This window comes from Phocoena sinus, chromosome 3 (assembly GCF_008692025.1).
Source record: "Phocoena sinus isolate mPhoSin1 chromosome 3, mPhoSin1.pri, whole genome shotgun sequence".
Taxonomy (NCBI): domain Eukaryota; kingdom Metazoa; phylum Chordata; class Mammalia; order Artiodactyla; family Phocoenidae; genus Phocoena; species Phocoena sinus.
The window spans coordinates 23,515,110-23,658,257 of record NC_045765.1 but is presented as its reverse complement, the minus strand read 5'-3'; the positions used below and the strand labels follow the sequence as shown (position 1 = coordinate 23,658,257).

General features: G+C 48.8%; 1 protein-coding gene and 1 long non-coding RNA gene across 5 annotated transcripts; one reads left to right on the top strand and one right to left on the bottom strand.

Moving 5' to 3' along the window:
* Positions 1–37,997: 37,997 nt before the first annotated feature.
* BOD1 (biorientation of chromosomes in cell division 1) lies at positions 37,998–48,320 on the bottom strand. 3 transcript variants are annotated; one of them, XM_032628390.1, is made up of 5 exons: positions 47,876–48,320; positions 46,125–46,187; positions 43,986–44,110; positions 39,973–40,169; positions 37,998–38,788 (listed from the first exon to the last, which is right to left on the bottom strand). In XM_032628390.1, the coding sequence occupies exons 1-4, from the start codon at positions 48,110–48,112 to the stop codon at positions 39,974–39,976; spliced, it is 621 nt and encodes a 206-aa protein (XP_032484281.1). In that variant the 5' UTR covers positions 48,113–48,320; the 3' UTR covers positions 37,998–38,788; position 39,973. The 3 variants fall into 3 exon arrangements, with proteins under 3 accessions (XP_032484281.1, XP_032484284.1, XP_032484283.1); XM_032628393.1 differs by lacking the exon at positions 39,973–40,169; XM_032628392.1 differs by lacking the exon at positions 46,125–46,187.
* Positions 48,321–48,518: 198 nt separating this feature from the next.
* Positions 48,519–113,092, top strand: LOC116751876. 2 transcript variants are annotated; one of them, XR_004349361.1, is made up of 3 exons: positions 48,519–48,628; positions 49,028–49,176; positions 112,965–113,092. It is a non-coding gene; the product is annotated as an uncharacterized LOC116751876 (long non-coding RNA). The 2 variants fall into 2 exon arrangements; XR_004349360.1 differs by lacking the exon at positions 112,965–113,092 and adding an exon at positions 58,713–58,865.
* The last annotated feature ends 30,056 nt before the right edge of the window (positions 113,093–143,148 follow it).

Here is a 143,148-nt window from a genome sequence, read left to right as displayed (position 1 = left end):
TACATGACAGAGCTCCCGAAAATTCTCTAAGCCCATGGACCATTTTCAAAAATGGAAAATTTCAGCAGCCACACCTGCTGGGAAGTGCACTGAAAGCCACTTTATTTACCATACCTGACCTTGGTCTGCATCAGAGAACATTCTTAAGGATCTAGAGACATGCAGGTCAAATCCTGTTACAACCAGTATTTGGGGCCGTGGGGAGGAGGAGGGGGAAATAGTTGTGTTTCCTCGTGTCAAGTATTTCCAGGCATAAGTGGCCTGGGGCTTGGAAGTATTTTTGACATAGTGTGCTTTTCGTTGCTTATGGGATTTTATTTTATTTTATTTTAATTTTAGGTAAATGTCAGCATGAATTCCAGTGCAAACACAGGGTTCTCTATATCATTCACAGGTAAATTAAAATTAACATCACTTCCACTAGTGTCCTGTTGACAAACCCTGGCAAATTTAGGCAATTGGGATATTAGAAATTAAGTTGTTTACTTTTTTTCTTTTAATTTTTTTGACCATGCCCTGCAGCATGCAGGATCTCAGTTCCCTTGACCAGGGATCAAACCTGCACCCCCTGCAGTGGAAGCGCCGATTCTTAACCACTGGACCGCCAGGGAAGTCCCAGAAGTCAAGTTGCTTAAAACTCACTATGACATATATGAAAAGGTTGGATATATGAAACCAAGGGCATGTACCCAGTTCTTACGGCGGGGAGGAGGGTGGAGAAAGCAACAATACATATAGGTGTTCAGAACTATACAGACAGTGAGCACATAATAGTAGGCAAGAGCTGCCATTTTTTGAGTATCTTTTCCCTGTGCTGGGCACTGTTTTCCCTACAAGTTATTATTTAACAGGAACTAGTCAGACTGCCTGGGTTCAACTCTCATCTTTGCCGTTTACCAACTGTGTAACCTAGGGCAGTTTACTTACACGCTCTGTCCCTCCACTTTCCTCATCTGTAAAATGGGGACAGGATTGGTCCCTACCCAAATAGCAGGGTCGTGAGGGGAAAGGAGATTATCCTGCTAAGGTATTTAGCGCAGGAGCTGGGCTGGAATAAACACTCAGTCCATGTTAGCAGCTATTACCTTTTGACTATCACAGATATGCCAAGTAAGTTTCCTTTTCTTCATTTTGTGAATGTATGCTGTGGGCTCATAGAGGGCTAACACACTGCCCAGAGCCATAAAGAGTGTCTGGGGCAGAACTGGGGCTTGAAATCAGACCTTTTTCCTGTGAAACTAAACCCAGTGAAGAACCAGAGTGCGTGGTTTCAGGCAGGTAGATGGTGGCGGGAGGTGAGGTGCCTTTGAGTAGAAAGGCCATGCACACATTGTTTCTCCTGGGGTTGGGATGGGTCTTTCCATTTCACATATGTAACGAGAGGAAGCACATTATAGTCACCATAAAATTGGTTGGCTTAAGAGGAATTCCATTTTAGGGAAAAAAAAAATCTTACTGTTCTTATTTGATTTGAAATGTGAGGTCCCCTTGGAAGAGCCGATCACATTGGTCCTCTCTCTACCAGACACAATGGCTCCTTCTTACAGAAAATGCTTCGTAAAATCCCCTTTGCCATCCTGAAATGAAATGTATCTACACACGTAATTCCCCCTCCCAAAGTAATTTAATGCCCTAGTTGTAATCGAAAAGAGAAATACAAATAAAGCGATTTATGATAAAATCATATGTGCACCAATATCTAGACACCTGGGTATGACCAGACCAGGGGATATAGCTTAAGTGATCATATATGTGCTCTGAGCTATAATGACTACGTTTGGATTGAAGAGAAGTAAGACGATTATCCAATGAAGATTGCTGAAACTTCCTTTATAGTAAATAGTTTGAAAAGGAGTCAACTAAGTATGTGTGCCTATTTCAAACATAAAATCATCTAGAAATGTAGACAGATACAGGTGGGTTATATGGGTAACTCACGTAACTCAAGCAACTTTCCTGTCAGTGGCGTATTTCTTCTGAAATGGCGATTCAAATCTTGGTAAAGTTCCAAATAAAACAAAATATAATCGTCTCTAAATTTACACAGGAGTTACACTCTGGGAAACTCAGTGTATATTAAACTGTACAAAAAAATACTTTGTTTATGTGTAAAGCTGAGCTAGGCTCTAGGTCAGATCCTTATAAACAGGTTTTTCACCTTCATGGATGTCTGATGGATCATTCAAAAGTGTGTGGGATTATAAATCAGAATGTGAAAGGTGAAACTATGAAACTTCTAGAAGGAAACAAAGAGGTAGGAAATGATGACTTAGCACAAAAAGTTATTAACCTCAAAGGAAAAGTTAATGAATTTTACCCTCTAAAGATTCTGTTTTATCCGATGACACTTTTAGGAGAGTGAAAAGACAAGTCACAGAATGGGTGAGGATATCTGTAATCCATATATTCATTGAAGAAGTCATACCTGGAATACAAAAGAGCTACAAATCAATAAGAGAAAAGACAAATGACTCAACAGTAAACTGGGCAGAAGACTTGAGCAGACACTTCACAGTAGAGGATATCCAGATGGCCAACAACCACAGTGTGATACCACAGGACACCCTCCAGAATGGCTAACATGAAACAGACAGTACTAAGTGTTGACAAGGAAGCAGGGCAACAGGAACGCTTCTACTGGGCAGGTGGGAATGTCAACTGCTACAATAACTTTGGAAATCTCTTTGGCAGTAGCTACTAAGGCTGCATGTATGTCTGTCCTGTGATCCAGGTATTCACTTCTTGGTGTCTGCCTAGGAGAAAGGTGTACATCTATCAATCAAGAAGTGTGTGAGGGAATGTTTGTGGCAGTGCTACTCCTAATGGCTCCAAACTGAAAACAACCCACGTGTCCATCAAGAACTACAAGCAGCAACATGGAGAAATCTCACAAACATGATGGTGAGTGGAAGAAGCCAGACGTGGCATGAAGTCATTTCTAGGAGGTCTAAAAAAAAAAAAGGAATTCCTTAGAAGTGTTAGGAATCAGGGTGGTGGTTATCCCTGGTAGATGGTCATGGCTGCAAGGGGATCCAAAGGGATTTGGGGATGCTGACACTCTTCTGGTTTTGGTCTGGGAGCTGGTTACATGGATATGTTCACTTTGTGAAAATGTATTGTGTGTACACTCAAGATATATGTACGCTTCTCTATTCATGCCATAGTTCAATAAGTTTACAGTGAATATTGAAAAAAAATGTCAACCCTATCCACCGATATCACTGGCTCCCCGCCAATCATTGAGATAGCTGAAGGTGCCACACTCATTTCCAAAACGGCCCCAAAGATCCCCTCGTGAGAACCACTGGCCCAAACAAAAGGGGTTAAGACAAAGGAATGGAGAAATTCTCTACACAGGAAAGTAACAGGGACTGAGGGGTATATTGGTTCGCAACCAGGAGCAGATGGGAGGAAGAGTCTATAAAGGGAGCAGAGAAGCAAGGAGGGGGATCGGAGCTTGGAAGAGGTTGCTCTAAAGCCACCTGGGACGCAGCCCCACGTGTTGGGCTGTGAGCTCAGGTGCAGCAGGGGCACCAGCTGGTGACGCTGTGTTGGCCCACACTCCATGCCCACGTGGTGTGAGTGCTGACAGCCAGGTGCTGGGGTGGGGGTGGGGGGCAGGTGGTCCACCAGGCCAGCAGGCTGAATGGAGGACAAGGTGAGAGGTTGGGGTTTGCATCCAGTGAGCGTCCAGGGGGGACCAAGTCAGTGAAAGGGAGACGGCCAGTGCTCCCTGGGGTGTTTCTGAGCCCAAAGAACAAGCTGTGAGGTCACACTGGTCACAGGTGGGGGCATCAGAGTCAGCAGGGCACCAGCAACCAGGTGGGAATGGCCATGGCTCTGGATGTCAACAGGTCCCAGCCAGCACCCAGGCCAGGGCCCCTTCCTTCCCACTTCGGGGTGGTGTGCGGCCCCTTCCCCACTCCTGGATGCAGAGGCGTCTTGTGGGCATCACCCATCAGAACACACACGAGGCAGGTGAGTTAGAGCAAAGCCTCAGACCCTCACCACCCCAGGTGTTAACCTTTCAAGTTGCTGGATTATGTGAGTCTGAGAGTTATAGGGAGAGACTGGGGACAGAGTAGGGGTACACTAGTGGGGCTTGAAGCAGTAGCTGTTTACAACCTGCGTGGTAGTGTTTATAATTTATCAGCCAGTACAAGTGTGTCTTTATATACTGGCTGAAGGTCAGCCCAGCCTGACCACTCTATCCAGATGAGGACTAGGGGGAGGTCATCTGAAAGACATTTTTATCCAAGAGACACCCAGGCAGCACACACACTTCTCTCTTATAAACAATTGTACATACCACCCGAGAAACAGACCATCCTGGCCCACAAAGTGGGTTAAAGCAGTTCACTGGGTGTCGATTCTACATCGAGAGGGAGTGGAAGAGGTATCTCAGCTGGCAGTCAGCCCAGGGAGAGACGGTCTAATGGGTAAGATTAAGTTCATAGCAGCTGCTATGAAAGCACCGTGCCTAGGACAGCAGTAGTTTACACACAATAATGTTGATTTTTCTTTCATTTCAAACAGTTCTACAAGTAGTTAGTCCAGGGCTGCTGTGGTATTTCCATGGTCAAAAGGGTGCCAGGTTCCTTCACTATTTCTGCTTCTCCATCCTTAGCTTTTGCTTTCATCCTCTAGTTTGCCTCATGGACCAAAGAGGCTGTTGCATTTCCAGCTACCTATTACGGATTCCAGAGAGAAGGATGGAGGGGGAGGGGAAAGGCATACTCCATCTAGCTGGCTTCCTTCTAAGGAGCATCCCTGACGTTGCCTAGTGTGGACTTAGAGTGATTTCCAGGGTATCACAGGGAAAGTGAGAGAAGCAAGTCCTCAAGAAAACAGAGAATTGGAGAAGCCTTCCAGGCAGTCAGATCTGGAGCAGGCATTTTGCAGAGCATATTGGGGAAAAAATGCCTTTTTAGAAATCAGTAGTTGAGTACTCTGTGATTTATGACCATTGGGAGATGCAATTAGCAACAAGAGCTCTGGGCCCACAAAGCAACCTGGGAGAAGGCAGAGGGCAGAGGGCAGAAGGTTAGGTTCAGTTGAGTCTAGATGCTGGAGGAAAAAGAGGATCCAGCCATATCAGAACAGAGAGTGGCCTCCGACATACCTGTCCAGTGGGCTTCCTGCTCCTTGGTGATGCAGGGCCTGGTATTGCCAGTTCACCACCATGTGACACATGCATCTGTATCCGACCCATCCCACATAGGTAACCAGCTTCCTGGAGTCCTTCCTGAGTCCTTCCTTTCTCAAGACACCCGGGACTCTCAGACTCAGGGTAGTAGCCTTATCACAAAATTAAATCTCTAAGTTTAACCGATGCAAAAACACGTTCGTTCAGTGGTGGCGATGCGAAGCTGAGACACTCTGGAGCCTTGGAGAAGTCCGTCATCTGGCTTCTTCTGATGGCTGAGCATGGGGACATCCTTCCCATCCCAATGCCACAGGCACTTGAATTGGAATCCAGCCCCACCACCGGGCAAATGCAGGACATTCTGCACTTCGTAGTGGACAGCCTCTAACCCCTCCATTGCCCCCACCCCAGGCCCACAAGTGCATCATTTCAAATCAGATCTTTTGAGCATCTACTGAAAATGTCACTGGTGTTCTAGGTGCTGGTGGTCAGGTCTGTCCCTGGAAATGCAAGGCCCAGGCAGGAGTACTGGGAAGACCCCATATGTTATGCTCAACAGTTAAGAGTTCTAATCAAGCTAACAAGCCATGAAGTACAGTATGCTCTAAAAGTTTCTCTTGACAAATGTACCTTTCTAACTGTCTTCCCCCGGGGGTGAGGCAATAGGGCCTGGTGGGCACTGTCTTGAGCTGGAGTGTATGCCCAGTCCCAGGAAGGTAACTGCCCCATAGCTCCAGAGGGGTTGCCCATGTGAGCGTATGGGCCCTTCACCTCATTTTATGAGCAAAGACAGAAATATGGATTTTATGTGAAATATCCCAACTTAAAAATTTTAAAATAGTGACCCCCACTCCCATTCAGTTTATGACACCAGGAAGCTGAACAGAGGACATCTGGGGGCCAAATCTGGCCAACGGGCTGCTCTGTTGCCACTTCTGTGTCGCCTCCCTCTGTGTATTTCTCAGCATCCTGGAGTAGGTGGTCTGTGTTGGTTGATTTAGTTGTATTTCCCCCGATCCAGTCTCCAGAATTATTAAATTTTATGCATTTTCAATGTCACCCTTGAGCCGACAGCCAACTATGCAGAAAAAAAAAAAAAAAAGAAAAAGGGATCAGGGAATTGAGTTGTATTCCAGAGACCCCAGACCCTTTCACCGGGGGTTCGCACGTTCGCTTCAGCCTACAGCGGGCTGTGGTTCTGCAGCTCAGCGAGGGCATCTCAGGCTCTGCGGAGCCGCGTTGCCGACAAGGAGGAGTTGCGGGCGCCCTCTAGTGGACAGAGGGAGGCACTGCCGAAAGCCGGCGAGCTGGCTGGGGGCGATGGAGAGAGCTCCCTCGGGCGGGGGTCGAGGTGGGGAAGGCAGAAAACGACCTGGCCCGGGGCCCCAGGGGTCGAAATGACCTGACCTGGCACCGGGGACACACAAAAACGGGCGGCTGTCTGCAATTCAAGACCTCGAAATCCTAACAATATCAATAATAACAGTAACAATAATAATGAATAGAATGACAAAGAAATATAATAAATATTTAACAGCTTATGAGTTACAGTTCACAAGAGGTTTTTATTGACTGTGCCTATTTCACAACTAAAAACACTTCACACTTTAGTAACATCAATGTTTTCTCATTGAACAAGATTCAAACAATATGGAAGAACATACTACAAACGTTTTTAGGGCCTTTTAGATAATTTTTATTTTGAAATCATTCCAAACTTGCTGAAAAGTTGCAGGAATAGTGCAGAAATTCCACACACCTTTTATCCTATCCATCAATTGTTAATATTTTGCCACATTGGCTTTATCATTCACTCTCTTTCTAAATATATATTATTTTATAAATCCGAGCCATTTGAGAGTGAATTGCAGACATGACGATCCTTCACCCTTAAACAGTTCGTGGGTGTTTCCTAAGAACAGGGTCATTCTCTCCCCTGACCCAGTCCAGTTATCAGAATCAGGAACATTAATATGGATGCAATACTATGTCATCACAGACCTTATTCAGATTTCACCAATTGTTGCAATAATGCCCTTGCTAGCATTTCTGTTGTTGTTGATCCCTGTTACAAAATAGGAGAGTTCAAAGGTTTTTCCTCAGCCTCTCCTCTCCCTTGCCCAGAGGTGCCTCTCCCAACCATGGGGGGAGTTCTCCTATGAAATCCTATTTTCCACTTCTCAATATGCCTTGAGAATTCTTGTTCAATCTCTTCCCCAGCCGTCCAAGGGCAGACTTTCCCTTCCCATTGGACACCAAAGGAAACAGAGTCTCATCTCGATAAGGAGAGTGCCTGTGGTGACAAAACTGGGACTCCAGTCCTGTCCTGTGACCTCAGGCGAAGCCCCTTCCCTAGTCCGTCCTGTGCTGGGTCCTTTACACTCAAATCTTGCCCTTATCACCGTTCTCGGCTCCCATCTCTGTGGACCCACTGGCAGCATTTGGAACAGCCCGTGGTGCCCCCTCCTTTACACATCTTCATCCGGCTTTTCAGACACGTCTCTCTTCTGGTTTCCCTCCACTGCCCTGTTCTGGTTTCTCCTCACAGCCTCGCCTCTCAGCGCTGGAGCCCGGGGCTTAGTCCTGGACACCTTCTTCTCTGTCCCCATTCTCCCTGCACAGGTGAGCTCATAACCTCCTCACCCTAAGATGCACCTAAATGCTGGTCACTCCCAAATTTGTCCAGCCAGCCGGGAGCCTCCCGGGAGCTCTGGGCTCATACATACAACTGTTTATTTGACGTCTCCCCTTAGATTTCCAATAGGTGCCTCGTGCTTGAAAAGCCCCAATGGAACTCCTAGTTTCCCATTCCCAGTCTGGTCCCATTCATCCCCAGCTCAGGAGGCAGCTACTCCTTCCTTCTAGTTGCTCAGGTTAAAACCTAGAGCTGCCTGTAATGTCTCTCTCCTCTCTCACACTCCACATACGATCCAAAAGAAAATCTGATCAGTTCTCCTTTCAAAATACATCCCAAATCCAACCCCCCCCCCCACCTCCATGGCTGTCCCCCAGGTCTCCCACTTGGGTGATCACAGAAATCTCACTAGTCTCTCTACTTCTTCTCCACCTCCCTTAGAGTCTGTTTTCTACACAGTAGACAGAATAATGTTTATAGAACATAAATCAGATCATGTCCCATATCAGAGTAAACGCCTCCTCTACGCTCTGATCTCTCCCCCTCCCTTCTTGTCCTGGCTGTCTTCCAGCCACACTGGCTTCTTTGCTGTTGCCTAAACACACCAGCAGGCTCCTACCTCAGGGCTTTGCACAGGTCTCCTCTGCTGGGAATGTTCCTTCCCCAGTGATTCCCATTGCTCAACCTCTTCCTGCATGACTTGGTTAACTGTCACCATTCAGTGAAGCTTCCCCAATCATTCATTCATTCAATTCATCCATTCATTTCTTCAACTAATATTTGTTGAGGGCCCACTATGTGACAGCACTGTTCTAGGTGTGGGAGAAACATCTTTGAACAAAACAGACCAATGTTCCTACCCACATGGAGAAAGACTATAAACAATAAGATAATAAAATCAATATTAGAGGATAACTGTTATTTTTTAAAAGGGGGAAAAATGAGCAGGCCAAGGAGATTGGGTATGCTTTAGAGGTTGCAATTTTAAATTGGATGATCAAAATAGGGCAATTCAGAAAATGCCATTTGAACAAAGTTTTGGAAAGGTGAGAGCTTAAGTCATGAGGGCATCTGGGGGAAGAGCATGATAGGCAGAGGGAACAGCCAATGCAAAGGCCCTGAGGCAGGGAGCATTTTTGTAGGTTCAAAGAACAGCAACAAGTCCAGTATGGCTGGAGTGGATGAGCAAGGAGAAGAAGTGGGAGAGGAGAAGGCAGAGGAGTAATGAGGTTTGAGGGGCAGAGGATGAGGGTGTCCACACCTATATTCTGAGGAAAGCAGTGGCCACTAGAGGGGCTACCATAGTAAACACCCTCCTTCTACCCAGTGTCCACACGCCCTGCCCTGCTCTGCTTCCTCACTCAGCAAATGTATGTGCCATTTCTAGGTTTGGGGGACCCAAAAAGAAGTTGCTGTTGGCTGCCCTCAGAAACTCCCCAGGCTAGTGGGAGGGACGGTGGTAGAGGGGTGATGACAGTACAGAGACTTACGTGGAGAGCTTTGTGGAGCAATGTGGGTGTGATGGGGTCCAGGCCACCTGGTCCTCCAGTGGCCTATGGTTGTGGTGGCCACACCAGAGGTTCTCAGCAGGTAGCCCAGCAGGCTGAAAACCCACGCCTGGTGACAGTGTTGACCGGGCTCAGTGGACCTGAGTGCAATGGCAGAAGTAGGGCTTTGTTGCCAGGAGAGCGGGGATAGGAGAGGTTCAGAGAAGGAGGATGGAGAGGACCCAAATCACCCCTGTGATTTTAACCCAAATCCTGGGAATCCCCTGGTGGTCCCGTGGTTAGGACTCGGTGCTTTCAATGCCGAGGGTCCGGTTCGATCCCTGGTCAGAGAACTAAGATCCCACAAGCCCTGTGGTGTGACTAAAAACAAACAAACAAACACAAATCCCTTGCAGAAGACCTGGCCTCCGGCCCCAGGTCCCTTGGTACTGGGGACAGAGGACAGAGCTGAGTACACAGAGAAGACTGCACACCCCCCATCCCAGCGCAGCTGAGCTGCCCCCTCCTAAGAGTCCCCGGATCTCAGTGGGGAGCGGGCGACAGAAAGGGGTGCTGTGCCCCTCTGCTGGGTCCTCCGCTCCTGTCCCCTGCTTTATGGGACACTATTCCCAGATTTTACTCTCCCTGGATCCCAAGAATTCGGGCTATGAAACGCTGCCCTCTGAGGAGTTGGGTCACTGGAGGACCCGGGTCTCAGCCCTGATTTGGTCCCGTCGGAGCTGTTGAAGGAAGTTGACGTCTGGTGTCCTGGGGGGCCAGCATTGATGTCCAAGGGGTCACGGGGAGGAGTTTCTAGGATTCCTGAAGGCTGTAAGTGAGCATTCCGGCTTCGGAGTGTTTCAGTCCATGAGTGACATAGCCGGGTGCACAGTTTGTCCTTCAAGTTTTCATTCCCGCCACACCGTGTGCCGGCCCCTCAGCGGGTGCTGGGGACACAGGAGTGACAGCGTACAGGCCGAGCATGGGGTCTGCTGGAGAAGACGGGCAGGTCAGCTGCAGGTCCCCTGCAGCGTGAGAAGTGCCACCAGTCAGCAGTGGGTGGCAGTGGGGCTCAGATGGGGCCACCAGTCCAGCCTGGGTTCCTGGAAGCCCTCTGATCAGTTTCCTGTGGCTATCACAAATGACCACAAACTCAATGGCTTAAAGCAACATAAATTTCTTCCCTTCCAGTTCTGGAGGCCAGAAGTCTGAAATCAGTGTCACTGGCTAAAGCCGAGGTTCCTTGTGGAATCACTGAGGGAAGAATCCATTCCCTTCCTCCTTCTGTTTCCAGAGCCCGAGCCTGTTCCTCGGCTCAGAGCCCCGGACCCCGTCTTCAGAGCACACCAGCCCAGTCTCTGCTTCTGTCATCAATGGCCTTGTCCCCTGTTGTCAGATGCCCCTCTGCCTCCCTCTTTAAGGACGCTGGTGATGACATTTAGGGCCCCCCTGGCTAATGCATGATTATCTCCTTGTCTCAGGATCAGTAACTTAATGGCATCTGCAGAGTCTTTGCCATACAAGGTGACACTCCCGAGTTCTGGGGATGAGGCCCTGGACCCCTGGGGGAAACCCCACCGCTTCCTGGAGCAGGTGACTGTGGGAGGGGGGTGGCAAGAGGAGTGCGGCTGCTCCGGAGTGGGCGGGGCCAAGGAACAGGGGGCGGGGCAGACCTGGGACTGGAGCCGCAGTGATGTGCTCCCGCCTCTTTGGGAGGCTGTGACCACCCCAAGGAGGCGGGCGGGGAGGGGTGATCAGAACCCAAAGACAGCGGCGGCATGGAGAAGGCCACGGGAAAGGGATGCAGCTGACCATGGTGACCAGGCAGGGAAGGATTCAGGGCTACAAATGCCCCGAACCCACTCTCCTCTCTCCCTCCCATGCCTGCTGCCACCCCCTGGACAGGGCAGCCTCGTGGCAGAGCAGGGAGGTGAAGGACTGGGTGAGGGCAGGGAGAGTGTCAGCACAGCTATCACTTGGGCAGTGGCACAGTCAGGTCATGTTCGAGAAAGTTCATTCTGGCCACACAGGAGAGGATGGATCCAAGTGGGAGAGAGGGAGGAGGCGGGAGGCCAGATCACTCTAAATGGCCCCCGAATCACTTTTTAAATCTGAATAACCCTACTTAGAGGCCTATTTACCCTACAGAGCGTCTGGGTTAGTTTTGGAATCAGCCGTGCCTGATAGGGTAAAAGGCACGCCACCCAGCCGTCACACCGTACACTAAATGCCTCCCTTTCAAAGATGCCGAAACGGAATTGATTACAGGATGCTGGGGGCTCCCAGCGTGTCCTGAGCAGCCCGAGGACCAGGCTGGAGGCCCTGCCCGTGGGAACACGGCCCAAACTTGCCACTGCAGGGCAGCTCCAGGGAGCAGTACCGTGGCCAGCACCTAGCAGAGCCACTATACCAAAGGGCCCGGATGTAACCGTGGACCTTCTGCCGCCTCCCCGCCATCTGTGTGAACTTGCTTCGTCTTAGAGCCGCTGACTCTGAATCTGAGTCCACTGCTGGACCGGAGAGCCTGCTCTTGTGCCTGCACCCTAGTTACTGAGAAAACAGAGTTTCTGGCTTCTCTGGGGAGTCAGAGACCCAGGAGGAGAGAATTCTTCAAAGCTTTGAAGGGTGTTCAAAATGCCAGACAAGCAGAAGGACAAATATGCATTACAAGGAAATAAGGGAAAATCATTTTCAAGTTCAGGCCATCGTGCACCCCGTCATCGGAAAGGAGAGACAGCTTGCGTGCCAGTCGCTTTTGTCATTAGGGAGAATAATATGGGCGGGGCTTCTTTTTTGAGAATCCTACCCAGGGGCCTCCCCTGGCAGGGCACAAGCACCCCAAGGCACACCCCAGCTCTGGGTCATGTGGCTTTGTCACCATGTGTAAAGTCCCCTGGGCAGGGTAGAGGGCTGAGTCAGTGCTTCCCTGGGGTAACCTTCATTCCCCCCACTTCCTCAGAAGCGTATTGACAACCTAATCTCTTCTAGACGCTGGTGGGGAGGCAGGCATGAACACAATCTTGTCTCACTCCCAAGCTCTCTGAGACCCACTCTGGGAATCAGCAAGAATCATAACCCTCTCCCTTCCCAATCCATGGACTCCATGGAGACCAGTGGGCACGGCCCATGTTGCTGGGTGAGACCCACCCAGAGGCAACCAGCAGGGCTGCACGGCCTGAGTCTTTTGACTGTGTAACAAGTAAGAGACCTTCAGTGGAGGCGCCCAATGCCTGGACTTGCCCAGAAAACAACCGTAGCTAGATCACCCAATTGATAACCTACATCCTCTCCTTTCTGCGTTGCTGCAGTGTTGCTAAATTTTCCCCTCCCCGTAACGGAAGTCCCCTTTCTTCCAGTTTCCACAGTGTATCCCTGCGCCTCTCCACAGGCTGTTCCTTCTTCCCGGCACGTCTTTGGTGGCAGTGAGGATGATGGGTATGTTCACACACAATTCCTGGGAGTAGGGACAGAAATGAGGCAGTATCCGTGGAAATGGGACCCGTGCAGGCTCCACCTCGGCTCTACCCCACAGAGCCTCAACCACCCCTGTACAAGGCTCCCCTGCCGCGTCATTTATAATAGTGGAAACCTGGACTCAGCTAAAGGTCCCTCCAAAAGGGCGTGCGTATACACAATGGCCGGTCCGTAGCATGGACTGTGATATCCTGGTTAAAAACGAAGCATTCCAGAAGAGTGATTAAGCATGTGTCCTCTGAAGACAGAAGGCCCAGGTCTAAATTCCAGCTTGGCTACTTGCTGTGTGATCTCGGGCAAGTCATTTAACCTCTCTGTGCTGTGATTTCTCCATCTGTATAATGGATGATAACAAGGGCCCCTGCCTCAAAGGGTCATTGTGAAGATACAAGGAAATTAGTACTATGTATACCATAGAATGACCCTCAAAATGTATTAAATGAAAACAGCAACTTCCAGAAATACGTATGTATAGATACACATACATTCGTTATGGCATTTGTGGAAGAATTTTGCCAGCGAATCCAAATCATATCAATGCACACACATTCACATGCATAGAAAAAGTTCTGGGAAGATCCACAGCAAATATATAACCCTTAAACAAACAAACAAATAAAAACAATAAACCCCTGTAAGAGAAACAGCTGCCAATCTGTGAGCTCTTCTACCCTGGGTGTAGCTTACTCTCTGATTTCATCTTGTCTGTTGGCAAGAGGATTTAGTTTCAAAGAGAAAGCCATTTCCCTCTAACCCACTGCTTGAGCATTAATGCTTATTTGTCGGGGGCTTCCTTGCTCCATCCTTGAGCATCGTGGCGGGGTGGGGGGGTTGGGGGGAAAGAGGCGGGTCTAGTCCTTGTTGGCTCTTCCAAGACTCTTCCTCCCGCCCGCTCATAGCGCGCCCTCTGGTGGTCGTAACGTGTAGCGCTGTGGGCCCATAACACTTGTGGGGGAAAAGCAGAAAAATGTTGCTGATTCTCACTGGGACCCAGCCCCGGAACCCTTGACTCTGGGTTGGAGGCTGGTGGTCTCGCCAGATCTCCGTGGAGTGGAAGAAGTCTTTCCCTTTATTGCTTTTTAAGTTGTCCCTATCTGGGGTTTTCAGATTTAGCAACAAAAAACACTGGGTGCCTGGTTAGATTTGAATTTTAGTAAATCACGGGTCATTTTTTTCGTACGACTGTGTTGCATAGTTGCACGGAACACCCTTATCCTAAAAAATTATTCGCCGTTTATTTGAAATTCAAATTCCTGTATTTTATGCGTCCTGCCGTCCTGCCCGTGGGAGAGGCTCCAGTTGGCATGGGGGAGGGGAGGAAAAGGAGGGAGTGAGAAAGCAAGGGAGAAGAGAAGGTTGGAGGGAAAAGTGCGTGAGGGAAAGGAGTGTGGGTTCAGGTGAGTCTTTTGCTGCGGGAGGCCATAAATGACATCAGTTTTCTGTAGGGCTGGTGTTGGCAGGGTCCCTTGCTCTAGGGCAGCGCTGCGAACCCAGCCGAAAGGACCTGGAAGCTCTGAAAGCCTGATGATTGTGATGTCATTGGTTTGGTGGAAGGGTAGGCTCGGCACGTTTTTTAAAGGCCTCAGGCAATTCAAATTTGCAGCCAATGTGGAGAATCACTGCTCAGGAAGATCTGGTCCTGCACAGGAGTGGTGTGTGTGTGTGTGTGTGTGTGTGTGTGTGTGTGTGTGTGTATGCTTGCACACGTGTATCCCAGATGCCTTAAGTTTGCATATCCCCAAGTTCACCAGTCTGGGGTCCTCCTTCCTGAGAGCCCACATCTGCATATTACTGCAAAGCCTAGAGCTCTTTCCCAAATGTTCCCAGACCCCCACCCCCTGGGGCTTATACTTTACTGATCACTTCCTGCCTTTGATTTCCTGTTGGCTCTGAGCACTCAATCTCATTCCTGTCCTCCCCCTGGGACTGTCTCTTTCTTTCTGTCCCTGTCAACTTAATTCTGGTTTTCAATGACCAGCGGCACACAGCTGTCAAGTTTAGCAGATGTTTCCTGAAATTCTGCAGTTAACAAAGGGTGTCATCCCCAAAGTAAATTACTCTGCCCTCAAGTCCCCCATTGACTCCTACAAACCTTGCATGCAGCTGCTAGCCAAGTTCCAAGCTGCCGTTCCCTTTTAATCAGAGCAATTAAACTGTTTTTTTTCTTTTCTACACATCTCTTGCGTGTCTAGGTATTTCCAAAAGTGATGCACTATCCCTGTGTAGAACTGGGTGATGCTCTTCTTAGGCAAGCCAGCTCCAGCTGTAGCTGCGGTTTAACAAAATAGCATCGCCCTCTTCCTTCTACATGTGCAAACCTTCAGGGATTGTAGCAAGTTATCTTAACAGCTAGAGGATCCTGCTGACTTCAGCGCAAATATTTTGGCCAGAGAACCAAGGTCCTTGGATGAAACTGAATAGTCAGAGGGGTCAGGGGTTCCCTGGTTCCAGGAGAAGGCAGCTGGTGTCTCTGCAGATATTCCTAAAGACCCGGGTTTGGGCCACATCTGTCCTGTGGGGGGAGCAGGAAAAGAAGAAGGGTAGAAGAGAGTGAGGAAAGGAATGGAAGAGAAAGCAAACGAGGTGAAGATTAAACAAAATGATATAGGAATCTAACTTTTTAAACTGATACAAATGAACTTACAAAACAGAAACAGACTTACAGATATGAAAAACGAACTTGTGGGGGGCTTCCCTGGTGGTCCAGTGGCTAAGACTCGGGTCCCAGTGCAGGCGGGCCAGGTTCAATCCCTGGTCAGGGAACTAGATCCCACATGCCACAACTAAGAGTTCACGTGCCACAGCTAAATATCCTGCTCACCACAACTAAAAATCCCGCATGCCACAAGGAAGATCCCATATGCCGCAACTAAGACCTGGGGCAGCCAAATAAATAAATATTAAAAAAAACAAAACAAGCTAACAAAAAACAAAACAAAAAAAAACAAGCTTATGGCTACCAAAGGGGAAACGTTGGGGGGAGGGATAAATCAGGAACTTGAGATTAACATACACACTACTGTATATAAGATTAGATAACCAACAAGGACCTACTGCACAGCACAGGGAACTCTACTCAACACTCTGTGATAACCTATATGGGAAAAGGATCTGAAAAAGAATGCATATATGTATAAGTATAACTGAATCACTTTGCTGTACACCTGAAACTAACACAACATTGTAAATCAACTATACTCCAATAAATTTTTTAAAAAAATCAAAATGATACAAGTCCCCCTAAGATACAGTCTCTAATCCCCAAGAAAGAAGTGAGAGAGAAACAGAAGGAGGAGGCGTCTTGGCGAGAACAAGGCTGGATTCCAGCCTCCCTGAGCTCCCAGGGTCCTCTGGGAGGCAACCACAGCCAGCCTTGGTCATACGGGATGGACTCCTTCCAGCCAAGCTGCCTGGGAAGCCAGCTTCCCAAAGTCCAACTGCATTTCTTCCTTCTCCCCAAGGTGGCCCGTGACCACTCTGTCTGCCTCTAGGATTGCACAGGGGCCCAAGCAGTCGAACAAAATTCACTTCCTGGCTCTGCCCACCCAGCCTGCTGCCTCTTTCTTTCCTTCCCCCTTCCCCTCATATTTTCCCAAAAGGAGAAAAAGCTTTAAAAGTTTGTTTCAAAAGTTCAACCTGAAACTTTACTGTGTATACCCATCAGATGAGTGAAAATTAGAAAGTCGGGTAATGCCAAGTGTTAGCCATAGTGTGAGGGGAAAGGGGAACCCTGGTTCTCTACAAGGATCATGGGCAGGTGCTGGCTAATGAATGAGAAGATATAGTCCCTCTTAGAAGAAAACAAGTATAAATTTTTGTGACCTTGGATTGGGCAATGGTTTCTTAGATATGACACAAAAGCACAAGCAACAGGGCTTCCCTGGTGGCGCAGTGGTTGAGAGTCCACCTACCGACGCAGGGGACACGGGTTCGTGCCCTGGTCCGGGAAGATCCCACATGCCGCAGAGCGGCTGGGCCCGTGAGCCATGGCCGCTGAGGCTGCACGTCTGGAGACTGTGTTCTGCAACGGGAGAGGCCACAACAGTGAGAGGCCCGCGTACCGCAAAAAAAAAAAAAAAAAAAAACACAAGCAACAAAAGAAAAAATAAACTGAACATTATTAAAATGGAAAACTTTGGGGCTTCAAAGGACATCAATGAAAAGGCAACTCACAGAATGGGAGAAACATTTTGCAAATCATACATCTCATGAGGAACTTTATAAATGCTTACGACTCAATAATATAAAGACAACCCAATTTTTAAAATGAGCCAAGGATCTGAATAGACAGCTTTTTAAAGAAGATATGCAAATGACCAATAAGCACATGGTAAAATGCTCAACATCATTCGTCATCAGGGAAATGCAGATGAAAACCGCAATGATATATTACTTCACACCCACTAGCATGGCGATAATCGAAGATAGGTAAGAAGAAGCATTGGGGAAAATATGGAAGAACAAAACCCTCATAGACTGACTGCTGGTGGGACTATAAAGTGGTGTAGCATTTTGGCAAACAGTCAAAGCAAAGATGGAAACACAGTGGCAGTTTCTCAAAGGGTTAAACATAGAGTTGCCATATGATCCAGCAACTGCACTCCTAGGTGCATATCCAAGAGAAAGGAGAACATATGTCCACACAAAAACTTGTACACTTATGTTCATAGAAGCAGTATTCATAACAGAAAAAAGTGGGAAAAGCCCAAGAGTCCATCGACTGATGAGTAGATAAATAAAATGTGGTGTATCCGCACAATGGAATATTATTTGTCAATAAAAAGGAATGAAGTACCGATACATGTTACAACATGAATGAATCTTGAAAACATTATGCTGGTCACAGAGGACCACATATTGTATGATTCCATTTATACATAATAGGCAAATTAGGCACATTTGTAATAGGCAGAATAGGCTAATTTATAGAGACAGAAAGTAGATTAGTGTTTACTGAGCACTGGGGGAAAAAGGTTGAATGGTGATAGCCAAGGGATATGGGATTTCTTTTTGGAGTAATGAAGATGTTCTAAAATTGATTGTGGTGATGGATGCCCTGCATATGAATACACTAAAAGCCATTGAACCTTATACTTTAATTGGATAAATTGTATGATATATGAGATTTTTGTACCACGTTTGTCATAAGATTCCAATCAGTTAATTGAGGTGGGCTATAACTTGAACTTTGAGTTTCCTAGTAGTCAAAGCAAAGAAGGAAAAGAGATCCAGACAGTGTTATCCTCAGCAACATCCTCATAGTACATAAAGGTGAAATTCTTACGACATCCTCTCATGGCATCTTTCAGCGCCCAAGGCAAAATACCAAAGCGTGATTAAGAAAAAGTAATTCTGTAAGGGTCCGAAGACGTTTTTTCATATCTTGTTCTTTTTATTATTGACTTTAATATTTACAGGTGTAAATTTTTATCCAAAGAGGACAAGACTAACTTGGGCAGTAAGAACTATGGTTCTGTAATGGGTTGGTTTCCCTTTAGTGTTGAGCAGAAATGTGTACATAATCCAAGGCAGCGAAGCACATTTGCCTCGCCTACAACTTTGACTGAAGGTAAGTTTATGGATAGGAGTTTAAAAAGATGATGACATGGACAAATATTTTATATGAACCCGGCTTCAAAGATTAACATTAAAAGCTAGGGTTTATTCTTGGTTGGGAGAGGGTAGATGAATGCAGAAGGAACAGGGCCAGGGTAGAGGATGAGCTGATAAATGATGCCAGACATGATTAGGCAAAGATTTTCTTAACTGCTGGAAGCAGGGTCCAGGGGACTGTCTTTGAGAACACATCTTGGTGAGCTGCTTGGGCTATAAGGTGTGACCCAGACTCCAAGGGCATGGACAAGAACCCTAGCAATAAAAATATTTTTATTCTTTTTCCTAAGAGGGGGAGCTAGAGAAGAGCCCAGGATGGGGGTGACTTTGGGGAACTTGTGGGGCAAGGGGACCCGTGGAAAGCGCCTTGAGACTCCAGAGCAGGTGGCCATTTACAGATAGTGATGCCCGGTGTCTAGCTGGAAAGTATTTGAGTTGCTGAGACAAAAAATCCTCCTTCATCTCCCTCCATGCCCTTGAATTTCAAAAACATCTCTTTCTTCTAACGAATGCTTGGAGTCGGCGAGATTTTGTGGAAATCAAGGGAGGGGATGAGTTTCCCGGAGTTTGCGTACACAGGGGCAAGGACGCAGAGGAAGAACTGGGTTGGGGACATTGAGTCTCTTGCTTCCTTGGAGAGCCTGGTAAACCTGAGAGGTCTTTGAACCACCAGGGGCATGGGATTGGAGTGCAGTTCAATTCTTTTGAGGGGCTGGGGGGCTCCTGTATCTTCTTTCAAAACTGTCCGCAGAATATTAGCAGTACACAAGTTATAAATATTCTTTTTCTTCTTTTCCCCCTCCTTTTCCCCTCCCCCTCCTCCCCGGAGAGCCTAAGCTCCCTGTGAAATATCTGATTTAGCCAAGTAGCTACGCAAAACGCATTCGAATAGGATGTTGGTCCCAGACCCTTGGGAGCTCCCTTAAAAACGCCTGAGGAGGACTGATGGATACTGGAGTGTCCATCTCTGGATGAATTTCTGGCTGGGTAGACTAAACTTTTATAAATACCCCCGAAGTGGGAGAGCAAAGTAAATAAACTGGTAAATAGATTTAAAAAGATGTAAGACCAGATCAAAGATGCCAAGGCTCGTAAGAAGGTGATGTAAGGGGGCAAACAAGGAAGGCAAAAGATGAAACCAAATCCGTTCATTTTGTAAAAGAAACTTTACATTTTCAAACAATTTTAGATTTACAGAAAAAATTCACAAAGGTCATACAGAGAGTTCCCATTTATTCTACACCCAGTTTTCTCTGTTATTAACATCTTATATTAGCATGGTAATCAAAATCAATGAGCCAATATTGATATATTATTATTAACAAATATTAAGATTTCCTTAGTTTTTAAAAAATATACTTATTTTATTATTAGGCTGCAACGGGCCTTAGTTGTGGCATGCAGGATCTAGTTCCCCAACCAGGGAGTGAACCCGGGCCCCTTGCACTGGGAGCGCAGTGTCTTAACCACTGGACCGCCAAGGAAGTCCCAAGATCTCCTTAGTTTTTACTTAATGTTCTTTTTCTGTTCCAGGATCCTAGATGGTATCCTTATATTTAGTAACCTTATATTAGCGACCATGTCTTTATAGGATCCTCTTGGCTGTGACAGTTTCCCAGACTTTTCTTGCTTCTATGACCTTGACAGTTTGAGAAGTACTGCTCAGGTATTTTGCAGAACAGCCCCCAACTGGAATTTGTCTGTTATTTTTCTCATGATTAGACTGAGGTTATAGGCTTTGGGGAGGAAGACCCCAGAGGTAAAGTGCCATTCACATCACCTCATGTCAAGGGAACACACTATCGACATGACTTATCACTGCTGACGTTGACCTTGACACCTGGCTGTCTCGTTACTTTTTCCTCATTTCTGTAGGTCCTCTTTGGAGGAAGTCAGTGTGTGCAGCCCATACAGAGCAGGGAGAGTTATGCTGCCCCTCCTTGAGGGAGGAGTAGCTACATCAGTTCTATAGCCCTGGGCTGTCTCAACCCTACCACGTCAGGCTGGCTGACATGACCCAGAGTCCTGCCATAATATACCCATGAGTTTTCCAAACAATAATGGAAAAATTTTCTTTTTTCTGCTCTGAGTAGATTGTTTTTTTTAAAAAAAAAAGTCAAATAGTTACAAAACCACAGCAAAATAATCTGTCTCCTCCTTTCTCCCCTCTTTGAATGTGTGACCAGTGCTGAACTGTGTGTCCAGAGCTCCCAACATGACTTGCCCTCCCATGAATGCCCCAGAAGCACCTGGTCAGGGGAGATGGGGCCCCTGGGACTCGTGATTGGGTCCCAGCTCTGGGAGAATGCCACCAAGAATTTTTCCACTCTGTGATGAAAGGAAAGGCTCTTCTGGGTTGGGCTGTGCGATGAAAGGCAAAAGCAATTTGGAAAAAACAAGATGTGGCTACTAACGGCAAAGCTTTTTTTTTTTTTACTGCAGAGACCGGGTCATCTACTAAAAAGCTGCCTTTGCCAAAGTTTGTCAGGCCCTTGGGAAATGTTATGGGTGCTTTTCATTACAGAGCTCACTTGCTGTCAGTGTCTCAAGGAGTTAAGTGAGAGCCCGGCCAAGGTCACACAGTCCCTGCCAATGGAGGTGGTGTCACCTAAGGGCTGGGGTTTGTTCGTCACATCATGTGGCCTGATGCTGCACTCCACCCACACGCCAGCACACAGGCCGCAGGAGACACGAATTTCTGGGTTGCTCTGTCCTTCTCCCAGACCTGAGATGCAAGTTTCTCACAGAGGTCACGTGCCCTGTGCACGGCTCCATTGCAACGGGACAGAAAATATTCTCTAAGGGCTGTCTGTGGCCGGATGCAGGGCTGAGTGAGATTTCTGCGTTCCTGAATCCTGAATTGAGAAGATGTGCCTAGATGAGCCATTGCTCTCCTAGCAGCTATTTGAAATGAGCTCTCAGCTGCTTCCAAATGCTTGCTGTGGGCTTCGCAGCCTCTTCCAGAGAGATGGGCAGAGTGATACTCACTGCTGGAGGGGATGACATGAAGGTGGATCCCAAACAATAAAGATAGTGCGTGGTGAAGAATGTATTTCCTCTTCCTCTTCTGGCACGGATCTCCCGCTCTTGATTCTTAAAAAACAAAAATGATTCCACATTTCCATTCCTTTAAAAAAAAAAAAAGTCTTCATTTGGTGCGGTGGGGGGCAGTTTTAGGTTCATAGCAAGATTGAGAGGAAGGTATAGAGGTTTCCAATATACCCCCCTCCCCACACGTTTCCAGCCTCTGCCATTACCTACGTCACTCACCAGAATGGTACGTTTGTTACCAAAGATGGATCTACATTGACACATCATAATCACCCACAGTCCAGAGTTTACCTTAAGGTTCACTCTTGGTGTTTTTTGGATGAAAGTATAATGACATGTATCCATCATTAATTATAATGTCATACACAGTGTTTTCACTGCCTTAAAAATCCTCTGTGTTCATCTCCCCCTGCACAACCACTGGCCACCACTGATCTTTCTACTGTCTCCCTAGTTTTGCCTTTTCCAGAATGTCATCTAGTTGGAATCACACAGTATGTAACCCTTTCAGATTGGCTTCTTTCACTTAGTAATATGCATTTAAGTTTTTTCCATTACTTTTGGAAGAAATGTTTTCTTCCAAAAGCATTTCAGACTTTCTTCCAAGTCTTTTCACGGCTTGATAGCTTATTTCTTTTTAGCATTGTATGATATTCCGTTGTCCGCATGTACCACAGTTTATTTATCCATTCACCTACTGAAGGACGCCTTGATTGCTTCCAAGTTTTGGCCATTATGAATAAAGTTTCTATAAATATTGCATGCAGGTTTTGTGTGGACACAGTTTTTAACTCTGAGTAAATACCAAGGACCACGATTGCTGGATCGTATGGTAAGAGTATCTTTCGTTTTGGAAGAAACCACCAAACTGTCTTCCAAAGTGGCCATACCATTTTTTTTTACTGAAGTACAGTTGACTTATAATATTATATTAGTTTTAGCTGTATAACACAGTGATTCGATATTTTTATAGATTATACACAATATAAAGTTATTATAAAATATTGGCTATATCCCCTGTGCTGTACATTTGAATGTACCTTTGTATCCTTGTATCTTATCTATTGTATACATAGTAGTTTGTACCTCTTAATTCCCTCCCCCTATCTTGCCCCCCCCTTCCCTATCCCCACTGGTAACCATTAGTTTGTTCTCTATCTGTGAGTCTATTTCTGTTTTGTTATGTTTGTTCATTTGTTTTATTTTTTAGACTCCACATATAAGTGAAAACATACAGAATTTGGCCATGCCCCTCCCTACAGGACAAGGGTCAAGGGATGTACCCACCTGGATCCTCTGTCTCCCCTTACTTCTCGACCAGGCCCTGGGTACTCTGTACCCTGGAATTCCCTCCCCCAATGGCTCTGTCAGGTAGGACCCGGGTGACCCTGATCAAAGTATGTTGGAAGGAATGGCGATGAAGTGCCCCACAGACAAACTCACTTTGTCTGCTCAGGCTGCAATTACAACATACCATAGATCGGGCAGCTTAAACAACAAATTTCTTTTTCTTGTGGTTCTGTAGACTGGAAGTCCAAGATCAGTGTGCCAGCCTGGTCAGATTCTGGTGACGGCCTTCTTCCTGGCTTGCGGATGGCTACCTTGTCACTGTGTCCTCACATGGCAAGGAGTCAGGGCACAAAAGCTCTCTGGTTTGTTTCTCTTCTTATAAGGACACTGATTCAATTGGATCTGGCCTAACCTAACCTTAATTACTTCCATAAAAGCCCTGCCTCCAAATACAGTCATACTGGGGGCTAAGTCTTCAACATATGAATTTAGAGGGAGGAGAGGACAGAAACATTCAGTCCATAATGCTTACCAAGAAAAACATGGGAGGCTAGGTGGTGAATGATTCAGGCTCAACGGTGGGACAGCAGTGGAAGCTGCTCAGGCTCTCATCTTGGGGAATCATGTCTGAACATGAACCAAGGGAGCCAACTTTGGAGCCCAAGTGTGGGACACCACTGCAGAAACAGCAGATACAGAAAAGCAGGGACCACCCCACAGTGGTTTATGTGTCCACAGGGCTGTGCAGAACTGGTGTTCAGCAGTGCCCCCTTGTGGTGCAGAGAGGCAAGAGATCTTATCAAAGAGGGGTATGGGCTTTCCAGTTCTCCCTGCATCCCGTATTTCAGAAGCAGGACTAAGGCCCTGGCGTCTTCGGAATATTCAAAAGCAAGATATTAAACTTTATAATAATAGAGTTTGAGAGAGAGGGAGGATTCAAGTGATGAGTTAGGAAAAAAGAGATATGCCCAGATTCATATTGGTGATATAGGGCCTACCAGTTCCTCAGGAAAAGAATACATCTGCATAGCCGCTAAGCAACTTGGTAATAAAAGGATTTCACCTGTTCACATTGGCTAACTTTTAAATATATTCACAGTACATAAGAGCACAGGCACGCCTGAATATCCATAGAACATGGCACAAGACTTTAGTGGTTCTCTCTCATAAAATAAAATGCTTCAAATACTTTTTATAATATAAATTTGTTTATTTTTAATTTTATTTTTGGCTGCACACGGTATTTGTTTTTCTCTCTTTGGCTGCGTTTGGTCTTCGTGGCTGCGCGCGGGCTTTCTCTGGTTGTGGCGAGCGGGGGTTACTCTTCGTTGCGGTGCATGGGCTTCTCATTGCAGTGGCTTCTCTTGTTCCGGAGCACGGGCTCTAGGCATGCGGGCTTCAGTAGTTGTGGCTTGCAGGCTCTAGAGCGCAGGCTCAGTAGTTGTGGTGCACGGGCTTCGTTGCTCCGCGGCATGTGGGATCTTCCCGGACCAGGCCTCGAACCCGTGTCCCCTGCATTGGCAGGCGGATTCTTAACCACTGCGCCACCAGAGAAGCCCGCTTCGAATACTTTTTAAAAGTGAAAATCCAAGGCAGAACCAGGGCAGGGGCCTCTAAAATGTGTGGCCTGGAGGAGGGGTCCTTTTTGCCCAGGTCTAGAGCCAGCTGCCTGAGCTCAATCACGGCTCCACCATCCACTAACTGTGAGCTTGGGGCAGGTTATTTTCTCTCCTTGAGCCTTACTTTCCTCGCCTGGAAGACGGGGGTAATGATAGGACTCACCTTACAGGACTGTCATGAGGGTTAAATGAGTCCATCCATGTAAGACACACAGAATAAGGCCTGACATATGAGAGCTATTATTTTTATAAAACTCAGCCACTCTGAGTGCTTTCAAAATCATCCACTCACACATAGCAGCAGTGGTCAATGTAGCCTTTACTCAAGATTTAGTAAGTGGGCCAGAGGCCTGGGGTTACATTATGTTTTCCACAGTAAAAACCCTAAAGTTCTCCTTTCAGGAAGTTCTGTTCTCTGCATTCTCTTTGGTTATCCTGCCAGCAGGCTGTCTCTCCGGTGGCCCCCTGGCAGCCCCTACCATTCTCATTCCTCATGAACAGAATTTACCCTCTGTGCTTGGAGAAGACTCATTCCTTTTCCTGTCTCCTGGTCTCTGAACCATTCAGTCATATCGTTTTGTATTTGTACATGTGCTATGGGTCTCACCCTGCATCTCGATCATTCTATCAAAGTACTTCTTTAAAGGAGATAAAACGTTCTCCCTCTGAGGATCCTGGCAGAGGACATTTTCTCTGTCCTTCTATGTGCAGGACTGAAAGCAGGGCCTTGTCGGGCTTGTGAGGCTCAGCTACACTATTTCAATGCTGCCTCTGAACCCACAGTTGAAGTGAGCTCCCCAGAGGCAGGCCTGACACCTTATTACAGACACCAGGGCCTGGCTTCCAGAGGCACAGACGGTGGGTGGGTGTGGAATGGCTGCGTGAGCACTGCCCTTGGTCTCTGATGGGTCCCCAGGAACAGGGGGGCTCACCAAGCTCCCTCCCGGGAATGGCCCCTTTTTATCTCCCATGAGTCACTTGCATTTTTTATCTTCACCTGAGGGCTTCTGAGAAGCTCTGCTCTGTGCTTTCCCCTAGCAACACAATGTTCTCAGCTTTGGCGTTTAAAACCAGCCCTTTCGCGTTGTTTCATCTTAAATAGAAAGGGAGCAAAGCAACTCAAGTGCCAAGCTTAATGGGGAACACCCCCCTCCCCCACAAGTGTTCCTGATCAAGGCCTGATGTCCATCTCTGATGTAAAACAAAATATAAATTAAGATTTTGTGCAAAGGTATCTAAATCCACAAGCAACTGAGAGGTAATATTTTTATCAGGTCAGAGATACTAGCTTAGATAACTGCATAATTTTAAAGGTTCACACAATGTGACCTCCAAAAATGAATTGAGACAGCTATGAAGTAGAATTATAAATATATGTATATATGTATATATCTTTCTATTGTATTGAGAACTAAAACCAAATCAGTAAATAAAGGATTTTGCAGCCTTCAAGCCATTTTATTACTGCCACGTGGAACTCAGGATGGAAGCAAGGATTGCCCGCCATCTAGCAGTCATCAGACTGCAGTCACCTCCGGACTGTGCACCTGAGAAAATTTCAGGATTAGAAAGTAGAGGATACTGGCCCCAGATAGCTGAGGTGCGTATCAAAGGAATGACTTCAGTGAGCCCAGGCTCTTGCATCTTCCCATACACAGAAGAGCACTAAATTCTTTAATGTGAGATATCTAGTTTTCTTTTATTAGCAGTAAGGTTTTGTTCTGAACTATCTGAACAAACTCCTAGATGTCCTGGCTCCCCGCCTTCCTCTTCAGAACAGTTTTCTCAGCGTTATCTGAGTTGCTGTCTCCCAGGCTTGAAGTCCTAAGAATGTCCGCAGAATGAAACAACTCTCAACTTTTAGGTTGTGCATTTTTTTTCAGTCAACAATATATACATATAACTTTTTTAACTTAACATTTCATTGGAACTTGTTTTGTGCCAGGAAATGTTCTAAGAATGTTACAAATGTTGACTCACTGGCTCCTCATATCAGCCCTCTGAGGCGGGCCCTACTATAACCCCCATTTTACAGATGGGAAAACTGAGGGACAGGAGAATGAAGTAACTCACTCAAGAACACACAGCTGGCTGGGGGCAGCCAGGATGAGGAATCTACGTCGTGGGGCTCCGGAGTCCACACTTTTTACACCTGTACTATCCTTCTAGAACTTCAAGGAGCCTAAGAAGTAACCTGTTTACCTGTGGGTCTATTCAATGACCAGACTCGTGGTGCTCACCCATGCTGGGCCAGGTCCACGCTGGGTGGTGGCCCCACAGAGGGGAAGGCGTTTGTGGTCCTTACCATGTCAGCATCCCAGTCCTGGGTCCACACTCAGCCCTGCCACTTAAGAGCAATGCACTCCTTGGGCACCTTACTTAACCTCTAGGCTCCATTCTTTCAGTTGTAGAATGAGGATCAGACCACTGACCCGATGGGGTGGTCTGGAGGGTGAAATGAACGCGCCCTTGCAAAGCAGTATGTGAAGTCCTGATGAGTGCTCTGTCCACGCCCTTCTCCTTCAGAGAAACATTTCCCTCTCGGATTCTTTTTCCTATATCCATTTGTAGAGCCGTTCAGCAAACTTGCTTGTTTCACTGGGTGTTGGAGTGTGCTTGGTGCTGACAAAAGAAGGGGTCAGCAGAGCCTGCGTGGCTCTGAGGGTTGACTCCAGGGCAGGTAGAAGTGATTTTCCGGGGTGGAGGAGGGTGAAACCTGGGGTTTGGAGCCAGACTTGGATTCCGATTCCAGGCATCCCTCCAACTTTATGATTTGGGGCCAGTCGTCTTACTGAGACTTCGTTGCTTCATCAGTGATGGCACCCATCACCTCGGATGGTGAGGGCATTCACGAGATGCTGTGTGTAAGGTACCCGGGGTGTGTACTTTTGTCAAGGCTGCTGTTGTGGTCACTCCTGGGGGCAAGGCCAGCGGGGGGCAGTGAGAGGTAGATGCTAGCTCTGGGGTGGGGCAGGTGATGCCAGGCCCGTTGGGGTGGCGTGACAGAAGCTGGGGACTCGGCCTGGATGCCCTCTGGCTTCAGCACCTGTCTTGCTGCTTTGCCTGGCCAAGGGTGTTTCGTGGCCTGCCCTGTCCCTGGGCTTGGTCGTTATTTCCATCCAACCAGGCTGCCACCCTCCACCTGACCTCCTTCGAGGCCGGTGGCCTCCAGGGCCAGCAGGGAGCGCGTGTTTACTTACACTGCCTCTGTCTGTTTATAGCGGTGGCACTGATGAGACCAGAGCTGTGGTTGGGCCTGGGTGGCTGCCCCACAAAAACAGCTTTCAGGCCACACTCGGCTGGAAAACTGGGGGCAAAAGCAGGGTGAGATAGAAGTCAAGGTCAGGCCAGGATCTGGCTCTGGCTGAGAGTGAAACAGACAGGCAGTAATAATAACAACTACTCTTTTTTTTTTTTTTGCGGTAAGCAGGCCTCTCTCTGTTGTGGCCTCTCCCGTTGCGGAGCACAGGCTCCGGACGCGCAGGCTCAGCGGCCATAGCTCAGGGGCTCAGCCACTCCGTGGCATGTGGGATCTTCCTGGACCAGGGCACGAACCCGTGTCCCCTGCATCGGCAGGCAGACTCTCAACCACTGTGCCACCAGGGAAGCCCACAACTACTCTTTTTAAAGTCCTTACTACATACCAGATAGTACTCAGGGCTTCACATGCGTTATCTCAGTAATTTATGCCACACGGAGGAGCTCTGCCACACGAAGGTGGAAAAAGAGAGGCTGAGAAACTTGTCCAAGGCTGCTCAGCTACTTTTTAGGGGAGCTGGGATTTGAGCCTGATCTCTCTGAAGTCGGAAGTCTGTGCCTCCCCAGGTAAAAATTAATACCAGTATTTCTGTTTAAAGAATTTCTATAGTCCTCAAGGCAATTTTATAGATGAGGAAACTGATGTTCAGAGAGGAGCAGTCACTTGCCCATGGTCGCACAGGTAGAAGTGACAGAGCTGGGGCACATCACCCAGCTCCTCCAAATTGTGAGGGAAGGAGCTAAGCAGCTCTCTTCTGATAGAAACTTTTCCTCTAGGAAAATGCATGGCGGAGTCTCACTGGTTCCTTCTGTCATGACCACGTGGAGTGGATCTGAGAAGCACGGGTCTGCCGTGTCTCTTTGGCTCTATGCTAATAACCGCAGCTTGGCTGAGCGATGATTAAGAGCTGCGTGCTGCACATTATTTCATCAATTCCCTCAGCAACTCCGTGAAGTAGGAACCACCATCTGCCCCATTTTACCAAAGAGGAAACGGGGGCTCAGGGCGTTAGAAAGACTTGCCCCAGATCACCCAGCTACTGAATGCGGTGCACTCACCCAGGTGGGTTTCACTTCAGAGCCCAGACCGGTCGCCGCTGCCTCCTGCTTTCTGCAACGCCCCCAAACTGCTGGGGACCCTCCTGTCCCCCAGCTCTCCTCTCTCCCAGGCTGCGTCCACACCTCACGCTTCCTCTCTCTCTTTTCCCTTTCCCCGCATTTTTGGATCTTGCTCTAGTTCCACGCCTTGAGCTAGGCTCCCTGATCTCCGGCAGGAGACAAGCCCTTGCCCCAGCTCTGCTGCCCTCAGGCCAGCAGGCAACCAGGCTGCTTCACAGCTCTGGACTTCAGTTTCTGTAAAATGGGGGTACAATAGCTAGTCTGCCCTCTGGGGTGTTGGTCAAATGAGTCATCAACAACACCACCTACTGCTTCTGTTTCTACTATGAGCAATCACAATATTTAATGAGTGCTTACTATGTGCTCTGCACGGACCGGTGCTCTGCAGGCACGGGTAACTAACGGATAAATGATGGAAAGGGGTGACCTAAGGACGTGAGTGTTTCTGAGGTTCCTCTTAGCTGCTGTTCCCTCCCCTATTCCTGTTTCTCTCCTATTTCTATATCCTATTCCTTTTCTATCTCCGCGGAGCCTGGCCATGAGTGGAGTGCCACGTCTCAGAGCCCACGGAACGAGAAAGCTGCCAGATAACAGAGGTAGTGGTTGAGTAAGGCGACCCTGTCCCTCGAAGATGTAGCTGTGTCACTCCTCCTGAATGGATAGGCCACAAGTCAGTCTTACGTGAGGGAACCGAAAAACCATCCCCTAGGTAACCTCTGGGAACCATGCACCTCCTGTTTCCAATTATTTTATTTTATTTATCTATTTTTGGCTGTGTTGGGTCTTTGTTGCTGCGTGTGGGCTTTTCTCTAGTTGTGGCGAGCGGGAGCTACTCTTCGTTGCGGTGCGCAGGCTTCTCACTGCGGTGGCTTCTCTTGTCGCGGAGCACGGGCTTTAGGCGCGGGGGCTTTGGTAGTTGTGGCTCACGGGCTCAGTAGTCGTGGCTCGCGGGCTCCAGAGTTCAGGCTCAGTAGTTGTGGTGCACGGGCTTCAGTAGTTATGGCTCATGGGCTCTAGAGCACAGGCTCAGTAGTTGTGGGGCACGGGCTTAGCTGCTCCGCAGCATGTGGGATCTTCCCGGACCAGGGCTCGAACCCGTGTCCCCTGCACTGGCAGGCGGATTCTCAACAACTGCGCCACCAGGGAAGCCCCGTTTCCATCTTACAACAACCTTAGACAGATTTGTGGAAGGCCCGCTCTTGCCTCCCTTGGCCCCTCCAGTCCCCTTCACTCTGCACTTGGGTTTATCCCACCGAGGAGACCCCCCTGGCCAGGGGGAACGGCCCTTGTTGGAACAGTTCAATTCTAGGGCCCTAGCGGGGCGGCAGGGCTAGTGTGATGTCACTGGTCTCCACTCACAGGTCCAGTTCCCTGGTCGTTGCCTTTCTCTGACTGTCATATGAGATTAGAGTGGGCCCAGAGGTAACTCTGCTCCCTCAGGGCAGGCCCTGGCATCCTCTACCTCTTTCTTTTCTGTTCTGGAGGCATGTGATGAGAACACAGCCTGGCTCTATAGGCCCTGGTAGGGCCTTCTCCGTATCTCACGCTGTCCCTCCCTCTTTAGCTCCAGGACTCAGCTCTGCTCCACTCCGCGTGCCCCTCCTGCTGCCCATCTTTCTCCCTCTCTTCCTCTGCCTCAGGTGGGAGAGGCCTGCATCCTCCTGGAGTGGTAAGTTCCAAGACTTGGGTGCAGCACAGGGAAGCAGGCAGAGCCACCTTCTTCAGGCTGGCTTTGGTTCAAGGCTGTGCCATCCGAGAGCTGGCTGGGGTGAACACAGCCCCCGTGTGGTCCAGCTTGTCTCCCTGTAGTTCTGTGTCAGGGTTTGGGGCCAGAGGCTCTGCTGATCATAAAGGAACACTTTGCCAGCATCAACTGTGCAAACATCTCCTCGGGGACCTGTAAGGAGGTGGGAGCCTGGGCCAAGGCAGGAGAGAAGTGGTCCCGGGTCTCCAGGTTGCATAGAACTCATCTTACAACTGCAAACCACAAAATGTTCCCAGGGTGAACCTAATGAGGAAAAGTGCAATGACATAACACAATACTCCTTTTACGGCGATTTCAGCGAATAACGTTCTCTGTGTTTTCATCCACGCTTGCCAAGCGTTTATGGAGAGATTTGTGCTTGGAATGGACGTCAGTGAAATCCTAGCTTATTAATAACTTATGGAATATAAATAAGTTTCTGTTAGTTTCCACAGCTTGTGGACTTTCGCCAAACTGGTGGGTATTTTTCAGGTGGTCTAACTTGGTGATGAGGAATAAGCAGACATCAGAAAGACAGGCGGCCTGCCACCCGAGGGGCTGACACTGAGCCATGGCAAGAGGACCCAAAAAGTGGATGGGGGAGGGGTGGGGATGATGAGACAGCATGCACAAAGGAAAAAGAAAGAGTGAGCTTGACCCCAAGGCCTCTCTCTGTGGTCCACACCGTCCGGGAGGTGACCCTACTGTTTCCTCTTGCGGACAAGCCTAAAGTCAGCCAAGCCACCTGCTCCACCGGGCAGGGGCTGTCAAGTGGTGTGGATTCGAGTCCACTGCTCCTGCCGTTTCATCTCGTCACTCTCACCATCCCCTGGCCCATTCATACCACAGGACCTTGAAGTGGGGGTCAGGTCAAGGGTCTGCAAAGTCACACAGGGCCACCAGGTGGGACTGAGCAAGGTAAGCGTGCATGGAGATGGGAGAGTGGGGGAAAAACATCAGAGTGCAGTGCCGAGGGGCATCAATGGGAGCTTGAGGTGGTGACAGTGATGGGAGATGGGTTCTGAAGAGTGGTACTGATCAGTGTAGATGCGTTTAGGATCATGGGAAAGCGGTAGAAAAATGATTACTCTTAAGGGAAGGAAGGAAACTAGTTGAATCCCGAGAGGGTCTGGGAGCAGAGGCACATCTAGCACTCAGATTTGATTTTTAAATACCAGCCAAAGGAATCAAGCCTCCTTGGAAAAACGGCAGATTCCAAGGGAAAGTACAACATGATCTTGGGGCATCTTCTTGTGCCAGAAAGGAAGGAAGTGCTGAGAGAGAGATGGAGACATGTCCCACGGATACAAAAACCCACTGGCCAAATCTGGGACAATTTGAGCATCAAAAGAAATAACTCTAACACTAATAGAACACATTGATTAAATAGGAATCCATGGGTCAACACGAATAGAAATAAATAAGAGAATAAGTAAATGAGGACAAGGGTAAGTTTTCATTACAGTAGGATGCCAACTAATAACTGTAGAAGGAATGATGGAATTAGAAAATTACCACTTGGCCCTTGTCACAGTGATACTTAGTTCAGCGGAGAAACATCAACAGGTGTCAATGTTTGATGAAGAGCAGAATGTTTACAAACTCTAAAAGTATCTCCCCACAAGATATTAATTAATCACAAAGGGATAAAACAGCAACCTGGCAGACACATCTTTAATCACGTGATCAAGGCGAACATCACCAGCAAAGGGACAATCTAAATCATGCACCTAGTTGGATGCTATGAAAAGAACACAGCATCACTTCTGTGATATTCCTGCCAAAGATGCAGAATCTGAATCTAACCACGAGGAACCGTCAGACAAACCCGAGGACTAGTCTACCAAAGATCTGGCCTGTTGTCTTTATAAAGAACTATACCAGATTGAAGGAATCAAAGGAGACGCGACAACTAAATGTAGCATGTGATTCTGAACGGAATCCTATCTCTGTAAAGGATATAATCGGGACAACTGGCAAAACTGAAGGTCTGCAGGTTAATGGTAGTAATGTATTAATGTTAATTTCCTAATGCTCTTATTGTGGCTATGTAGGAGACTGTCCTTGTTTGTAGGAGTTACATGTTGAAGTACTTGGGGGTGATGGGGCATCATGTCAACAACTGCTCTCAAATGGTTCAGGAAAAGAGTTATTTGTACTATTCTTACAACTTGTGGGTAAGTTTGAAATCATTTCAAAGGAAAAGGAAAAAGTTTAAAAAAGTTATTAAACATCTACGAAGAGTCAGGCATCTTTGCTCAGTGCTGTGCTTAAAAGCTAGGCTTTGCAAAATGTGCTGTGTGTATGCCACGGAATATTATACAGCCTTGAAAAGGATGGAAATTCTGACACATGCTGCAATATAGATGAACCTTGAGGACATTATGCTGAGTGAAATAAGCCAGTCTCAAAAAGACAAATATTGTACGATTTCACTTACATGAGGTACCTAGAGTAGTCAGACTCACTGAGACAGAAGGTAGAATGGTGGTTGCCAGGGGTTGGGGGAGGGGGAATGGGGAGTTATTGTTTAATGGGTACAGAGTTTCAGTTGGGGAATATAAAAAGTTCTGGAGATGGATGGTGGTGATGTTTGCATAACAAGATGAATGTACTTAATGTCACTTAAAAAAGTGGTTGAGATGGTAAATTTTATGGTATGTATATTTTGCCACAATAAAAGAAATTGGAGGGGGAACAAAGCTAGGCTTTGGAGGTGAACAGCTTCTCAGCTCTGACACTTGTTACTGAGATCTCAGGTGAGTGCTTGTTTCTTTCTTGGTTACTGGTGACAAGGACACTGTCTTCATAATGCAGAGCCAGAGACCCCATGGGGAAGCCCTTCATGTAGCGGCTGTAGTGGACAGCACAGAGCAAGTTCTCAAAACAGACTACCTCCTCTTATCCTGATCATTACGCATCACTGACTCCATAACGCTGCAGGGCGGCTGCCGTTTTCCCCACTACCCCTCCTCCCACCTCCAAGACTTGTGGACTATTCAGCCCCCAGCCCACTATCTTCCCCTTCCTAGGAACTTCTTCTGTGGACAGTTAGAGAGGTGGAGTGTGCCCCAGCTGAAGACAGATATGAAAACTTACATGCTTATATATGCACAGACTGTCTCTGGAGAGGTATCTGGGAGCCTGGTGGGAAACTTCTGTTAAACCCATTTGTACCCTTGGGATGTCTTCCCACATACAAGCATTATTCCTTTAAATAAATAATTAGCTGGATCAAACAAATTACCCAAAGAGGGGGCCCTCAATGACAACTGAGTTCCTTTTGGAGGATCTGCCTTTAGGCAGATAAGAGGCGTTCAGAGGAAGCCTCTCCCTGCATTTGCTCTTTTTCAAGGGCCTACAGCTCAAAGTAATCAGTGTACTAAAGCAGCTTATTTTGTGGAGGCACGTCCTCAACTCCCACTGTCATGTTTTGGAGCGGCATATTCTGCTACCCTTCACTCTCATTTACAAAACGTTACACTACATACACTGATTAGTTCCACACATAAGCCTTCTTCTGGCCTTGGCTCGGGGAGACTGCCTCTTGGGGCACCTCTGAGAGGCTTCTGAGAACACTGGGTGCTGGTTTCTGCCTGCTTCCTCCTTGTACCTCACACCCGCCTCTCCATGCTGTCTACATCCTGTCACCCTCACGCATCCTCGGGTGGTTCTACGTAGACACCCAGACAGGGATGTGAGGGAACCGCAGGCACCCCTTCCTCTCTTGAAAATTCTAGAACCAAAATCGGGTAGCTTAACAATCTAGTCTCATGGCAAGTTAAGGTCTAGAAGACAGCTAAAGAGATGTTTTTGAATAATTTAAAATAATCACAAGATAATGACCCTCTAGGGCAAGTATTTCCAACTCACATGTCCTCAGGGACCAGCAGGGTGATGGAGATGGGTGAAGCCAGCCTGTGGCCTCTGCATGTCCCACTCATCTGAAATGGTGAGCTGCTATCAAACTTGGGCTGATTGTTATCCAGTGGGAATATGAAAGTGTTTCCAAACCTTGACATTTTCCTTTAGGAGCCAGAAATACAGATCTATATGGAAATCTCCCCATTTAAAAATATCGGTAATTAACAGACAACAGTCACGACTCCTTGGCCAGTAGAATATGGTTAGAGGGCACAGCAGAGCAGCCTGTCAGTTGGCAAACTCTGCCCTGTGACACGCCCTTGAGTGAGGGGAGCAAAGGCTGGCTAGAGCTGAGGGCGTGTGTCGAGATGTAGGAGGTCAAGTTGATTTGATTTGGGCCTACCTTGGGAACGAAGGGAGGACCCCGGAGGACTGACAAGCTGGAACTTGTTCTGTGAAGTAACAGGGCGGCAGAGCAGCAAACGGCGAGGCGGACGGGGAAATATGGGCTTGGAATTCAGAGAGGCTTGGCTTCAAGCCTTGCTTCCCTCTTTAATAGCCGTGTAATGAGGAAGATGCTTCACCTCTCTGAGTCTTGGTTTCCTCATCCGTAAAAGGGAGGATAGATCCTACCTAACAGGGTCATGAGAATTAAATGAAGTTGTGCCTACGAAAACGTCTACCACCTCGTAGGTGCCTAGTTCACTTGATCCTTCCTTTCAAACGTTTTTGAGTGAGGACGATACTTGCTGAAAGCAGTGTTTCAGGAGGAATGACCAAATGGCAGCTTGGAGACTGGAGTCAGAAAGACTGGCTCTCAGGCGGTGTGACCAGTTTGAGAGCACAGGTAATTGTTACTGCACGGCCTTGGAGTTGAGCCCATCCCCAGGGACAAGACCATAAAAGCAGACCCCCTGGCCCTCCACGGGTAAGGTGACGGACAGCGTGCTATGCGCAGTGCTAAAGCAAGCTTGGCTGCGCCAGCTTTCCTGTCTGCTTCCCACCAGAGCCTGGCCTCTTGCCACTGCTGATCCAGACGGGATTTTCGAGCCCAAACCTCAGTGCCGGCCTCAGGCACCAGCCAGGCCCTGACCTTTGCTGGGTCCCTGCACGTCTCTCCTCTAACTTTAGGAGCCACTGAAGGCCCTTCTGCAGAGTTCCTGGCAAAATTCTGAGCTGCTTAGCAAACTCATCTTCAGAAGATGGTTTATAGCTTTTGAAAGCTAAGGCGGTTTAAATTACATGCAGACATTTCTAAGCCAAAATGGCCAAATGCACAGAACTTGCAAGGGACTAATGGGAGAATTAGCAAAAAAAAAAAAAAAAAAAAAAGAGAGAGAGATGGTAGTCTTGTACCTCAGGAGCAGAAGAGAACTGATTTTATACACTACGTAGACACTATGTTTATCCACTAATATAATTAAACCGTCATTACCAGTCAGCATCGCTGACTTTCCAAAGTGTTCCTAAAGTGAAAATGATTTTCAGTGTGCATCAGAAGCATCTGGAAGGCTTGTTGGCCCCTTCTCCAAGTCTCTGAATCGGCAGATCTGGGATCAGGGCTGCATTTCTAACAGTTCCAGGGTGATACTGATGCTGCTTGCTGGTGGTTGGGTGGTATGCTTTCAGAAGCACTGCTGTAATGAATCTGCTAGTATTCACTCAGTCTACAGTGCTAACGAGTGTTACGGAATGCATGGGAATCCCGACATCCATCCCCTGATGAGCAAAGAGAAGTTAATGTTAAACAACAGAAATAGGATAAAACAATGATTGAAAATCTGATCTAGGAGCCACAAACTTCACAACAAGCCAAGGAGTTAGACAGTCTGGACTGGGTGGACATGGTGGTTTGGCAATACCAGTCAAGCACTTAGGCTAGTAACTGGGAACATGCTGGGGGCGATCGTCTCCAGTGGTAATTGTAGACACTGCCCCAGGTCAAAGAAGTGGACTACAAAAATGAGCATGGAGCTCTTTGTATCACCGTGACTCTAAGGCTTTGATGGTTTCTAAAGGTTGGTAATATTTGGTGATGTCTTACAAAGGTTAGTTCTGTGCTTCACGAGGCTTTTGCAAATGGCAGTGGTTTTTCCAACTATAGGGAGAGAAGCCTTGAGGTCTGAGACTAGTTTCTTGTTTAGGAGTGAATATAGCAAGGGTGTTTCAGGATGAGATATTTTTGGGTGGCCTCGTCCTCCTCAGAGAGGAATTCTTCTGCTTTATCTCAGAACGCAAGAACTTTCTAGGCTCTGCATGCCTAACCTAATACACAAGCATGAGGACTCCACTGACAATGCAAATAGGCTTCGCGGGAGAGGAGGAGAGAGCAGAGGTGGCTCTGGGCTTCCCAGCCCCTCTGGTGCTGTTTATCTGGTCTCGTTTTCCCGGCCTGCCGAGTTAACTACATTTACTCAAGGGAATATGGGCACTACTTCCATTTCAATTTGGCTCAGCTAAGAGTCCAAGTCAGCCCTCTGTCCCAACAGTAGTGAGGAGTTTAGTTACTCCTGTAACCTGATGATTTCATTTGAAAAAATTATCTCTAGTCTACAGTGACTTAGTGGATGTAATACTGATTTTAAAAAAAGAACAAAACTCCTTGGTATCTTGGCATATTTAACATTCTGTGAAAATTAGGGTGTTTCTCATCAACGGTACACCCTTCTCTTGTAATGGAAAAAAAAAAAGAGAACTGAGATGGACCAAAAACTGTCCGCCAAAAAGCATACACAACAGTCACTTGGGCATTTGTGGGCAGAAGGACACCTTCTCTGGGTTGCTCTATTCTGCCCTGTCACTGGGTTGAGGTCAGTGTTGGATGGGCAGGATCTTGGCTGGGTAGACAGAAAGGGGCTCTGCTGAGGCCTCCGTCCGGTGGCAGAGGCCTCCCAGGGAAGGAGGTTCGTGGTCTTGAAGAGGGGATACTAGTCTGAGAAGCTTCCTTGCAGAGCACAGGACTGGTAAGACTGGCCCTCCCATGTTTACCTATTAGTGGAGTGAAGAGGACTAGAGGGGCCCTTCTCTGGGTACTGAGGACTTGGTAGTTGAACTTCAAACTGAAAAGGACGCCAACCTGTTTCAGCGGGAAGCAGAACACACTTCAGAAGTACTGCCGCCTGCCCTAAACACGTGGTCAGCTTGCTTTAAAGTAAGGGCACATGTTGCCCAAACATCTTGCTAAATACGGAAGTGCAGTCCTAACTTACAGGTATTGATGGTAAAGGTGGAAGTCTAAACAGGTTAAAGTCTGAGTAACAATATCCAGGAGTCGACTCAACTAAGAACGAAAGACACTTAGTTTGAAGTAATTTTTGATACCATCCAAGGCTTGGGACGCAATACGCCGAGTCATCACCTGGAACCTGTCCGAAACACTCTCGGGTCCTCCCAGAACTTCTGAATCCGGATATGCATCTTTTTCTTAAAATCCCCAGGTGACACGTCTGCAAACAAGTTTGGGGAACACTGACAGAGCACAGTACGCTCAACTAAAGACTGGCATCAGGAATAGTCTGGGGAAGAGAGGAACGTCTTGCTCACTCCCAGCTACACCCACTAGCTGCAGGACGGCGGCAGTTCCACGGCATGTCTCCCAGTCCTTCACTGCCATTAGGTCGTGCTGTGCACAGGAATGGCATGCAGGCCGAGGACAAACCTCACACTGCGCGCCTGGGGTCTAAGAATTAGTCGAGGCTTCAGAGTATCGAATGATTTAATTACGAAACTTAAGCCACTTATTAATTATTCACCTTCTAAAAAACACAAACGTGAGAATAAAATAAACACACCCAAGACTCACCAACCCTTGCAGGATAGGAAGCAGCCCTGGACAGAGAGCCTGCAAATGTTTTTCCTTATACCTAATTCTACATTTCCTCATGCATCCTAGGGTCCCATGTTTTGGCACCTCTTACAGGGGAAAGGAAACGGAAGCTAAAGAGTCACGGACAAGAGGGTCACAACAACCTTAAAGCTATCTGATGCTAATGGCTTGTACACTCTTATTTGAAACTCTGAGTAACAGTATCAAATAAGCATTGTCAAATACCTACTCCTGGCTAACCTTTACTGTCATTCTTTGAAATTGCATCTTTGGGACTGGTTATGTGCCTTCACTGTAGCTGTTGCTTATCCCCAAGCACAAACCCTAAAATTCATACACAGTCTCTAAGTTCAAGTACAGAGGTTTGTTTCAGGACAACCCCAAGTTGATGTAGTGTTTCTTAATGTATCTGTAGTGTCTAGTGGGTGTCACCCCTTGGACAGGCTGGCCAGACGGCAGCACGACGTGGGGCCCACGTGGTCAACTCTCCTACTGGCCCATTTGCTCCCTACTTTATCTGGACACCGCCCCACAGTCAACGTTGAATTGTGAAATCAGTGATGACCTTGGCCTGTCTTCACTCTGAAGTTGTACTCTTATGTAACTGAATCCAGTTCTTCACCATTAATTCAATGGAGCTTCCAAAACGTGTCAGGCATATTCTAAAAAGAAAAGATAATCATATCGAAATGTTAGTTTTGTGTTATGTTTAATTTTATATCCCCAAAGGATATAAACTAGATATAAACTAGAAAGAAAGACTTGAAATCAATGTTTTACTCTCCAGAATGGAATTGAGGTCTTCTCCTAATATAGACAGGTACAAAGGGACAACTTCTCTCGAATGCCCCATGTGAGCCTGATGTTCTCACTTTGTTCGCTCACTGATGCTTATTTTATTAATCAAAAGTAACAGACATCTTAAAGAATCTTACAAAGAGAACACCGAAGTAGAATGAGGGGATGAGGCACACCCTGATGGTTGCCAACAATGGCCGAGTTGAGTCCGCCGCTGCTTATGTTTACTAATGTCTCCCAAGCTCTGCAAAAAGCATTGTTTTGTGTATCTAGAGCTGGTTTTTAAAATTAAATTTCAAATGTAAAAAAAAAAAAAGGAGTGCTCCTAACAGAAGAATCCCACGGTAACTGACAGTGGTGAACTGAAATCCTTACTAAATACAAGGAAATCCAGCAGGGCTTAAAGCAGACTCTGAGCCCCATTTAGGATGCCACTTTAGAATGCATTGCTTGATTTTACATAAAAACTGTAAACCCAAGTTAACTCATGTCCAGGGGAGAGACTCATTTAAACAATTTCAGAACGACAAGACTTTCATCTGAATTTGCCTGTGCACACCAATCATCCCAGATGGTTTCTAATGAAACATCTATTCACAGCTTAAACGTTTAGCTCTGCTGGCACAGAAAATCATACTCACAGACACAGGAAAACATTACTAATTAGTTCTCAGTAAAACATGACTCATAACAAAATGAAGTCCATTTGCAGTAAATACTTTTCTGAATAGACAAGAAACATGACCCTCAATAATGGCTTACCCCTTTGCTATCCATTTTCTATATCTATAAGCCAGAGGTGAATGTTCCTGGACAAAAGATGGGATACTGGGGCTTCCCTGGTGCCGCAGTGGTTGAGAGTCCGCCTGCCGATGCAGAGGACACGGGTTCGTGCACCGGTCCGGGAAGATCCCACATGCCGCGAAGCGGCTGGGCCCGTAAGCCATGGCCGCTGAGCCTGCGCGTCCGGAGCCTGTGCTCCGCAACGGGAGAGGCCACAACAGTGAGAGGCCCACGTATCGCAAAAAAAAAAGACGGGATACTGGACCTTAGGAAGCATCCTGGGATGGGGCTGGAGGGTCCTGGCTTTCAGGCTCTGGAGGGGGTGCTGGCACAGCTTCTTTTTTCTGGGCTGCCAGGAACTCATGAATTGCTCGTTCTATCTGTGGCCTGAAGATGTGGTTTAGTTTGGGATCCACCACCTGGGAAATAATTCTGTCCACTCCAGCTTCCAACATCCCTGACCTTGAGAAGACAAATAGATCATTCCATTATTTAGCCTCCAAATGTCATGAGAGAGCCCAATAAATGTCCACCTGGTCCAAAGTACAGCCCCTTGAGGGGGTTCTTTCACAGGGCAGTCCACTTACCACATAGGGTTCAAGCCATGATATCTTTAGAGGGCAATTCATGACCAGCAGCTATCATTATTCCTAATACACAATCTCATCCACTCCCACCTCAACCTTGTACAAAAGAACCAAACAAAACTGTCCCAAAGACAAAGAGCAAGTAACAATATGGTAGGAAAGAACTGACGGCACGGGGAGAGTTGAAAACCTCAGTCTGTCAAAGCCAGTAAGCCTCCCACTTGACTCCATTTCCTTCAATATCTATCCTCTCACAAGTCAAAGCAGGAGAAGCAGCCTCTAGCAGCAACCTGGCTAGTAAGCCCTAAACCTTGTATAACACAAATCAGTCAGGGCTAGGAATGTTTACAGCATCACCAGCAATTCAACAAGGCCTTCGGCTGTGGTTGTTACCTATGACACATACTAGGTAACCTGGAAGCAAACAAGTAAAACAGACAAGAAACAGACTGGTTCTCAGTTCCTAAGGGGCTAAAAGACATCCCTAATCCTTTCTGAAATAGAGCAAAAATTAGTCAAGATGTCTATATTCAAACACCAGGGGTGGGTAGTGAGGAAGATTATGGTCACAGGAAACAAATCTCATTTGAAGGGTTTGGAAAATAGTCCATGCAGGGTCAAGCTGAATTGTTCTCCTCGAAGGATTAAAACAGTCAAATACCATCACAAGCATGGTGGACAGGTTTTACTTACTTTCCTTTAGACTTGAGTTCTTAGGCCATTCAAGCTTTTGCTTGGGTAAAAATAGGTCCTGCAGTAATGGGGCAAATGGTGTGTCAGGGTACAGCCAAGGAGACAACTGGGTGAACACACACAGTGATAAGTGAGATGAGAAACAGGCCTTGAACTGGTAAGGCTGAGTAGTGAATAAAGTGCTTCCTAGATCCAGTGGGAACTGACAGCTTATCAACAGAAAGCCTAGATGTAAACAGACCACCGTTAGAGTACAGGGGCACTTTTGGGCAGACCTCAATAGACAATGTGTGCCCTTAGAGATGAGCACCGTGGAACACAGAAAGGTCAGCAGCAGGCCATGGGTCAGTGGGGAAGCAAAGCCACCTCTCCTTAGGCACAAGCCAACGGCTGTCCACCTACACCATCCCGCTTCCCAGGTCAGATTCACAGGGGTCTTTACTGGAGGTGAAAGCCTGACCAAGGAAAACAAAGTACCAAGAGTGTAGCTCCCTTTCTTGGAGATTTTAAAAGTGTTCGGAGAAAACAGGATCTTGTCAGGAGCCTAAAACGGAAGATGAAATGAACAAATAGGCAGTTAAAAGACTTACTAGTCATAATTAGGTTCAACAGTAGAGCCTGATTTCCTGTTAAGCCCTCCACGCTGCAGAACTGGGATACAGGTTCTGGGCCTGAACAGCCAGGCCAGCCAGCCAATGCTGAGGGCTGCAGTGTTTTATCTACAGGGTTAAGTAGCAAATCTTCACTTTAAAACTTCATTAGAATTTGCCTCAAATTCAAAATGTTAGCAAGAATCAGATAGAAGTGTCTCAGTACCACATCCAAATTCATGTTTTCAGGTTAAATACATTCTAGCTCAAATCAAAAAGGAGGAAATATTTACATAGGTGGTAAAACTATGAAAAAAAAGCAAGGAAAGAATGACCATCCAACTCAGAAGTATGGTAACCTTCTGAGAGGAGGAAGGTATATCAAGAAAGGAGGGAAGCAGGGCCGGGGGGTTTTGGAGGGTGCTGGTAAGTTCTATTTCTCAACCTGGGTGGTGACTACAGGGATGTTCTAATTACTTGTTAGACTGCATCTCTGTTCTAAGCACCTTTCTGTGTTACATTTCATATTAAAGGTATATAAAGAGAAGCGCCACATGCGTACCTCAAGAATGACATCATTGTGTATTAGAAAATTAACAGTAATGTTGACAGTTTTCATACCATTAATGGCACCCTTTCAAATATTTGGTGTTTAGATTTAGTTTCTTAATATGCTTGCCAATCGTTTAGAAGGCAGGGTTAAAAAAAAAGTTTCATCTGATTTGTTACTGCAGCTGTCAACTATGTTTTTTCTAAGGATTAACAATAACACATATAGGGACCAGTGCCAGACATGAAATAGTTGCTCAGTAAGTGGAAGCTATCGTCCCCTTCTCTCTGAAGGATCCCACAGTGCCACAGTCTGCTCCCTAGAGAAACAGAAAGGCAATGGGTGATAAATCCAGAATGACAAGGCACTGGGCATCTTTTGGTATCATGCTTCTTCCCTAACTCTGAGAGCTTCTGTAAATTTTAGTTTCGTTTAAAAAGATTCAGATTTCATCAGCCATACAGCCATACTGAAAGTGCCAGCTCGTTAATAAGCATCCTTTTCTATTTTACAAAACTTATTTTGAAATTATATATCCATAGAAAGTTGCAAGGAATTACATAGGGAGGTCCACACACTCCTTTACCCAGCCACCCCGAATGCTTGTACTCTGCACAACTGCAGTACAACATCAAAGCCAGGAACAAAGGAAAAAGGAAAAATTCTGTAACTATATGTGGTGATGGATGTTAACTAGACTTACTGTGGTGATCATTTCAAAATATATAAAAATATTGAATCTTTATGTTTGAAACTAATTATACCTGAAACCAACATGCTGTATGTCAATTATACCTCCAAAAACAAAGGGGTGGGTGCAAAAACCCAGAAAACCAGCACGGGTACTCTCCTGACCTCGGTTACATCTCAGTTACAGCGGCACTCATGTGCGTCGGCGTGGGTAGCTCTGCAAAACTTTATCATGAGGACCTTCATGTAACCACCACCACAATTGAGATACTCACCTGTACCCCACCCCCTTCCTGATCCTCCTTTCTAGCCACACTCACCCCCCGACCCTGACCCTAAGCCCTAGCAGTCACTAATCTATTCTCATCCCTATAATTATATGTTAGTTCACGAATGTCACAGAAATGGAATCGTGCACCACTATCTTCTTGATACTGGGCTTTTTTTCACTCGGCACAATTCCCTGATACTTCTGTTTTTAAAGGGGAAGGCTTCACAAGCTTTTAGATATTCCAGGAGAGAGTGGGTCAAGAAAACCTGAACATAAGTGCTGATACGAAGAGCAAAAAAAGGATTCTGAATGGATTAGAAAAAGCTTATCTTAGGACACTGGATTTCATGAGCCACCACCACTTTTGTGCCAGTGACACTGAGAAGTCACTTGGATGAGTGATCAGTAGCACCTCATTAACTAGGGTTCAGTTTGCTACTGTGAAGAATATACCTTAATAAGACTCCATGCCTTCCTGAAAGCTGCCATTACACTTTAGAGGGGCCGTGTGGATTCAGAAAATTTGTATAACCCACACTGACTTGTGAGAAGATCCAGCTGCTCTTGCCCAAGACCCAAACATTGATATATCGGTATGAACTCCAGCGTGTGTTCACATTACACTGAAAACTTCAAAGAGTATGAAATATGTCTTACAATTTGGAATATCTTTCCTGGTAGAGGTGTGCATGGGAGGCCTATGTGGGTAGCAAGAATTTCAATTGAGTTCTTTGCTTACTTGAACCTTAATTTTAATAGGGGCGGGGTCTGCTGTAACTTGTATGTCACATTTGCTGGAAAGTACCATGCACCTTGACCAAATAGTGCCTTGCACTGGCCTTCTTGCGAGTCCCGCTTGTGATAACTGCCTTTTCGCTCTCAATTCTGCTTACTTACTGAACCACACTCTGCCTCAGACCATTTCGCAATTGGTTTTTGTTCATCGTAGGATTCCACTCCTGCTTGTCCAGATGTGTTGACACAAAATTATCCACTTTCTGCCTCAGGTTTTGGTAAGCTGGCTAAAATATTAAAAAGAAGGGGCAAGGTCAGAAGTTACATGCACCAAAGTTTTGGAAATTAGTCATTCAGAACACTGCTTTTCATCGAAATGCAGAATTTCAGGTCCTTAAATACACTCCCATCGTGTCCATGAAGATCACACAGCATGGCAGAGCATGGATTAATGACCAACATGTGTGCCTGCTACAATGCCAGATGCTTTATTACCCCACTTACTTTTCAAATAACTCTACGAGGGAGGTCCCGTTGGCTCTCTCCTGCTCTCATGTTAGAGGATACAGGCTTAGAAAAAGTAAACAACTTGCCTACAAGGCTGAAATATGGCAAAGCCAAGGTTAGACCCAGGCCGTTTCCAAATCAAAGGAAATGGGTTCTAGTCCAGCTCCACTGCTTACTAGCTCTCTGACTTTCGACAGGTCAGCCAACCTGAGTCTCAGTTATTTCCGTCTGTAAAACAAATATTACTGCCCTGCTTACCTCACAGGGTCTTCTTGGCCACAAGCAAGGCCTCGGGAAAGTTCTCCGCATAAAATGAAGGCCCACCCAACCCTCAGCATGACTCATGAATGCAGACTGAAGTCAATGCCTACGGAACACTGGGAAAGGCTGAAGGGAAGCAAAACTTAAGTCCCCAAAGGAGCCTGAGAGGCACTTATTGGTCTCAGATGTTCTAGACCCAACTAGGATCAGAACAAAATCAGAAAGGAACTTGATGAACACAAGGAATCCACGTGAACATAAGGAATGCATGTTCTAAGCCTCCAAGACCTTCTGGACCCACTAGCTGTTCCTCTCCAAACCAGGTGTCGCAGTGTGCATTGCTGTTCACACTTCATTCCTCTCTCCTCCCACTGTGGGCAGAGAACACTTCCCTACCCCAGTGACACTGTGTTTAGCAGTGTGATCTGCTCTGGCCAACGGAGTGTTAGTGACAAGAGGTCCTAAATGTGGCTGTGCCACCTGGCTTGGCTCTTGTACTCTGGTGACCTTTGATGAGGGTAGTCCTTTGCAGCCCCTGTCCATTTGGCCTGGGACCTAGGATGAACACATGTGCAGCAGACCTACCCCAACCCACAGCTTGGACCCAAGCCCAGGCCACCTACAGCTGAGCACCAAGCCTATCTAGATCAGAGGAACTTTAGCTGACTTGTAGCCCCATCAGCATGAGAACAAATGCTTGTTATAAGTCACTGAGATTTGGTTTATCATGTAGTGTTACTGTGACAAAAGTTTGCTAACAGTCAGGTCAATGAAACTGACAAAGGAATCGACTGGCCTCAACTCCATGAATGGGCTCTTCCCAAAGGTCATGACTCACAGGCATAAAGACTCTCCACCAAACCTGGAGAGAGTAAGGCAGGGAGACGGGTGAGGACTAAAATTCACAGATACCCCTGTACTGTCTGCCTAGCAACTCTTGTTTCCTGGTAACCATCTTCCCCTCTTCATTACCCACTACTGTGGGGAGGGCAGTGGGTGCCATGTTCTCCTGGCTACAGGGGTGGGTGCCTACCCATGTTGAGACCATGCAGACACTTCCTGGGATTTTTTGAACTGGAGCTGTTTCTAGAGGAAGAAGCTGTAAGAGGTAACCAATAGATACGAGTAACCAAATGGATGACTCTGCTCTGCAGTGACAGTTAAGAGAGTTATGAAGAATAGGCATGAAAGACAGCCCTAGTGGAGCATTCCTGGTTCCAAATGCATCCCTACCCTTCTGGCAGTTTATCCATTCTAGCTTTCCTTAGATCCCATGAGCCAACAGAGTCTCCCCTTGGCTTACAGGAGTTAGAATTAGATTTGTAGCTTTTAACCATTAATCCTGATACTATACCTTCTACGATTCAAAATAACTCACCCAGTTTTAGATAGAAACGGTTCACAGGGAAAAGGACAAAGGACAGCTAATGTCACCACCAAACCTTAAGAGACCCTGACAATACAGAATAATCCCTTCAGTTCATGAAGTGAAAGGACCTAATGTGCCTGCCACTAACATTTTATTATACTTACTATCACTATCTCCGTCTCTTCTTCACCTATCAGTTTGTTCTGTTTGTTTATATTTTGGATGCACTGCAAAGTAAATTACAAACACCATCAGTACACTTTTTATGTTAGTAGTCTGGGGTGGAGCCTAACAATAAATCTGACAAGTTGTCAGGTGATGCTGATGATCTAGGGGCAACACTTTGAGAACCATGGGACTAAAGCAACGAAGGATGTGTCTAAAACACACTATCTTCAAGAATTAAGACAGGGCTTCCCTGGTGGCGCAGTAGTTGAGAGTCCGCCTGCCGATGCAGGGGACGCGGGTTCGTGCCCCGGTCCGGGAAGATCCCACATGCCGCGGAGCGGCTGAGCCCGTGAGCCATGGCCGCTGAGCCTGCACGTCCGGAGCCTGTGCTCCGCAACGGGAGAGGCCACAACAGTGAGAGGCCCGCGTAGCGCAAAAAAAAAAAAAAAAAAAAAAAAAAAAAAAAGAATTAAGACAACCAGGTGACTACCAGAAAGAACATCTAAGGAGATGTTAAGTGGTGAAGGCTCCAATTCCCTCTCCCCCAACAGATTCTCAATACCGATTTAAAGAAATGTATACTACATTGATTAAGCCACACAAAACCCAGTGAGACAAATGAAACATGAGTGCAGAACTTGCAGTGGGAAGTTGAGAACACCCAGTACTGGAAAAGGTGAAAGCTCTGTCAATATGTACCTGGGAACCTTAAATAAGGAAAATTAAACACCCCATTTCAAGGATAGCACTTCTCCTTGAGTTTTTAATCTTGGAGAATAACAGCATCCACCACTTACTATTTATACTACCTGGTCTACGTTTCAGTTTTCTACCCTAGAATACAATCTTTGAGGACTGGGTAGTGACTTGCTCGTTCCTGTATCCACAAACCCCATCAATAAATGTTTAATGGGTACATGGACAAGGTCTTTCCCTATTTTTAAGGCCTAGTTTTAAGCTCACAATCTTGCTGTGAGGTCCGCAAAAGATTTCCATGATAGGCTCAGAGGGGAGAAATCACTTCCATCTAGCAGCCCATTCAGGAACAGAGCCTCCTAAGTCTTGTTGGAGAAGCTTCTGGAAAGGGAGTAAACGAATATTCCAGCAACTGCTGCTTGTCTGACACTTAACACACGTGACTTCACTGAATACAAATGAACCTTGGCAAGTAGGTAAAGTGAAACAGCATTGCACTATCTGTTGACTTGGTTGACCTATGGCATTAGGATCTCAAATAGGCACCAAATCCCTTTCAGTCAATGATGGAGAACAAAATAGGGTGCTGGTTCTACAACAATGTACCTTAATTAACTGTGCATGCAAGTCTGCAAATCACTAAGCTGGAGAAAAGGGATAGTTATTATAGGCTAATGATTGTGCATTCAAACCATTCACGCTCACTTACCTGGTTTTCTCCACCGTTTTTAACATACTGAGATTTGTTACTGAGGGCTTTAAAGGAGTCCCATCTTGGGAAAGACAGGAGATAGGCAGGCTGTGAAACCGGTGTTGGATCCCCAAGTTGAGAGATGCGACTGGGCTAAGTCGCACAGAACAGTGATGGGGCTGGGAGCCGAACCCACGTGGGCATCCCTCAGAAAGCTTCCTATACTGCCCTAAGCGGTCTCCTCGCTGCTGAGATTTTTAAGGTGTCTTTTGTGTTTCTCTCTCCTTTGGAAATGCGAAATGCAACCCTGGCAGCCTCATGCCCAGCCCGGCCCGCCTGAGCCCAGGCGGCCTAATCTACCTTGGTGTCCACGTCGGCCAGGCAGTCCCGGCGGAAGCTGTCAAACAGCCCCCGGCTCTTCAGCTGCTCCACGATGAGCGCGATGAGCTGCGGGTCGCCGGGAGGCAGTGAGGCCGGGTTGATGGGGCCGCCGCTCCCACCGGCTCCCGTCGCGCCTGTCGTCGCCCCCGCCGAGGCTTGGCCGGCGCCGCCGCCGCCCACCGCGCCGGTGCCCCCTCCGCCCCCGCCGTCCGCCATGGCTGCGCCCCGGGCCCGCGAAGGAGACTGAATACGGATTCCTCTCAAGGACAGAGGGCCTGGGTCGTGTAGAGGTGGCCGAGGGGCCGGAGAAGGAGGAGGCGGCGGCGGGGGAGGAGGAAGGAGCGGCGGCGGGGACGGCTGCAACGGCCGCTTCTGAGGCAGCAGAGGTGGCGGTAAAGGCGGCAGAAACCGCCAGCCCCATCCATGGCGCTCTCCGGGTGACGACACCGCCGACCTCTGCATTGTGGGGCAGGAGGTTTTCCGGCAGTCATCTCCAGCTTTCTTATAGGCAGAGGTCTGGCCGACGGAAACTACATCTCCCGGCAGGCTCCGGACTCTCGTCTCCAGTTTGCGGGGCAGTATGGGACTTGTAGGCTTAGGCCCTCGTGAGTGCTGCAGCCTGGGCTGGCCTTCCTCGCTCCGTTACTGCCCTCTCTCTTTAAATCAGCGCGTCCTCAAAGTGCCTGATTATAAGAACCGTCTGCTAGGCTGATTGAAAGTATAGAGTCACAGGTTTGTCCCTTAGAGATTCTGATTCAATATTTCTGGGTCGGGGCCTAGGAATCTGTGCTTTTAACATGCATTCCCGCGCCTTTCTTGAACAATACGATCCAGGAAATGTGGGAAGCAGTGGACTAGTCAAGTTTCTTTTATTCAGAAATTGTGGATGTATTTCCCCTTCTGATTTTAATAGAAATGCATACTTATTTTAGAAAATTGAAAAATAATGGAAAACTGCTGTAAAAAAATTTCCCTGATTCTCTATTTTATGTATTTCCTTCCAGATATTAAATATTGTCAGTAATAATAAACGAATATTGAGTAATTGGAATATTACAGGCACGATACTAAGTACTTCACATACACTACTTCACAATCTAAAATGCAGATCTTGTCATCGCTATTTTACAGAGGCAGAAATGGAGGCACAGAAAGTTTGTTACCCTGATCACGTAGCTAGAGGTGGAAGAGGAGGGTTTGAACAAAGGTTTCCTGAATCCAAATCTTGGCAATGTTTAACCTAAGGTGTTCTACATTCTGAGAGCTAGCTGGCATCAAAGGTAAGGCTTTTTTCTTGATTTTTTTGTAGCCCCAGTTTACTGTTGGAACTGCCACCACTGTCCTCTCTTCCATTCAGCCTTTTGTCCATTGTTGACTGAACTCCTGCCCACAGCCCCTGGCAATTCTGCTTGCTATTGTTATCTCCTCATCTTCCATAAGCAGTGGAGGGGTTGTAAATAATAAATTCTTCAATATCCTTGTCTTCTGGGAAGAGGCATCATAGACAGAGATCTGGGATGCTCTCCACTCCACCATTTCCTATTTAACAGAGTTTAACCCTTAAAATGAAAATCGGGATGTTCGTTTATACTCATCCTTTAACTCAAGCTAAATCTTCCTCAAAGGTTAAGGTAATGACCAACATTCTCTCTTAATACTTCACCATCCTGGAGATTACCTAATGACTATTCTTCCTAGTTGTACCACACTCATCACCCACCTTTAGCCCCAGGAGAGGCCCTGTTCAGACCACCTGGGCCTCATGTCCATTCTCCTCCAAGCTCCCTGACTTTGACCAGCCTCTTCTCCATTTTGGCACAGCACACCTTACTCTCTTTCTCCAGGGTAACTTTTCTGACCCTCTGACTTAATCTGGTCTTGTCTCACTGGTATAGACTCTCAGAGCCTCTTTCTTGTACCAATTATTATAATCAAAAGTGAATAATTTATAGGCTAGTTGGCCACCTGTTTCCCCTGCTACAGTGTAAGCTTTAGAGCTGGAACCACAGCTTGCTCTTCATCACTGTGTTCCCAGCCCGTAGCTCAATGCCTAGCTCAAAGTAGATGTGTACATTTTTGTCTATTTCCTATAATCATGGGGTGGAGTCAGAGAGAGAGAGAGAGAGGGAGAGAGAGAGAGAGAGTGTGTGTGTGTGTGTGTGTGTGTGTGTGTGTGTGTGTGTGTGTGTGTGTGGAGCGGGGGAGGTGGGTGGAGGAGAGTGTCATTTGTAGCCACTACTTTCAGAAAAGAAAGTAGGAGATGATGGATTAATCCATCATGACCAAATGGGTCAGTGATCCTGGAGATTGGCAGCAAATGGTTTAACCCTTTGTCAGTCTCATGGGGACCTTGTGTCCTAGTTGCTAGAACTCTCAACTGTGAAAAGAGGCTGCACCCTATACCTGTGACCTTGCCTCTGGAATTGATATTAATTGGGTGTGGTGGGGTCGGGGGAACGAGGAGTGAAGGAAATCAAGACTAGGGGAGGCTTATTGTTCGTCCAAATTTGCAGTAGGAAGCTTCCACTACATCCAAAATGTATTCCTCCCCCAAGTCAAGGAGCATGTAATACACAATAATTGTCACCAGGGAGCGCCATTGCTGTATTAATAATACAGGACCTTTAGAAATTTCTATGCAGAACACTGTTTTAATTTTGGCCCAGGTGGTGATCTCATTTTCAGATATCCTTTAGGAAAAAATAATTGTTGCCTCTCATTGTTAAAATCTGTAACAAGTTTCCTGAGCCCAGTGAATTGTACATATTAGGTGTTGGAATATTTTATGTCAAAGACTGCAGGCCAAACCCAGATCTCAAAGGAGAAAGGGCAGAAACTAGAAATGAGATACACAGTTTGCCAAGGGAGATGTGAAAAAGCAGCCAAGTGCGTGGGCTTTTTGCATCAGGGGGCACTGGATTGGAAGCCCAGCTCCATCACTTTGAGGTGGTGTGACTTTGGGAAAGTTGCATCACCTCTACGAGCCTCAGTTCCATTTTAGCAATCCACTTAGCGTAATAATTCCTGGTCCTCAGCAAGTGTTGATAACATATTACAGCCACAAATTCACATTTGGGTTGGGAAGTTATTTGATTAACCACTGTCGTCTCTGCTAACTTCTAAATTCCATGAAGGAATGGATTGTCTGTTTCATTTATCATTGTGTCCCCAGCACCTAGAACAGTGTCTGGTACATACGGGCTCTTTGTAAATATATGATAGATGGATGGAAGAAGAAAGTAATGAATGAGTAAATGGGAAATTTGCTCTTCTAAGTATAGGATCAGGCCATTCAAGATTTTTTTTTTAATGCGGTACACGGGCCTCTCACTGTCGTGGCCTCTCCCGTTGCGGAGCACAGGCTCTGGACGCGCAGGCTCAGCGGCCATGGCTCATGGGCCCAGCCGCTCCACGGCATGTGGGATCCTCCCGGACTGGGGCACGAACCCTTGTCCCCTGCATCAGCAGGCGGACTCTCAACCACTGCGCCACCTGGGAAGCCCCATTCAAGATTTTTGATACCTCCCTCCACCAAATGGCAGAATATACTCAATATATTGACTATATATACAGAGGGGTTAGGTGTTCTAGTGAGCTTTCCATATGTGTGACTGAACTGGACTAGGAACCTGGGGCTGGGAGCAGGCCCCAAGGTTAGAAGTCAGTCTATGCGTTGCCTTGGTAACCTTCCAACCTTCTAATCCAAGATCCGGTTATTTAAGCAAGAGCGTTCCAGAGCCCAGGGCTGCATTTAGACACCACATCCACTTGGGGTGGACGGGTTGTTGGTCCTTATTCATGTTCATGGTGTGGCCCTTTTTCTCCTTGCTTCCTTGTTTTCATCCAAAGAGCCTTACTAATTCTCAGGCTGGACAGGTATTCATTTCTTAATTGACAGCATCCAGCGTTTCTCGAGATGGCCTGCCTGTAGTGTATTGGCTACATCTGCATCAAAGGATCTTGGCTGCTTTCTGTTTGTTTCTTTGCGATGTTTTCCAGCATCTCTAATGACAGATTGGATCCAAATACTCAGAAAACAGGGCTTTGATAAGCAGGCATCCTCAGCACCAATCAGTACTACCACTGCCTCTCCCACCTAACATGCATCTTAGACAACATTTCAGGCTGCAGTGTTTTTTTTTTTTTTTTTTTTTTTTGTGGTATGCGGGCCTCTCACCACTATGGCCTCTCCCATTCGGAGCACAGGCCCCGGACGCACAGGCTCAGCGGCCATGGCCCATGGGCCCAGCCGCTTCGCGGCATGCGGGATCCTCCCAGACCGGGGCACGAACCCATGTCCCCTGCATCGGCAGGCGGACTCTCAACCACTGCGCCACCAGGGAAGCCCCCTGGGCTGCAGTGTTTTTAACACGTTGTCATTTTGAATTATCATTACTAAAGAATGCTGAGTGGAAGAGGCATCCTGATATAATGTAGAGAAAAGAATGGGAAGTTTGGAATCTGGCTTGGGTTTGGATCCAGCACCTCTGCTATCGTCTCTGTGACCTAGGACAATCTTCTGAGCCTCAGTTTGTCGTGAAATGTAGAGATAATATATATGCAGAAGGTGGCACATGGTAGGCACTGATAGCTAATAATATGGTCTGTAGTCTGTGGTGGGCAGAAATCTTGAATAATATATATTCAGAATTAATACATATTTAATTACTTTGCTAGTTTTAATCTTGTGATGACATAGAGAACCGCTCAGCCAGTCCCTAACTTGGTGGGCTCAGTGAAGCCAAGTTCACAGTCGAGCCCTCCATGCTATTGCTGCCGTGGTCTGGATCTGTCCTCTGCCTTTGTCTTCACACCTACAATGCCATCTCTCATTCTCCAGTGACACACATATCGAATCATTTACTTCTAGTTGCCTATCCGGTATCCATTCCCCTTCTTTATCAACAGAACCCAATTTTGTCTGGGGCTTCGGTGTGCCCTGTTGAAGTGTGTACTTCCCTAGATTCCTTTGTTGCTAGGAGTGACCATAGGTGCCATTTCTGGCCAAGGAGATAGAAGCTGAGGGTATCTGGGAAAGCTTGGCCTTGCTGAGAGAAGCATTGCCCCTTCCTGCTGTGGCGTCGAGGTGCAGCAGTCCTAAACCAACACCCTAAGGGTTAGTGAGGGGCCAGTTACAAACTGGCTCTGGCCAGTGAGCTGTGAACAGCAGTGAGAGTTGTGTCACTTCTGGGCCAGGACATTTAAGCTGATTCACTTTGCTGTACAGCAGAAACTAGCACAACATTGTAAAGCAACTATACTCCAATAAACAATTTTTTAAAAAGTACCAACGTGAGACCCTCCAAGAATTCTCCTTTCATCTGCCATGATAACCGGCGCAATTTGAGATAGTGGCTGATCTGTCATGCTGAGCCCCAGAGTGAGGGGACATGGAGTAGGGGCCCTGGTCGGCCCCTAATGAACCAGCAGGAGTGAGAAATAAACCTTGGTTGTTGTACGCCACTGAGGTTGTGGAGTTGTTTGTCACTGCGGCATAATCTAGCCCATCCTGACTGATATAACCCTGACCCCATTCCTCTACTAAACCCATCATTTATGGAATGACTGAATGTAAAAACTAACTAACAAATGATTAACTAAAAGCACGAATGAATTTCAAGCTTCCTTCTCCTGGGCCCCATCCCTTCAGATCATGTCTAGGAATGACTATAAATCCACCTAGTTTACTCTGTGTACCTTTGTAGACAGCTGAGGTCAGTCTTTCTTCAACTTTGGCGTTCATCAGAATTCTCTGAGGGCCTCGTTAAAAATACAGATGCCCCGCCATCCCCTCAGATCTGCAGAATCAATCCTTAGAGGTGGGTCTTGGCCATCTGCATTTATTATAAGTTTCCTAGGAGGTTCTGACAATGGGCCAAAGTTTGGAACGGTTGGCACTTTGGGTAGAAAATTCAGACCCCCATCAACAGGTCTGAAAGGGTGATTGTTTCTGGCATGTGGGTTTTCCAGCATCTCTCAGTCATCCCTGCCTCAGCTCCTACCCTCAGCCCTCACCCTTGTTCCCAGGTGGCTACTTCTACCTAAGTGATCACCTTTGATTAAAGCTTCCCTTGAAAATATCAGTGACATCTCCCCTCTGGCCCTTGCATCTCTTGTCTGTAAAAAGAAGGGAGTTTATACCTAGAGGGAGGCCATCATTAGTGGTGCCTGAGAATGGAGGCAGGTACGAAGGGTGCAGAGGGGTGCCGGTAACTGATCGAGGCAGCTCTGGGGCCGTCCCACAGAAGGTGGCATTCAGACAGGGTCCTAATGAGTGTGGTGGGCATTGCCCTTCTTTGTAGAAGTGCCTTTGAACATGTTCCTGCATTTGGGCCCTCCCCACCTTATGAGTCTTGGCAGGATGGGGAGACCCCCTTCTACCTGGGAGCCCAGAGACTTGCTTTCCCGGCTTCCCAAACATGTGGTCTTGACTTCAGCCATCAGAGGCCAATCTGGCACTTGACACAGCAGGTAGCATGTGAAGAAGCAAGCTCCATAATTGGGGGAGGTGGTGTCTGCCTCCAGAAGGGCCATGGTGGGGTCCCACAGGGTGTCCGGTACCTGCACGGGCAACATCAGAGGCACCTGACGCTGTTCTGTGCCAGCATTGGGACAGTGGCACCTCCATGGTGTGATTTGGTGGCTCCTGTCCATATCGTCTCCAAGCCTGGATCTCTGGCCCTCCCAGGGATTCTGGAAGCCACCCCATATTCTTTACTGCATACCTTTACTGATTAAACCAGCCAGAATTCATTTCTGCTGTGACTAAAGAACCTTTCCTGGGTAAGTAGGTAGAGAGGAGAGAGGTTCAGGGTCCCAGGCAGAGGGTACAGCTTGAGCAAAGGCCCAGAGTCTTGAAGAGCGTGGATATATTCTGAAAAGGGTTGCCAGTCCCATGGGTTGCAGAGCATGTGTTGGGGGTGGAGTGGGGACCAGAAAGAGATGAGGTTGATGAAATAAGCTGGGACCTCAAATGCTACCATTTCAGAGGCTGAATGTGACCTTGGAGTGGAGACAATGGGTTTTAAATAGGGCAGGGGCAGTATCAGATGCAAAATTGACAAAGATTTCTCTGGGACAGCACAGAGTGTGACTGGACCCGGTGAAGCTGGGGGCAGGGAGACGGATGAGGAAGCTAGAGGGGGCATCTCATGCGGTAGGTGTTGGCTAGGGCGTCCCTGCCCCTTGAGATCTGGCTAAGACTGCTCACTCCTTCCTCATCACCTCCCCCCGCCCCACCCCATTGCCTTCCTAGGCCCTGCAGAAGGCCAGGCGGGACCCCTTCCACAATTTCTGCAACTTCTCCATGGTCATCTCTGCTTCGGAGCTCCTGCCTCTGCTGTATTCATTTTAGTTTATGGATTTTCAGGTGAACTTCAGCACCTTGATCCTTTGGCACAGATTGAAGTTCTGAGAGTATCAGAGGAGACACTGACATTTCAGCAACATTAAAAACAAACAAACTGCAAATTGTACTTTCAACCGTCTTGTTCTTAGAGGACTCTACATGTCCCGAGGGATTCATGGTCAGCTATTTCTCCTCATGGGTGTACCAGCCTCAGTGCAACTCATTACCTCCTCTCTCCCCTCCCCGGTTCCGCCTACCTCTTCACTCCCACCCTCATGGTTTGCCTGTGAAATGCCAGATACTCCTGACGGGATGCACCACAAGTCAGCCCTCTCAAGCCCTCTCTTCCAAACGCAGCTCCAGGCCCACTTTTGCACCTCCAGGCCCACGGAGGAGGCCATCCAAACATGAGGTTATCCTCTTAAAAAGCTCCGCACCCCTTTGAAGACAGCAGTGTTAACAGTTACGTTTCTGCCTCTAGGATAGCTTTTCACAGTTGAATTTTGCTGGTAGTAATTGTTTTATTTATTTATTTACTTTATTATTTTTTTTGTCTGTGCCACGCGGCTTGCGGGATCTGAGTTCCCTGACCAGGGATTGAACTCGCACCCTCGGCAGTGAAAGCGCAAAGCCCTAACCATTGGACTGCCAGGGAATTCTGAGCTGCTAATAATTGTAAACCACAAAATAGAAGAATTTTGTCCATCTCATGTAAAAGTCTGGAGGAAGGCTGACAGGGCAGCTCCATGACCGTCAGGCTCCCAGCCTCCTCCGCCATCTTGAGAGCTCTGATCGAAGGTGGCTGCCCAAGTCCTCAGGCCCAAGGGAGCTGCGGGCAGGCTGGGAAGTGTTGCTGGACCTTTTTGCTACAACCTCTGGTTAAAATTTGGTGTTCATGTTATTAAGGAAGAAGGGGCAAACGCACATTGGGAGGAAACTAGTGTTCTGTGCTGTATCTATGAACACCACTTATCTCAGAAGTTAACCTGAACTTTTCCCTGGACTGGGTATTGAAGGAAGCGTAAATGTTTAGTCTGTTGGTCGTGGTGTACAATGGTACCAATAGTTGTTCTCACTCCTTTAGAAGTGTCAACATTGCAACTTCAGGAAGGGCTGGGGGCCAGTCAGACCTGGGGTGTTTGAGGCCCCTCATAGGTACAGGCAGACCCTCACTCACAGGGCTTTGCTTCCCTGTGTTTTCCTGGGACTCAGTCTGGCCAGTCACCTCTCTGTAGCTGAAATAGAGTATGGGCCCAAGAGGCCTGTGGATACACCAAATATCTCAGCTCCTGCTGCCCGTAGAGACTTTATTTCCAGAGGGATACTAGGGCTACTGAGAAGTGCCCATCATTCTGGGGAGACAGTACAATGGCTAAGGAGCCTATGAGTGAGGACGAGGCTGCCGGCCTGCCTGAGCTCCAGGAGGCTGCCTTGGCTCCTGGCTCTGGGTACTCCTGGCCCCTCCAGTGCTTCATGGGTGGGCTGTGCTCCGAGCATCTGCTGGTGTCATGTGCAATTTGAGTGGACCACTTCCGTGATCACACTCCAGAGTTGGGGTTTCCTCTGTCCCTCAGGGGTGCTAGAGGAATGTACAGGTCCCAGTGGCCCAACCTGGAATGAAACTCAGGTCTCCTGACTCCATTTCAGTGCCCTTTCCTTCTCCTCCCTCCCTAGGAAGGCTCTGGTTGGCGGGCTCCATGTAGTAGACTGTGGGCATCATTAACGCTATGCACTGGGTAGTCCCAGCTCTCTGCTTTCTAGACCCAAGGCAGGATTGTAACTGCCGGCCTCAAGGCAGGACCATTTGACTAGTTCCAACCAATGAGCCACGAGTAGAAGTGATGTCACTTCTGGTCTAGAGCCTTCAATGGCTGCTCCAGATCTCTCTTTCCATCTGCTGAGGTGACAGTGGCCAGTGATGGTGGGTGCTCTGTCAGCCTGTGACCGGGAGCAGAGCCCGCGGCTGACCCCTGATGGATCTGTAGAGTGAACAAGAAATAAATCTTTGGCGTTTTAAAAATTTAGGATTTTTTTTTGTTATCACAGCATCACCCATCCTAACCTAACAGTGCACACCTACCATCTATTTGGTCGCCTGACATCTCAATGCCCTTCCTATTTTGGGGGTAACTTCTACCCTCTTGAGACTTGTTGGGAGGCAGAGCCTTCCTATAGATGGAAATGCCAGGTACCACTTTCCCAGCTCGCCTTGCAGCTCAGGTGCAGGCACGTGGCCAAGGTCAGACAAGATAGTGCTACAGCGGCGGTACCATGGGCTCGGCATTTGTAGCAGCTGCAGTGGGTGACGTTGTTGGGCTGGTTCCGTTGCAAGAGTTTGGGCTGTGATTCTGGCTGTGTGACCTCCCTTTTCTCTTGCCTACTCCCTAAGCCTAGTTCTCCAGCCTTCCTGTCTCATCTGTGAGCTGCTCAGTATCCTTTCGATAAATTCACATTCAATTTAAATCACCGAGTTTATTTATGTTGCTTCCCCGACTAAGAGACTTGGATGGATACAACCAATTTAGAGGGCAGCACGGGGCAGCACGGGAGCCAGGAGCTGGAAGGAAGGATCTGGCAAGATGCACCTGACTTCTCTCCCCTGCACGAGCTGCTTCTCTGGGAGCAACTTTTGTCTGTCTTAGGCCAGAGCAAGCCAAAGGGTGCTGGGCAGGGGCTCTGGTCAGACTTGGTCAGCCTTTGGGCATGTGAACCTCACTTTTCTTATGTGTAAAATGGGGCCAATTATAGGACCTCACTTATAGAGTGGTTGTAAGGAATGTATTTGAAAGAGAATGTATTTGAGATAGTTCTGGGAACCATAAAACAAAACCCCAGTGCAAGTTCACCATATTATTCTGTGTTAGCTTGCCCGAATATATCCAGCTGGGGAATCTTGGTTGGCATGACAGGGTTAACTGAAAACTGTTCGTCCTGATGCCACCGTTCTATCACTTACCTCTTGGGAGGTCACAGGCCAGTCCTTACAATTCAGATCCATCTGAGAGTCTACTCAAGAGACCAGAGACCTCAGACTGGAAGCAATGAAAAGATTCCTGATGGGCTTGGTAAAGGCAGAGAAGCACAGAGATGGGAAAGGATATTAGGAGTTGTTTCATTCAATCCCCTCCATTTTCATAGTTCAGAGAGGGAGAGCCACCAACCCACAGCCACACAGCAACTCTGTGGCTGAGCTTGGGGTTGGGATGCAGATCTTTTCACTCTGACAGTGTGCCTTAATCTGGAGATATGTTTGTGCTGTAATCCAAGGATGCAAAGTAAATTTTGGGAATATGACGACTCTCCCTCAAATTAATAACCCCCATTTCCTAGCAACCTATGATCAACTGATCCTCATCCCACCCTACAGGAGGATCCCTGGAGTACCCCTTCTCTTTTTTCTTTCTCAGCCCTCTAAAACACTTTATTGAGGAAGGGTGAAAAATTGCTGAATCGATCTTTTTCAATTAGCACGGCAACTGAATCAAAGAAATTTGGAAGAAGAGAACTTTCTCATCCGAGTGGCTGCCAACACCCCCGCCCCAGCTGAAGTGCTCCCTTGTTCTCGCCTGCTCTGCCCCAGATTCATGGGCCACTCTCCGAATCGTTGGCAATTTTCTCTGCACTGTCCTGACAACCTCCGGCCATGAAAATTAAAAAACTAGTTACCGAATCTCGCTCCTAACGACTTTGTCCTTGTCAGCGATTTGACAGAGAAATCTGGAAGAGGGAGCCTCCTTACGCCTGCAGTGGGCTGAAATGCCACCAGAATGACAATGGGCTTTGCCGTGGGAGGAGGGGAGAATGTGCAGTGTGCCAGGAGTGAATGAATGAATGAAAGGGAGAGAGAGAGAGAGAGAGGCAGAGAGAGAGAGAGAGAGACAGTGCGAGCGCACAAATTTTGGGCTTCAAATTTAAAAATTCCAGTGTCTCAGCAGAGGTCCTGGTGTCTATACTCCAGGACCTTCTGCCAAATGCTGAGCAGGGCGCTTTTCCCCATGCCATTGCCCTCTGGTCCTCCGCCAGGGTACAGAGCTCTGGGCTGGAGAGGGGGGCAGTCAGAATTTGGTGAAGAAATGGCTCCAAAGTGGGGAAAGCCCTGGGAGGCCAGCCCACCTAGTCAGCTTGCTATCTGCCCGAGCTTCCCCCACCACCTCAAGGGTCTCCCCTGATTTCAGACATGAGTACTCACTCTACATACTATCACCGCCCCCCTCATCACCCTGCTGATTTTAAGAAATCCTCAAAAACTGGAGGAACTTTAATTACCCTTAATTAAGAAAAAACTTTCTAGAAGACCACTCTAGATGTGATGGGTGACTCACTGCGACATGGGTGTCCCTGAGCTGCAGGAGGGTGGAGCTCAGCCTCGTGGCTCTGTGTCCCCAGCCCTTGGCTTTGGGACCCACACAGAGCAAAGGCCTGGCAGGTGCTTGTTGGGTAAAGGAGTAGGAACGGCTTCATTCAGAGATTTCTTGTTCCTGCCTCATCCCCCCGGGGTGTGGACTTGCAGACTGACGTGGGGATTTGCGGGGAAGCAGGAGAGAGAGGTATCAAAGCACTGGCTCCTCAGGGCCAGGCCGGGTGAGGTCTGTGACTTCATAGCCAAGAGACCTTGAACAAGTTGCTTAACATCCTCAAGCGTGTCTCCTTATCTCTGACATGGGAATCACCATGGTGACCACGCAGAGGGAGGCTGTGAATTAAACAAAGGCCTGCATGTCTGCTTGCTGTATAGTCAGTGCTCAATAAGAAGAAAAAGTTAACCAGGCCTAGACCCAGAGCCCCTCCCAAGATAGGGAGACTCGTCTCAAGAGCTTCTGCCTCATTATCCACGGATCTTGGGATTAGTCTCCTTACTGGACAGGCCTGGCATCGAAGGGACCCCGGGAAGCTGGGCTGGTTCTTGCTGTTTAACTGAGCACGTGCATTCACTCAGTCAGTCTCTCATTTGTTCATACAAATATCAGTATTTATTGAGCGCCTTCTACATGCTGCCTCGTGCTGGGGTTTGGGCTAAAAGAGTAAGTGAAAGGTGGCCTGAGCTCAGTTCTTGAAGCTCATAAGCCAACAAGAAACAAACAAGCAAAGTCAAGATCAAAATCATTTGGGGTCCAGATCAGTAGGTGGTCAGGGAAAGCTTCTCTTGCGGGGCAGTATTTGAACCGAGATCTCAATAACAAGGAGTGGCCATGCTTGGGCCGGAGGGAAGAGGGACCTGGGAAGGAAGCAATAGTTCAAAGGCTTGGAGGTGGGTACAGGACTGGTTAGGGGGCACGTGTGGCCAAGGTTGATGGAGCAGCAGGGTGGGGGTAGCAGATGGTTTCTGGGAAGCCCTGGGAGAGCTCATTTCATAGAAAGGCTGCCCGGAGGACTGGGGCTGCGCCCAGAGTCCAGAACACGTACTGAGGGCGGAGTGCTTTCACCAATGTCTCCCTGGAGGCCTGCTCTGGCCCCCTCTTTGCCCTACACCTGCTGTGACTGCATTAAAGGACAGATCGTTCAGAAGAGAGGTGTAGCTCCGCCATTATTATGTGTGGCCCACCTTCTCACAGTACATGTCTCCCTGACCTTGGGGGTCGCGCCTGGGTGGAGGGGGTGAATATGCTTTCCTGTCTGCCACCAGGCCCTCCTGCTGCTCTTAGCGTGTGGAGCACACACTGGTGCTGGCTGCCAGGGGTGCAGGTAGTCCTGCTGGAATCGGAGATATCCTTCCCCAGCTGGGTCCTGATTGGGGCAGTGGTCAAGCAAGCTCCACGGTGGGCCCATCCTCCAGGCCCCCAACCTGAGATCACCTCCCATGACCAAGCCTTCCTTGGTCCCAGCTGTGCAAACAGAGGACCTGCAGCCACCCTGGATGTTGGATCTGGGGTCCCAACAGACGTTGGCGTGACCAGCCAATTCACAAAGGGCTGCCTGCTTGGGGTCAGGCACCAAGGACCCTCTGGTGATATGGAGCGTGAGGCTCTTCCTGTCAAAAGGAGCTAAGAGACATTTAACCCAGCGCCATTCATTTATTCATTCAGTAAATGTTTGTTAAGTACCTGCCACGTGCCATGCATTATATTAGTGCCATGTTATATACTATACATGGGGAACTACCTGGTGAACAAAATACAAATGATTCTGGTTTTCACAGACATCAGTATTTTTAAGGGGGTGAAGACACACAAAACAAGGAAACCTACAAATACGTAATTCTGAACACAGTAAGTGAGAGAAAACACAAGAGCAAGACATACAGCATATGTTACAGTTTGGTCAAAACTGATCTAATGGTCCAGGTATGAAGGCTTAGGTAAGGTGCCAGCCACATATAAATACCCAGAATGCCCGTATCATCTGTGAAGTTCATTACTAATAATACTGCCAGAATGAATAAATATGAAAACCATGTTGTTGAGAAAGTCTGAAATGTGGCCAGTATTGAGATTAGCCGGCGAATCCTGGTGTTAATGAAAGTGGTTAAATTTGACAGTCATTGACTGTGTTCGTAAACTCAGAGATGGGAACAGGTGAGAGGTTTGTGGAGCATCTCCTGTGTCAGGCTCTGTGGGGGGCACTGGGGGTCCCCAGGATGTTAAATGTTAACTAGAAGTAAAGTGCTCCTGCCTGCCCGCCCCTTGGAGCACCTCACAGGGCCTGCGTGCGCCGTGCCACGTGAGGCATGGCCAGGCCGCAAATTCCCACTTGTCTGTTTTGTTTTGCTTCAAGAATTGACCTTGTTGCCAGATTTCTGTCGAGATTAACCCGACAGAGTTCCGAATGTACTTCATTCTACGGTGGGTTAGGTTTCCACAGTCGACGAAGTCAGTTATGCCTACATCTCCGTGAAGCAGGCGCAGAAGGGGAGGTTTGCATGGCAGAAAAATCTCTTTTTAGATTGGGCAGAATAGAATTCATGCTTGAGAGGCGTGCTATTTCTGTCTCTAGTCTCATTTTGTACCCATTTCTGTTTGAAGCTGTGTCCTATTCCAGTGCAAAACCCTCTTCCTCCTCCTCCCCCCCACTCATCTCCTTCCCCCTCCCCCCACTCATCTCCTCCCCCTCTTCCCCCTCCTCCTCCCCCTCATCTCCTCCCCCTCCTCCTCCTGCCACTCATCTCCTCCTCCTCCTCCCCCCACTTATCTCCTCCTCCCCCCACTCATCTCCTTCTCCTCCTCCTCCCCCACTCATCTCCTCCTCCCCCCACTTATCTCCTCCTCCCCCCACTCATCTCCTCCTCCGCCCACTTATCTCCTCCTCCCCCCACTCATCTCCTCCTCCTCCTCCTCCTCCCACTCATCTCCTCCTCCCCCCACTCATCTCCTCCTCCCCCCACTCATCTCCTCCTCCCCCCACTTATCTCCTCCTCCCCCCACTCATCTCCTCCTCCCCCCACTCATCTCCTCCTCCCTCCTCCTCCCCCCACTCATCTCCTCCCACTCCTCCTCCTCCTTTTCCTCCTCTTCTTCCTCCCTCCTCATTTTCTCTCCCCTCCTCCCCCTTATCTTTCTCCCCTTCCTCCACCTCTTCTCCCATACCCCCTTCTGCCTCTCTTCCCTCTCCTCCTTTTAAAATCAATCCACATTTATTTGGCTTTGATTTGGGGTATAGTAGCAATTAGGAGATTTAGTGTTAGAGGAAAATCAGATAACTGTGGAGCTGCTGACCTAATTTATAGGAGTTCCTCTGTTTTTCTCTGTAAAATGGGAATGGTTCAATACCACATGTATTTGCGCATATATTTGTTTATGCCAGTCTTCTGGGTTCTGTGAGGAATAAAAAAAGGAATGAATAGGACAATATCCTCCTTCTTAATAACTTCCTATCTCAATGGGAACCTCCTATCTGATGGGGACTTTCTGTCTCAGGACACTCGAGACAGATCACAGTATGTACATAATTGAAAGACAGAGCGAGAGGCACAGACATGAGATGCTAGCAGAGATTGGGGTCACTGTGGGTTGGAGGAAGGCTCTGTAGACAATGTGGTGCTTAAACTGAGTTCTGAAGTTGGAAGGGTCTGGAATTGAAGGGCTAGGCACTCCTGATTCTGGTGGAAGGAACAGGTATGGTCATAGAACCCACTTGTCTGTCTCTAGACTCCCTGTTCCTACACTGCGGGGACCTGCCTTCTTGTTTCCTAACAGTCCTCCCCTGCACTGCAGTCCCCTACCCCCAAATCTTTTTGGTATCGGGCTTTCCTCTCCCCTTTCCTCTCACTGACAGTGACCAGCACTGTCAGCTGTGCCCATTGTCCGGGAGAGGTTTCCCTCGGCTCTCCCAGGAGAACCAGACGTCCTAGTACAGCGGGAGCAATGAACGTGGCAGGAAGGGCTTGGGCTCTGAGCTCACACTGACTTGAGTCTGGATCCTGCTCTGACTGTGGACCTAGGCAAGCCAGTTGACAAGTTGAGCCCCCCAGTCCTCTCCTCTAACCTGAGGGTGATAATCCCCACCTCGCAAAGCTGTTTACAGGAGGAAATAAGATAATGCATGGGTCCTGGTGCAGGTGAAGACTCTCCCAAAATACCAGTTCCAACGTTTCCCCAGTTTCATTTCAGCTAAGCGTGATGGATGGCAAAGAGAACCAGCCAGGGCCCCCAGAGCGAAAGCCCTCACACCATGGAGCTGACCACGCTGGCCTTGGTTCCTGGTTCCTGGGTCAAGGAGAGGTATCTTTGGGCGAGTGACTTATCCACTGGGAGGTGCGCTTTCCTCATCTGTCAAACAGAGGTATCCAGACTCCCCCCAGGGCCGTGCTCAGCGTGAAACTAGACAATGCAGGTGATGAGTTGCACCCAGTGGCTGGAGTATAGAAAGTGCTAGCTATGGTGACCGCGGCTGATCCAAGGCCACAGAAATGGTACCCTCCGTGGCATCGGGCAGAACTTTTGTACCAGCCTTAGAAAGATGATGAAACGAGTTGGAAATGGCATCAGGTCTTTGCACGGAGTGGCTCACCATCTCTAATAACAGTATCTGCAGGCCGGAAGCATGTTTGGAAATAGGACTCGGGAGCCCGGATGTAACTGATTGCTCGTGTTGCCCTTTGGAGCTCATGCACACATCCTGCCCTCCTCAGAATTCACACAATCCCAAGAGCTCATCGTATCTGGGAGAACAGAGTAACCAAACCTGAGCAGCTCGCATTCTAGGGCACTTTGTTCACTGACCTTAAAAACAAACCCAGCACACTGACAACACCCCGCCAGCCTGCTTCAGGCGGGGCAGGGCCCAGGGACTGGAGAGTTCTCCTCACCTGCTGATCAGAGTGACAGCAGCAGAGATCAAAGTTCAAGGCACTGATTATCTTTCTGGTTCGGGGTGCCCAGCGGGACTGAAGGGCTTGGATCCCAGAGAGGGTAGTTGGTCGAACTGAAAAGGAAGGCGGCTCAGCTGATACAAAGCCAACCCACTGAAGTTTTTTTAATGAGGGCCCTGAGTGCCCTGGGCCTTCTCTGCGACTCGCCTGGAGGGCCTGGCTCAGTTATTTTCAGACTTCTCAGGTCCATGGAGGTTTGGCAGGCGTGAGGAACAGAACAGAGGGACCCAACTGGAATAAGTCCCCAGGAATAGAACTGCTTGCAGGAAATCAAAGTAATAGATATCGGGACATATTTCACGCTTCTAGACCGGCTTAAAATGCATCGTGTTACCGGAGCCTGCCCTTATTATGGAAAGTGGGCCATGAAACTGATAAGAACAAGAAGGTGCTCACCCCCACTCCCTTAATGATATTTGACGGCAGTAGTTATTATTATGATAACAACAGAAGCAGGCTCACACTGATTGAGTCCTTCCTATGTGCCAGGCAGTTTTCTAGGCACTTGACATACATTAATGCATTTAATCCTCACCACAGCTCTATGAGGTAGGGTGCTAATATCGATTTTACAGAGGGGGAGGCAGGAGGCTCAAAGAGCAAGTGCAAGAACCGAGAGATAATATTCTTAGACCGTGTGGTCCCAGCCATCAAAGAGCCTGCAGTCCAGTGATGGGTCATGAGTTCGAGGAGTGGATAAATGAATCGATCAGTAGCTGTAGGCAGACCATGGTGCATGACATGAACGCAAATAAGAGATGCAGACAATTAGAAAGGAGAGGTTGTCTGAGCCCGAAGAGATTGGTAGGATTCCAACAGTTGATCAAGATGGAAGGGGAAGGGACTTCTGGTGGAGGTCACTGCTCAGGAAAAGCCCGAAGCAAGTCTGGATGAAAGGATCCTAGTGTGGCTGGACTTAGGATTCATGGCAGGCAGGGCTAGGAAAGGGACGTGGAGCTGGATTGGGAGGCCTTGAATGCCGAGTGGAAGGGACTGGGTCTTTTTGGTCAACTGTAGATGCAGCTGAAGTTTGGAGCACTGGAGGCCCAGGATACTGCTCTTCCTCTTGGCTTAGGGAAGGAATAGAAAGAACAAAAGTGACCTTGGAGTCAGTCGGCTTTAATCTTGATCTTGCTCACAAATTTGCTCTGTTGTCCTTGAGGACGTTACCCAACTTCTCCAAGCAAAGCGGATACTTACCTGCATTTCAGAGGTTTTGGGAGACCATTAGATATGATAATGTATGTAAAGTGTAAGGTGTATAGTAGGTGTTCCATGATGGTGGCCAATATTATTTATTAATAATATGAACTCTCTTGTTTATTTTCTTTTTGTACCTGTTTCCAAAAGCAGGTCTGCAGACTCCTAGGGATTCCCCAGACTCTTTTAGCAGGTTCTTGAGGTTAAAACTGTTTTCGTATAACTCTGGGGGCATTGTTTGCATTTTTCATCTGTTGATATCTGGACTGGTGGTGAGTAAAACTGCTGGCATCTTAGTACAAATCAAGGAGCAGCACCAAAGTGTACAAGGAATCATTGTGTCCTTCACTATCACAACATATACCAGTTTCACTTAAGAATGTTCTAAATGAAGCAGTAAAATGATTAACTTTAGAATCTCCTCCCTTGAGTACCTGTCTTTTTAATGATCTGTGTTTTAAAAAAAAAAAAAAAAGAAAGCTACATAGAAAGCACTTCTGCCGCATACCAAAGCACACTGGTTGTTGAAGGTAAGTCAAGAAAAACACGTGTAATTGAATTGTCCACTGGATCGGTCACTTTTTTAATGGCACATCATTTTTACTTGAAAGAACAGCTGACACACCAGGGTTTTCAAATTGGGCAGATATTTTCTCAAAATGAACAAAGTGAGCCTGTCACTTTAATGAAAGCAACAGGCAGTATTTGTCACCAGTGATAAAATTCAAGCTGTTAAGTGAAAATTAGAAGTTTGGAAAACTTTATCTGCCACTCTGAGCTTGACATCTTCTCATGAAACAGTCTCTGATGAGAACTATAGTGATACTAATGAATTTGAATTTTTTTTTTTTTTTTTTTTTTTTTTTGCGGTACGCGGGCCTCTCACTGTTGTGGCCTCTCCCATTGCGGAGCACAGGCTCCGGACGCGCAGGCTCAGCGGCCTTGGCTCACGGGCCCAGCTGCTCTGCAGCATGTGGGATCTTCCCGGACCGGGGCACGAACCCATGTCCCCTGCATCGGCCGGTGGACTCTCAACCACTGCACCACCAGGGAAGCCCCAAGACCAAAGATTTTTGAGAGATGCTGCCTCATGGCCTGGCATATAGTAGGTGTTCATTAAATAGGTGTGGAGCCCAGGCCTTTGGGGTGATGGCAAGCCAGGCCGCCTGGTCCCCATGTCACTCTGTTTCTCTGTTCTTTGAAGGACAGTGTCTAGACTGCATGGTCCTCCCTCCTGTGACTCTAAGCAGGGCTGGACGTGGTGACCTTGGAGCTCCTCAAACCAAGTTCTGCTGCCCAATTTATGCTAAGTAGGATTACCCATGAGCCTCACATCCACATCCCAACTCGCCTCTGCAGACTGCAGGTTCTAATTCATTGTTTTCGGCCTTTATCTCGCTGGTTTAGGCCAGATTGGGAAGCCTGCAGAGTTGCTGAGACAGTAATTTACAACTAAATGTAAGACATGTTAGGGTCAGGCTGAGGCAGTTGTAGGCTATTTTTTAAAGAGGGCACTTAAGAAGAGTAAAGGTGGACCACGTAGCACTAGGGCCTTCCTCGGGCCTGGCTTGGGATATCGCCTTCTGCAGGAGGGGAAATGCTGATTCCGCTCTCCTTGCTCAAAGGCAGAAAGAGGTGGGGGAGCGGTGACTGTTCCCTGACACCCAGCCGTCCAATCTCCTCTCTCCTTTTCTCCTTCTCTGGGCTGCTCCCCATGGGCCTGGAAGAGTGCATCTTCCCCAGTGGCCTGAGCAGCTGCCTGTCATCAGAGTCAAGGCCACGATCCACTTGATGGGATCAAGTGGATCCCAATGGGGCCTGGGAACAAAGCTAATTAGCTAATGTACTAAGACATATAAATAAAGAAATCCAACCACCTCCAAAGTTGGCTTGTGGAGGTTGAGGGTGACCCTGGGGCTTCAGTGCCGCCAGGGCCCTTGGAGAAGGTCGGATGCACCCGTGCTCCCTTTGCTTGGGTCTTCTTGGGGTGGGACCGCTGGGGAGACAGGGCTGGTTGCAACGCTGGTTGGGGACAAATGCTTTTGGACGGCGTCTTAGGTGGAGTTTCTCAGGCAACAGACTGTGAGAGAGAGGGGCTTTGGGGGAGCAGGCTTGGGAACCACACCTGTGAGGGCGGGAGTGGAGCGAGGCTAGCCAGAGAAGGTGGGCTGGGGTGCAGCTGCAACAGAGGCCTCAGCCCATCCCCCGGGGAGCTTTGGTGGCCCCGCAGAGTTGTTCTGAATTGAATCAAGGGGTTTCAGTTTTGTTCCCCCATAATGGTCAGTCCCTGCTTGCCGGCTGCCCCCGGGTGAATGACTAGAACCGACATCCATGCAGTTCTCTGTGGTCTAGTGCAGTTCCCAGCGAAGGACTCAGTGAGGGCCACCAGCAGCCGCCAGCGCTGGAAGCCAGAGGGACGAGTGCCTGGGTCCTGATGGGCCACCTGGGCAGTGTACCATGGCACAGCCCCAGAGGCAATCGGAAGGCCATTTGAGGATGCAGGGAGCTGGAAACAGCAAGTTTCATTTAAAAATAAGCGTTGCTTCAAAGGAACCACAGAAGATACTCAATGCATATCTGTTGAATGGCTGGATGAAAGAATGAATCGAAAAATTGGGAATCCCACATGTACAAAGGATAAGGATTGCTCTTGGGCAGGTATTTAACCTTTCTGTGCTTCCAATTTCTCATCCATAAAATGGGACTAGTAATGGCACCATCGTCATCAATGTTTTTGTGAGGAGGAAGTAATTTAATATGTGTAAATGCTTAGAACAGTGCCTGGTGCATGATAAAAGCTGTATAAACGTCCGCTCTGACGGTGGTTGTTACTACCGTCGCGAGGGTTGCGGTTATCGCTGTTATGCAAAGTGCTCACCCATCGCGGCAGGCCCCAGGTACAGCCATGGAGCTCGAGGTCTCCAAAGAGCGTAGTTACAAACCAACAGCTGCCGGGAATGGTGGAGACACGTGGATGGTTGGGGTTTGGCTCAGATTTTGGTTAGGACAGAGTTTCCCCAAGTGTTGGGGACACTAGTAGTATCTAGGGTTCCTGTAGTGAGGGACGCAGACAAAGCATCAGAGAGAGCATCTCTCAGCCCTGATTATATCAAGAAGCTCTCAGGCTGGTGCTGGGGTGTCCCTAACGCCTCCCTAACAGTAGCTCTTCTCTCTTTTTAACGACAACGAGAGAGCAGGCTGCAGACTTAGCAGCTCCCCGAGTTGCAGAACCTGGCTGGGTTTCAGGAACGTTATCTTGTTTTCAGTGTTCTTATTTTTATGATGATCGTCTATCTACAGCAAGTTGAAACCTATTTTCCAATTGCTACCATGAGAGAAAGATTCTTCTTAACATACCATTTTATAAAATAGAAATCGGTGAGTTGATTTCAGGAAAATGTGACATAACTAAGAGCCCAGGTCCCACGTGGATATGGCAAGCATGCAGAGGGTTTCCACGAGTAACTGAAGTTTGAGAAGCCCTGGGTTTAAGGGAACAGACAGGAAGTGTGAGGGAGGCAGACTTGGCAGGACTGGAACCTGCTTCCATTGCTTTGCACACAGAGAATGCCCCTGCCTTCTCACCTCTGTGCGGCTTGGATCCAACACACCTTTCCCATCCTGGCTCCGGGGCCACTTCCTTCACCAGATTTTCCCTGGTTCCATCCCAGGTGACAGTTACCTCTCTCCCTGCTCTATCCCCATAGCACTTAGGAGGCAGTGAGGCTTTCTGTTCTGTTAGAGAAGTGCACCCCCAATTCCAGTCATTTGCAGTGAGCACGGCACAGAGCATGCAGCAGGTGCTCAATGAATGTTCACTCTGAATTTGCACCTTACTAAACCATGGCCAGATGATGAGCACGTGCACTGCTCCAGGTAAACGGAGCCAGAGATGGAGCCCACGGCAAAGCGCAGCTGCCCGTTGCATGGGCATCCTGTGGTTGAAGACTTTGCAGTGATTGCACGTAGCTCAAGCTGAACTTGGTGGGAAGTGGGCCTGAGGGCTGGGCGGTGAAGGTCAGGGGCGGGGCAGGCCACTATCCCTGTTTCTGTGAGGTGCCGTGGGCAGCTAAGGGCCATGGGAGTTCATCAGAACTGATGTCTGTGGCAGCTGCTGTCCTGTCCCCAGGAGCCATCTGCTCTTATCAGAGCCACTCATCCTCCTTCCCCCTCCTCAGGACACTGCCGTGTCCTCCTCCCATCGCAGATGACTGGTGCTCTGCCCTGGTGGTGGTAGCTGCTCATTAGGAGGGGACAGGAGCTCCCTTCTCTCAACGCCATGATTACCTTTCTCCTGTTCCCACCTGGGGAGAGAGAGTGTGGCCTGGTAGGAAGCTCCCCAGGGTACCCTGATGCCATGCAGACTGGGTTTTGAACCCTAGCTCCTCCATTGATGGCCTTGTGACCTTGGCCAAGTGACCTCCCTCTTGGAGTCTCAGGTTCTCCATCCTGATCCCTGCCCTCCAGGTTGTACCAACGGGACCGGCATAGAGATGGGTGGGTGGCAGGAGCTCCTGCTCGACAAAGCTTGGGTTCCTTCGCCTGCTGTGCTCCACCATGCTAAAGGGGAGGTGCCCCTGCCCCCACTGTAATGGCTGAAAATGAAGAGCTTGGTTTCCTCTTAAGATGGAAAATCCAGAATTTGTAATCCTCAAATTTTAGTGAACGTAAGCACCATCTGGGGATGCTTGCTAAAATGCAGATTCCTGGGTGCTGCCTCCCGAGAGTCTGGGTGGGGCTGGAGAAGGCACTTTAAATAGTCCCCTCAGGGGTCTATGGCAGGTGGTTCCTGGGAACGCCTCTGAGAGCCCTGCCCTAGGTCACAGGGCTGGGCCGTCTAGTCCAGAGGCCACAGCTGGGGGACCACCCCTCGAAACTGAGAGAGTTTTCCATTTCTATTCAGCTTTCTTGTTCTTTGGGAAAGTGTGGAGCATTGGCAGTCCTGGGCCTGCCGTTCTACCCGACAGGGGGCCAGAGCTGAGTTGCTCCTGCCCCCTTCAAACGGGGCTGCCGTTGCTATTTAAAGTCCTGGCCTAAATTCCGGGGTCGTTGGCATTTGCGGCCTCTGGCTGGTCCAGTCCCCTCAACCCACAGACCAGGAAACTGAAGTCCAGAGCGAAAATAGCTCAGGCGTGGAGAGCCAGGTTTGGTGAGGCTGCAGAAAGCAAAGGCCAAGATGGGAACGTGAGGAGAGAGAGTCCTCACGATGCTACTCGAACTTCTGGATCCAGCTTGTTTCATGAGTTAAAAGTACCCACCCCACCTAGGGTCGCCAGATGAAACACAGGTTGGCCAGTTAAATTCGAATTTCAGATAAACAGTGACTCTTTTTTTCTCTAAGTATGCCCCATGACATATTCGAGACCTATCTATACTAAAAATTATCAGCTGTTTATCTGAAGTTCAGATCTAACTGAGCATCCTGTATTTCTGTATTTTTATGTGCTAAATCTGGAGCCCCAACCTCATGCCTCTTTTGGGCTGAAGCCAGTCTGGTTGGGTTTCTGAGTCTTACAACTAAAGGGATCCCAGTGGAAGCAGGCAGTTGAGAAATGACTCAACTTGCCTGGCATCACAAGGCCAGCAAGTCACAGTGGCTGGATTGGAACTCAAGTCTGTGACTCAGGAACCTGTGATTACTCCTCCGAGAGGCTGGGGTGTGGTGGAGAACAGATGATCTGGAAGCTCATGTGACAGAATTGGGCTTGAATAGAACATGGGGCAGGGAGGAAGGCGAAGAGAGAAGGAGATAGGGACTTGTACCTTTGCTGACTGACAGATGACAGTAGTTTTTATTATTATTTGCTAATTCGCTCACTAAATATTTATCAAGTACCTATCAGGGACAAGGCACTGTGCTTGTTTCTCTGATATCTGAAATGGGCTGCTACTATCATTGTTTATCTTTTGCACTGTACAGGATGGGAGAGCGATGCTCAGTGAGGCCACAGGACTGGGAACTGAGGGAACTGGGGTTTCTCCAGGCCTACTGAGCTCCACGCCCCACTCTGCCAGCCCACGTGGAGGCCAGTCTGCTCTGCTACTTGCTGCGTGTTCAAACCTGACTCCCCATCCCCTGCCTGGGCAAAGCAATGCAAGTTGAAATTGCTAGTAAAGGCTCAGGCGGCACCCGCCCTTGGCAGGTACATCTATTGTGAAATATCTGATGTTTAATCCTGACAGCCTGTGTCCCACATCTGGCCACAGCCCTCCTTGCACACCCGTAGTGTGGGTGCCCAGCTGTGTCTCCTTTCTGGGTTGTGGGATGGAGGCTGCTGGGGGAGGGGGATAGGAGCTCTGGGCCTCAGCAATGCTGGAAGTTGGATCCAGGCCTCTGGTGCCATGGTGACGGTTACTATAGAAACACATGGGCTGCACTCAGCACTCCTACCAGGATCTGTGGGGGTTTTCATAGACTGGAGTTGATAGAGAGGGGGGACTCAGTAGTGGTTAGAGTCTTCCTTCCACAGTGAGGGCCAGGTCTGTTCTTGGGGCTGCCCCACCTGTGTCTCCATCTTTCTCTCCTGCCACTTCCCCTCCCATCCCCTCCCGTTACCCTGAACAGTCTCCAGTCCAAAGGTGGCTTTGGCTGTGGCACTCTCAGCCTGGAGGACCCAGGCTTCTTCCCTTGGCTAATTCCTACTCATCCTCCAAGTCTCGTCCTGATATTCTCTTTCATTCAGCAAATATTTATTGAGTGTCTACCAAGTACAGGACACTGTTCTGGCCACTGGGGACCAAGACAGACAAGGGCCCTGCTCTCATGGAGCTGCCAGTCTCGGTGGAGAAACAGGCATGAAGGAAGCACCCAAGAAAGTGCACAAGAATACATTCTGACGGTGCCATGGAGAGAGCGAGGAGGGTGATGAGGCAGACAGTACGGGGCTGTAGGGATTGGGGGTCAGGGAAGGTGTGTCTAAGGAGTGACATCTGTCCTCTCTGCACCCTCCAGCTATCTCACCTGCATAGTCTGGTCTCTGAATCACAGCACTGATGACGCTATAATGTCACTGCCTGTCTCCCACCCTAAACTGCTTCCTCCTTGAAGGTAGGAGCAAGGTGTCATTTGCCTCTGTGTCCCCAAGGTCTGGTGCATAACAGGGGCTTGATAGAGCACACACACTTACCGGCTGTGACCCATGGGTCAGGCAGTGTCACAGATGGCCTCTCATGTCCTCTTCATGTTGAGGCCGGGAGATACGTATAATTTGATTATTTCCTATCACTTTAGAGAGAGTGGAACCAAGCTCAGCTAGGTTAGGAAACTAGCTTCACACCCCCCCCAGTCCACAGAAGGCCTGAGAGTCAAACCCAGTCCGCCCTCTCTGTGCTCCTTTTATGTAATGTGGTAACAGCTTTATGGAGATATAATTCACATACTGTACAATCCACCCTTTTTTTTTTTTTTTTTTTGCGGTATGCGGGCCTCTCACTATTGCGGCCTCTCCCGTTGCGGGGCATAGGCTCCGGACGCACAGGCCCAGCGGCCATGGCTCACGGGCCCAGCTGCTCCGCGGCGTGTGGGATCTTCACGGACCGGGGCACGAACCTGTGTCCCCTGCGTCGGCAGGTGGACTCTCAACCACTGCGCCACCAGGGAAGCCCCAATCCACCCTTTTAAAGCGTACAAGTTAATGGCTTTTAGTGTATTCACAGAGTTGTGAAAACATCAGAACAATCAGTTTTAGAACATTTCAATTGCAGCCCCCCAGACAACCAAATTCCTCCAGCCAGGGCCCCCAACCTGAGCCTCGCAGGAGGACTTGAAGTTCAGAAGTTGTCTGCAGTTGTAAATTTAGAGCTGAGGGGTTCTGCGTGGGATGGCTGCCTCTTTCTTGGCATAGCAATAATGAGCTTTTGCTTGTTGGCATTTTAAATGTATATGCTTGGCTTCTCTGAATTAAGACACTGATTCTCCACTGAAAATTTCAAAACGACCTACGGACAAATAAGTTGAATTCCAGGAGAGCCTTCAGAAGGCTTTCCTCGCTGGGACATGGCGGGTGCTATCCCTGCAGTGGCTCAGAATGTCCGGAATTCACCAGACTCTGTGCTTTTAAAGCCTGAAGCTTTCTGGAAGCCTGACTTTGTGGCGTGTGCTGGCGTAGAAGGGACTGCAGCCAGGAGGAACCGGGGACTCTTTGAACCCCAGGACCACTCTGCCCCTACTCTTCATGAAGGGCCTGTGGTGACCAGTTTAACTCATATGTCCAGATCACTTAGCCCCAGAACCAGTGAGTGGAGTAGGCAATGGATTTATCCTTTCCTCAGTGCCAGGGGAGGCTCCATTGCCCCAAATTTTCACATCCTTCCCCCCTCCCTCCTTCAACTAACCACAGGTGCCTTAAATTCACCTCTGAAGATGTATTTATTAAACTATTGAATGGGAGCGGTTTAACTTTTTCCCCAGCTTGGTGCACGAAAGAGGTCACGTGTCGTTTTACCATGCACACCACAGCCCCCAGTCGCCCAGTTTAGCAGAAGGTTTAGAATCTCTCTCCTGGCTCCATCTCTCCCTCCCTTGGAATCGTGCAAGAGATTCAAGTTCTTCATTGGTCTCCAGGGGTCAGGCTGCAGTCAAAGATGGGTGACGTGAGTTCTGGAGAGCCTTACCAGTTCTTGCATCCTTTTCCTCGTGGCCAGCTCTGCATTTACTGTCCCTGCTCGATTACAGGAACCAAACCTGGCCAGTTGAAGCAGGAAAGGATTTCTTAAAGGTTGCTTGTTGACTAGCTTCCAGAGTCTTTCTGAGGACCAGAGACCCAGGGTTGGAGGTCGCTCAGCTAGGAACAACTTCCAAAACCACATGACTCTTCCTCCACTGGGTACAGACACTGCCACTGGCACCACTAATACTAGCAGGGCTGGACCCTGCATCTGGGCCTGATGTTGCCACTGGAAACCGGATTCAGCTCGTGGCTGCCATGCTCTCCATACAGTCCCTGCTTCCCTGTGTCATTAGTGCCCACGCTGTCCTGAGAGGGCGTGTCTGATAGGAGAAGCCTAGCTCACGTGCCAGTTACCTAGCTACACGGGAGGCTGGGAAGTGAATTTCAGCTTTTGTAGTGGGAGGTGGTCTCTGCCCGCCGGCTAGACTCATGGGGCGGGGAATTCTCCCTCAAATGAACCACCCAAATGAATGCTCCGTTACCAGTGGCTTCTGTGCAGATCTGTCCATCTCCACCCTGTACCTGTGTTCCACGGGATTGGAAGAGGGACAGCCATTGGCCCCTCCTTCCCCCTTCCCCCAGGACCATGAGTGTCTGCCTGGCATTTCTATAACTAAGAGGAGCCACACATGACTGCACAGAACAAAGAAGCCTACTTCAAGGTGACCATAAAACCCACACGGACCCAAGTGGGAGGAGCTGTTCCCCAAAGGAAATCAGGGTGCCGTTTCCAAAAGCCGGGATTCTGGGCAGGAAAAACGACACATAATTCACCACAGCTGAGGAATCCTGTGGCAAATCAGTTAGGAAACAAAAGTAACACATTCGAGAAGACACAGAGGGGTCTCAGCGAGTACCAGTGTCTTCAGTGGAATGATCTGGAATGCGCATGGCTCTCAGCCTAACACCCCTGTTGCCCCCTCAGGATTCCCTTTCCTCTCCTCTTTGTCTTTCAGGGGAGGCCTTTCCCCATTCCATCCTACCTGTTCCGGAGAGGCTGTGATGCCCTTATATGGGTCTTCATCCCTGACAGGTGGTGCGCTCTGGGCTTAGAGGTCAGGCTTTGGATTTGAACAGATCTGGGTTCTGCTTGGACTCTGCTCCTTTCTTTCTTTTTTTTTTTTTTTTTTTTTTAATTTTTTGGCCACACTGTGCGGCGTGCGGGATCCTAGTTCCCCGACCAGGGCTCGAACCCGCGCCTCCTGCAGTGGAAGCACGGAGTCCCAACCACTGGACCGCCAGGGAAGTCCCAGACTCTGCTCCTTTTTTGTAAATTGGGTAGCTTTACCTTTCTCAGCCTCGGTTTCTTCACCTATAGCATAAATAAAATGATAGTATTTATGTCCTAGGATTGTTTTGAACTTTAAATGAGATTGTTCAAGTAAAGTATGTAACAGTGCACGGCACAATAACTTGATAAAAGGCAGTCGTTTAATGTTACTGATGGCAGCATAAATAATCATTATTATCATTTAAGAGTTGGGGCAAGTTATTCACCACCTCTGAGCCTCAGTTTCCCCCACAGTAAAGGGTGTGAAAATATGGGTCCCCTGTTGCTTGAACCGTGTTTAGTGCAGAACAGTGGTCCAGGAAATGTTCATTATTCAGTGACATCATGACGAAGCTTTCCCACAAATGTTTGTGGAATGAGGGTAGGGATTTTTTTAAAGGGAGACTGGTGCTTGTAGCTGTTCAGGCAGGGTGAGGTGGAAAGGATGCGCGATTACAGACTCTACGGGCAAAGCATCTTGGGCCGGAGGGACCCCAGGGGCACTGTGTAGGCCTTGATCAGTTTAGCACTTCCTAGGATTTTGACGTCCTCTTCCATTCTTTCACGACTCAGGCATTCCACGGTCACCTCGTTATGGTTCTGTGTGAAGACAGCACCCAAAGGGGCCATCGATTTGGAACATCTGATCGGCTTTCTGAGTCGGATCTACTAGCTTGTAAAATCCAATAAATGTCAAAGATCTGTCAGGCCCATTAACTTCTGGAGGTCTATTAAAAGACTCTGCTTTTGCTAAGGAGATTCTGTTTCTGTCACACAGACGCCAGGGTGGCCGATTCTAAAACCCTGGAATTTAGGAAGTTAGGAAGGGGGCAGGTTTAAAACGGGATCCCCTGGTCTCTACCAGTTTTGCCTTAAGACTCTGCCACCTCTTCCACTGGTACATACAGAGCCTCTGTCAACATGACCAGCCCTGTGGTAGGTATGTGGGTGGGTGGCCTCCTCCAGGAAACGGTCCAGACTTCTTTACCTGCCTCCAAGAAAACGAACCGAGTCCTTCCCTTCAAAATAACCCTACCACCCGTCTCTGTTTTACCCCTTACAACACTGAAGCATGATTATTTGCTGCACGTCGGTCCCTTCCGTTAGTTTATGAGGGCTGCAAGGGTGGAGTGTTTGTAGGGATCTCTTTGACAAGAAGTGAGGGAAACCCGAACCCAATTTACTTTAGCAGGAAAGGAAATTTGGTTGGCGCATCTGTCACAAGCTCTCCCCGTACATGACAAGACGGGTGCTGGCCGATCCCATGTGATGGCAGGGCTGCCTGTAGCAGCTGCCGGCATCCTGCGGCCAGCCTAACATTCCTGTGAAAAGGGACTTTCTTTCCCAGTAGAGCCAGCCAATCTGCCACGCTGATTTCCGTTGGCCCAGCCTGAATCCACCTTCCAATCCCCATGCGTTCCTCTGGCAAAGCGCTTAGCGTGTTGTGCTGTAATTACTGCTTTGCTGCCTGTTTCCTACCTGGAACTGTGAGGTTCCCTGACGGGTGGAACCAATTCCATCTTCCCAGTGCCTATGTTAAGGCCTGGCACAGAGTGAGCACTTACTAAATGTGTTATGAATGAAATTAACGTTGTTGACAGTCTTCCGTGTATCAGGCACTGCGAAAGTCTTTTTGGAGGAAATTATGTTTCCAAAGTGGCTGCAAAAATATCCCCTACCTCCCATGCCTCTTTGTGAGGAGAACTGCTATGTCCACACCAGTGGCAGAGTCCATTTGCCCTGGCGTTGAATCCTTTGGGGCTGGCCCTCACACCTGTTATGACCAACAGAATGTGATGGAGGTGACACCGGGTAACTTCTGGGCCTTAAGAGGGCTGTAGCGTCTGTCTTCACCTCTTGCAATATCCCTCACGGCCATTCTATGAGGAAGCGCAAGCAGCCATGTGGAGAGCTGCATGGAGAAGAACTGGGATTCCTGGCCAACAGCTCCAGCTGAGATCCCAGATGGTGGTCAGAGCTAACTACTAGTCATATGGGCAAGGCCATTTTGGACTTTCAGCCATCCCTGAGCCTCTGCTGCACCATGTGAGGCAACAAAGAACCACTGAATCAATCTACAAGATCGTGAAACATAATAATAATACAATTTTATCCTCACATCAGTCCTATGGAAACAGGCTCAGAGACATTAAGCAGCTTTCCTTCAATCACACAGTCCTTAAACAGTAGGCATCTGACGTACAGCCAAGATGTGCCCGTGGAAACTAATTTTGCCAGCAATTAATAGTGGAAATCAAGTACTTGGAAAGCAAATCATTTGGCAACATCACAGGAATGCATCTTAGAGCGAGGCAGTAGATTTGGTTTGATTCTTACTGAGGACTTTAGCATGGTAGCTAGATTTAGCATAGTAGGACATAAGGTAGGGGCTACATCAGTAGCATAGTGGGAGAGATGTAGGCTGCTGTGCTGTGATAGGGGATGGTGAGGACTGTGGCAAACAGGAGAGGGCATGCCTCATCTAAAAGAGATAGCTGTCGTGAAGGCCATGCCTTTTGCTGCTAGGTGTGTAGGTTGGCCCAAGAGCACCAGCTCCTTCAATACTTCAAAAGCACTGAGTATTCAAATCCCTCAATTTTGTCTGAGTCGGGGGGAAGTGGGATGGAGAAGACATTTGCATGCCAGATCTGACCCACAGAAGCCCAGTGTCTGACTTTCTTCCCAAAGAGCCCTCCCAGTTTAGTCTCTAGAGAGAGAAACATACCCACTGCCTTTGTTCCAACAGAAAAAGAGCAATTTTTTTCACTATAAGCTCTAGAAAGGGTTCCAAAATGTTCCGATTTTTTTTTTTTTCCATAGTTAAGATAATTCACAGGGAACTCCTGGTCCATCTTCCACCTCCCAACTGGCTTTTGCTTCTCTGAGCTCATCTCATCTTGTGAAATGCTGCTGCTTCCCAGGGAAGGCCAGCCAGGGAAACTCCTTGTTGAGAGGCAGGCAGCTCCTGTTTCCCTAGGCCTACCCAGCCATGGGTCCCCATCCCAGGCACGGGGCCCCTGGCAGTCTGAAGGAATGTTGTACTCCCCGAATACATGTGGTCCCATGGAGCCATCCTGGGCAGAAAACATCCCACTAAGTGACTTCGCTTACTGGGTCCATGACCTGAAGGTGGAGGCTTTTGCAGACAGCCTGATCTAGGCCTGTGATGGCCTCAGAGGCCCTCAGAGAGGCTGGGCGGTCGTGCTGTCCTCATCCTTGACCTTGCCTTATGGCCAGCCTCAAGCTCATGGCCTTTGTTTCTATGTGTTCTTCTGCTCTTTTACAGAATGGTAAAGACCTCCCCCGCTTCTCTCTGTCTCCTGACGCTTCACGCTGCTGCTTGGGTAGCTGTTTACAGCTACATCAAGTGTTTCACATCCATGAACTGATTTAGCATTGACTGCTGGCCATCAGTATTGTAGTGGTGCCTGACCAGGGCTCCAACGGTAGGCAACTTGTTCAAGATCAATATGGTTAGTGAAGGTAGTAGACCCAGCTATTCTCTCATTATTTGTTTTTCACTCAGCAGATTTTAAAAGTAATAGTGATAATAATAATTCCTATGTTAATCATTGAAAAGTCCCCTTTCTTACCCTGATTCCCCTATGCCCAGTCTTCTCCTCAGAGGCAGCCGCTGTTACTGGCTTTTTGTGTGTCCATCTGGATATCAAATGTAATAAAATTACATGAAGTTGGGACCGGTTGGGATTAGCCAGGCTCCACAGCCACTTGACTAATGATCACTGCTTCTTGGAGAGAGCCTGGTGTGTGCTCAGGGATGCCCATGCTTGGTCACTGGTAGTGGTGACAGGCCTTTCACCAGGGTACTACAGTGGACCCAGCGCTTGACCTGGGCATCAGCGGCCTGATACAGGCCACTCAGTTTCACAGGACAGCACACTCCACTTTTACAAGATGAACCAGGAAATTCCCAACGTGGGTGTCCGTCTGAATTATGGGAGTGCTTTACAAGATTCAGATTCCTGGGTGTCACCCCAGGCCAATGGAATCAAAATATCTTTTCTTTTTTAAACAATTCACTGTATTTTTTTTTAATTTAGTTATTTTATTTATTTTTGGCTGCATTGGGTCTTCGTTGCTGCGCGGAGGATTTCTCTAATTGCGGTGAGCGGGGGCTACTCTTCGTTGTGGTGAGCGGGCTTCTCATTGTGGTGGCTTCTCTGGTTGCGGAGCACGGGCTCTAGTCACGCGGGCTTCAATAGTTGTGGCTCACGGGCTTAGTTGCTCCATAGCATGTGGGATCTTCCCAGACCAGGGCTCGAACCCGTGTCCCCCTGCATTGGCAGGTGGACTCTCAACCACTGCGCCACCAGGGAAGCCCTCAAAATATCTTTGAGAAGGCCCAAGAATCTGTCATTTTAAACCTCCGTAATATCCTTTAGTGAATTCACAAAAGTACACAGAGATTTACGTATAAGGGAATATAAGTGCTAGAAAGCTTACTGCTGCCTTGTTTGAGCACGTAATTAGAATGCCCATAGATGTCCATCGATAAGGGGCCAATTCTGTACGACGAAATACTATGCAGTCATAAAAAATTAGTTATATCTTCATGTCCTGGCCTATTGATACGAATATCCAAGGTACGCTAATAAAAAAAAGAGCAGGGAGCAAGATGGTGTGTGGACTGGGCATCCAGGAGTGTGGAGGATAATTTTGCTTGCACATATATGGACTGCCTTTTGGAAGGTACATAAGAAAGAGTGGTTGCTTCTGGAGAGGAGACACTGGGGGACTCTTTACCGAATACCCTTTTATACAGCTGGAGGGTACAGCGGTATGCATGCAAAAGAAAACCATTCTCATGCCAGCATCTGCGGAGCTCCCAGGTAAATCTGATGAGGCCCCTAGGCTTGGTAAACCTCTGGATGAGATGATTCTTGCCCTCCTGGGGATGTTTCAGCTCTAAAACTCAGGCCCTGGCATTAGTGACTAATACGCGTGACAGAGACTTGTGAACTGTGAGGTGACATCAGAAGTGCGGTGTCACCATCGCTAAGCCCCATGAATCGGTCTGGAAGGGCCGCAGCGATGACACGTTCTCTAGATGGGGCTGAGTGCTACTGTCAATGTGTGCAGTTCCTAAATGCCAGCCCCTTGCCAGTGGACGCCAAGCACGGGCTGTGCTGGACCCCTGAACAGTGGTTGGCCTCCCCAGCTGTTTAGGGAGAAGGACGGTGATGGGACACACTGGTAGGCCAGAGTCGGAAGGCCCTGTGGAAGCGGCCCTGCCCTGGGACTCCCTGCCTGTTCCCAGCGGAGTGCATCACAGCTGCCGTTTAGAGAGTGCCTACTCTGAGCCAGGCACTGGACCGGGCTCCTCTGTGTGCATTGTCCTCTTTACCTCACTTTGTACAGATGGGGAAACCGGGGCTCAGAGAGGTCGAGTGACCTGCCTTTCTGAAAGAACTTAGATCTCTCTGACTATAGAGCACGTCCCGTTTCCCGGTTTTCATGACCCAAGGGACCTCCTGCTGTAATGGGACCTGCTGCCATGGGGTCCCACGTCCCCAGCATCCTTTCCTATGTGCCTCTCTCAGAGCCCCCAGTGACCCAACTCCCAGGGCTTTAGGTGACTGGGGTCTCTGGGCTCTGAGCTCGGAGTCACTCCAGTCAAGCGTGTGGGTGGTGATGTGGGAAAGAGGCGAAGGCACCGTGTGGTCGCAGAGTTCAGGCGGACTGGGTGGGTGACCTTGGCGAGTGCCTGAGCTCCGGCCGTACTACGGGATCGCACCCGCTTGGGTTTTGTCTGCGAGGATCAAGCAGCGCACCGCACGCGCTTGCAGCAAGCTTGGCACGGGGTAATTTTACACATTCACTCTACCGGCAATGGACCCTTCAAGTATCCCACGCCATACTGCCAGCACCTAGAATAGCGCCTGGTACATAGTAGGCACTCAATAAATATGTTGCCTAAATGAGCAAATGAGCCGTTGATGTGTTTGCCGGAGCTGCTGCTGACAAACCAGGTAACAATGGACCAGTTCCTTCCCCTCTCCTAGCCTCAGTTTCCCCAGCTCCGAGGAAGGGGGTCCCTTCCACCAGGTCTCAACCCGTCCAGCCCAGGTCTCATCCCCTTCAGGAACCTGTGAGCAGCCCAGAGCAAGTTGTCCTGTTTCCCTGAATATTAGTCTTCGAACTAAACAAATCTATTTGGAGTATTCAGCATTGCCATGGTACTACAACTGCTCCCGCGCTCTCTCTGTCTGTCTCTCTCTGTCTCTGTCTCTCTCTGTCTCCCCCAAGCAGCTGAGAAGTCCTTTCCTCCTCCCAGGTCCCCTCCAGCCCCACCCCAGGAGGTGGCCCACGGGCCTTAAAGCCCAGCTCTGCAGTTCCCAGAGAGAGATGTCTTCTGAAGTCACAGGATAGCTGTTGCTTCCTGGCAAGGTGTTCATTTGGTTTTATCCTTTGGGGAGGCAAGTTGTAGCTATGGGAGCTGTGGAGTCAGGGCTCCCCAAGGAAGTGGCGGCTCTCCCCAGGCTGCAAGTGGTGACTAGCCTACACCTGAAATGTTGGAACCTGTCCAATTCTCATACCAGTATGACCCCAGATGCAAGCTGGGTGGGAAATGGGAATGACCTCTAAATGGGCCCAGGGACCAGAGGACCCTGGTTCTGTGAAAGGCCAGAGCACTACAGACATAGGCCACTCCTTTGGGGCAATAATTAATGTTGGTTCAAATTTGAGACTTAAATTTAGTCATGGCTGCTCTCTGAGGCCACTGCCAGAGCTTGGGGGCTTTGGGGATGGAATTTTCTTTGCCGGCTTAATTGAGATGTAATTGACGCGTAACATTTGTAAGCTTAAGGTGTACCACGTGGTAATTTGATACATGGATATATTGCAAAGTGTTGGCCCTAATGAGGCTTGTTAACACATCCTTCACCTCACATAATCAGCATGTTGTTGCCGTGGTGAGAACATTTAAGATTTACTTTCGTATCAACTTCCCGAATTGTTCGCAGTAGTTGCCATGCTGGAGCTTATTCATCTTCTAACTGAAGAGTGTCTGCCCTTTGACCGGCACCTCCCCATTTCCCCACCCCGCCAGCTCCTGGTAGCCATCTGTCTCCTCTCTGTTTCTATGAGTTCAACATTTTCAGATTCCACGTCTAAGTGAGGTCATACTGTATTTGTCTTTCTCTACCTGAATGATTTGGGGTGGAAATTCTTAAAGGCACTGCCGTGGTGGGAGGGAAGGGCCAGAAGTTTCCATGAGTAACCAGATTCTGGCAACGGTTAATAAGTAATAATACCTTTTCAGTATATAAATAATTATTATAATAAATGAAACTTGTGTGCCTGGTGTGTCCTGCACTAAGTAGTAACATCCCCATTTCACTGATGAGGAAACAGGGGCTCAGAGGTGTCCAGTATTTGACTGAGGTGATTTGGACTGTGCTGTCCGGAATCCGCTTCCCTGCATGGCCCTGGGTGTGGCGGGGGGAAGGAGGCACGTGTGCGAGAATCCGGAAGCGGAGGTGAGCGGCGGCCATACTCAGCTCGGCCCTCGTTGGATGTGGTGGCGGTGAGATGCTGAAGGGCCAGTGGTGCCTGGGGGCCTTTGCTCTCTTTGACTCTGTGTCCAGCTCTCCTCCCCCAGACACTCTGGCAGATGCATGAAGGCAGCAGCCCCCTGGCTTCTCCCCCACCAGCTCCCCCTTCCCGGTCCCATTCGGCTTCCCGGATCCACCAGCCCGTCAGCCATCTGACCCTCCCACTCCCCTGTCCCAACCTTCCTCCTCCCACAAGGTGTAAGGTCGAATTCCAATAATAAAGCCCTTATCCCATGACCCTAGTGGCCTCTTCCCCAATTGAATCCTGACTGAGCCCTTGACAAAGGCACGGATACTAAGAGGTGTTAAGAAACCTCGACTTAAACCCAGCTCTGTCCGACGGGGGAGCCTCTGTTCTCCCGGTGATGTGTTCTAGGATTCTCATCAATAGGGAGTTGTTGGTCAGCCAGGTGCCCAGTGCTGTGTTAGACCACGGATGACACTGAAGAAAGAGAAGCCAGGCCTGCTCTCAGGGAAATTTTGTCTGTTAGAGAGAGAAAATGAACAGACATGGCACTTTGAGGACATATATGTCAGGGTCTTTCTTAGCAGAGATGATGTCAATTACTAGAGTTTAATTCCATAAGCTTTATGTGCAGGGCATAGAGCCACACCCTGGAGGGGCTGCAAAAGTGAGCCAGCCGTGGGCCCTGGCAGAGTAAGGTACGTAATTAGAGAGACGTACAGCCAAAGAGCCGGTGACATCTACTGTGTGTGCTTGGAAGGCATCCCAGCCCTCTTCATCCAGAAACTTGTTCCTTTGGGAAAGGATGCTTCCTCTAGTCTCACCCCATGTGATCTAGGCGTGGCTGACCCTTCTCTCCGGCCACAGTGAGTGGTCCAGGGCGCCGAGGGTCAGTTGAAGGACTTTCGCCTGAGCTATGGGAAAGGGGGCTCTTTCTACGGACTTGTCATGCTGGCAAGAAGTGAGCCTGGGTCCCTCAGGGGCTGCCACCTGGACGAAGGTTGCCCAGAGGTGGGCGGGGAGGCAGGGTGAGAGGTGTAGAGACGGGCAGCTTCCTGCCGTCCTTACACCAGCCCTGGGTCTGCTCTGGCCCTGGCAAGTATAGATTTGTGAGTCTCTTCTCCCAGTTGGGTTTTGTCCTGGAAGACCACCTGATTTAAACGCAAGGATTCAGGAGGGAGTGGTCACACTTGGTTAGGGCCTCAGAAAGGCCTCCTGGAGGGGTTGGCTTGGGTCCTTGGGAGAGAGGTCAGGAAGGGACAGATGAAAGCAGGGAGAAGGGAAGGTGTTGGCGGGAGTGATGAAGTAGGGGAGGGGAAGGGGACGCTCGTTCCCTGGGAGATGTACACTGGGGCAGTTTGGCTGGGACCAGGCTCTGTGGGACAGGAGAGTCGGGTGAGGTAAGGACGGCACAAGGCCAAGGTGAAGTAGGCCTTGAGTATCAAGCCGAGGCCATGGGGAGTCATGGAGGGTTTTAGATCAGCGGTGCAGTGGGTGTCATGCCTGGTGGCGCTGAAGGTGCTACCTGTTCAGGGAGATGGGTTTATCGCCATCGAATGAGCTGGGGGGACGTCTGTCGGAATTCGAAATGTGTTCCATGGCATCTGAACTGGGAAAAGGCCCGGGTGACGCGCTCCACACCTGACTGCCTTGGTCTCGAGAACATCGTTGGGTCTGAAGCTCATCCGCCTCAGAGGACAGGATTGGGTGACCCAGAGGAATGGGGGCCAACAGGAGGCTTCCCTGCATTCCGTCGTGGGAGGACCGCAACCCCATCAGGCCGAGGGCTCAGGAACCCTCTTCTGTTTTTCCTCTGTGTCCCTCATCGCACACGTGATCACCCAGTGGGAGGATTATCTGGTGACTGACTGTCCGTCGCAGGTGCTGACAAGGGCCAGAGAGCTGATAGGACTGAGTGTAAGTCCACAGAGAGTGGGAGCACTGATGGGGTACAGAGCTCATGACCATCTAGTGGGGGGGTGGTGGCAGAAATTAAATCCAAGAGGGAATGGAATCCTCCAGCTTTTTTTTTTTTAAGAGAAGCCAGAAATCTAGACTTTGATGTGAAATTGCCTGTTTTAAATGTTGGAAACCATTTTCTTTTAAGAATAAACAAACATGCCCAGGGCCCAGGTTCTTTTAGCACCCCACCTGTTCATCTTGCACCAGCTCTAAATACCACGAGGACAGGACCAGCTCTGTTGTAGCCCCAGGGCCCAGATCAAGGAAGACTGTCATCGTCTGCCGTGTGAATGAAGGAATGGATGAATGAATGTTTTCCATGGTCTGTTTCTGGCTGGGCCACGGCATGGGGATCCAGAGGATCCTCCTTTCTCGGATGCATTGTTATGACTGCCAGGACTCTTTGGCTGGCCTGGGGGCCTGGAGTCATCACGAGTAAGACTATCTACCCCTTTGCCTCTCGGGCAGCTGCAGAAATGTTATTAGCATTGTACAGCCCACCAAGAAGGCATCCCCCCATCTTCCCCAGCTGCCTGGCTGGAATTTCTGGAGCCCGAGGAAGGTGCTGGCCACCTTGCCAGCTTCCAGGGCCCTATTGAGCCTTGGGCATCCTTGGGCATCAAAGCTTGTGGGAGGGACCGAGGTGCCGCCTGTCTATGGGTGGCAGGTGGCAGCACCTCGCCTTCCAAATACCTTCCCCAGGTTTGTTTCCTCAGCAGTCCAAATGTGCTCGTGGAGAGAGGCGCCCTGCAGTGAGCCCAAAGCCATTTTCCAAAGTCTACCCGCAGCAGGGAAGAAGGAGGTCAGTGCAGCCCTTCCATCCCAGAGAGGCTGCCAAGGCCGTCCTTACATCACTCGGTGTGGTGACTGAGACCCTCCAGGAGTGCGTCCTTCTCCCCCACTCGCCTACAGGTCCCATCTGTGCCATACTTCCAGGCTTTAGCGTCTACCCATCCACTCAAAAAAAATTTACAGCAGGCTTGCTGTGTGTAGGACCGGGGATGGGTGGGGACAGTACCTACTCTCCTGTAGCTCCAAGTGTCAGAGCAAGCAATCACAGACGTGTATGTGGAAGTGTCAACTTTGCTGAGCGTCAGGGAGGGAAAGAAGGGCAAGTCATGAGGCATAAAACAGGGCATCTGACCTAGTCTGGGGGCAGGAGTCTTTGTCAGGGAGGAGTGTTTGAGCGGTGCCCTGGGAAGCGGTTTTCAGCAGGGATTCTGATGTGCAGAGAGGAAGGCCACCTCGGCTGCTCCAGGAGCGCAGGGTGATGGGTGCGGGGGCGCTGTCAGGAGCCTGTGACGGCAGTCCAGGAGGAGCTTGGGGGTGCGGGAAGGCGGGCGGCAGCAGCAGCAAAGATGGGGCGGAGCGGTGGGCAGATTCGCGTTATATTTAGGAGGATTTGGTGACAGCTTGGACGAGTGAGTGGGCAGGTGCCAGGGTGCTGCCTGTATTTGTGGCTTGTGACCCTGGGGGGCTGGTGGTACCTCTGCTGAGACGGGGGATCCTGGGGAGAAGCAGGCTGTAGGGGGGGTGCTGAGGGGAGTGGGGAGGGGGACATCTGAGCCAGCCACCCGACGTTATCCTCTCTCCCCAGATGTGCTCTGCTTCTCACGTGCCCACACTTTTCCACGTGCAGCTTCCCAGCAAGCTCTTCTTTCTGCTCTCGTGACCAAATGCCTGTTCCCTCTCCAAGGTCCAGGTCAGATGCCCCTTCCTCAGGGATGCTCAGCTGCACCCTTGGTGGGAGCTCAGCATCTCCCTTTGCTCATAGCCTGAGTCACACTGGACCCGAAGGAACATTTCAACTGGGGAGGAAGGAAGTGGGGAAGCTGGCAGCAAGCTGAGGGTCACCTTGGCTTCTGGGAGCAGGAGGGCAGGGGGTATGCGTGTGCGTGTGTGTGTGCGCGCGCACGTGCTCGCGCGTATGTGTAAAGACTGTGTGAGTGTGCGTGTGAGAGAGCATGAGTGTGTGCTTGCCTGAGAGTGGAAGGGGAGGCAAGTGCAGGGAGGCAAGGACGGGGAGGCTGGCCTTGCCTATCTCTGCCACTCCTGGGAGGACTCTGTATGCTGTTTGCTCAGGGTCGTGGGCGACGGAGACAGGTCCACCTGGCTATGAGTCTGAGCTCTTGAACATCATAAGCCCTGTGACCTCGGGCAGCAATATTACCTCGCTGAGCCTAAGGGGACTTGTCTGTAATGGGATTATAATGGCATCTGCCCCACTGGGCTGGTGTGAGAAGTGAATAAGATGATGCTTGTAAGAATACTTAGGCAGGACGTGGCATGTGAAAGCACTCAAACCTAGTGGCCATTCACCCCAAACTCCCTCACACCCCAGACACGCTGCCCACCACACAGGTCTTGTCTCCTGGTTATTCCTGCACCCATGTGCTCCCAGTGACACTCAGCAAAGCAACAGTCTTGTGTTTATTTATATATGTACTTATGTGGTTGAAGTTATCTCCTCCATAAGCTCCAAGAGGGCTGGAGTGGGGTCTTGCTTTGCTTGCTACAGTCTCCTGGGCACCTAGTGTGAGTGGCACGTAATGGATACGTAACAAGCTTTTATTCAATCAGTTAATGACTGTAGAATGGTCGTCTCTTCCCCCCTAGTCTCCTTCCCTCCCTCTTCCCTGTTTCTTTGACACTCCACCCCCACTAGCAGAGCTGACCCTCACACTCGACCTGGGACAGGACCCACTGTCCTCTCTGGGTGGGATAAAGCTGGTAGCCAGAAACTAGAAGGAGAGTGAAATGGCCAAGACAGATCTGAGGCTCCCCTGAGACTTCATGGTATGGCCAATGTCTGTCAAAGAGCTGGTGCTTCATTATTTAATCGATGGCTGCTGTCACCTTTCACACCTCTGAGCACACTTCAGAAATTACACTTTCCTTTTTTTTTTTTTTTTTAATCCTGAAGCTCATTATTATTTTTATTACTTTTAAGATCTCATTCCTTGTTTTAAGCGTCCTAAATTAAGGCCACTAATTTATATTCGGCCATAATGGCAGAGTTTTCTAATTAGTTAATTATTGTTGAACTCTAGGCTGCTAGGAGATCTTACCAGAAGGTATCTTTTGGCCTGGAGAACCCTTAAAATTGTTAACGAATTTCTTCCTGCTGTGAGTCCAGCCAAATAAAACAAATGCAAGAAAGCATTTCACTGCCATCTGAAAGATTGATATTCATCCTCCCAAAATAAAGCCGCTTCTTTCCCATTATATTTGGGAGCTGAGGCTCTAGATGTTTACATGGAAAACGAGGAGCAGCTAGCAGTTGGATTTTTTTTCCCCTTTTTTTTTAACCTTCAGGAAATTGCTCTCTTATGCAAGAGAAATACAAGTTCACTCACGGCAGAGCAGTCATATGATAAGAAATCTGTTTGCAAGAGAGGGAGGCTCGTATCGCCTTTGAGAAGCTGCATTTGTTTGAGGGAAACACGGAGAGAGAAAGCATTTTTCTGGGGGACAGCAAAGGGATTAAGGCATCATGACAAGCACATGGCTTAGAAATGAGCCCAATTAAAAAAACATGATCCCATCTGACCCTCATAGGAAAATCCGGAGCTGTCACCGTTCGCTCCTTGATTTGAGAAACCAGCACAATTATTCTGGAGATCATTAAGATTCTGGGGGAATGAGTTTTCTGATTTTCCCTGTGCATTCCATTTTCTCATTACTGACAGAAGCTGCATTTATGGATCTTTCTCTTTTAAACAGGAGCTTCTCAGACTAGAGTATTAAAAATTGGCCTCCCCCAAAGGTATCATGCCAAAGCTTAAATGGGTTCATCTCGGCTGGTTCCGCGAGAACTGTCCCCGTCCCCCTCACCCCCTCACTTAAAACATATTTTTTTTTTTTTTTTTTTTTGCCTTTGGAGATGGATTCACAGCCATGGGCAGGCAATTAGATTTCAAAGCCGGAGAACTCCGTTGCACTTTGCCAGGAACTGCTGACAGCCCATGGGCTTTCAATGCCTGGCCCCGAAGCAGCCCCTCCCAATGCAGCTCCCCCAGGATGGGCTAGAGGAGTGTGTGTTTGTCTTTGTTCTGCAAAGGGAAATCTAATTTCATCCCTGGAGCCCTATCTGCGTGGTAGTTCCGTAGCTAGGCGATACTGGCACGTTCAAAAGGCTGGGAGATAGCCGAGTTCGTGAGATGCTGAGAGCTGGCAGGGTTTAGGAGAGGGTCGGCTTCCAGCGAACAGGGCAGCCCTCGGGACTGATTCTCAGGCTTTATCTGTGGCTCGGTTCCTTGGAGGGCTGCTATCTCTCTGAAGACTGAAGGCACCCTTGTGTCCCCACCCCAGCCTTCTCTCTTGCTGCCGACCGAGTCACGAGGTTTGGGAATGAGATCTGGTTTCCAAAGCTGCTGAGGACAAAATGCCAGCACTTGTTCCAGAAGCAGGCTGGTGCTGTGGCTAGAACTGTGAACTGGGAGCCACCTGGAGACGGACCCAGAATCAGTGGGTTGTGTCTGTGACCCCACACAGTGCTGCTTCTCTCACGGAGCTCATCTGCTCACGGGGAAAAGAAAGTGCGCAGCTAAGTGGCTAGAAAGATACTGCTAGTGATGAGTGCTGTGAATTCTGAGTGATGTGAAAGAGCAAGAAGGGAGGGCTTCTCGGTGGAGGTGACATTCAAGGCAAGACGATGAGAAGGAGCCAGCCAAACAGAGATCTGAGGGAACAGCATCCTAGGTAGAAGAAACAAGTGCAGCGCCTCTGAGCAGGGAGTGATCTTGGCATGTCTGTTAAGCAGCGAGGAAGCATGTGTGGCCGGAGCCTGGGTGACCAAGGAGGAAAGGGCATGAGATGAAGTCGGAGAAGTAGGCACAATCATAGGAAGGAGTCTGAGGGAGATGCTGAATGTGTTTTGGTAGTTTAGAGGCAGGGGAGAGACAGATGACCTGATTTACGTTTTAAGAGTATCTCTCTGCTTTCTGGATGGAGGATGGATTGGATGGGCACAAGGCAGGAAGCAGGGCTGCCAATCAGAAAGCTACTCAGGCACTCCAGGTGGGAGAATGGAATCGTTTTATCTTCCAATGACAGAGACACCTTCCACAAAACAAATACGGTGCCCTTCTTCAAGAAAATATTTCTAGGGTTTTGCTTATTCTTGACATTGAGAGCCACACCCCAGTGGACAGCTGGATGGAGGTTTGAGTGCACTCTGACGTATGTTTTACTAACCAGGCCCCAGAAACTCACCTGTGGGCAAGGGTCTGATTTTTTGAGCACCAGCAGCGCTGCAATAACAAGCCAGTGAGAGTGGACTTGAGCACGGTGGATACTCAAAGCAAACCCCCAGTGGAATATAGTGGAATAGCCACAGTCTGTGTTGTGTAACTGTGAGGCAAGGCAAAATAATATAAGCCATGTCTGATTTTCAGGGATGCATTCCAGACCACGGGTCTGGATGCCTAGCTGTCTATAGAAATCAACATACGCAGGGATAAATTTAAGACATGCTATATACCTATGCCCTACATATTTCACAGCATTCTGACACAGTTATCAATTACACTGTACAAAGGAGAGCAAATCACGCCCATTTCATTGCATGCGATGCTGGACGACATTCAGATTTCTTAAATTCTTTGTGATTTCTGACTCTTCACAAGCTGAAAAAATATCAATGCCAAAAAAAATCAGAAAATTTTCTTTAGGAAGATTTTGACAGTCATTCTCCCAATTGCTGTGTGACTTTGAGCAAATTAGTTAACCTGTCAGTGCCTTAGTTTGTTCCTCTGTGAGGTGGTGTCTCCTTCTCAGGGCTACTGTGTGCATCGAGTCAGATCTTGACCACACAGAATTCTCGGACGGTGTTTGGGCCATAGTGTGTGCTAGAAAAGTGTTAGCTGCTCCTGATGAGACAGCTTTTCTTCATATGAGTAGGGCTGCGTTGGACATGAAATGCCACAGTTGTAAATGCACAAAGGATATAAGTGTGACTCTGCAAATCAAACTGCTAGCAAGTCAAGGGTTACATGTCAACAACAATGGCAATAATAACTATACAGTGAGCAGAGATAGTGCTACTGTCGTAAGGTATATTTACCAGGGTCCTGGCAGGAAATAGAACTTCATTCAGATGATTCTATTGAAGAGAGATTAATGAAGGCACCACTCACATGGGAATGGAAAATTAAGAGAACCAAAGAATTTGAGGTATCTAAAAACTATGGTGCTAGATGGCAAGTTATGGTCACAGATTCTTCCCACTCCAGTATCCAGGCCCCTTTGCAAAAAGACTTTGCAGTTGCTCCTGTTAAAAGACAAAGTCCATTTTCCCACTTCCTGACTCTGGCCTAGTCTTGGGACTTGCTTTGGTCAAGTGCCAGAAGTGGTGTTGTGAGAGGTCCAAAGCAAGGCTTCTGGAAGCCTTGCAACTTCTGCTTGCACCTTCTTGGAAGCTGACCTGGACTTCCAGGTACAGAAGCCTAGTCTAGCCTACTAGATAATGAGAGGCCACGTAGAGGAGAACCAAGGCACCCAGCCAACAGACAGCACCAATCCCCAATCAGGTCATCCACCTAGTCAACCTGTCAGGTGATGGCAGCTATATGAGTGATTCCCTGACCAGCAGAAGAACTGCCCAGATGAGCCCAGCCCTGACTGCAGAATCATCTGCAAATAAATGATGATTGCCTTGAATCCCTACATTTGGGGTGACTTGTTACACAGCAGTAGATAACTGATACAACTAATAATAGCAGAAGCCATTACCATCCCCAGGTCTGAAGAGTCACACAACTGCCTGTGCCTTAGGAAGATGGCAACGGGGAAGAAATGCCCCAACCTCTCTCCCTTCCTCACTTCCCATTTCTTTTTAGTGCCTCCTATTGGGCAAACAACCAGAAACCAGAGGCTGAGTGAGACTGAGTGACACAGTCCAGAGGGGTCAACCTTCCAGGGCTGGGAATCGCTCTGGGGGTGGGTGGAGGGCACAAAGGGAAAATAGCCAGCAGAAAGGGATAAGTGTGAGGCCTTCCACTTATTCCACAAGAGTCCCCGGTCCCTGTGGTCCTGTGGACCCTCCATCCTCCGAAAAACGCAAACATACACAGGGCCAGTCCTTCTAGTCATCACTTGATTTCCTGAAGAAGAGAAAACAATTTGAGACTGCTCTGTTTGTCACTGTTTTTCCTGAACTTTAAGGGAGTGATTTTCTCCATGGCCCGTGCCATGCTCACCAGCACCCAGACACTCCCCATTTCCCGTGAAATATGAGAAGGGAGAATGCACAGACATCAGCCCAGGGACTTCATCTCCTGCCATCCTTGCCTCTCAGGCCATATGTCCCACAGGGGAGCTCGTCAGTCATCCTCCAAGCTTTAAAAGAACTCCTGAGTCCCCGTTGCTGGGTTGCTGGTGAGCACTGTTCTCTTGGTTTTACCCTCTCTGCAGGACTGTGCACTCCTGCTGCAAAATCCTACTGGCAGTACTCACCAGATGATCACAGAGTCGGTGACCGCTGGGAACAAAAGGAACTTGTCATGACCGACGGACCCCAAAGTTCTGCTCTCAGGCTTGGAAGGAACCAGGGGGCTTTTTTTTTTTTTTTTCAATCTCCACCCTTGTGGCAGGAAAAGTGAAACCACATTTTTAACACTGCTCTTTCATAGGCGGCAAGGAGAGCCTTAGCAAGCTGGTGATAATTTAAACTTGATTCTGGAAATGTGGAAGAGATCATCATTTTCCTGTTGTTTTGCCCTGAAATGCCATCAACAGACTAGAGAGTGGTCTAGCTTTAGAAAGTAGCAGGGCAGGGCTCCCTGGAGGGATGGGTTTATTGTGACAAACGCAGGGCTGGAGGAAAAAGCCCAGAGAAGGAACGAAGCAGTTTGCTGACTGGGGAGCAAGAAGACTTTGCAGAAAAACCTGGATGTTGAATACAAACAAAGTAACTCTTAAGCTTCTCACAAAAGAGCCCAAAGGAGGAGCCAGCTGAAGTTAGGAGGGCGGAAAGGGGTCTGTCTGAAGATGATGGGGTGCCTGAAGATGATGGGGTGCTAGCCAGCTCTAGCAGAGGTATAGCCCGACTCTCCGGAGCAGAGCAGGGGAAGCGCGTCTCAGATGTTAACCCCCAGGATGGAAAAGCAATAGAAGGAATGTGAAAAGGAGCTGCTCCCCTGGGAGACAGACCTAATAGGCCTGCTTCATCTTGGGCCTCATGACGCTGGGGTCCTGTTTCAGGTAGTGACTTCTTAATGAGGCCCAGTGTGGGGAGGCTGCACGGCTGTGCTTATCTATCACACAGCCGTAAACAGGGCTCCACTGTTTCCTGTCCTTTTCTGCTGCAGAATCCAGTCCCATCCATCCTCCTGAGTGATGAGCCCTGGTCAACACCCCGCTCTTGCCATCTATGGCCGGATAACGATGCCGGTTCTCATTGTGCCTCCAGACCTTGGGACCCGAGGGATGAGGCTTTCTTTCCTGCCAGAGATAGGGAAAGGGTGGGCCAGGGTTTCAAACAAACACTTACCCTTCCTCCAGTTGAATGGATGTATGGAGGGGTGTGGAAAAGGGAGAGAGGCTGTCTGGAAGGCTCTGCAACCGCGCCAAGAGAAGCATTCAATCAGGGACCTGACATTTGCCTATTGACCTCTTATCGGAGTTGCTAAGTCACTGAGGCTTTTGTGCTGCAGAACTGGGAAGGAAGGGATAGCGGTGGCCCAGCCAATCGCGCACCCAGCTCCCTGCCCGGCGCCCGCCATTAGCATTTCCCTGACATCTGACTGATATCTTCATTTCACTTTGGTAAACAGGCCACCTCCAAGGCCAAGGTGACGGTGACCTCTGGCGCTGCAAGGAGCACAGGATTCTCCCTGGAGACCCCGGTAAAGCACTTTCACATGGGCCAGGGCTCTTATTTCCCGTCCCCACCACACTGATGAGTGCTGACAAAAATAAAAAACCATCCTGCAGGATAGACAGTGGGGCGTGCCATGCAGAGAAAGAGATGCGAGGGAGGGCGCCAGGGAGGGTTAAGCAAAGCAGGGGGAAGGTCGGACTTAAAAGGTCGCCTTTGCTTCTCTGCCACTAAGAACAATGCGGCTGCCCAGGAAACACTACCAGAGACAGGCTGACTATTGATAGGCTGGAGCACGAGGCCGGCCAAGCTGCTGCATTTCTAACGTTTGGGGAGGGTCTCCAGTGTGAAGTTGCTCGCAGGCTTCGATTCTGCAAAGACAATTAAATGTAAATCCTTTGGGGTGAGGGGTGGGTGGAGTGTAAGCGGGTGCTACAATACCGTTTAATTCTGAAGGTTTCCGTGGATCTAGTCACAGCCTCAGTGAGTGCCGTGTGCCCAGTGCAAGGTACACCCAGAAGAAACGCACATTGCCCCCAGAGAAACCCGTGGTCCAGGGGGTTTCCTTCCTCCTTCCTACAGGGGCCAGGCAGGCAACATAAATAAATGAAGCAGACAGGGTGTGAGACAGTAGGGAGTTGTTGGGTCTGCGCGAAAAGTACTGTTTCCTCTGCACAGGGATTAGGGAGCCACTCAGTCCCAGTTGACTGTTGCTACACAAGAATAACTGCTCAGTATGGCTGTACTTTATGATTTTTAAGGAGAAAACAAATATTTGGAATTTTGAATGATTTTTCTTTTCTGTCTTCTTTAAAACACTATGTGGGCCGAACAACATCTGTTGGCCTGTTGGGTCCAGGGAGGATCTTACAATAACATACGATAAGAGCTGAAATAGAAGGAATCTCAGAAACTTATGGGAGCCTAGGGTGGGTGTGGGCGTTAACCCAGCCAGTGTGGGGAATGGGAGTGTCTTCCCAATGAAGATGAACTGAACTGAGTCTTGAATGATGGTAAAGGGAGCCTAAATCATGACAAAAAGATTGGGAGAGCCATTCCAGGCAGAGGAGTAGAAATTTCACTGGAGACATTGCCCGTGCCTGCCCAGCCAAAGACCGCATTTCTCAGCCTTCCTTGCAGCCATGTAGCCAAGGGTGGCCATCTGGCTAACGGTGCCTGTCTTGTGTCCTTAAAGAGGGGAGGACATGCACTGCTCCCGCCTCACCCCGCGCATCTTACTGAGGGGTATGGTCGCCAGGAGCACAGGTGGTGGAGCTGGTGATTCAACCTCTTTGTTTTCTGTAAAACTGAGATACTACTATCTAAAAGAGTCACAGCTATAAAGTGTTTAGAATGGGGCCCGGCATGTACATGTGCTGCTAAAGCATTATTCCATCAATAAGATTCTGCAGCACTCCAAGGAGGGCAGAGCAACAAGAGTGTGGGAGCCTGGGCCCCAGTTCCCACACTGCGCTTGCACCGATATGTGGGGACATGTTGACTGCTCTCTCCTTGAAGCCACTGTGTCTCTGTATCTCTGATGCAGCACTTGAGCTTATATCCTTCCAATACAATGAATAAGTCAGAGGTCAGCTGGGGTTTACCAGGTGAATTGCCTCAAACTGCCCCAAAGTGCATGGCCCTTGAGAGTCCAGAGTGACACTAACACCCAGGTTCTGTGGCTCCTGGACCTTGTGAGCCCAGCTTCCTCTCATGCCACCCTAGCCTACACCACACCATGACCTTGAGTTCCCACAACAGTGACAGCAACCAGGTACCCAGGTGACACATAGGTGCACTGAGCTAACGTCGCTGAAAGAGGTTGACCGAGTCCCTGGGTGGCAGGGCACACCACCATCACAGACTTTGATCTCCGGCTGGACCCCCATGTCTCCTTCTCCCCCACCCCGTGAGCCCATTTTTTCTTCCCGAGCTGCCTGTGACAGCCAGGGAATGCCCCTTGCAGCCCTCTGTTTACAGGGTGTGTAAGTGACTAAGGGCCCCTGCTGCATCTGTGTGGCAGAGAAACGAAGGTGGGCCATCCCTGGCAGACATAGGACTACTCTGACAGTAGACTTTGGCTCAGGCACAGCCCTCCAAACCACGGTGATAGCACAACGGCCTGGGACATCTCCACCCAATCTTCCCTCTCTCCCTCACTCAGGGTTAGAGTGCATCATTGTCCGACTGCTGTCCAAGCCCTCGCTCTCTCCCCCATTAATCCCATGGGCATTTCCTTTAATAAAACCCCTGTATGTTTGCTCCTGTCTTGCCATATGCTCCTCCAGTAAGACACGTTGCCCACGTTTCTTACAAGAAGAAAGAGATATGATTAATTCCTTCACAATTAGGGGACTTATTCTATCCCAGGACCTTTTGCCTACCTAAAGAGAACCGTGCCTCACTCAGAGTGGTATTCAGACACCAGTAATATATTTTGGTAATGGTAGAGCTTTCCCAGCTGCCTTTGGATAGAAGGGTCTGCTCTGTCTTTATACAGTTGGAAGGGTGGGAGTGCAATGCCTGCGAGTTGGGAGAGGTCTGGATCTTTGACTAGGCCTGTTTGAATCTCTAGAAGGAAAGGAGAGGTGATTTCATGTGCCAGTTTGGATGCTTTGGGGAGCAAGTAACAGAAACGCAAACTCAGAACAGTTTAAACAAAGGAGGATCTATGATTCAACGTAGAGTGTCTTCAGGGCCTGTTGACTCCCTGGTTCTTCATGTTACCAACCATCCGGTTTCCTTCGATCCCACTGCTCTGGCATCTTAGGCCTGTCAGTCCTGCCTTAGCCTGCTTCCCTCATGGTGCCAAGGTGGCTGCCACAGCCCAGTCATCACACTCAGTTGCAGCAACATTTTGCCATAAGCAAAAGAGACTGCATTTCTCTGTGTTTCTCATTGGAAAAGTGAGCAAACTTTCCCAAGTCCTGCAGCAGGACTATGGTCAGAATTTTGTCACATGCAGTTTTGCACGTTTTACTGTCAGAGGAGTGGGACTGCACGTTTGGCTTGGACAATTGGGATTTAGTCTCGAGCTGAGGGTAGGGCTACCTTGCCTGAGGGGTGGAATCTGAACACAGTTCTGATTCCATTTTTAGTTGGAAAATGTGTTGCTCTTCCTTCGCTTTCCACCATTCAAGCTGTTCAGCCCCTTTCTATTTTTGCTGAACTGTCTCTTGGTCTCCCCAAAGGCAGGACATTCTTTTTGGTCTCTTGATTGCTAAATTGGTTCTATTTAGCAACTTCCTGGCAGCCAGGAGTGGTCTGATTCCTGAGCTCGTTTTACTAGTGAGTTGCCTTTGGCTGCAAATGATTAAAATCTTTTGAAGTAAGCAGAAGTAACGAAAGATCTTTTTTTAAAAAAATGACTTTAAAAAAATGACTATGTGATTTAATATTAAAGATAATCTCTAAGTTCCCTTCCAGCTTAATGTCTGACCTTGAGAACATAAACTAGGTGTCCAGCATGGTGACCTGGGCTTTGCCTCTGGCATGCTATGAAATTTGGGATAAATAATGGCTCCTCTCTGGGCCTCAGAATCTCAATCCAAAAATTGATTGGGGTAGGCCAGATCTGGGACAGCAGATCATTTCAGTTAAGTGGCAGAGGCTGCCTGGAGCAATATGTTAAGAAGGACTCAGAAGTTCAGTGGGGGGAAAGTACTGTGATCTATTGGTGATGTCTGCCAAGGACAAAAGAGGGGAAAGTGGTAGGACACATTTTGTTGACTCTGGGCTAGAAGGTCTTGAAGAGCCTTCTAGCTCTAACATTCTTTGGCTCTTATTTTTTCCTTCCCCATAGTTTATGCTGAGATTTTGAAGAGGCAATCCAGTGCAGTTAGGAAAGTGGCTTCTGCTGGACCTGGTAGCTGTATGACCTTGGGCTTATGTTTCTTCAAATACAGCATTGTTTTGCCTCTAGAATTCCTCCATGAATACAGAGCCAGAAATAAAATCTTGTATCCCTCTGTGAATGAGTATGTTCTGCTTTGTGTTTTACAGGTAGATATAGATAGGGATATGAATATAGACATATAGATATGAATAGTGTGTGTATGTAAGTATATGTGCTTATAACAACATATACACATGCATATCCTCATATGTCTAGAAAGCATACCTAATGCATACTAATTCATTCACTCAGTCACTCAACACACATATATGTTGCACATCTACTATATGCCAGGCTCTCTTGAGTGCTGAAGATAAACAGCAGTGAACAAGACGGTTAGTCTCTGACATCCTCAAGGGGCTTTTATTCTAGGAGGAGAGAGAGACAATAAGCAAATGAGTACATAATTGTCACTTGTACATAAATGTAGAAACCTGAAGGAGGGGAGGGAACAGCATGCCAGGCAGAGGGAATAGCAGCTGTGAAGGCTCTGAGTCAGGAATGAACTTGGCAAGTGCAAGGGACAGCAAGGTGGCCAGAGTGGAAGGGACATGTTAGCCAGGGGGAAGCATCATGGGAGGGAGGATGTGAGGTCCGAGAGGCCAGGTCCTGCAGGGCTTTGTAGCAGGTGAAGGTGTGGGTTGTGCCCTGAGTGGGACAGAGGCTAGTAGGGTTCCGAGCAGCTGAGGGACTTAGCTTTTAAAGGATCCTTTGGGTGCTGTGCGGTTGGAGAGTGGGAGGGAACACAGCAAGGGTGGAAGCCGGGAGCTGGGTCAGGAGGAGGCTGTTGTGACAGCAAAGGCAACAGGGGATGGTGCCTCTGGCCAGGGTGGTAGAAGTGGGGGTGGGGAGAAGTGGTCAATTTCCTGATGTATTCCGAAGATGGAGCTCAGGGAATTAGGGGATGGATTTTGCCCCAGGGATGAGGGAAAGAGGACTCAGGGATGACTCTTACATTTCTGGCCTTGAGCAGCTGGTGAAAGGTGGTACGGTTTACTAAGAAGGGAAAGACTGGGGAGGAGCAGGCATGGGGCAAGGAGATCGAGGTCCTACTTGGACAAGCTAAGATGATCACTGGACAGGTGTGGGAGAGCCCAGCGCTGGAGATAGAAATTAAGTGTTAGTTGCTGATATGTATTTTAGGACCCTGTGTCAGAGCCAAGGCTCAGAAATGTGTAAGTGTAATCTCCTTTAATCCTCACGACAAGATTGTTGGACGGGTCATACCATTTTTTATCGCCTCTAAAGCTCTGTTGGCTGTATGGCACGTTCTGATTTCAGAGCTGCTAAAATGTGGAAAGCTGTGCATCTTAGAACTGATGAAATATGGTCGTACTGTTCCCATCTTCCCGATGAAGAAACTGAGACTCAAGTAGCTGGCTCAGGGTTTCGAAGCCAGTAATTGGCAGAGTTGGGATTCCTGTTCTTGTCCTATTGTTACCGCTCCTCATGCACGTGGAATGCTTAGCAGTGACTAAGTAGTCAGCCTCCTTAATGGGGTCATCATTATCAGCTGTTGAATGCACTGGATCGTAGACACGCCACATACGTTCAGCAGGATGCCACGCAATACAGCGCAATGTACACACCTGTACAAAGGTCAGGAACATAAAAATGTCTTGGGCCTAAAAGCACACATTTTGATATATGATTGGGTAGCTTTTCATACCCAAATCGTCTGGGCTCAAATTTGCGTGTATTAAAGCACGAAAAAGATATTCTTAAGAATGAACAGCCTCCATCCTGCCCCAGTTCAATCTCTCTTGCTTGGAGCGTTCGATTTTGCTCAAGACTTATCCCACAATCTCCCTTGATTTCCAAGGAAAACCAGCTTCCCATAAGTGGAGAGACTCAAGTCAAAGAACAGCTGCTCACGGGGCACGTGTCCGTGACTCTGGGGTTTTTCAGGCCTCAGCAGCTGCAGAGGAACTGGAAGTGAGTGAAGGTCACTTCCACCCCCTGCAAATTGAAAGCTACCCAGATGAGAACTGCAAGATGTGAGGAACATAAGCCTACACTTGGTTCTTAGACGGTTCCAAGCTCCTCTCAGAAGTTCGAGGTTGCTCTGAGCAGGATCTAAGCAGAGTAGGGTTGGAAGATTTAGGAATGCTGCTCGCATTCTGACATGTGGAAGTTTGTCCACTTTCGTTGCCATGTGATGAGATTGGATCCACCTGGATAATCCAGGCTCGTCTCCCCACCTCAGTGTCCTTAGCCTTAATCACACTTACAAAATCCCTTTTGCCATGTAAGATAACATTTTGATGTGGGCATTTTGGGGGGTCATTGGGTCATTATTATGGTGACCGCATCAGTCTATTTCCTTTCTTTCTTTAGTGTGTAGAACAGACCTGAAAATTAGTAGGTGTTCATTAAGTTTGTTGAATGAGTGAAGAGCCACCATGTGCGGGGCAGGGACCAGGTGGTGGGCAGATGTAAAATGCTGGAAATGTGGTTTCTCACTTGCTGTTTACCCTGGGTGGTAGGTTTTACCCCCATTTTACAGATGGGGAAGCTAAGGCTCAGAGAGGTGACATTACTTGCCCAAGACCATCCAGCTGGAGAATGGCAGAGCTGGAACTTGAATCTGTGTCTTTCTGTCTCCAAAGCCCAAGGTCTATACTCCTGTCTGAGTCAGGAATGAACTTGGCAAGTGTTCAAGGAGGATGTCTCAAGCCTGGGCCTGCCCCTGCCCACAGGTATCTTATTCACATCTGCTCACCTTTCCATGTTGGCATTGCCTGTTCCAAAACTGAAGATTGTTTCAGGCCTGTCTTCCTCCCTTTCATTTGGAAAACTCCTTAAGTTCTTTTGATGAAATCAGTTCCACCAGCCTGACGTAAGGATTAGATGAGATTGGGGTATAAGCTTTGCTACTCCATGTGTGGTCCAGAGGCCAGCAGCATTGGCGTCACCTGGAAACTGTTAGGAATGCAGACTCCCAGGGCCCCACAGCAACTGATTCAGGCTCTGTGTGTTGATACAGTCTCTGGGTGGTTTGTTCACACATCAGTCTTTTTAATTTATTTTTATTGAGATGTAATTGACATATTACGATGTATAAATGTAAGGTGTACATTGTATACGTGTAAGTTGATTTGATACATTTACTGTATTTATTGCAATAAATTACCATATTTATTATGCTAATTATGATACCCACCATAGCCTGTTAGCTAACACCTCCATCACGTCAAATAAATCAAATAATGATCATTTCTTTTTTGGGGGTGAGAACATTTAAGATCTAGTCTCTTAGCAACTTTAAAGTATATAATACAGTACTGTTGACTATGATCACGATGCTGTGCATTAGATCTCCAGAACTTATTCATCTTCTAACTGCAAATTGTACCCTTTAACCAGCACCTCCCCAGTTCTCCCACCGCCCCCCCCCCCCGCCGCAGCCCCTGGTAATGACCATTCTGCTGTCTGTTTCTAATGAGTTCAGTTTTTCTAGATTCCACATATAAGGGGTCTTATACAGTACTTGTCTTTCTCTGTCTGACTTATCTCACTTAGCCTAAAGCCCTCCATTTTCATCCATGTTGTCACAAAAGGCAGGACTTCCTTCTTTCTCAGGGCTGAATGATATTCCATTGTATGTAAATATACCACATCTTCTTTATCCATTCGTCATTGATGGACACTTAGGTTCTTTCCATACCTTGGCTATTGTGAATAATGCTGCAATAAACATGGGAGTGTAGGTATCTTTTCGGTATCCTGTTTTCATTTCCTTTGGATAAATACCCAGAAATTGGATTGCTGGACGTGCAAAAATCAACCAGTGGGGTACTGCATCAAACTAAAACAATTCTGCATGGCAAGAGAAAGAATCAACAAAATGAAAAGGCAACCTACAGAATGGAAGAAAATATCTGCAAATCATATATCTGATAAGGGGTTAATATCCAAAATATGTAAAGAACTCATACAACTCAATAACGACAACAACAAAAATCCATTTAAAAATAGAACTACCACCCATCCAGACACACTGTAAATGCTCGATAAAATGTTAGTTGATGACTGCAGGAAGCTGGACCTATTATTTTTATGATAAAAAAGAATCTCAAATTCTCCTGTGATGTAAATAGTCTCGAAGGTCCTTTTAAGTCAGTGTTTTATCTAAATCAGAAATAGAAAGAAAATAAGCAACGGGCAGATTACAAAGACCCAGATTCTTTGGGCGAAAAAAAAAAAAGGGAGAAAGAAAAGAAAAATATATTGAGTGTAGTGAGTGTTTCCTAGGCCATCTGTGTGAAGAAATAACAAAACCAACCTTGAAATAACAGCAGGAGAGAACACTTGAGAGCTTTACTTGACAGAATTATTGGAAATGGTGCTTCCTGGTTCAGGGAAAAAAAAAAAAAATTCGAATATATTTGTCCTTTTTTTCCTAGCATGTTTACAACTCCCGGTAAAGCCAACAATCGGTTTTCAGCTCTTTTTGATTCTACTCATCCTGTGGTTAATAATTTCCAGTTTACCCAGCAGGCTACGTCACCTCCCCTTTCCTGGGAAAGAATTTCTGTGCCCCGGCTGGCAGCGAACCTGTCTTCCTAGCAGCTGCCCAAGTCATCCAGCCCACCCCTGCCTTCTCTCCAACAGGGACCCTCCCGGTGGGTGTCAGAACAGTGACTCAGTGTTCTGCATGGGGGTGAGGGAAGAAGAGAGGGCTGTCTCCCTGTCCTTTTATTAATCTGGCGACGAGAAGAATTTTCTGTTTCCTGGGAAATAGCTGATAAAGGGCATTTTGTCTGCTGCTATTTATGTATACCTAGGCTGAACAAATCCCCAAACTCTGCTCTCCCCAGCCCCCACTGGAGCTGGAACTTTGAAAACAGGGGACAATGATGAAAGCCTAGAGCCAGCAGCCTGGTATGAGCCTGGGTACGCCATCTCCCCTTCCTCCTCTCACCTGCTGTTGAAAGCTATGCCAGCTGCTGCCACATCCAGGGGTTGGCTTCTCAAACCTCCATGGCCCTGAGGAATGTTTCTTTGGGCCGGTGGGGTGGGGTGGCATGAGGGGATTTGGCGGAAAGTGGGCTAGAGTAATCAGAGGGCACATCCCTGCAGCCTGTAGCACCAGCCATCGCCTGCCCCCTCCCCGGGTGCAAATCTTTGCCCAGCAGCCTTGCTATCACCAGATCTGGCCAGCCTCAGTGCAGGGGGAGGTGCGGGCTGCCAACAGGCTCAGTGAGTTTCTGATCATCCTCTCCCCAGTTTATCTGAATGGGCAGAATGGCTGCAAAATAAACCGGCAGAAAAACCCAGGGTGTTCCTGAAGAGTGTACCTGCAACTTCCTGTTTACAGCTCCATGGGAGAAGCCCTGGGGACCAGTTCTGCACACGTCAGTTTTCTCTCTGCTTCCTCTGAGATCCCTGACATTGTGAGGGCAAAGGCCTTCCCTTTGCCACCTGGAAAAATAATACCCTGGGAACGTGAGCTTAACTGTGAAGGCTGCTCAAAAAAAAACACCAAGTTGGCAAGTTGGGGTTTGTGACTAAGGTTGACTTGAGCCAGAATCTTCAGGTCCTTCTGAGAGCATCCCCCATCCTATTGTGGGGGTCACAGTCTGAGACCCCGTGAGATAGCCCACTTGAGGACTTCAGGGGGTCAGCCGTAGGGAGCGGGGAAGGCTAAGGCAAAGGCATCCGAGCCCCACCCTACCTGCTGTGTGTCCTTTGCTTTCCACAGTTCCCTTTCCTGGACTAAAATGAAGAGTTGGGCATTCTCAAAGGGCTTTGTCATGGTGATGCCAGGCAAATGGTTGTCCCAAGGACAGCCTAACGATTGGGAAGATGTTTCTTTCAAACAGCCAAGCAGCAGGGGTGGTGGCCACTGAAAGAGTGTGCAGGGACTGGCAGGATTGTCCTCCCCTTGGAGCTTGTTCGAATGCAGAGTCTCAGACCCTGCTGATCTGAACGTGCCCTTTAACAGACTCTCCCCTCCCCCCTGCCCCAGGAGGTTCCTACACACATTAGAAGAGAAGCGCTGCCCTAGGGCACCCAGCCCCGTGGCCTCCTTATGATGTGTCCCAAGACCTGAAAATTCAAATGCCAGAGTGGGCAGGCAGGTGACGGAGGTGCAGAAAGTGGGCTGGGTGGACCTGTGAGGACTGGACAGCAAATGTCCTGGCTGAAGGGGCAGCTGTTAACCCTGGCCTGTCCTTGTCATGCAGGGATCCAGCCCAGGGTGACCAGAACATGATCTTTTTCAAGAGAAGCCTAAATTTGGATTGTTTTGAAATCACCCACTATTAAAATGTTGGCAATTAATTAATTTTTTTTTTGAAAGAAAGAAAACATGGGGGCAAACCTAACACAGCATGTCAGGGAACATCTTGGGGCCATGGGTCTGTAACCTCAGGTTGACTCCCGCCACCCTGGATGAGCTCTGAGACTAGTGAGGGAGATGGAGAATTTCGATATAATACCACAAGGGAACACGTGCTACCAGACCTCTGAAAAGAGGTACTGAGTTCAGCCTAAGGGCATCTTTATTCAAATTGTCCATTCATTATTCAGAAGTGTTTACTGATCCCCTACTAGGAGCTGGGCTTTGTGCTGAAGCTAGGGATAGAACAGTGAACAAGACAGATAGAATCCCTACCCTCAAAGAATATTTAGACTGGAAGATGGGACCAAGAGGCTAGACATGGGAATGGTGTTCCAGGCAGGGAGACTTGCATGTGCAAAGGCCCTGAGGTGCAAACAGCATGTTGTAGGTGGGGAGCTACAAGCACATGGGTGCTAGGGGAGTTTGCTGTGTGATTGAGGAAGGGTGTGAGGCGAGGCTGGGAAGGGAGGCGGGGCCAGAAGACAGTGGTCCCTACTGTACCTACGGTTAAGGAGCTTGAATTTGGACCCACATGGCTGGAATTCAATTTTCCTAAATTCATACTAGCTGCTGAGAGGAGGATGAATCTAACAAGCAGGGAGCGGGGAAATACCAGAAGTCCAGAGAGCAGTCAGGGGAGACTTGGGCAGTGGTCCAGGAGTGAGGTGATGAAGGCCTGAACCGGGGGCATTGTGCAGGGATGGAGAGGTGTGTGTGGATTCGAGAACTGTGCAGGGTTAAAAACAGCCGGATGATGCTAGCTTGATGGGGACCATGGGGAAGAAGGAGGAGCCAGGGTTTCTGGTCTGTGTGCTGGGTGGATGTGGATTGCTGTGGTTGGTGATAACAGTGGTTACTTGCACGGCCAACAGAGGCAGAGCCTGCCTGGGTTCGAATGCCAGCTCCACCCCTTATTCTGTGAGTGACCCTGGCCAAGTTCTTTCAACCCTCTGAGCCTCGTGCTCCCCATCTGGGGAAGGTGGCAGGAATACTGGCTTAGTTGGTGTGAGGATAAGATGAGATAAATGGTGAAAAGCACTCATCGGCATGCACTGTGAAACCTACTGGCCCCCTAGCAATAGAATGTAGCTCAAAAAACACTAAAATGGTTTACAAGGTACCTGTCATGGCCTGAATGGTGGCCCCTCAAAGATATGCCCATGTCCTAATCCCTGGAGACTGTGAATGTGACCTTATTTAGAAACAACGTCTTTGCAGATGCAATTAAATGAAGGATCTCAAGATGAGATCCTCCTGGACTATTCGTGTGGACCCTAAATTCAATGATGGGTGAAGAAACACACAGAGAAGAAGACATACAGGTAGAGATTGGACTGATGGAGACAAGAGCCAGGGAATGCCTATGGCCACCGGAAGCTGGAAGACGGAGGAAGATTCTCTCCTAGAGCCCTCGGAGGGAGCGTGGCCCTGCCAACACCTTGATTTCAAACTTCTGGCCTCCAAAACTGTGAGCGAATAAGCCATTGTTGTTTTAAGCCATCCAGTTTGTGGTGATTCGTTACGGCAGCCCCAGGAAACTCACCCAGTGCCCTTCCACAGCGTCTCACCTTGACACCGCATGAAAAGTAGAGGAAGTCGGTAGGTGGCCCTGGCTATGCCCATTTTACAGAGTAGGACATTGAGTCTCAAAGGGGTGGAAGCAGCGGCTTGAAGACACACAGCCAATGAGCTTCACGAGCCTAGAACTCTGCTCTCCTGAGTCCTCTTCCACCCACTGGCCTTTCTGGAACATTCCACCCTCCTCCCTGCACCAGGCACCAGTGGGTTATGAGGTGCGGTTCACCGTGTAGTCAGGGAAGGTTTGCAGGGTCCCAAAGCAGCTTCTTCCAAGACCAGGCAAACAGCTGGTGGGGATGAGGGCCCTTCTGAGAACGGGGAAGGGGGCAGCTGTCAAAGGGCATCCTACCTGTTTGGCTTCATTAGCTCCCAGCTCCCCTGAGTGGCTCCCAGATTCCCTCCTAGAAACACAGCCGAGAAGAACCGAGCTGGGAAAGCATTCACACGTTTGCTGGCGAGAGGCGCTACTTTGAATAACTGAATAACTTTACAATACTTGTACTACAGATATACCTGGTAGTCTTACGTGTTTCCTAAGACAAGGTAGGGTTTAACAAACACCAACAAGCAAATCAAAAGAAATAAATATGTAAGTAAACGTTATGGTCTTGAATATTTGTGGCTAAACTTGCCTTTAGTTAACGTCATATTATGAATTTAAATTTATTGGAAGGACTCATAGGGTAACCAGCTCTTACCGTATTGAGTACGTAATGAGTCCTGCTGTCTCAGCAAATCTCCATACCATCCTTGTGAGGCTATATTACTACCGCTGATTTTTAACAAATGAACACATCAGGACTGCGGTGAGTTGAGTGCCTCATGTAGGGCTGCACTTAGATGTTCCAGAACCAGGATTTCACCCCAAGCCAGTCTAATCCCTGAGCTTGTCCTTTTGATTTAAGCCCCTGGTTTTCAACCCTGGCTCCACACTGGGAGCACTTGGGGAGCTTTGAATGATCCTCCATCAGGTGCTGCCCCTGTGAGTCTGAACCAGTTGGCCTGGGGTGTGGCCGCAGTGTAGGATTCTTCCAAGCTCCCCAGGAGATTTTGAATGTGCAGCCAGGGTAGAGAAACCCCTGCTTGAAATCCATGTCACATGTTGAAGTTCAGAGAGCCAAGGGGCTGGTTTCAAGGCCAGGCTTCCCTTCCTGATTTTGCTTTTTGTAATCCCAGGTTGGCTTAAAGGGAAATGTACTGCCACACTTTAAAACAAAACCAAACAATTGGGATTGATGGGGCGTGCAATGTGAACCAGAACCGTGCTAATCGGTTCCCTGCGTGATGTAATGTCATCCTCACCACACTGCCCTCATTGTTCAGAGGAGGAAACTGAGGCCCAGAGGGTGGAGGTGTTTGCCCAGGTTGCAGAGCTGGTGGGTGGTGGTACCAGGATTCAGACTTGGGGCCCTGTTTCCTGTCCAACACTGGTAACTTCTCTGCTGTGTGCTCACAAACACACACATGTGCCCAGCATTCTTTATTTCTGTTTGTTAAGGTTGTGGCATGGGCTTAGGAAGAGTCAGGGATGTGTGGGGTGGGACGGGGGGGATCTGGTTTCAGTACTAGCCTCCAGGGGCCCAGGGAAGTGTGTGCTCGGCTGGGCTGAGAAGGGGCAGGAGGGAGACAGAACCACCAGCCATCCCTGAGGCCTGGCCTCCTCTCTCAGCAGAGGCCCCCCTTGCTGCCCCTCTGCGCCCCTCCAGGTTTGGCTGCCCCAGCTGTGTTGGCAGAGGGGACTGAAGAACCAAGCACCCCCAAACTCCTGTGACTTCACTTCCTGCCTTTACTTTTAGACCTTGTATTCAGTGTGAAGGCTGTTTGTACCAGGATGACAATAATTAAAAACTTAAAAAATAAGGATTCTACCGTTTCTTGAGAGAGTGTTACATGTAGGTAGCAAGAACCAGCGAGTAGTAAGAATCAGCACTCTTATTCGAGTCTCATAACGTGTCACAGAGAGTGGGAAAATTGTCCCCATTTTACTGATGAGGAAAACTGAGGCCCACAGCTCACATGACTTTCTTAAGATCATCCCACAGCTAGGAAACGGCAGGTTTGTTATTTTCACCTGCATTGTTAAACTCCATGCCGACTCCGCTGCGAAAGAGGGATTTTTCCTGCCCCCTCAGCTAACCACCTTCCAGGCTACACTGCCCAGTGCTGGCGAAATTACAGGTGTAGACCGTGCTTGCAGATGCATTCAGGGTCTCATACCCTGAATCATAGCTTACCAGTTAAAGTTGGAAACAATCTCTGCAGAAATCCAAGCCCAATCTCTTTGCTTGACAGATGGGGCAACTGAGGCTCAGTGAGGCAAAGCGACTTGCCCAAGGTTATGCAGTCAGCTAGCTCTGGACTAGGACTAGAACCCAGGTCTCTAGACTTGACATCTGGTTCTCTTATCAGCCATAGGCCAACTAGTTTCATTCATTCATTCATTCATTCATTCATCTCTTCAGTCTGTTAATAGTATTTTGGTGTGTTTGTTAACATTATTTCATTTGACTCTTGAAACAATCCCATGAGGTCAGTTATATGACTACACATGAGGAGACTGAGGTTCAGAGGGACCCCAGAAGACAAGTGGCAGAGCTAGAATTTGAAGCCAGGCCTCCTGAGAGGGGGGAGGAGCTGCAGAGTCAGGAGGGTGACAGCACAGGGCTGCTGCACGGGTAGATCAGGGCTGCCTCGGCCTCATGGGCTTTGCCTCTGTTCTGGAGGTGGGGGTCAAGTCACTGTGCTGGCGTTGAGGGTGGTGGTGGGGCTGGGCCTGTGGGTGAAGGGAGGCCATGGAAACAGGTATCTCTGAGGTGGGCTCATAGGAGGGATCACGGATGGTCCTCCCTGAGAGGTTTCTGAAAAAGAATCTGAGCAGAGCACACTGGGCACAGTCATCTTCCGAGGGCAGGGTGGTTCCTGCCCGCTGAACCACACAGGGGCCACCAGCAGGGCATAGCCCCTCTCAGGAGTGTCATCCAGGTCTGCTTCACTGGGCGGGAGTAGAGAGGACAGGGGGCGTGGCCCAGTGCTTCATGCCTGGTCACTTGCACCTGTTCTATAGAGTTGATACATTCACTGCATTGAAGAGTTTTCTAGCTGGAAACGCCTTTTAAGATGATCGGGGCCAGCATTTCCCAAAGTGCAGGGCAAGGAGGTGGGATATTACCTGTGGTCTGCAAGAACACGGAGGTGGTCCACACACCTGGTACTAAATGACATTGTGTTAACCGGCGAGGCATTCCCTCTTCAGGTCTCCTTTAACCTTACGATGCTGCAGGGAGAGAGTCTCACCTTGCTAAAGTCTCACCTGTATGTTGGGGTGTCTTTAAATACCTCCCAGAACACCTGCTAATCTGCTCCCACCCCCTCACCCCACCCCCCCTGAAGGCCCAGAGTCTTCAGGAAGTGACAGCATCTAACTAACGATGTATCACTGTGCTGTGTTTACAGCTATCTTCTATCGATGGCAAATGATACTGGCTCTTCAGTTAGGGCAGTGTTATAAAGTTTTCATTTAAATGAGTGATTTAAGTTTTTAAAAGGGGGCGCCTCGGGCTTCCCTGGTGGCGCAGTGGTTGAGAGTCCGCCTGCCGATGCAGGGGACACGGGTTCGTGCCTTGGTGCGGGGAAGATCCCACATGCCGCGGAGCGGCTGGGCCCGTGAGCCATGGCCGCTGAGCCTGCGTGTCCGGAGCCTGTGCTCCGCAACGGGAGAGGCCACAGCAGTGAGAGGCCCGCGTACCGCAAAAAAAAAAAAAAAAAAAAAAAAGGGGGCGGGGGGTTGCCTCTGTTTTTAGACAAATGTCAAGCCAATCATCCTGCAGGCTTCTCTGGCTGTGGCAACTTGTGAAGTAGAAAGGAGGTGACTGAGGCAGAAGGCACCGAGCCGGGGCCCTCCCACGCTGGAGGAGGAACCGTAGCCTTGCCTTGCCTTAACTTCCAAATCTGCAGAATGGGGGAACAAGCCCATCCCTCCCAGCAGTGACATTGGGAAGGGCCTTGCCCAGAGGCTCGCAGTGAGGCCAGGCGAGCAGGCACCTTCTAACCACTTTTCACTCCTGCTGCCCTAGAAAGCCTCCTTCGGCTTCTTCTATTGTTTATATGTCTGGGAGCCAAGATTTGGTGGGTGAAGTTCTCCAGTAACCTGTGTGTCTTTATCCCAGCCTCCTCGGATATGGCTGTACCTTCTGATCTTGTCTCTGACTTGAGGGGCCCCCCACCCCCGGGCGGATTGCCCGCTGGTCTGGGCAGCAGGTGTCTGTCTGCCCCTCTGGGGACTCCCGCTGCCGGGACAGGCGACTGTGTTTCTGACTTCCGGGCTCTGACTCCGCTGTTGCTCTCCTACATAACCCCAACCCACCCTCCCTGACTCAGCTGTAGTATCACCTTCTGGATGATTTCCCAGGTCCCCAAGGCTGGGGTGTCCCTGCTCCGTGCTCTCAGCCCCCTGCTCTCTCCTCTGTCACGGCACTCATCATGGGATATTGTCATTCTCTAGTTACTCATCCGGAGCCCCCATTACATGATGCAGTCGCTGAAGGAAGGACAGTGTCATTCTTGACTTGGCATTCCCATAGCCTGGGGCCTGGCACATAGAAGGCCCGCGTGAAGTTTGTTGAGCAGTATAATAACAGCAATCATTGTTCATTGAACACTCACGAGGTGTCCCCATTTTATGAAACAGGACACTGAGCTCAGAGATGAGTAGCCTCTTGCCCAAGGACACACAGCAAATGACAGAACTGAAACTTGAACCAAGGGCAGCCTCTGGAGCCCACATTCTTGTTGCATGTCACAGCCATTCTCTCTGTCCCCCTCTCTCTCCACACACACACACACACACACACACACACACGCATGCACCCTACACACGCCACACACAAACATGGTGAGGCTGGAGAGGCTGATGCAAGGTTCTGGCCCTTCCTGCTTCTCCCCGGCTATTTGCTGTTTGCTTAACCCGGCCTCTGTCCCTTCCGGGAGCCTGACTCTGGCTGCCTGTGGGTGCAGCCGCCCTCGCCATGCGGACTCGCCAGGCAGCCCACTAGGGCCTGGCTGCCCACCGGGAGCCCATTAGTCAAGTCGTCCTACAGCACGATTATGCCTTCGCCATGGTGATTTCAGGCCCAGCTGCCAGGCCCACGTGCAAATTTGTGCTGATTTGATTAGCTTGTTTAGTCATCGCTGCTGATGAGAGCGGGCTGCGGCCACCAAATGACATCCTGCTGCCTGCAACTCTGTAATCGCTTTTGGAAGGGATATTATGTTAATATCTCACACGAGAGCCTCCAATCACGCAGAACGTCGGGGCGGCCAGGCCCAGACCATATGGTACATCCGAGGTCCTCCTTTGTAATCCTGGGTAATTGAAATCCTCTGCCTCATTCAAACGTGAAAAGCCTTCCTCCTGATGGGTAGCAGAGGGCCCTTTGGCAATTTACTCACCACTCCTTATGGGAACATTGTCTGGGGGATGATGGCAGGGTGGGCGGGGATTCAGGCCAGAGAAACTTGACCCTTTTTAAGAACAAAAATCCCTGGTACCTGATTGTTTAAGAGGAAAACCAACAATAATAATAGTAACTACCAGTTACCGAGCTCTTCCAATGTTCTAGGCACTGAGATAATTACATCCGGTGCCTTATGGCAAACTGCCAGACAAGTGTTACTCCCATTTCAAAGATGAGGAAACTGAGGCTCAGAGAGAGCGACAAGCTTGCCCAGGACCACCGGCTAGGAGTAGAGGCATCAGGACTTCTCCCAGGTCTGTCTGACCCCACGCCCTGGACTTTGCCAGCCACAGTCCGACTGGGAGCTGGAAAGGGTTTCGAGACTGTCAATAACCCCCAGACAGCTACCACTTAATGTGGTGCCTTGAAATCGTGAGTGTCAGAAACCGCTGGAGGTCTCATTAAAATTCACAAATTTCTGGGCCCCATTCCCAGAATTATGATTCAGTAGATCCAGGGTGGAACCCGAGAATTTGCATTTCTAGCCAATTCCCTGGTGCTGCTGAAGCTGCCGGGCCGAGGACCCCACTTTGAGAACCGCTGGTCTAGGGAATACCTACTGTAAGCATGGTACTACCCAAAATGGGGTGAGGTTTTTCACCCCATTTTTCTGAAGAGGAAACTGAGGCTTGGACAGCTGAATCGCTTTCCTAAAGGCTCTGAGCTATCATGTGGGATTTGAAAGGATGTGACTTGTCCACAGCACGAAGGTCACAGAGTCAGGATTCAGCCCAGGTCTTTGATTTGCGCTCCAGAGATGTGGCCTCGGGGAGGTGGTTGTTACATTTTGATTTTGCCTCCACCAGAAAAAACACAGAAAACTGTGTCAATGCTTGCTCTTAACGGGCTGTCTCTGTTGTGGGCCCAGGAGGTCGCTCACATTCTCCTGCGGGCCTTGGCTTGGGCCACGGTGGGCTCTTGGTGAGTGGACATGTTTACAGGCCAGCCTGTCCTTTCTGAGGACTGGCTCAGGTCCCCTTTGAAGCTGACTTGTGCTCAAATGGAAGGACCCCAAGCTGGGCTAGGCTGCCTGAGGGGCCAGAACCTGGGGCGAGTGAGGAGCTGGGAGGCTCGGGGTGGAGTGCGTATTCTGCCTTCCGTTCCACTATCCAGGGTGTTGCATGCTCCTCAGGGAACCCTGGGGACAGTTAGTTACAGGCTCCTCCTTCTTTACCTAGTGACCAAGGTCTACCCAGACTGTCCAGCCGTATACTCCCTGGTCAACCTCCTCTCCCTGCCCTCCATATTCCTGCCAGGTGAAGGAAAAGGAAACCGTCAATCACAGAGCATCACCCCAGGCTGGGTGCAGACCCACGCCCTGTCCTATATAAGATGCAGTGTTCCCATCATTCCCATTTTACAGACGTGCAAACTGAGGCTTGGAAAGGTTCCTGCCAAGTCACCCCCCTGGTTAGTGGGACAGAGCAAGGATTTAGAAGTGAGGCAGGCCAACCCCAAACCCAGGCTTCTGTCCACTCCCCTAACTGCCTCCCTCCTCCCTGTCCCCTTCCTTAAAATGCTCATGAGCATTTGTCAGTCTCCTGGAGGAGAAATCTTGTTTTCAGTGATTCCCAAGCATATTCGTCAGTGGAAACTTTTTTCTTTTCTTTTTTTTTTTTCTAGTGCAGAGTGCCTTATGAGAATCAGATGCTGGGGAATCGAGGTCTTCTGATTTGTGCCCTTGACTCCAAAGCACCAGCCCTCCAAGCTCAGGCAACTGGGCGCCTGTGACAGGCTTGCTGGGCTGGGACCTGTGGAAGGAGCAGGAAGGGGTCCTGTCTGCTGTCTCCAATGCGGTGTCCCCAAGGCTGGCACAGGCTGGCGCTTGATATTGGGTTGGCTAAAAAGTTCATTCGATTTTAAGTAAAAATAAAAGACATTTTTCATTTTCACCAAGAACTTTACTGAACTTCGTATTCACTGACCGAACAAACTTTTTGGCCAACTATATATATGTATATGTATATGTATATGTATATGTTTGTGGCAAACGTTTGTATCTTATAGCTCAATGTATCTAGCAGGGCCACCCTCTGAGAGCAGAGGCCTCAGATCCCATCCCATTTGACTCTTCAGAGGCTGGGAGACCTTGGGAAAGTCACCTTTCCTCTCTGGGCCACAGGGGTTCCCCTCCACGGCCTCTCTCCTCCATCTCTCCCAGGGTCTGTGCCAGTTTGGCAGGTGTGAAAGGCTTCTGTGACAGGGGACCACGTTGGCGAGGTGAGTTGTCATGGCTGCTTCGGTGAGAATAAGAATTTGGACTAAAAGGGAGAGAAGTCACAGCACTTAGACAGGAACCGTTGAAGTCTGCCCTGTCCAAAGTGGGAGCCACTCGGCACGTATGGCTATTAAACTGATTAATTATTTAACTAAAATGACACATGCAGTTTCTCTGGTGTGGCAGCCACATTTCAAGTGCTCGATAGCCACGTGTAGCTGGTGGCTACCGTATTGGACAGGGCAGGTAGGGAACACATCCACCATAGCAGAGTCCAACTGTTCCATGCTGAGAAGCTTGCGCTGCATTGTGACGTTCCCAGACGTTTATTGTTTTCACGTCCTCACATGGCTAATGACATTTAGCCTTTTGGAAGTCCTTTTGCATCTGCTTTTAGGAGAAAGAGGGAAACATGCGTTAGGAATCACCTGTTGTATGATTAATGACCTCCTTTAAAAAACAAACAAAAAAAAGGGCTTCCCTGGTGGCGCAGTGGTTGAGAGTCCGCCTGCCGATGTAGGGGACACGGGTTCGTGCCCCGGTTCGGGAAGATCCCACATGCCGCGGAGCGGCTGGGCCCGTGAGCCATGGCCGCTGAGCCTGCGCGTCCGGAGCCTGTGCTCCGCAACGGGAGAGGCCACAGCAGTGAGAGGCCCGCGTACCGCAAAAAAAAAAAAAAAAAAAACAAAAGCAAAACAAAGAAAGATCAGATAACCTGAAATTCTCGAAGAGTTAGCTGAGATTGGTTAAGTGTCCTCCCTCCCGTTTTAGCTCTATAAAACTTTTGAACACCTAGGACAGCCTGGACCTCAGCTCAGCCCAGGCTGGATTGACAGTGTGTCCTGCATTAGTGACATCCAGATAAATGAGGCTGTTACTCTATTTCCTGGGCTGACACTTCTGGATGGCGTCAAGATCCCAGGTCCCTCTCTTCCCTGGAGCACAGCACAGTGGGGTCTCCCCACTGCTGTCCCTCGCAGGCCATGCAGGCAGAGGGTGACTTGCTGACCCACTGAGTTTGGACCATGACTTCCAGTCTCCCCAGGAATGCCACTGGCGTCCTCTGGAGCCCCCTGCACCATCCTATTCTCAATGATGGCTACTGTATTGGCAGGTCTAGTTGGGGTTCAAATTCTATCTTTGCAACTTCAGCTGTGTGACATGGGCATGGGACTTAAACTTTCTGAGCCCCAGTTGCCTCTTCTGTAAAGTGGGAGTCATGCCATCTTGCTCTCATGCAATAGTAGTATAGTGTTTCTCAACCTATTCTATTCCGTGTCTTCTTTTGTTAAATACAAAAATCTCTGCCTTCTTCCTCAAAGGTTCCACCTCTCCATGGCCTGTTGATAAATATTTCACACACATCCACCAACCAAGAACACTTTGTCCAGCTTTCCCACAATTTGTATTATGAAATAGAAGATGTCCCCCCAAAGTATAAAATCATATTATTATTCTGGCTCCATTGTTTGGAGCTATACACATTCCCCTCTCCTTGCCTCTCCCCATCTTTGTTCTGGTACATCTCCTAGAAGAATGAACCCCTTTCCCCACTCCCATAGCAGATGTAACAGGTGGGCAGTGCCCAGTGATGAGCTGCACAGAACAGTCGCTCACTAAACAGTGGTTCCCTCCCATCCCTGCAGACAGATATGCAACCATGGCCAAATGACCATCAGCCAGTTTATGGATTCAAGCAGCATCTCTGCAGGTGCTCAAGTGTAGATAAAGCCCCCTGTTACAGTCTTCTTTTATAATCGTCTTCACTTTTTTCAAAAATAGACTTTATTTTTCAGAGCAGTTTCAGGTTTACAGAAAAATTGCCCAGAAAGTGCAGAGCGTTCCCATATACCCCCTCTCCCCCCAGGTTTCCCTATTTCTCACATCTTGCATTAGGGCAGTGCCCTTGTTACAACCGCTGAACCAATTGGGACATTATTATTAACTAAAGTCCATAGTTTCCATTAGGGTTCATTCTGTGTTAAACAATTCTACGGGTCTTGACAAACGTGCCGTGCCTATATCCACCAAGACTGTATCAGACAAAGTAGCTTCCCTACCCTAAAAATGCCTGAGCTCCACCCATTTGTTCCTCCCCCTTCCCTCTGAACCCAGCTTTCTCCACTTTTTCTTCAGTGCCCTTATTGCAGTGTGTAATGATATAACTGTGGGCTTATGAGAACACAGGAGGCTGAGGGGAGGAGGTGTCAGGGTGAGAGGAGGAAGCACCACCGAAATCGACTTTGCCTATCCCAGCCACCTCCCTGTTAGGAAAATGATGTGGAAAAGACGATTGCTCCTGAGCAATAAGCAGCTGTGTCCTGTGGGGTTGTCCTGGCGGTCAGCGCAGCCGATCCTCACCCCATCGGCATGGCAAGGTAATGTCACGGGAACTCAGCCCTGAAACCGATCAACAGGGTACAGTCCACCACTGTCTTCATCATTGTGACTTTTGGAGTCACCTCCAGATTTTTTGGCCCAGTAAATGACTAAGCAGTTAAATAAAGACGGATTCATTAAGGAAACATGCTTCCCTGCGTATCTGCCCCAGTTACTCCTAAATTTAATCTGTCCATGAGCCAATTTCCAGGACAAACACACACTGTCTTTTTTTTTTTTTTTTTTTATCTCCAGAGCCTTAACCTTGAAGTCATTCATTCCTCGGGGCTTTTCTTGATTCCCCTCTCCCACTTCCCCTCTCCTCAGTGGCCCAAGGATGGGGTCCCTTCCGCGGGCCCACCCCTGGGCTGTGAGGGGCCACAGGTCCCGGGGGGCAGACGCTTGGAGAGAGGACAGGACACCTGCGGGACATATTTTGCAAGCAGGGAGGGCTGAGCCCATGAAAGCACCCTTTCTTCTCTGCTACGAGGGAGCTCCAGAGCGTAAGCGGATTGAGTTTCCTTGGTGGACAGGTTGGCTTTGTTCTGTCCAGATTTGCGTCTGCTGGCCTCCCCGAATCGCTTCTCGAATGTTCTGTGACCTGGTTTCACTGAGGACACATCAGACGTTTGTGGGGGTCCACAGGGGTGGGCAGAACACAGGGCTGGGGGAGGGTTGGGTGGACTTTAGGGGGAAGATGGGCAGCGAGGAGCCAGGACAGCCCATGCAGGATTTTCTCATGTCAACTCGCGTGTCATCTGCCTGGCTTTCTGCTTCCTTTCCCTGTGCCCTGAGGGTGAGGCCATGAGTCCCCGCTCCTGGGCTTCCTCGCAGTGGCCAAGGTGAATGGCACCCTGGGCTGCAGTGCTTGTAATCAACAGGCCGGGAGGGGACCCCCGGGTCCCCTCCCAAGGCTCTGCAGCTCCCCTGAGCCCTGGATGTCCACACTTCTGCTGGTCCCGGGGTCCTCCGTGGGTGAGGTGTGTGGAAGGAGGTTTTTGTTCGTTAAAAACACCAGGAGGAAACCTCTTTTCCCTGAATACTGAATAGAAAGCTGTTAAAGGGGGACTTCTTTTCAGTCTAGTTGAATCCTGGGTAAAGATGAGTGTCCAGAGGGGAGGCAGGGATCCCCCGGGCTTCCTCCATTCCTTGGCAGTCAGGGCCCTAGCGGTATGTGAAGCTACCATTGTGGGCAGCTGCCGTGCCCACAGTCACTCACCCCTCACTCGGGCCTCAGGGGTTGCATCTGCGCTGTCCCCGTCCTGGGAGCAGGTGCAGCCTTTTTGGCTATGGGCTGGGGCCCGTGAGCCTCTCTGCACCAATGCCAGCACCCGACCTCTCCCGGCCGTTGGCGACGCTCCAGGGGAGGACAGGGAACCCAGGCGGAGCTAATCAGGATCCTTTCCTATGTTTGGTTTATTTGTTTGAGTTTTGTTTTTTAGCAGGAATTGGTGGGTGTGTTAGAAGGTAAGTGAAGGCTGCAGTCAGCCACGTTCCTGCCCCTCACGTCGTGGTAAACAGAGCAAAGGCACCACATTCAGAGATGTCAAGGTGGGGATGGAAAGGTGTCTGAGAGTGTTTGCCTCCCTGGACCCAGCGGGCTCCGATGTCTGCTTCCTACCTTTCTTTTCTGCATTTATTTTTGTCATCCACTAAGCCCTCCTCTTTGCTTATGTTCATTCATTCGAATTGTTTTGTTGGGTTTTTTTTGCGAGTAAAAGAATGCTGATGGATTCAGGACTGGGCAAGGGGTTGGTTCTCTCCATCTTGTGGAAGATGGCCTAGCAGAGTGGCAGGGGGTGCAGGGGCCAGGCTGCCTGGGTTTGAAGCCTGATCTCATCACTTATTAGCATGTGTTACTCTGGGCCACAGCCTCGACTTTCTGTGCTTTGGTTGCTGATCTGTAAAATGGGAATAACACAGTACCTACCTCGTGTGGTTGGTTATGAAGATTAAGTGAGTTAACATGCACGGAAGGTTAGTTAAACAGTGCCTGCTGTGCAGTCAGCTCAAGAGCTGCTATTATTACCACCTCCCTTGGGGCCAGGGGCTTGTGAACAGAGCCTCACTAGGCCCAAGTGCCGAAGGAAATGGAACAAATTCAGAGAGCGATGCTCTCTCGTGACCTAGTTAGTAGCCAGCTGGAGGGTTGCTGGTCTTGCTGGCAGATGAGGGGCATGTGAGGCGCTCGCCAAGTCCTGGGAGATGACTGGGGACTGGCCTGGGCCTGCCTGCACACGGCTGCCTCACCCCGGGCTTCCCGCATGCTGGCAGCGAGACCCACATTGGGGCGGTCGGGCCTTGTTCAGGACAGAGGCTTGGAGCGGGCACTGGGCCCTGCAAGCCAGTAGTTCCACCCTCAAGGTTGCCTAGAGAAACTCATGCACAGGTGCTCACGAGCTATGCCCACGAATGCCTATAACAGCACTCTTTGAGGTGGCAAAGAGCTGGATGCCACCCAAAGGTCTGCCGACAGGAGAATGGGTAGGTTAGTTGGGTTATATATGCACAATGGTATACACCATATACTTGTAAAAGTGAATAAACTACAGCCACGTACTAGGAGAAAATATTTGCAAATGATATGACTGATAAGGGATTAATATACAACATATATAAAGAGCTCATACGTCAAACAAACAACCCGATTAAAAAATGGGCAGAAGAACTGAATTGACATTTTTTCCAAAGAGAAAATGCAGATGGGCAACAGGCACCTGAAAAGATGCTCAACATCGCTGATCATCAGGGAAATGCAAATAAAAACCACAATGAGATACCACGTCACACCTGTCAGAATGGCTCTCACCAGAAAACACAATTAACAAATGTTGGCAAGAATGTGAAGAAAAGGGAAACCTCGTACACTGTTGGTAGGAATGTAAATTGGTGCAGCCACTGTGGAAAACAGTATGGAGGTGTCTCAAAGAACTAAAAATAGAGCTACCATATGGCCCAGCAATTCCACTCCTGGGCATTTATCAGAAAAAAACCCCAAAACCACTGATTTGAAAAGATACATGCACCCCAGTGTTCATAGCAACATTATTTATAATTACCAAGATATGAAAGCAACCTACATGTCCATCGACAGATGAATGCACCAAGAATACATGGCGCGCGCACACACACACACACACACACACACACACACACACACACACGTGATGGAATACTACTCAGCCATAAAAAATAAAATTTTGCCATTTGCAGCAACATGGATGGACTTGGAGGGTGTTATGCTTAGTGAAATAAGTCAGACAGAGAAAGACAAATACTGTATGATATCACTTATATGTGGAGTCTAAAAACTACAGCACACTAGTGAATAAAACCAAAAAGAAGCAGACTTACAGATATGGAGAACAAACTAGTAGTTACCAGTGGGGAGAGGGAAGGGGGGGCAATATAGGGATAGAGGAATAAGAGGTACAAACTATTAGGTGTAAAATAAGCTACAAGGATATATTGTACAACATGGGGAATATAGCCAATATTTTATAATAACTAAAAATGGAGTATAACCTTTAAGGGTTGTGAATCACACTATATTGTACACCTGTAACTTATATAACATTACTGTACATCAACTATACTTCAATTAAAAAAAAACTACAGCCACATGCATCAACATAGATAAATCGGAGACACAGGATACCGAACTTAAAATGCAGGTGGCAGAAGGATCTAAGATGCATTTTTTTTTTTTTTAATGTTTCCAAGGAGAACATTGGCTTGACTTTGCTGTTAGGTATGTTTCTCCCATCCTTCTATTTTCTTTCTTCCCTCCCCTCCACCCCTCCCCTCTCTCTCTCTCTCTCTCTCTCTCTCTCTCTCTCTCTCTCTCTCTCTCGCTTCCTTCCTTCCTTCCCTCCCTCCTTCTCTTCTTTCTTCCTCACTCCTTCCCCCCCTCCCTCCCTCCTTCCCTTCCTCTTTCCCTCCCTCCCTCCCTCCCTCTCTCTCTCTCTCTCTCTCTTTCGTTCATTCTTTCTTTCTTGTATTTTAATGAGCAGGGATAATTTTGCCTCTAAAAAGATAAATTACAAAACAATTTTCAGTCCTTCTGTCATTGCCTGGATGCCCCCAAAGCTCCCTCCCAGTTTCCATCCTCACTCCCTCCACTTCAGCCTCTACTCAGCCTCAGAGGGATCTTTGAAGCCACCAGTGGCATCGGGCCACTTTCCTGCTTAAAACTCACCAGTGCTTCCTGAAAGCCCAAGGCTATCTGAGTCCATTGTCCTCTGTAGCCTTGTTGATCCCTGACCTTCGTAACCAGAAGTAGAGTTCCCTGAACCACAGAGCAGCCTCCTGCCTCTGGGCCTTTGCTCAAGATGTACCTGAGAGAACAAGTCAGGTCTGGGCAACTTTGTCAGGATTTCAGGGTGCAGCAGCCAAAAGAGAACAGGTTTGGGCTCCATTCACTGCAGGGCTCATTTTAGGTAACACTTCCTCCAGGAAGCCTTCCTTGATGCCCACCCTTTGTTCTCACAGCCTCTCTGCTAACCACATCAAAGCACCCTGAACTGTTCACAGTGCTTTTAAATTTCCCACCTGTGTGTCTCTTCGAGTAAACTACGGCACCCCAAAGGCAAGAACTGGGTCTTAGTTTTCTTTGTTTCAGTAGTGACTGCACAGACTCTGGCACTGTGGCACTCGAATATCAGCTCCATGAGGATGGGGATTTTGTCAGTTTTGTTTATCTGTGAATTCCAGGTGCCTGGAACAGTGCCTGGTACATGTAGACAGACGCATGTGAAAGTACCTAACAAATGTCAGACACATAACCCAAGCTGGTTGCATGTGAATCTAAGTCTGACCCCAAAGGCCTGGGACTAATTCCCAGTGGGCCTTAGGTTGTCCATCTGAGTCAGAGGCCCTCTCCCCTCCCTATGTGGTCCACAGGAAAAGCCATCACAGGTCTGTGCTCCTTCTCCTCGGCCAGGGGCCCTCTGGGGGTCACCTCTGACTGTCGGGTCAGTGATTCTATTGTGCAGGGGCTGTTGATGGCTGGGCAGCTCCATTGAGTCGCCAGAGCCCAGCTGGTCCGTGCAGCCACGGTCATGGTCCCCGTTTCCTTAATGGCTCTTTCTTTAAATAGAGGCAAACTCTTTGGCAGCCACGGGCAGCTCCTAACTCAGCCAGCTTTCTGACCACCGTCTCAGGTCACTTTGGGTTCAGAAATTCTAGAAAGGGGGCAGCAGGGAGGTGGAATCACACAGACCTGGACTCCAGGGCTGCCTCCCCTCACTTCTGTCTGTGTGACGCTGGGCAAGTTAACTTCATGTCTCTGAGCCTCAGTCTCCATATCTGTGAAATGGGGAAACCAAACCTATCCAGTGGGGCTGTTGTGAGGAGTAGAGACAATGCATGTGATTGTCCTGGTAAAGTGGTACTCACTAAAGAGTTATATAAATATCATATATATATATATATATATATATATAAAATCTTATATAGGAGTATAAGATGTGATAGTTATATAATTATGAAGATGATGATGACGGTATCCGCATTTCAATGAACTACTTTATGTAGACCTAGCGTCAGGGAGAAGAAAGAAGCAATGTGCACATGTGCTTGTGCATATGTGCGTGTGTCTGTATATTTATAGATAGACATATATGGTATATAAATACACACTTTGCATTATGCAAGAGAAAGTGACATCACAGGAAAAATGCGTCTATATTATTGGGCATGTTTGTATAAATGAATGGACAATGAAGCACCTGGAATGCCCGCTCAGTGGGCTAATGGTGCCTAAACACAGGCCAATGTCTTATTGTTGCTAATACATAAAGAGAGGGCTCCTGGACGCGGCCTCCTAGCTCTGCAGCACCTGCTCATCTGTACCACACTCACCCATGTTCTCGTTGCTGCCACCACAGGGGGCTTTTCCTGTCCCCCACACCAGGACCAATGACCCTGTAACAGAGCTTTATAGCACTGTTGATTTCACCTTCAAAAGTACTTGCCACAGTTGATATTTTACCCTTATTTGTAATTGTCTATTTACATGTCTCCTCCCAAAGTGCACCGCTAGCTGCAGTGAGGGCAGAGGTCCCATCTGATTTTGCTTTCCATTTTATCCTCAGTACCCATTGGAGTGTATGGTACAGTGTAGATGCTTGATTGGATGGATGGATGGATGGATGGACCTATGGACGGATAGTTGGATGGATAGATGGATAGATGAGTGGTCAGATGGATGGAAGGACTGATGGATAGATGGATGGATGAATGGATGGATGGATGGTCAGATGGATAGTTGGATGGATAGATGGATAGATGAGAGGTCAGATGGATGGATAGATGGATGGATGGATGGATGACTGGATGGATGTGTGACGCTGGGCAAGTTAACTTCATGTCTCTGAGCCTCAGTCTCCATATCTGTGAAATGGGGAAACCAAACCTATCCAGTGGGGCTGTTGTGAGGAGTAGAGACAATGCATGTGATTGTCCTGGTAAAGTGGTACTCACTAAAGAGTTATATAAATATCATATATATATATATATATATATATATATATAAAATCTTATATAGGAGTATAAGATGTGATAGTTATATAATTATGAAGATGATGATGGATGGATAGATGGATGGATAGATGGATGGATGGATGGATGAATATCACAGACCTACCCTTGAGGAGATCACTGTCCATTTGGATTAACAAGATTTAGACCCATAAAATGGTCAGTAGTAACTCAAGGCACTTTGCGGTCCAGTGTCTTTGATGGAAGTACCTATTCCTGTGAGAGGAATGAAGAAGAGGAAGGGCCTTGTGGCTGGCAAGTGGGGAGGAAGCCCATGATCATCTCCTTGAAGGACAGAGATTTTGTTGGTATGAAACAGGAGACACATTCTCAAAAGACCCAAGGACAACCTCTTCCAATCGTGAACACCCTTTCTGTGTCTTGGCTGAAATTCCATACTGTACTGTTTCAGTTCCTCACGTCTTTATTAGCCATTCCCCCTGCCAGGCCCTGTGCCAGGTTCTGCTGACACAGACAAACCAGAGGGTGCTTGTCTGAGAGCCTCAGAATCTGAGAGACAGATCTATAAACATAGTACAACCATGCAGGCCACAGAAGAAGGGTGTCAGCACAGAGGAGGAGCATGACAATCTAACCACTTTGGTGAGACAAAGAGTCAGAGGAGGTGGTGTTTAAGCTGATTCCTAAAGGATGGACAGGAGATTGTCCTGGTAGAGAAAGAAGCACAGGCAAAGCAGAAGACCAGATGAGAGCTTGTGGCTTCCTGGCCTGAGTGCTTACTGCTCACGGGGAAGGTGAGAGACGACACTGGGAAGTTTGGTGGCCCCACTGGTTGGCCAAGGCCTTAGACTTTATTCTGGAGGTGATGGGGAGCTCTTGTTGGCATTTAAGCAGGAGGGAGACCTGGTCACGCTTGAGGCAGAGTAAAAAAGGGGCAGGAGGGGAAGAGGTGGAGGCAGGGAGGCTGGTTGGGAGGCCACAGCAAATTTGAAAGTGGTGCAGGTCTAAATAGAGGCTCCAGACAGATTGGGCACTTCCTTTATTCATCTCTAAAAGTGGAGGAGAGGCAGGTAAAGATTTCTTATCCCACTTTCAACCCACGGGGGTGGGGAGTTGATGATTGTTTTTCCTGCTATAAGAAATTCAAGACATCTGGCCCCGCCCCTGCCCCACCTCCCAGGTAAAGAGCGCATTTCACAGCGCTGTCTGGCCTTGGATCCTTTTGCCACACACCACCCGACCCAGATGCAGAAAGGAAGGGCAAGCCCCTCTGGTCTGCAGGAGGCAGAGCACAGGGCTGGGCTTCTGTAGGGAGGAGGGGAGGAGAGGCACTTCATGGGCAGGCAAGGGATTGGGTGGGGGCGGGGAGGAAAGAATGTGGGAGAGTAAGGACTGTAACACTTGGTAAGATCCAAACTGAAAGGAAGAGCGGGGAACCTAGAGTAAGGGCCCGACTGTGACCACAGGCAGGATTTTCTATCTGCAAATGGATATGAGGAGGAAGATTTCATTTGCCATGTGTTTGGGAGAAATGACTCAGGGTTACACAACAGAGGTAATATGGTACAGGTGTATATATAGCTCTGTCTCCCAAAACATTTTTTTACAAAAAAAAAAACACTCTAGGGCCAGAATCATAAATGCATGACTATAGGACAGGGCAGGTCACATAAATGAGGGAAGTGGGCCACGTGTTCAAAACAAAGTAGGTCAAACATAATGGTACACTGCAGGCAACACCAGGCTGTAGTAACCAGGAGGCAATAGAGAGGGGTGGAGACTGTGACAAACAGAGTGCACAGAGCCAGCCAGAGGAAGCAGCACCGGGTCAGCTCCAACAGCTTGTAGCCATGAATGAATACAGGTCCCGGGTGGCCCCGTCTTCTGATTAAAAAAAAAAAAAATGCAGAAATTTGGATTTTTATATGAAACTTCCTGATTCGTAAATTGTAGCAACTCAGATACTTTTCTAATCATTGTGCTGCCTGTCCTGTACAAACAGGCAAGCCCACCCAGCCCGTGGAACACCTGTGTGCCTCTCTGCTCTACGCCCACCTTGCAGTCAACTGAAAACACATGTTGTGTAGGTTCTGCTGCCTTCACTCGTGTCCCCAGCTCTCCCAATGGAGGTCTGGAGAGAGAACTGAACTGGGGGTCAGGGTGTGGCATTTACTCCCCAATCCTACGTCTAATGGGATTCCTAGAGCAGGCCCTTTGACCTCTCCAGGCCTCAGTTTACCCCACCTATATAAAGGCAGGAAGATCTCTAAGGGCTCTGCTAGCCAAAATTCTCTTCTCCAGTCTCACCTTCCTTAAATCACTACCACCTTCCATTACGTAAGGCCCTACTATGTGCCAGGCCCTGTGCTACCCCTCCCAAGATCACACAGCTATTAATGTAGCAAGAGCTGGTTTCCAGCCCAGAACTGTGTGACTCCAAAGGCCATTGGCTTAAACACTCTATTCTACCATCTCCAGGAAAAGCAAATTATTAAATAATTCAGGCGATGCTCAGGGGAAAAGAAAAGAAGTTCAGTTGCTTCTCATGCTACTACCTAACTTCTAGGAGACCCAAAAAGCGATTTTTGGTAGCTCATGGGCCAGTACAGATTTTTGATGATTCTCTCCAACTTTGCAAAAGGCAGGAGACTAGAGAATGTCACCAGAGGCCAGAGGAACGACCAACACCAAATGCACTGGACGTCTCAGCTTGGCAGCCCAAGCTGGGCTCCCCCAAGGCTTTAGGCAGGCCTCCAGACAGGGGCTTCAGTTTGCACGAAGGGCAGAGGGAGCCCCAGGGAAAGAACTGACCTGCAGAGAAAGAGAGTTGGGGTGCATGGGCAGGCCAAGAGCATGGCCTCTGCTAGGGGTTGGTGGTGACTCTTCAGGCAGCTCAGCCTTGTCCCTTTACTCTAGTGTGGGGACCGGGACGGAAACCAGAAGTCCTATTTAATTAAAGTGCTTCCCCCCCAAATTGCTTTCTCTTCAGTTAATTCAAATGTCACCACTTTCCACTCAGTGGTTGAAATCAAAACTCGGACGATCCTTGGCCTCTTCTTTCCTCTCAAGCCCCCAATTCAATCCATTGCCAGATTCTGTGACCCTCCCTGAAATGTCTCAAGAACCCGTTAGCTCCCCTCCGTCTACACGTGACTCCACAGCCTCCCTGCCGGTCTCCAGGGTCATTCTTACTCCTTCCCAATCTACTCTTAACCCAGCAGCTGGAGAAATTTTTATAAAATGCAGATCTGGCCTTTTTCACTCTTCTGCCCTGAAACCCGTTGGTGGCTCCCCAGGGCACCATTAATAAAACCCAGGCTTTTCTCCATGACCTACAAATCCCTCCATCCTCTGGCCCTGACGCACTACTCTCCAGCCACCCTGGCCTATTTTCAGTTCTCCCAATGCTTTGAGTTCTTTCTGGCTTTGGAGTCACACTGACCTGGATTTGAATCCCAGGTAACCTTGGGTAGGTGACTGTACCTCTTTGAGCCCCACTCTGCTTACCTCTGAAATGGGTATAATCGTGTAGCTTATTTCAAGGCTTAAACAATACAACCAACCTATGTGGAGCACTCTTTTGCTGGAAACCTACGGAAGAGGGAGAAGAGAGGGGTGAATTTAGTCTAGTGACAATTTTACCTGCCACCTCTACTTCAACAACAAAATAAGTCGAGATGTTCATAAATTTTGGCTTCTTTTTAAGTGAGCTATACAGTGAAGTATCAACTATTTTCAGTTTTTAAAGAAAATTACAAAGTCTATGCCACCTTGTTTTGAATGTTGTATTACTCCCTCCCTTGCTTTTCTTTTTTTTGTTTGTTTTGTTTTTTGCGGTACACGGGCCTCTCACTGCTGTGGCCTCTCCCGCTGCGGAGCACAGCCTCCGGACGCACAGGCTCAGCGGCCATGGCTCACGGGCCCAGCCGCTCCGCGGCACGTGGGATCTTCCCTGACCGGGGCACGAACCCGTGTCCCCTGCATCGGCAGGTGGACTCTCAACCACTGCGCCACCAGGGAAGCCCCCTTGCTTTTCTTTATATTTGTATGCCCTGTTTATGGATTCCTAAACGATGGATAGCTAGTTTTGGCTGCACGGGAACTTTGCATAGATGAAATCGTACGTATGTGGCCTGTGACTTGCTTCTTTCACGCACATTAGGGTTTGGGAGCCCCCAAGCCCACGCACGCAATGGTTGATTTGTCTTCACTGCTGTGTTGTGTTCTATTGGAGGAATATCGCCTAGTTTCTTCACGTGTCCCCCTCTCTGTGGACATTTGGGCCGTTCCTGTCTTTGCGATCGTGAATGGTATTGCTGAGCACAAGAGGGTGCATCTCCCGGCTCTTGTGTGCAAGAGTTCCTGGAGGGCTCACAGATAGGAGTGCAGTTGTGGATCCCCGGGTACACGTGTGTTCAGCTGAACTGGGGAATGCCAAACTGCTTCCAGAAGGATCATTCTGCGAGGATTCTCCCACCAGTGACGGATGGGAATGCCCATCGCTTCACATCCAAGGGCATCTCCTTTCAAGCTTAGTTTGTAAGAATGATCGGGGCATCGTGCAGCACCTATAGTTTCTGCCTGAGCCCACCAGAACCTTGGCTGGACCTCTACTCGGACCCTCCAGTGTAGGGCCTGGACTGATGGCAGTCTCGAAGAAGTCCAGAAACAGTGGAGCCTGCTTTTCTAGAACAAATTTGAGACTCCTCAGCCAGTCTGGCCCCGGGGGAAATAAGACCATTGTGTTCCTCTGCCCAAAACCTTTCAAAGGCGCCCAGCTCATCTGCATTAAAGTTCAAAGTCCTTCCTGTGCCCGCGTGCCACCATCTCCTGCACTAACCTCCTTCTGTGTTTGAACTCACCAAGCGTGTCACTCGGGGATTTGCCCTCATGGGTCCTCTGCTGGAACACTCTTGCCCGGGTTTCCCCTTGGCCCCTTGCCCCCTCAGGCCCTTCGGGTCTGTGCCCAGGGACCTTCTCTGGTCACCCCATCTAGAAGACAGGCCACCGCCCATCACTCTCTGTTCCCTGCCCTGCTCTATTTTTCACGCAAACATGACCACACAATGCAATGCTTTATACACCGGTGTTCATCTGTTTGTTGTCTGCTTCTCCCCCTGGATGTGAGCTCCAGGAGACAGGGATGCATCTCATTTCCTGTTGTGTCCACCGTGCCTACAGCAATGCCCGCTTAGGAAGTATTTGTTGAATGAATTAATGAATGAATGAGTCACTTGCCATACTTTAAAACCTCAGCTTTGGAGACTGGTTCAGTACTGAGTTCTTTTCATTTAACAACATTCCTTACTAAATTCTTCTGCAGAAATGAACAAAGTAGGGTTCTCTCATCACTATGAGTGAAAACACTCAATGATCCACATAATCTATATATACACATATATACAAAAAGTAATCTCTCCATATTCAAATTGTTCCACCTTTCTTGCCCAGCAGCTAATGTTAGTAGTCGTCACGCTGAGAAACATACCAAAATAGGGCTTTCAGTTGCTTTTACCAAAAAGTGGGATTCTGTTACTGACATTATTCTATACATTGTTTTTCTCATTTAACTGTGTCCAGAGACATCAATCCAGATTATTGGCTATATAGCTAATTTCTTTTTTAAATTGCATTAATATTCCATTGTGTGGGTGACCCATAATTTACTCAACCGGTCCCCAGTTGATGGACATGCAAGGATTGTTTCCAGATCTTTGCCACTACAAACACTGCTGCAATAAACATGTGATACTTATAAATCTTGTCCATTTGTGTTTGTTATGTTGGATAGATTCCCATGTAAAGGATTACTTGGCCCAAAGATATGCGTATTTTGTATTTTAATAGATACGGCAAGGTTACTTTGCAAGAATTCATTCGTCCTGCCCCTTTGCTTTCCCAGGTGACTTTCTTCACTTCTGTCTTCCCCAGTCCTGGCCCCCTGCTCCCACCCCACCCGAGGTTACCCCAAAGTTGGATACATCCTGAACTTCTTCCTTGGAAGCCTGGTTTCCAGGCACATAGTTGCTCCTGGCCAGTGTGCTTATTTAGGGAAAGAGATTCCAGCCCGATTCTCCTGCAGGTGCCTCGACCACATTCTCTTCAGCTACTCAGCTAAGCCAGGTCTGGTCAGGAGAGGCGGCTTCAGGAGCAAACACAGAGAAAGGGCAAGGGGAGGAGGAGAGAGAGGAGGGAAGTGGCTATCGGAATAAGGGCATGTTCTCCATGGTCCCCTTTCTGTTCCGACTGTCTTGTAGCTAATGTCATCCTAATGGTGATGATGACAATCACAGCAACAAAAATAATAATAACGGTCAACATTTACAGCAGTGATTCTCAACGGGGGGAGATTTTGCCCCCGCCAGGGGACATTTGGCATTGTCTGGAGACATATTTTGTTGTCACAACCTTGGAAGGGGGGATGCTATTGGTATCTAGTGGGTTGAGGCCAGGGGTGCTGCTACACATCCTATACTGTGCTGGACAGCCCCCAACCACACATACACAACAATGAATTATCTGGCCCCAGATGTCAATAGCACCAAGGCTGAGAACTCCTGATTTACGGTGTGCTTACTGTGTGATGAGGGTTGTGCTAGTTGCACCATCTAATTTAGTTCTCACACTATTCTTTGAGCTAGGATTAACATCACACCCATTTTTCAGATGAGGAAACTGAGGCTCAGAGAGGTGAAGTTACCTGCTCAAGGTCCACAGCTTTGGGGTGGCAACGGAAGGATTTGAACTCTGGTCTGCTTGACTCTACTATTCCAAATGGTCTCTGGTTCCCCCTGTTTTCCTGTCCTTGTGACTGAGTGCCAGGGTCAGGTGGCTTCGTGCTGTAGCAGCAGTTGGAGTGTCTAATACAAACCATGTGCCAAAGACTTGTGTGGGGTGAGGGCCTGGTGTGATCTCGGTCCCTCCCATGTACCTCTGGGACAGTGGAGCGGTCTCCTTCTGATTCCCTCAGCCCCTGAGCTCCTTGTGGGGATGGGGGGGGTACTTTCCTCCTTGCACCCAGACACGTGGCTCAGGCCCAGCTCCAGGGCATCATCTGTGAACTGGGAAGCTGGCAGCCAAGGGGGCACGTGGGCAGCAGATCCTATTATGTCTGATGTGACATTCCCAAGCTAAAGGTGGGCTGTTCTGTACTATAGCTGGGAGTATATATTCACATCCTCTGCTTGTGTGCGTGTGTGTGCATGTGTGTGAGTTCACCTGTAAGTGTATTGATTTGTATGTATTGATTTGTATGTGTCATGGTGGATCTGTGGATGTGAGTATAAGTTTGAGATTGTGCTATGTGTCTTTGTGCCTAGGCATCTTTCTTTGCGTATGTGGTGCCTTTCTTTCTGTACGTGGTGCGTTTCTTTCTGTTTGCCTGTGTTTGAATATCCAAGCGGACGTGTCTGCGGGCTTGCTTACTTCTGACTGTGTTAGTGCTGTGTCCATGTGTACGTGTATATGTAGGTGACTGTGGGCATGGTTGTGCCTATGTGTGTGTGAAATGAGTCTGTGTACATGTGTGTGCACACATGAAGGTGTGTTGGTGTGTTTTTATGTACACAGATGTTTGTGGGGGACGTGTCTGTAGCTACATATCTGTGTTTGAGTATACAGTGTGTTTGCCTGTAAACGCGTACCAGTGACTATGTAGGCTGTGTGTTTGTGTGTGCATGTAGATGGTGGTGACTGTGGGCAGTGTCTGTGTGTGTGTGTGTGTGTGTGTGTGTGTGAGGGAGAGAGAGAGAGAGAGAGAGAGAGACTCCAGGATGTTATCAACACAGATGAAGATGCAAACACTGCTCTTCATTTGTTCATTGCAGCCTCCGAGGGTCTCAGCATCTTACCTCTCCTTAGGTCAGAAGAGGTAACCATGGGCAGGAACATCATGGGACCCAGACTCTCCCTCCCTGCTTCCTGCTTGCCCCCATGGAGCCAGATGTCAGGGACAGAGGTTCTATAGCCTTGCGCTGCCAGCCAGTCACCGAGGTTGAACATTTCCCGAGACCTGAGGCTGTGTTTGCTTAAAGCTCTAGGGTCACTGCACACAGGCAAACTCTGGCTTGAGTGCTTTCCCTCTGTGGGCTGGGGAGAGTGGGTGCTGGGCAGCAGGTAAACTAGGGTTGCAATTTCCCTCCATGGAATAGGCTGGCTTAATCAAGGTTTGTTTCACCTCAAGAAGTTTAACCTTGGCAGTGCATTCACTGCCTCGTTCATTTCAAGCAACGTGTGCTAAACTCTGATGTTTTTGCCAAATCTGTACACATCCTATAACTGTTACTTACTTAGCATTTAAAAACACTGACCTGCTTTTAAAAATGTAAATACCTAAATTTTATTTATTCAAAGCAATTATATCTTATGTAATCAAAGATTAGATGTGCTACTTATACATATATATATATTTTAAATTTATTTAATACATATTAAAATAAAAGGCACGAATCCCAATACTCCTTCAAATCATCTTGCTTGCCCCGTGTCGGGATGCGAATGCCCTGCAAGTCCCCTCTTGCCTTCAGCTTTAAAAGCAACAGTCTGTGTCAGGAGATCTGATTTCCTTATGACTTGCTCAGAAAGACACCTTTTGCGTGAAAACAGGCAGGTCTGGTGTACCTGCCTTCAGTTACTGGGAGAGAGGTTTCCACAGCCCCAGATGGAAAATGCTTAGTCTCCTCAGTCAGGGCAGGATGCTCAGGGAGCCTGGGAAGGCAGTGCTGGAGGGCAGCTTCAAGGAGCTTCTGAGGAACTCTCTTCCGTCTTTCCTTGGTCAGGATCCTCCCCTGGGGAACCGACAGCTCAGTGGTGTCACTGCCTTGGTGATCCTGGGCGGAGTGGCAGGCACAGAACTCCTCCCTTTGCAGGTGGAGAGGATAGAAGGGGAGGGCGGTGGGGGGGGGAGAAGGGAGGGAGAAGAGGGGGACAGATGCCCAGACAGATGGGCCTGGCGGCCAGCTCTCCCGGCCTAATGAATTTCCTTCCCTGGCCCTCAGGCAGGTCAGAAAATGAGACCAATGACAGCATCTGGGATGATTCCAGGACGAGGCTAATAAATCAGGCGTGGGATGAATCCTGCTTCCCTGGAGATGGAGGGAGGCAGGCAAGGCACGGGGAAAGCTGGGGAGTCCCCGGGGCCCTGCAGCAGCCGGCCTTTGGGTGACACCGGAAGGAGCGCCCTTCTGACAAGAGTCGATGGCCTCGGAGGCACTGGCTGTGCAGGGTTGGGTCCCCAGAGCTGACTGGTGGGTGGGTACAGGGGCTTCCTGACCTCTGGGCCTCAGCACAGACCCCTCTCCTCCACTGTCACTTCATTCATTCCTTCAAATCCACTGTTCTCCAGGAAGGCATCATTCCTCTTCAGGGAAGCCTTCCTGGACCCCGAGGGGCTCCATCCATGTGCCCCTAAGGGTCCCTACACTTCCACCCTCAGCTCCCCCGACGACACACAGGCAGGATTCATCTGCTTCTCTTGTGGAATGCAAGCTCGTGGGGCAGGGGTGGCCTCTAGCCCTCGTGGCCGGTGCAATACCTGGTGTGTAATAGGTGTTGAATATTCATTCAATGATCGTTGAGTGAAAGAAAGGAGGGAGAAGCTAGAGGTAGCAGGGATGGTTACTTCTCTGGGGGAGCAAATCCCACCCGTCCCTGGATGGAAGAGGCGGGAAGAAGTCTGGGCCACTCAGGCAACCCGCCAGGTGCTTCGGGTTGGCCCCGCCACTAGCCCGGGACACGACTTAGCCACCTATTCGCCTTCCTGAGCCTCCAGGTTCCTGTCTAGGTTGTGTGAATCCAATCAGGTAGGCTATTTGGAAATGCTTTGACAGGCGTCAAGTTTCTCACACCTGCCAAGTGATAACTATGAAATCACACACTCTCCATCCTATGGTGGGGAGGGAATGAGAGAACACCTCCTTTAACTTCATTTAGCAAAAGGGCAACCTCAGTCCCGAATAGGGCAGTGAACTTGACCTGGCTCAGACACAGGTTAAGTGAGCACAGCACTGGCTCTGGTAGTCCAGGTCTGGAACCAAACCGCCTGGGCCAGAACCCAGCTTGTGACTTGGTGGTTGTGTGCCCACAGGCGAGTCACTTACCCTCTCTAAGGCCCGCTGTCTCGTCTGTGAGGCGAGGGTCCAAATGGTGCCTTCCTCATGGTGTGGGTCACGGGATGAAACAAGATATTAGTAAAACTACCTTTTTATGGACTGCTGGGAGTAAAGTCCATTTCTGTTCCTGCCACGTGTTCCTCCTCCCCTGCCCCAGCCCACCATCTACTTGCTAATTTCCTCCTGCCCTCTTTGCACATGCTGGGGTACAAGGCCTTCCCGGGGAAAGTCTGCATTGTCCCAGGGAAGAGGATCGTGGGGGTGTGGTGTGAACGTGAGTGTGTGTGTGTGTGTGTGTGTGTGTGTGTTGAATGTCGGGGGCATTTGCGGATGTTCCTGTGCCCACGTGCACATGCGTGGAAGTGAGAGGGCTGTATTGAAGGGCACGAAGTACTCTGCGAAGTGCAAATTTGTATCTATAAACGGGAGCGTGCTGTGAGAGGGTGAGTGGGCGTGCATCTGTGTGTGTGCATGTACATGTGTGTGTGGTGCGGCTGTGCGCCCCGTGCATGTGCACCCCTCGCCTCCTGGAGTAAAGGGAGCCGAAGTGGGAGGGAGATCTCTGTGGGTGAATTTCAGATGACAGCAGAGAGGCTCTGGGCTCAGCCAGGAATTCTGGGGTTTGCCCTTCCAGGCCCAGCTGGGCGAGGCTCAGGCCAGAGAAGGGATGAGGAGTCAAACCTTTGGAGGGGATTCTGGGGCCAAAGTGAGGCTGGCCCGGGTGTGGGCAGCGTTTCCGTGGAGAAATCCCTAGGGGAAGCAGGCTGTGGCACTGAACAGGGCGTCTGCAGAAAACCGCCCCTCTCCACCCCCCAGCATCACGTGTCCTCGGGGACACAAAGCAGGCTGTCTCAACTCTCAAATGTCTCTCCGAGAATTTGCTACCTCTTGACTGTTGAGTCGAACATTTTGCACATCCTGTCACCTGGAGAAGGACTCACCTCTTCCCTCAGTTCCCTTTCAGAAAGACCTTCGGAAAGGGAAGGTCTCTGATTGGTCTGGGTTCAGCCAATCAAAACTGCTTGAGGTAAGAGGGTACCATGATTGGCTCAGTTTGGACCAAAAAACAGAGGTTGGGGAGCAGGGTCATATGCGACATGGCCTCTCCAGAGAGAGGTTCAGTGGTTGGAGTGGGGACAGAGTTATTCCCAGGAAAGGGGAGTGGCAGCCAGGCAGGTAGGATCATGGTTATTGATTACACCCGGTCCTCTGCCCAAATGCTTGAATTTTCTTCAGAGGTTTATTCGACTGGACCCCAAAGGTGTTTCAGTCTCCAGGGGCTCCTATTGAAACCCCTATTAAACTCACACTGAAGTTGAAATCAGCTGCCAAGGATTTGAAATCCTATGGGAATAGGGTAAGAACAGATGCCTATGGGATGGCTTTGCAATTTGGCTCCAGGACCTGCCAGTGCATGCATAAAACATAAAGAGAAACAGCTTGGGAAAAACACAGGCTTTGAAGTCAAACGAGGCTGGGATCAAATCTGCACTCAGCTTTCCCAGGAGCTGGCTGTGTGGCTTTGGGCAAGTTACTTCACCTCTCTGAACCCCTATAAAACCAGGAAGTGAACGCAGTGGGGCTGTCGTGAGGCCTTCTGGATGAGTTCAGTTATGTCATTCACAGCTTATCGATGCTCACTGAACAGGGGCAGCTGGATGCTTTCTTTAGTTCAACCTGGATGGTCCTTATCCTCTGGTGACCAGATCACAAATCTGGTGAGCTATGTATCCTTAACCAGAAAACGAGGCCACACATTCTCCTGGCAAAGCAAGCACTGTGCTTTCCTGATTTCCCCATCCAGTTAGAGGCAGCAGGGAGACGTGGAACAGGCATAGCTTTGAAGTCAGGTAGAACCAGGCTTGAATCTCACCAATGCCACCATCTAGATGTGTGATCCCGGGCAAGTCACTTCTCTCTCATCTGATCTTTAAAAGATAGGTAATTCTTTCTCAAAAGCTGCATGTGAGGATTAGATGCAATAAAACACATAACTGCCCAGCATACGATACCACTGCCCAGTGACTGATTTTAAAATATCATACTGAGTACCTACTATTCATTCAATTAACTGACAAGTATTTATGGAGTGCCTCCGTGTGCCAGAAATTCTACTAGTTGCTCACAGCCACGTAAAAAACAGACTGTCTCTCATCATCACAGCCTAGCATATGTGATGGAGATAGACAACAAACCAATGGATGAATAAAAATCTGGTGTCAAGTAGGGATACGTTCTTTGAGGAAAAACAAAGGGAATGGGGATAGTAAGTGATGGGACAGGTGTTTGGAGCAGAGGATTCGATGTGAGTCCAAATACTGCAAGCCAGTTGTGTGAATTGCCAGGGGCCAGAGATGGAAAGACCCAGTTCCTCCCCTCTAGGAGCTGGCATTCCAGCGGGGAGACAGAGAGAAAGCAGACTGTGTGGTTGGAACTGGAATGGAAACATGCAGAGGGAGGCGCTCTCTACAGACCCGTGTGCTTACTGAAGCCTGGCTCTGTCCCCCATACCCTTTCTCTCCTGGGAGGGAACTAACCCTGCTCATAATCCCGTGGGATTCAGAAATCCATTTAGCAGCCTCCTGCTCCCCTGAATGCTCCAGGCCCCAAGCATTTCTCTGGACATCTGTGGAAGTAAGATTGTAACCTCCCTGCCTAATCCCTGTCTGCCTCCCACTCCTCTCTCCAGGGTGCCCTGAGCAGAGGCAGGAGGGCTTGATGTTCAGTGGTTCTAACCCTGACTCGGTGCTTACTGGCCGTGTGACCTTGGATGGGCCCTTCCCTTGACTGAGCCTCACCTTCCTCATCTGGGAAGTGGGGATAATAACGGTGCAGAGTGATAGTGCAGATAGATAGCGCCTCTCCCAGGGTCCATCCAACCAATGAGATGCCACTGCCCTGCTCTCCTCTTCCATCCCCTCTCCTCCTCCTCTTACTCTGCCCTTGTTTGAGTTCTCTTCAATCTGGGGAGCAGGTCTGTGCTCCCCTTCAACATTCCATGACACACCAAGGGTGGGAGAGGGCGTGGCATTTCAAGTGAGGAAAACGTGAAGTCTTGCCTTGGCCATTCGTTACATTCATGTAATCTGGGACACTCCCTTACCCTCTCTCTCCCTTATCTCCCTCATGGGTCAGGCACAGAGGAATAATGATCCCCGCCTCCCAGGCAGGTGGTGAGGGTCCGTGAATATAATGCAGAGAAGGGACCTGGAACATCTCAGATGCCTGTTAAGTGGCAGCTGTTGTCTTTCATTTCTAGACCTCAGCACTTCATCTGAAAACGAGTGACGTTTACTCAGCACTCACCATGTGCCAGGCTTTACCTATATTAGCTAACACTGTGGTATTTTCATTATCTGCCTTCTATTTGAGGTCACTGAGCCAGGAGAGGTTAAGTAACTTGCCCAAAGCCCCTGAAGTTAGTAAGTGCTGGGTTCAACATTCACAGCCCAGTATCTGGCTCTGCGTAGATCCAGCCTAGAGTAGCCACTGCGGCGCTCTCTGCCTCTCAGCTGTCAAATCACTCTGATTGCTGTTCCTGGCGTAGACTGCTCAGCCCCTGAGAGCTTTGGTGCTATGAGAAGATGCACTCGGCCCAGAGCAGGGGCCGAGTCCTACTCTGTCTCCCGGTGCACTGTTTGAATTCTCTGCAGAGCATCTGTTACTCGCACAGGGCTAGATTATCAGTGAGGGCCCCTCCTGCCCTCGAGGAGCCGAGAGTCTGGTGGCAGAACATCATAGGGTGGCCAAGCAGAGCTGAACGGGCGCTGTGTCCAGCGGCCTGGATCTGAAACTCAGCTCCAGCACTTAAGAGCTGTGAGCCTTTCGGTAGGTCTCTGAGCCTCAGTTTCCTCATCTGCAAGATAGGGATAATAATCCTAGTGCCACCCCTGAGGGTTGTTTGAGGAGGGATGACTGCGCATAAAGCACGTAGAAAAGCCCTTGGCTCACAGGGAGTGCCCAGCGATGGTCGCTTTTAGAGGAGGAAAAAGCCAGAGCGATCTGCCCCGTATGCAGGGACAACTAGGGCGTGTGCTCTAGGAACGGCTCCGGCTGGCTCCTTGTCTCTGCTTCCCAGGGCTGGTTCCCTGCGGGGATCCATTGCAGGCCTCTGTCTTCTCCTTGGGAAACTCATCTACTCTCTGAGCTTCCCAAAGGATACCTTTATTTCAGGTTCCTGTCCCTCAGGTGTCCAGCCTGTTTGCCTGTGGGTGGCCAACTACCAAGTACAATCAAGCAGGGTCCCGGTAAGAATTCATCATTATGGGCCGGGATGGCCACCAACCCTGGGCAACTCCCGTTCACATTCCCCAGGGCTCCCCAACTCGGCTTTCATCTCCCACCTTCCCCGCCATCTGTGGCCAATTCCAACTGGTCCCATCTAGCACTGCTCTGAGGGTCAGCCCTACTTCTCCCCCACCCCACCAGCCCAGCCTGGCCCACCCCATCCTGGCCCACCCCGTACTCAACTTGGGTCTTATTTAAAGCCATCTCCGGGGTTTCCCTGGTCGCATGGTGGTTAAGAATCCACCTGCTGGTGCAGGGGACACAGGTTCGAGCCCTGGTCTGGGAAGATCCCACATGCCACAGAGCAACTAAACCCATGTGCCACAACTACTGAGCCTGCGCTCCAGAGCCCGTGAGCCACAACTGCTGAGCCTGTGTGCCGCAACTACTGAAGCCCGCGGGCCTAGAGTCCATGCTCTGCAACAAGAGGAGCCCATGCTCTGCAACAAGAGAAGCCCATGCACTGCAACGAAGACCCAGTGCAGCCAAAAATAAATAAATTTAATAAATTTTTAAAATACATGTAAAAAAAAACCCATCTCCCCCTCTCAAAATTCGAGTGTCTCCAATATCTGATGAGAAGAAAGAGCCTCATTGAATGCCATTTTGAATTTTCCATGTTCCTTCTTTAAACACTGTATTTCTTCCTGACTCTTACAGAAAACATAAATTCATTTTCCTCCTGTTTTTTCAAGAAGTGGCCAGTGAAGTACTAATACTATTCTGTATTAATCAGAATAAGTAGATATATATATATATATATATATATATATATATATATATATATGTTTTATATCTATCTATCTATCTGTCTATCTGAAACAAGGAATTGGCTCACACAGTTATGGAGGCTGATGAGTCCAAAATCTGCAGCGTGGGCTGGCAGGCTGGATAGCCAGGAGAGCTAGTGGTGCAGATGAGGTCTGAAGGCCGTTTTCTGGAGAATTCCCTCTTGTTTGGAGGCCTGTCTTCTTGTTCTATTCAGGCCTTCAACTGATTGGATGAGGCTCACCCACGATATGGAGGGCGATCTGTTTTACTGAAAGTTCACTGATTTAAATGTTAATCTCATTTAAAAACACCCTGCAAGGTGACACATAAAATTAACCATCACATATGTTATCTGCCCAGTGCTCTGCTCCATGCTGAGGAGAATACCAAAAGAAAAAAAAAAAAAAAAGAGAGATTCTTGACATTCTAAAGCTCAAAGTTTAGTGAAGAAGTCATCCTGATTCTGTTATCAGTCTCAACCTGGGCTTTAAGCTCTTTGCCCGCTCCATCCCACCTACCATGCTTGTCTTTTCTGAGGAGGGACGTGAGCTTTCATGCTGGTTCCCACAAAATGCTCTTTCTGTCTCATTCCTGGCTCCTGGGAATTCTGCTGCCCTGAAGGGGTCACCATTGTTTTATCTTCCTGGCACTTCACCCACTTCTTTGGGTGAACTACTCCTCCTGCTCCTACCTCATGATCTGCCTACCCCCTGCCCAGGAGTGACCATGTGACCCAGGCTGGGCCAATCAGACACCTGCCTTGGGAGTTTGGGAATGAATGCTAATGGTAAGGGGCAGAGAATCCTTCTCTGTGGTCAAGCTGAGATGTGAGAGCTTGGAGCCCATTAGCAGCCCTGGTTCCAGGCTCGTAGAGTAGAGCAAGGTTGATGGGGCTAGAGAAGCAACAGTGAAAGATGAAAAGAGGATATTCCGGTGATTTTCCAGTAGCTGATTCTGTGTGTCTCTGAGACCCAGCCTCACCCCTGCCTTTCCCACCTTTTGGTCACATAAGCCAATACCATACCTCCCTGTTCCCCCATCACTGTCTTATTCTAGCACAGAGGCTCTCAAATGGGGATAAGTTTGGCTCCCCAGGGAACATCCTGGAATATATAGAGCTATTTTGGGTTGTCACAATTCAAGGGAGGCTAATGCATCTAGTGGGTAGAGACCGAGGATGTTGTAAACATTCTACAGTGCACAGGACAGTTTCCCACAACAAAGAACCATCCTGGCCACAATGTCAACAGACATTGAGGAATCCTGATGTAGCAGACCTCCTTACCAAGACCATCCCTGCTACTCAAAACACCTCTTATGGTCACATTTCTGGACTGGATTCCCCGCTTTGAAGTGTATGAGCTGAGTGACTTGAGACAAAGCATCTCACATAAGCCAAGCCTCCACTTCCAGTATCAAAGCTGCAGCGTCCAATATGGTAGCCACATGTGCCTACTGTGGGCTTGAAATGTGCTAGTCCAAACGGAGGCGCACTGTTAGGACAGAAGACACACCGGATTTCTAAGACTTGGTAAGAAAAAAGGATATAAAACGTCTCAACACTTTGTCTATTGGCTACATATTGGTATGATAATATTTTACATGTATTTATTGGACTCAATGGAATATAGGATTTAAATGACTTTCACCTGTTTCTTCTTACTTTGATTCATGTGGCTCATAGAAACATTAAAATTAATGATGTGACTAATATAAAAAGATAAGGAGAGATCAGGACTTTCATGAGGTGGATGGGATGATAGATATGGAGCCACCTTTCTGATGCCAGGTACCTAGTGCTGACAAACCTGGAAATCTGAATCTCAAAAATTGCCTTAGCTTCTCACTCCAGCATCTAAGCCAGAGCCTGGCAGACAACAGTTTGTGCTTGTGATCTCAAGGCAAAGAGCAACCTCTGTTCTTGGGATCTCAGCACAGGTTAAGTCTTAAAAATGTTTCTTTCTCTCAGCCTGAATTTGGGTTGATCCCGTGTCTTCTCGCTGCAGTCTTGGTTAACTGAAAAGGTAGGAAACGCGACTTCCCCTCCTTGTCAGCTCCCCGCAGTGCCCTGGTGTGATTTTCTGTTCATGGCTCTCACTTTCCAAACATGTTTTAGGTGACTCTGCCATTGTTATGGAAAATTCAGGGGCAAATTGGAAGATGCTGCCTGGTTGCCATGGCAATGCCAGCTACTTCTGCCTTGCACAAGGAGAAAGCGGCCATGGGGCTGACAAGATGCGATTTGAGCCTCTGAAAACAACACACACAAGGCCTTTCCAGTCTCTTTTAACACCAGCCTTCTTCCAGACCCTCAGCACCGCCACCTGTTTTGCCGGGGTGGATGGGGGCCATCCTACAGCTTATCTGCTGGTACAGTGAATGAAACACATCCCTCTGGGTAGAAGTAGAGGCTTGCATTGCCCTTGCCAGCCACCCTGAGGTGCAAAGACCTACTGCGTGACATCTCTACACATAGACATTAGTGATTTCAGCTCCTACACCAGCCTTCATGATGCTGGTGACAGAGAGCCCTGCCCTGTTGGCCTGTTTCCTTAGCTACTATCACTGGAAATTTCCCTTTTTGGAAAGGGAGGTGTTCTGCAATGAATGTGACAGCATCTTTTCTGATTCCTGGATGATGGAAGAAAATTATTTGTGTCTAAATGGATGGTGTTCCTAAAAAAGAGGAAAAGGCAAGTACCCCGGGGCATCTTTAGGGCTTTTGCATCCCCAGGTGAGCCCTGAGTAAGTGCTCAGCAAAGAGATGTTAAATGGCTAATGGACTGCTTTAGATGGTGTTTAATCTTTACCACAACCCTGTAGATTAAAGAGTCTCATTATCCCCATTTTATAGATGAGGAAACTGAGGCTTAGCGGGCCAAACAAGGTGCCCAGGATGACACTGCTGGCAGGCAGCACAGCCGCAATTTGAATCGAGACTTCTTTTTCCCAGAGGCCGAGGTCTTACACAGCTTTGTAGCACTATTATGAACAAATGTGAGGGTTAACTATTATCACCCCCAATTTACATCTGAGGACACCGAGACTCCGGAGGTGAGATCAACTGCCCAAGGTCATTCAGCTAAGATGCAAAGCCAGGATCTGAAACTCAGTCTATTGCGTTCCAACCTTTGCTCACCCTGCTAGGTCACTGGAATCGGCAGAAAAGCACCTTGGACACAGGAAGGTGCTTTCCGGCTGTGAATGGGCATTTCACAAGCGGAAAGCTCTCTCAGAGCCCCCAGACATGCCCAGAATGCACGAGTCCTGCCAGGTTGGGGGAGCCAGACTCCAGTCAGAGCTTGGGGCTCATGCAGTGATCTGAGCCCAGGAAGCAGCTGCACCCACAACCCCCTCGGCAGGCCCCGTAGTGAATCAGGAGCAGGTGATCCTGCCGAGAGGGGCTGAGAACGCTTAGCTCGCTTTTGTGCCACGAGGCCCCGGCATTTGCTCGGGGAGGTTAGTCATAGCTGCTTAGCCCACGCAGATGTAACCCAGCCACTGACAACTGAAATCTCTTCTAAACATGCCCCAAGACCCCAGGGAAAAGCGTGGCTCTCTTCCTAAAGAACTACCTGGACCTTCCAAGCAGGAAGACACATGCAGGAGGAGTCTTCTGAGGACTGTCAGTGGGGAGGGAATCTCAGGCGCAGCCTGTTTCAGGGGTTGAGGAGAGATTTGCTTTCCTAGGGATTTATAGCCCAGAGAAAAGCAAGGGAAGACATCCAAGAAAGAAAAGCAAAATACAAGAGCCCCCAGTTTGTAACCAAACCACTCAGTCTTGTGATGTCACCCCGGGCTTCAACATCCCAAAGCCTGCCTCGGGCTTCTGTCTCACGTGCATTTGGGGGACCCCAGCAGGCCCACGGCCAACCTCATCTCCACATTTTGCTTCTCTGCCGCTCCCCACCGTTCCTCACGGTTTCTCAGCTCCAGAATGGACCCGCCTCTTCCCCCATTTCCTTCTTGGAAGAAAACAGGCTTTCGGATTCATCCGGACCTAATTTTGAATCTTCATTCTACCCTTCTTAGGTGTCTGAGCAATTGGCTTCACTTCTGGAAGCCTTCATTTTCTCCTCTGTGAAACTGAGTAAGTTACACCTGTTTCTCTAGGCCATTGGGGGAGCACATGAGAAAGTGGAGGTAAAAGCCCCAGCTTAGCTTAGCCCTGGCCCATGGGTGGGATTCATCACAATTCTCTTTCCCACCTTCCCCTCGTGCTCTGCAGGGCCAGCGTGCATGCGGTCTGGAGCCAGCTAGATGCTGAGCTGGTGGCCAGCTGAAGTGCTCCTGCAGGCCTGGACACTGCCCACCCCTCTCTACCCCAGGTCACTCCTTGTCGTCCAGCCTGCCCATCTCTCATTACAGAGCCAGCCTGTAATTTGTGTGCTGCCTGGCTTCGGAGAACGTGCCGGTCAGCACCCCCAGCTCCCCGCCTCTGCGGGAGCCCCTTGATGAGACCTCAGCCCTGGGCACAGAGACATCTTTGAAAATGAAGCCATGTCGGTTGTCCCCATGGCCCTCCTTAACTCAGGGTTGATGAGACAAGGCCTGCATGACATGGATGGCTGGAGAGAGGGATTACCAAGGAGACTCCTGCCCTGCCAAGGCCCAAGACTTCAGTCCTAACAGGGAGAGTGAGGAAAAGTGTCCTGGGAGATAACTCTGAAATGTCCTCCACCAAGCTGCAGGCCACCTCACTGCAGATTCTGGAACAAGTTAAGTTTCCGTGGGATTCCTTGGCATGACCGTCCTCATCCTGACATCTCAGCCTGAGACAGAGGAGTAGAGGGTACCAGAGTCAGGCAGACCTGATTTGAATCCTGGCTCTGCCTCTTATCAGTTGTGTGACCTTTGGCAGTTGACTTCACTGTCCTGAGTCTCAAATTCTCCATCCACAACATGATACTTCTGTGGCTTGTTGTGAAAATTAGATGGATGCAAACACATGGACATATATCACTCCAAACGATGAGCGAGAGCTATTTTTGTTTTCTTTAGCCTGGTCCCATCCTGTTTCTGCCCTAAATAGGCCTTCCATATTGCTGTGTTTTGCACATGCGGGCCCCTCTACCTAGTACAACAATCTCCTATGTGACTCGCTTAGCAAACTTCTATTGATCCTCTAAGGCCCAGCTCAAATGTCACCTCTTCTGTGAAGCCTTCCCAGACTCCCCAAGCAGTTAGTTACTTTTTCCTCCGTACTCTGACAGTAATTTGCTTATGCCTTTTATATGATCCTATCACATTGTATGGTAACTATATGCAATTGTCTCTCTCATCTTTTCTGCGCTCTGCCATGCCCTGACCCCTTGACTCAGCTATGAGTTCTTGGAAGATAGAGTCTCTACTTGTCCTTCCTGGTAATTCACAGAGTGAGTGCTTTGTAATTCTTTAATCAATTGAATAAATTAGTGCATGGAACAAATAAATGAATGGGTCAGCAATTACAGAAAAGGGAACATTAGACATTAATAAAAGAAAACACAGAGAAAACCTTCCTCTTTCACCACATTTCGCTCAAGCCCAGGCTGGGCTAATT

Bases quoted from the DNA above. Each gene is read 5' to 3' on its own strand.
- BOD1 (XM_032628390.1), bottom strand. From the start codon at position 48,112: ATGGCGGACGGCGGGGGCGGAGGGGGCACCGGCGCGGTGGGCGGCGGC. The intron at 44,111-46,124 runs GTAAGTATAATA...TTAATATTTTAG, and splicing joins AAGAGACGGAGATAGTGATA to CCAGCTTACCAAAACCTGAG. The intron at 40,170-43,985 runs GTAAGTAAGCAG...TGTCTTCTCAAG, and splicing joins CTGAGGCAGAGTGTGGTTCA to GTCAGGGATGTTGGAAGCTG.